The sequence below is a fragment of the Corvus cornix genome, chromosome 8, assembly GCF_000738735.6.
Source record: "Corvus cornix cornix isolate S_Up_H32 chromosome 8, ASM73873v5, whole genome shotgun sequence".
In the NCBI taxonomy this organism is placed as follows: Eukaryota; Metazoa; Chordata; class Aves; order Passeriformes; family Corvidae; genus Corvus; species Corvus cornix.
This window is the reverse complement of record NC_046338.1, coordinates 21,865,292-22,009,470: the sequence shown is the minus strand read 5'-3', so window position 1 is coordinate 22,009,470 and position 144,179 is coordinate 21,865,292. Positions and strand designations below refer to the sequence as shown.

Genomic DNA, 144,179 nt, shown 5'->3' with positions numbered 1-144,179 from the left:
TGGCTGTATTTATGACTGCTTTCTTAGGTGTTTAGAAAAGTAGTTGTTGGACAGCAGGGAACTATTTCACTTGCAGCTGTTTATTTAGTATTTATCATTTTAACAGTTCAGGAAAAAGAACATTTTCCAACTTCATTTTTTACAAGAATTTCCACTCACTACAACCTATCAACACCTTCACCAGGTCAGAAATATAAAGCTGGCCTCACTCTCCTTACCTTATAATTTATAATGATGTTTTGGTAGCTGGTAATCTCAGCATGTGCAGTGGAGTCAGTCAAAAGACTCATGCACACAATTAGTAATGTACACAGTGGCTCTGAAAATGATTATAACATCAGGATCCTCAACTGTATTTTGAAAACATAATTTCTGTGTAAAGAACCTCAAACTTTCAAAGAAAGAAAGCAAGTCAGCTGCATGGCAGGCAGTGATAAGCAAAACTGAAAATCAGCCTGTGCTAATATAGAATTTTAAGCCTTTTATCTGCATTTTAAACCTTAGGAAATTTCCTCCAAAAGAAGAAGGCACAAATATCTTCCTCATTTAAATGGCTGCTACTTGATATCCTGATGAAGAAGAAATTAAAAGGTTTTGGTTTGGACTTCTTCTTAGCTTGGATTTTGATTTCTTTTATTTCTTCCAGTTCTTGACTGCTGCGCTCACTCTGGCTCAGATGTTGTGCTTTTCCTGTGAGAAACCTGCACAGGTTTCCTGAATGTAGGAGATTACTACTGCTTAGGGAACAACGTCACAGATGCAGTGAAGATAAGTGGATTTGTGACTTAATGATCTCCTTTCTTCTCTATTCTCCTTTCAGCAAATGAAAGAGAAGATGTCTGGATAAAATTAAAGTGGAAGGAGGAAGAGCTGAAATAGTTTTCAAAAAACTGATCCAAGCTAGGTCAAAGCGTCCCATCGATGTCACAAAATAATATGTCAATTCCCAAATTATTGCGCCCTTGACAAAATAATGCAATTTGTTCACCTTCTTCAGTTGTTTTACTTAGATTTACAGTGAATATTTGTATAATTCATGCCCTGCTGATGAGGGAAATGGTTGCCATTGATTGCAGTCATAGGAGATTAGAACTTTTCATCCCTTTCAAAGAAAAACTAATTACTGCTGCGCCACAATGCAGTATCTGAACAGATCAGATGCGTAAAAAAGGTACGTGTCATGATAGGCAGGACTCAGTCAGAGGTGACTATCAGGGTGGCTGAATCTGGTCAGCAGAGTAGCCGCCAAAGCTTTGGTATCTTGGCATTAGTTCATACTTGGGAGACTTCTACATTTATTCCTGCACTTCACTTGTTAGAGCCACAGGGGTCCTTTCAGGGGTCTGTGGCTCCAGCATATCAAAAGACATGGGATTGTTCACAGACTTAACATTAGGCATGGACTTAACTTGCTGATTCAAGCTTATGATCAAAGTTTTCTTCCTGAGAAAAAAATATTGCTTTCTTCTGTACCATGTAGTCAGAGATGCATTTAATCTCACCTTGACTGATGTGTGCCATCCCTAGCACGTAAAGGAAATGCTTACATACTCATAGCTACCTTTATTTTAGAGACATGACTGTGGCATTCTCTGCACTAATTCCCCAGGATATTTATTTATAAAAAAATTACTTCCAGAGCCTTTTAGTGCATTGACCTTGTTTCAGGGTTTAGCTGGGAGGAGGGAGAGCTGGGGTTTTTTCTTAAGCACTGCAGGGGATTTCTGCCAGGTTGCTTTAACAGTTCCCTTCAGATTCTTGCCAGGCTTTCAGGCTAAAGAATTTTCAGATGTAGCTAGCCATCATCACATAGGTCTTTGCATAGTCTCTGTTTTTTTATGAATCTAAAATTCAATTGTTTTTCAAGAAAAGAGAAAACAACAGTATACAAACATAAAGCTATCAGATCAGAATCATAAATGCATGGAAAAAGATAACTTGTAACGTATCAGATCTGTATGATACAGTGACCACTGCACGGACTGGCTTCATGCATTATATCAATTGTATGTCCAAAAATTTGGAAAGGAGTATTACCTCTACAGAATAGGAGAAGGAACAAAGTGAGATGTTACACTGTTGAATTTTCTTTCAAAAACTAGAGTTTTCTTAAGTAGCAAGACACCAATTTTAGAAATCATGAAAATATATTTATGCTTTACAGCTGTGATATTCTTAGCCATCTTTACCCTACCCAACCATGACCCCAGTGGGTTAGCACTGCAACTGCTATTAGCCACACCTTTTGCTGTTTCTTCCTGAGTGTTTCCATGTACAAACTGATAGATGTGTGGGAAATACATACAGGTAATCCCTGAACCTCGTTCTCTGTCTGTAAAGAATGTATCTACCATATAGTAGCATAAGACGCACAGGGGGTTTTTTAGACTGGATTACCAAATTTGAGCCACTTTCATTCCCCCAAAATAACTGGTTACATCCAGGCCATGAGGAAGACCCTCACATATTCCCAGATAACCACACTAAAGCAGTGATTCTGGATTAATGTTGAAGAAAGCCTACTGATATTGCAGCATTCTCCCTCTTCTTATGGTCCTTATGGTATAACTGTGTAATTCTGTGATGTTACTGCCTGATCCTTGAACTCCATCTCTCACCTCTCTGTCATCGCTCCTCAGTTTCGCACAGGGCTGCCACACACGGAGAGTGGATATTCAGCCTTGGTCACAGATGCGGCTTAGGCAAAGTGTTCAGCTTCATGGCATTTCTGTGCTAATCCCTGAAGGCCTTTGGATATACCCTTGCAGCAATGCACTTACACAGACTAGTTCCACTGTTAACCCTGCTTGGCCAGACAGAAGCTTAGATGTCCAGGGTTAAACACCAAGAAGAATTCAGTGGTAGATAACTAGGTGTAGGCAGGTGAAAATGTACATTACTGCAAAATCTAATTCCACTGCCTCTTGCTTTTATTAGTGCCTTAAAGAAGGGCTGAGTTCTTCTAACTGCAGTGTAAGGTCTAACTAAAAAAAGAGACATTTGGAGAAATCCTCCATTATATTTTTCAGAAAAAAAAAAGCAATTACATCATTCTTAGCAGAGAATGGAAAGAAAGCAATAAATAACACAGCTGTTCAGTGGTAACTAGAAAAGTACAGTCAGACTCAAAGCTTGCTATGTCTATTCACAGTGAAGGACTTAGGACAGAAATTATCATGATCCTTCTATGTGCATGTTCTGAGGACAATATTGCTAGTAAAGTTCTAGGGTTGTCTCTTAAAATGGATGATTGCTAACCGTGTTAACTCGACTCAGTTTTATCACTGTATGTCTATATGCAATGTGGTGCTATATGCAATTTCAGTCACTCTTTCCATCTCAAAGAGGACTTTATCTGGATTGCCGTCGTACCCCAAACGGTCTGCCCTTTCGTTAAAAGAATTACTGTTCCTGTCATCAGCTTGGTAAGAACAGCACCAGGAAATAAGCTACCTCTAAAAGAAAAGATGAATTCTATTGCTCACAAAGCTGGTGAAATATTAGTCAAACATATAGCAGATAGGCTGTTTGGAAATGAGAGTTAGTGCCCTTGCTGGAGTTCCAAAATGCTGCCTGGCATTTCTTATGAGGCACTGGCATACTCTTTGCTGTAAGATCTTATGAAGGCCATGCCACGTCTCTGCATCTCAGTTTCTTCATCAGTAAAATTATGACAATTGTTTTCTACTGAAGTTTCCAAGTGATCGGCTTAATTGTCACATACTGCAAAAAACACTTAGAGATCTCGAAACATAGTTCAGAAGTGCAAAGTCTTATTGCTATTAGAAGTCCATTACAGCTCTCATTTTTTTCCAAACTAGTACTTTGGTACGTGCAGCTAGACAGCTTCTAATGTTATCTTGATGCACAAAGCACTTTTTGTGTGAGGTTTGACTCACAGTAAAATGCCAGTTAGAATTTTTTCCTCAGGAACTCACTGGAGCTTGGCTTACAAAATCTGAAAATTAAATCAACCAAAATAGGTCAAACACAAAACTATATGTCCTTATGTGTCCTCTTGTCCTCTTTTAGCAGTACAGAAGACAGTTGTTTTCTTTTCTGTAAAATTTGGGCTTGTTGTGTTTCTCAGTTGGTTATCGTAACTGTATCACAGTTACATTTTGAATACCTGCTCATGCAAGTTTTCATTCCCTATTAAATATAGTTTAAAGTGATATGCTCATCTGTTAGTCGTCCAGAAATAATATGCTGGGTATACAAGCAGCTGATGCTACTGAACATGACACAAGAGTGTTATCATTGTGTTGCAGTTTGTTGGTAGCCATCGCTACAGAGATATTTTCAAACCTTAAAAAAGTAACAAAGCATCTGAAATATAATCAAATGTTAATATAAGCTACAGTTTTGCATTTACCTTCCCCCTGTAGCTAATTCTTTAGGAATTTATTCCTACTCACATAATCCTTCAAGTTGATATGTTTATTCTGTACCTAGTTTACAATTTCTATTCATTCCTGTGTCAAGTACATGAAGGTGCTGCTTAAATTAGTACTTACTTCAGGATTATAGATTTCTGAATTGGTTGTTCAGTGCAGTTAAAATGCAGTGAATAAATTTGTTAATATTTGAGGTGAGAAAGGAGGTGAAAAGGGAAACCATCTATACCTGGCAGAGCCCAGCTTTCTCGTTATAACATATTATAATTTATTTAAACTCAATCAATACTTAATCTGGAGTTTAAATTCTGCTAAAGATCTGCGGCATGGCTAAAAGCAGCTGGTGCCAGGGAATAAAATTTTCTTCAGGCTGTGATTCTGATGAATTTATAATGCGCTCTAAGGGTGATGCATTGACCTAAATTCACAAAAGCACTGCTATTCCTATTTATTATTATGAAAGGTATCCTACCCACAGTTTCGTTCTTTCAGATGTTGTGTGGCTACATGGAAAAGATGACAGGCTGCAGTGAGGATGACTGGAGCGGAAGGAACTGCATGCACATCCCTGGCATGTACTGGCTGCCCTGGGGTTTGGAGGGCACTCCCAGGCAGAAGGGCAAATCTCTGGCAAGGGGTGGGGAGCACAGGACAGCTGGAGCCCCCTTCCACCCTTGCTTCACCAGAGGAAGCACCCAGCATTCTCTCCAAGGCTTTGTCTCTGCAGCCTGTAACCACAGACAGGGTGGTGCCTCGCTGTAATTCCAGGATTTGATGCAGGAATTTCAGCACTGTAAAAACCCAGCAAATGTTTGAAGCCAGCAGTGAGGGCAGACTTCCTGAGAGGTGTGTGTTTGTGGTGATCACTTGGATTTGTTTTGTTGGCAACATGAATGATGTTGTTAAGGCAGGAAGAGGACAGTTTTGTTGAAAATTGCTTCTCCTGTGTTATTTTGTTTTGTTTTTCTCCTGTAGCCTTACAGGGAATATAGAGTAAGATCTAGGGTTTGGTTCTCTGTTCACAGTTCTTTAGAATCCCTCAGGTCTAGCCATCACAGGACAGTACCTATGAGCAACTCACATTGAAGTGGCTGGGAACTGTACACACTGATCTCTTGTAATGATCAGGCCACTTAATTTTTTCCAGTGCATTTGGCAAGCTTTTCCTCTGCATCATCCAAGGGCTTTTCATAGTAAGTGGTGCCTTCCCAGTGACCTGAGTCCTTATCCAAGCATTCTTTGTTACCTTGAGAGTCTGCAGTCATATTTGTCTATTTTTGTGATATACCATGTGTTTTAGCAGATTCATAAACGCAGGAGACTTGTGGTTGTTTAAAAAGCAGAGTGAATAAGGGAAATATAAATAAGGCTGACAATCCTTCCCACTTCTTTCATGATGTGATATGGATGCTTCTCATGTAAAAACCATGAGAGCAAAATTATATTTCTTTATTGGTACCTGACCACTTCTCAGTTGTTGCTTTTCCAGGCAGAATGTCCAAGGAGGACTCTCAGCTCTGCGTCGTTTATCCCCTGTGCTCTCCTGCCTCCTTTTGGGGCATAATATCAGACACTGTCTTCAGCATGTCTGTTCTCATTGTATTTTGTGCTCACCTCTTCCCATATTGCTGCTGTAGTCAAATTCTTGTTGTGATTTATGTCAGAATAACTGTGACATAGAATAAATCCATGGACTTTAAAGGCATTAGCCTGCTTTTACTGCAGCACAATCGACAGCTGTACCTAGCACTGCGACCTTATCCCACCCCCCATGAGGCAGCATGCAAAACCATGCTGCTTGGGAAGAGCAGTGCTGTGTGCTCGCTGAGCTTTGCTCCTTGGGGCCAGCCCAGAGGATGGGAGCAGCATGCAAACACAGCCTCTCAGCTGGAGCAACTGTTTGTTTCAGCTCTAGCCTCTACTTAAAAATGTGAAGCTATTAAACAGAAATACAAAGACTTGGAGTTCAAACTCATACCTAAGTAGCTTGGAGAGCTGGGTTTGTAGATCCAAATGTGCATTGCAGTCTGGCAGCAAGAAAGTCTGGGTTTCCACTTCAGTTTGTTTTCTGCTAATGGCCAAAGATCCAGGTGCAAGGGTGCAGAAATACTTACCTGCTGTAAAGCCTATTTATTGAGGTCTCGGACCCTCCCCTCTCCCCAGCATAACAGTCTGATCCACATCACAGCTTTGAACTATATCAAGCACAACTCCAGACCGTGGGTGATCATTGGCGAAGTCATATCCAAAAACTGTGTTCTGCCTGGTAGAGTAATAGATTGGGCACATCTGCAATTAAATATCTGGAAGAAATAATTTAAATAGAAAAAGGTAACTGGAACTTCCAACAAAGGACTAAAGTTGTATCTTACTCCTTATCATGATGGCTTGACCAACTGAATCTTCCTAAATTGTTGGTAATTATTGTTTATGTATTTTTTTTCTATAATTTTATTAAAATTTATTATCTATCTTGCTTTCTTGGAGGATAAAAAACATAACCCTCAGGTTTATGCTTTGGTTAATGTCCTTGGCATTTCAATTGCAGCCAGGGGAAAAGTGGACTGAAGCTAGTTCATGTACATGCCTAGAGAAAAGCATATTCCTTGCCTCACAGAATGCCAGCTGATGAGTTGTAACAGATGAGTAAGATAAAAGTGGAGTATAGGTTGGGAGAGACAGACTGCCAAAAAACAATTGTGTTCATAGCTTTTAGCTAATCAAGAGGAGTAATAGTACTTTGCTTACTCGCCTAATCATGATTAGGTGCCAGTTTTCGGTTCTTGTAACAGAAGAGGAAAATTTTAAGCCTATGATTTTAAGTAGGCTGGGGGTAGTGACGCTGTTTTCATAATTCAGAAAGTTTTTACCAGGCAGGCCTACAGACCAATATCTGTCTTTAGTTCACCAAACTGTACAGTAATGTTTTTTTCTTCCCGCAGTGCCATGAAAAAACGTTTGGCTTCAGTTCATGTGTGAAACATTTTGCACGACAAAAGTGGTTTCTTGTGGCCAGTAAGACTAAATGTTCTAAGCATTCCAGGAAGCATATAAATGGGTTGGTACCCTTCCTAGGCTTATGGAGCCTTATTTCTCTCTTTTTTCTCTCAGTCTTTTTTCCCCATTTATGCTCTCTCCATCCATGCAAAGTCCAAGCAGAGTACAGTGTTTGAAAATTCTGACCATCATTTTCCATTTTCTTGGGTTTTCCTTAGTTATATTTTCTGAAAAGAAGTTGTTTCGGTAAATGCAGCCTAGTAAATTATCTTAAATTACTTCTTACAGTCCAAGCTAGTAACTAATTACTTCTTACAGTCCAAGCTAGTAATTTTATAACATGAAAATTGTTACTTGGAGTCTCCCACGCCCCCAGCTGCTGCAGACCTATGTCTCCAGGCTGGGGAGAAGCTGAGCACAGTTCTTCCCCAGCAGAGTCTGCAGGCCAATCCACAATGTGGAAAGCAGAGTTTACATAAAGAAGATTTCTTATCCTTGCTTCACAAACCTGCCAGATTCTGTAAAGTTGTAGTGATGGTCAAAACCAACTAAAATGATGATTTTATACCGATGGGTAGGCAAACGTCTATGCGGAAACCAGATGAGAAACTGTTCAAGCCAAAACCATTAAATTTCAGCTCATCTAAGGATACTAGAAAACAGCCATCCCATTTCTTTGATCTATGATATTTGACTCTCAATGTGTGTTAATAAGACATATATGTTGGGCATTGGCATTTTCTTCTGTTGAACAAGGGTAAACATTGTATTTGTTTCTGTAAAAATATACTTCAATAGCTGGGAAAAAAAGTTGAGATTCATTATTTTTGCAGTTGTAGAAGACATTTAGCAGCTGTGTTTATACTGGCAGACGATTTGGATATTAGGTGGCAGGACAGAGAACTGCAGATGCGCAATATTGTGCAGACATTGTGCACTTACAGTCCATTTCCAGGGAAACATGTTATTTTATATTTCCCTTGGTGTCATTAATCACATTTTGTGATGTATCTCACTATTTCAACCCATTCCCCTAGATTCACTCTTTTTTGGCCTGTTTAGTAGTTATTGATCTCCATTTCAAGAAATTCCATCTCAACTACAGATAATTACATTCTTTTTTCTTCAGGAAAGAAAATTAAGATGGCCCTATACTGATTACTGAGACTACCTGTAACAATTGGCATGTCTACCACATCAGAAAGATATTTAGCCTGCTTTTAGTCAGAAAAAGATTCATACTGTTCATTGGTATTTAGAAATTAAACTCATTTCCTGAAAGTAAAAATATGTTTCTCATCTTGACCTACAAAGGGAAACAGCTGCTCTTTTCTCTGTTCTTGAAGTTCTCTAATCCCTTAACAGGCTTTGTTTTGGTTTTACAGGTGAATCCCTTAGACTGTAGCAATGACAGCCCATCTGCTGGGAGAAATATGCTGATATAAACAGTGAGGAATCCCCGGTTAGACAGTTGAGAGCCTGAGGAACCTCAATGTATGGGATGTAACCCCAGGCCTTTTTTTGGCATTAGCTCTACATTTAAATAATGGCATTAAGGATTCCTGAATAAATTTGGCTTGTAAGTGCTGCTGTGGGTGCCCTTTGAGCCACCTCACCCTGGAAGGGTCACCTGGTGTTATTATGCTTCTCCTGCAGCTCCCTCACCCATGGGCAACAGTCCTGATGCACTGTCTGGGACAGACCATATTTCTGTTTTCTATATGGTTGTCTGGGTCTGCTGGAGAGAAGTTAAAAAGGGAACGAGCTTGTGCCAAACTTTTGATCTTCTTTGTCTGAAGAACTGGCTGTGCAGGAGCTCTGGCCTGAGAAGTGGGAACAAAAGCCCTGTCAGGCACACTTTGTCCTCATTGAGTCTGGGTGTCATGCTAGGTACATTTTTTTCTCTTGGGGAACAGAGAAAAGGAGTTCTACTGACCTCTAAAAGAGAAGGAAACCCAAAGAATTCACTACACAGAGAATTAATGAATTATCCAAGATGGTATAATCAGCAGATTGCTTGACAAAACCACAAGCCCTGCCCAGTGCCTTTTCTCGTGACTGGTTCAGAATGCTGAATAAAACCTGGCAGTATTTTTCTTAGGGATAAATAAAAAGCATACAAAAACGAGGGCTGTTTATGCTATATGGCTTAGCCACACCTAAGGAAATACAACTTGCTTTCAACCTTTTTGTTTTAGAGGATATCTGTGAGGAGGCTCTGTCACCACAGTGAAAGTAGCTACCCAGTGTGTATAAGCACTATCTTTGTGTTGCCATGAGTTGTGTGGAAAGACATGGCCCCAGGCACTAGAAGAGAAGATAGGGTGGATTTTAGGCTGTGCTCAGCAACACTTTCCTGGAAGGTCATGGAGTTTGGATTTGGGAGAAGAGGACTCTAGTGATCATATTTTTATTTCTAGAAACCAGTAACATATATTTTATATATTCTGAAAGAGTAAGTGGTTTGCAAAAGTACATTGGGAAGCTGGTGGCAGAACTGGAAAATTAATACAGCTCTGGGGAACTTGATACAAGTGCCTTAGTCTAAAACTCATTTATACAAAGAAAATAAAACGTCACTATTATTCATGCTCTTGTGGACCCCATGATTTTGCCTTCTCTAAAATGCTTGCTCTTTCCTGTGATCTTTTTCTCTGTGATCTTTTCCATGTCCCATTCTCTCTCTTTCTCCAACATTCAGGTGCAGTGTTTCTTATATGATGATGGTTACACAACTGATGCTTAACAGAACAAATTAGAAGCTGTCTCTGAGCAAACAACATGGGCAAAAGACTGGAACTATGACCATTTGCCAACCTACTCCCCCACATACACAGTATGAGGTTAGTTGTATATAGTATAATTTAGTGGTATTAAATAACCTCTAAATGTCTAGTCCAAGCATGCATAAAATAAATTAATGAAATATCCACTAAAAGATCTATCAATAGGTACTGCAATTCCCACTCCTTTCAAATACGTTGATCATATTTTTTTCCCTTAATTCCTATGTTTTCTTCCCATGTGTTCATCTGCAAAGCACCTGCCTTTCTACTGCAAATAACTCAAGAGCCCAGATCAAGACCAGGTCTCTACTGATTCCACTCCCCTAGTACGAACAGGCTCCTCTAGTTTCTTGCTACACTTTTACACCCCAGTTCTCTACCAAGTGGTCACTGTTGCTGAGCCAACATCCTGGCACAGCTGAGCACTACCAAGGAGGCTCAGGGAAAGGAAGGAGGTGTGTCTTGCCCTGATTTGCTTGATGTTCCTTACAGCTCTTCCCTAACATATCCTTTTTTGCTCTCTTCACGTGCATGCCTCTGTCCTCCAAGGTATTGCACTGCTCTCCCTCAGCAGGACCTAGGCCTGTCTCCCTTGCTGTTGTCTTTGTTGACTCCAGTCCCTGCTCCAGTCCCCTGGTTTGCCTTCCCTCACAGAGCCAGAGCTGCTCCTGATAACAGCATGTCAAAAGAGATGCAGCAGGCTGAACATGTGTTGTACCAGTACCATGTGAAGTCACTTTCCCAGCTGCCAGTTGTGTAGGTCTCATCCATTTCAGAGCTGCATTCCTCCTACAGATAGCTCAGGCACCAATGCCTCAAAGAAACAGTAAATTAAATCTCTTACAAAAGATTTAACAAGGGCCTAACTGACCGATCACTGAACACCACACCTGGAATCATTTAAATTCTAGCATTAGTAGGAGTGTGTTTAATTTTTCCTTTTAAAATAAACCTAGGAAGTGGCTAGGTTAATGCATACGACCTTAGCCTAAAGGATAAACAGCCAAGCCAATAAATATAATATGCAGGCTCCTGCCTATTCCTGTCTATACAGGCAATCGTCTATAGCACCTGTATGCTCTCTTGTAGAGGTTTTATGACCAACACACTAAAGTGCAGAGAAACAGAAATGCTGGTCATGTACAATGTATTCAAGTTAATTTTCCCCTAGGAACTGAAGTATTTAGTTGCTGATTGTCAGTTCATGGCAATCACGTTCTTCTTTTTAAATGTGGAATTGGAATATTGCACTTGTGTAGCTGTTTAAAATGTGTTTAACGTAAAGCTTAGTCTGAATACAAGGGACTTTCGGTGCTTCGAGTACTGAGGAGAAGGAGGGAAGGCTGCAAGGAAAGCTGTTTCAGCATCCCTGTCCGGATCAGCTACTCACATTCTCTGGTCGCCAAAAGTCTCCAAGAGGATGCTGTAGCACTGGTGCTAAGAGGAGTTAAGGCTCATGAAATAGGCTGGTACCTTTTATATTGCAGTGACTATGGACCTGGACAGCCTACAGGGATCTTCTGAACAGAGCAAATAATCAGAGCAAGTGTCTAGTCTGGCCCCACAGCTATTGATTTCCCTTTACTGTCATTTAGTCAGATAAAAACATCAAATTCCAGCTATTAGCCACTTCAAGGTCTATGTAAGCAGCAGAAAAATTAGAAACATTTGCATTTCCATCCCTGTTTCAAGCAAATACACCCTATCAAGAGAGGGCAAGGAAAAGACAAGGGTATAGCTCTGGTCTATTTCACTTGAAGTGATCAGACCTGGAATGATGAGAAGGAAATCCAAATCCCATTCCTACCCCCATACCCTCCAAGACACAAATATTTTCTTTTTGCATGATTCTCTTAGAGCAACATAGCTCCCAGTGGACTCTGTGCTTATGGCTTGGTATGCCTAAAAGGCATGAAAGGAAAAATGTGGATTTTGCACATAACAAAAATCAAAGTGCATCTTCTGACAGGCACTATTCTAGCTGTGAGATGTGAAACAAATTCTGTGTTCATTACTTCATAATAGAGTGCAAATATGCTCTTTGATATTTTTCATCCAGAGTTCAAAACCAGCAGTGCTATATTGTTGAACTGCAGTGCTTATCACTCAGGTCTGTTATTGTTACAGCCATGAGTATCTCCTGTATGTATACTGATGTATATTTAACCCCACTAAAGCAAGATGGCAGAACCAGTCCCTCTTTATATCCAAAAGAAATTACCAGGTGTGGTATTTGTTCTATTTGGCTTCTGGAGATGTTCCTCAATAATCTCCAATTGCAGGTTACGTACAATATCTATATTCAGTGAAACATAAAGAAACTGATAGGAAATGTCATTCTGTAGTTTAGAGGAATTCTGCTGAGTTTAATAGAGGATGATTGAGTCTGATAAAAACAGAATTTTGAACACTACAGTGATCCAAAAGTAAGGAAAACAGGGAGGTGCACAGCATGGTCCTTTAATAAAGTACATTTCCCCTTGCTCTTGCATGAATCACCTCTGACAGCACGGCCATGGAGGGAGAGAGGCAGCAGGAGGAGGCAGAGCTGGGCAATGGAAAGGGAGCTGTGGTTAAGGCAGTGGCTTTGCAGACCATCTGACTGGATTTCTTTTCTGTCCCTGCCTAAGGAAGTCATTTAGGAGATGTCTGTGGCACAGTGCCATTCTGCATTTAGTTTGGTTACTAAAAGCAGCTGCTTTTCTGCACTCACTAGGGGCAGAAGTGGACAGTTTCTCCCACTGGCTCTGCATTCTCTGTCTGTGAAATGGGAGGATTAAAGTTTCTTTCCCCTTACCCTGCTCTGTGCATGGCATCCCCTGTCTCAGTGTGTTGATACGAACAGGAGGCCAAGCTCACAGGTCTTGGTCTTCTTTGGCCCCTCTTAGCAGCAATTGCTTTTGCTCCAGAAACAACTGGTTTTGGAATTGCCAGGATTTAGTTCCCAGCGGCAGTGGATGTTTGTTTTGCCACTGGAAGTTGACTTCTGCTCTCCTATGGAGTCAGTGCGTAGCTGATCTACCAATTAATTTCATGCCTGATTGCAATGTTTCTTGTAACTTTTACAATCCCTTTAATCACCGTGACCAGATCCTTGTTTATGCTGTAACCCTGTAAGAGGAAACAGCATCCAGACACAGCTTTCTTGCTATCTAGTCATAAGGGATAGAGACAAAGACTTGTCTTGAATAATATATAAAATCCAATTTAATATTAACTCTGTTGTAATATTCAATTCCAGAAGCATATATGGAAGCAAATATTAATCCATTAGATTCTTTGTAATTATTTGAACTATTTTTATTAAACATATTAAAACTATAAAGTATTAAGCTTTAAATTTACAACAGCTATTCTTAAAAATTAATAATTTATTGCTAAATGTTACTGTATTATTAAAGTTACAGTCATGCATTCAAAACTGAATCATTTTCACCTACTGCCCCAATAAATTTCTTTAGCAGCATGTAGGAAACTAGGTGAAAGAGGTAAATACTTTTGTATCAATTAGATCAGCTACCCCAATTAGAAGTATTTAATCAAGTGAGGAAAAAGGTCTTTTCAGATTTAAGTTATCTTTTTCACCTAGTCTTGAACTGATGCAACATCTGAATGTGGTTGCTCTGAAAACTGGGGAAACTTTAAAAACAAGGACATGTCTAAACATGCCCAATGTAAATATTGTCAATGGAATGCAAATGCTAGTAAATGCTAGTCCCTTGTCTTTCTGGTTTTGAACATGTAGTGAGAGGGAAAAATGTCTTCAGATGTAGGAAAACCTGTGCAAGAAAAAAAAATCACCGCATTTTCCCTTTAACATTTTGGAAGATAAATTTACAATTATGGTTTCAGTTAAAGCTGTAAGAAAGGACTTTTCATCTTTTCAAGCTGTGAAGTCCTGTCCTCAGTGTTGGTGCTTCTGACTTTTTTATTTCTCTAAGTACTAAATGGGGTTTGCAGAAAGGAAACTAAAACAAATGGGAGCAAGCAAGAAGGGACATGACTAGGGTTTACTGTTCAGAGCACTCGCCTCCACAGAGGAAAGAAAGGAGGAGAAAAATTTTGTATACTGGTCTCTCTTTCAGAGAATATCTGTGCCTTCTACCACAAATACCACTAGATTAAAAGTAGGGGTTAACTACATATGATTATTTGGTTCTTATTTTGTTTTGATGCAGTCAGTTTATTTCATTGTTTGCTGCATCACGATGACATTCACGTGACAGTATTAAGACTCCAAATTATTTAGTTGGCTTACAGTGCCTTTACAAACTGCTTTGCACATGCTTCAGCCACGCTCCCTTCCTACTCTATATATACTTGGATGAGATGCTGCTTCTGTTCAATGTTAGTGTTCAGTCAGAGCCATTTGTCTTTGGGTTTTGGGGCTGGCCTTTTTTTTTTCACTTTCTTTCTTTCTTGTTTGTTCCAGAAACAAAACCATTAGCATTTCACACTAGCCCTTTGGTAGGCCATCTGCTTCTGTGAGAACTGTGCTGGAGTCCTGGATCTGCTTAGGATGAGGAATAGGTAGAGGAAACATTAGAGAGTGTTGCAGGGTCGAGAGCCTGAAATGCTGTGCTCCAAGGAGGAAGAAAGGGCAGGGCTGAGGGAAGACATGCATGGGGTACTGCCTCATTAAAACTAACAATATGAAAATGTCTTACAGAAAGCTTGAGCCACTCATCCATGTTTTCATCAGCTGGGCAGAATCTCGCCCTGGGGTGCCAGCATGCTCCTGCATCCTTGCAGATGCAGCTGCCTTTGCGTGGGGAGCCGCGTGGCCAAGCCACCACTGCCCGGCCCATCACGGTCTGACAGCAAGAGATCCAGGGTGACAGATCTCAACTTGCCTTTCCCTGCTATCCATTCTCAGCCATTAACTGTTCATGCAAGCTCCCAATTAGGCTATGGATGATAAGAGCATTAATTGGCAAAGTCACATTCCTTAGCATCTGACAATATTGATGTTTACCCTTTCTGTTTGCCCGTCTTCAGTCTTTTATGCCATTTATTATTTCTTTCATGTTGATCACACACAGGAATAAATAAGAATGACTGTACTTTCTAGTTTGAATTTTAGCCCATTCTTTTTGATTTAGAAGCTTTCTTTCAGTACATCAAAACCTTTAGTTCGGAAAACATTTAGTTTAGTTTTCCATTTTGTGGTATTTCCCCATTAAGATATTGTTCAGCTGAAGTAACATGGTTTAATAACTTCTCCAGCAGGATCAAACAGGCAAGCCCCAGCTTCACTGATGATGATTAAGGGTGGGAGTCATGCTATGAGAGAGTGACTAAGTGCTGTTATTGAGATCTGACAATTTTCCTGGAAGATGGATCTGATAACTCTATAACAAGCATATTTCAGTGAAATGACCCAATTTTAGAAGATTAGTATATTTTCCTAAATTCAGTATGCCTTTATAGAAATCTCATGTCTACAAATCTGTAGGAGTTCTCTGAAAGGAATTCTAAAAAGGGAAACTATAATACCTACCTGGTAGTCTCAGGGAATTGCAGTACAGAGGTGCATCCTATAGGAGCACTGTCATTTTATGTTCTGGATCTGTGAAGGCATGTAAGATTAGTTGAGGCTGAAGGCAGTAGGAAATCACAGTGAAAAACAAGGATCCTGGGAGTTCAGCATTTGACAACATTCTTCTTAGAAAAGTGAATGCCTAACAGAGCCTCAAGGTGGTCTTACTCTTGTAAGTAATTAATGTGGCCATTATAAGTAATGGTTTTTTACGAGCTGGGAGAACTATCTCACTTAAACAAATTAATTGCACAAAACTTTGCAATTCTTATGCTGGCAGAGATTAACAGTTAGGCATAACAAGGATACAGGTTATAACAGGAATATAAATGAGAGTCACAATACAACTGAATAGTGGATAGGCATAGGCCTTATGAATGTGGAAGAAAACAGAAATATTTCTGATAGCTGTGAGGTGTCTTACATAGATTTAAACGTTTGTATTTTCAGGTATAAAACTGCTTTGCTTGAAACAAGTAATTTAGAATTCTCTCTTTTGTAGCTAGATAAGTGGAAGCTCAGTTTCATTCTTGTGTAGGGAGAGGATTTGGTTCTTCCTTTATCGCTTCCCTCCCACTCTGGAATCCTTTTCACATTTGTAATGGGACTCTTATCAATAAATAAGGTTTCTATTCAATATGACAAACTTTGGCAGGGCTAGGTGGTGGCCCAGATCTTGTATCCAGTATGTAAGGTGCTTCCACTGACTCTGCATTTATTCTTGGAGGAAGCAAAGAACAGTGGTTCAGGGAAAAAAAGATCCCAGGCTAGGTTTTAGGAAGGAATGCTTCATGTCCATCCATGGCCCTGCAGAACCCTGAGCTGCTGCTGATGTTGTGTCTGCATCAGTAGGGAGGGGAAGACAAGAGCAGAGACACAATTACACCAGATCTGTGGCTGTCACTCTCAGAAGAGCAGTCAGAAAATTGCCCTCAGTCCCAACTGTCTCCTGAGTGGAGTTACCTCTTGTGGCTGCTGAGTGAAGACCACTCAAACTCACTTGTGCTAATGAGTGTCCCAATCAAATCCCTATTTTTTCATCTTTTAAATCAAATCAACAACAATAACAAACCAACAACAAACAAAAAAACCCCAAACAACCAGAAACCCCCAAACAAAAACTCCCACCCCTAAGTAAATAAAAGATGTATCCTGAGGTTGTTTCAACAGCATTTTCATCTTTTTTCTTCTGGCTAATTAAGTCATCACCTAATTGTTTATTTCAGAAGTGGGCCAAATTCTATGCTGATATAAATGGGCGCAGCCCTTTTAGCAGTAACTCCTACTTAACTCAGTTCTACTGACCTTTAAAAATTGATTCAGAAGTTAAAAGAAAAAAACTTGTTTATTGCCTTGGCCTCAGGTTAACAGAGCAACTGAAAATTCATAATGGAACCTAATAAATAAAGAACTTCATGTTTGTCGTCCAAGCTAACACAGGTGAATTGATGCTTTCCATCCTTTTCAATCCTCCCACTAATTTTTTCTGACCAATATCATTTTTATTATATTTTTCATAATATTTCATTTATCTAAGAATGTTCTTTCCAGTGGTAATTGTATTATTCTCACTCTAGACAGTCACGTATTTGAAGATATATTCTGTAGCAGGACAGTTTTTTTCAGTATGACATTTGAAAATGTAGTGCTAGAAACTTGTGAGTTCTGATCTTTTTTATTTTGCTGCTAAGAACTGCATACAATTCCAGAGATCTCTGTGGTTCTTAGGTGTTGGAATTTCATCATTCTAGGTTCTGCCCGCTGGTCCATATTTTCAAGTGGCAAAATAACTCCCTGTATGAAGCACAATATTGAGTGTAATGTGAGGTTCTCCTAACCAGGCTTTAAGGAAATTCTTGTACTGCCATTTCAGTTTTTCCTGTCATTTGCTTCATTATGTTGCTGCATATGTGGTTGACTCATCAGTCCTTCTGATCTGAATCATGCTCTTTAATATGTGCTTTTGTGTCGGTGTGCCAGGTTTGGCTGGGATAGAGTTAATTTTCCTCCTAGAGCTTGGATGAGTGGCTGTGTGGTGCTTAGCTGCCGTCTGGGGTTAAACCACCACACTCAGAAATATTTTTACAACTCTAAATATGTCTGGAAAATGCAGAAGACAGGAGCTCTGGAAAAATAATTTTAGGAGATCCAAGAAAATTTTCAAGAACCTAGACAGCTTCCTTTGCATTTTATTTTTCTGAAATTCTTAGTCTTTGGATTGGGAATTTTATGCTGTTTTCAGGATATCTTTTTGAGTAAAACAGTGTGTATAATGGTGACAGAATCATTGCCAGATTTAAAAATAACCCCAGCAGCAACAGCAAAATGCTGTCCCTTGCAGTTTGTCTCCCTGCACCAACATTCCTTCTATATTTTCAGTTATCATCATTCACAATTAAATAGCTATAAACTGAGTTTTATGACAATTTAAAGTGCTTCTGAATGCACCAAAACCCATGTGGTGTATATCACATACACAGCTTGCTGAACTAAGGAGAGAAATTATCTAAAAGTAAGTTAGGTGGAAGCTTTCCACAGTCTCCTTATGTGACCTTGTATGAGGCCACGAATGTTTGAGGTCAGAGAGAACATAAATACTCATTTCTAAATGACTCATTCTGAATACTCCGCTAGACAAATTTTAAAATAATTCTAGCTAACCAGCACTGAAAACATTTTGGACATTGATCATTAATGTTCTACATGTTGGTTTGGCAAAACAGTTTTTCCCAGATTTTTGTACTAGAAAACAAAATAAAAGCTTTGCTCAGACTGCCCCCTGCAGAACACACAGCACTGGGGTTTAATGCCTCGGTTATTGTCAGCGACAAGAGAATCCAAAGGTAACATCACAACAGCGAGCTCATCCATAGCTTACAGAAATAAAGCAAAGATAGACTAATAGTTATTTTTCAAGGTATTTCAAAACCCCCATGATGGAGGTGTTTAACTGTGTCTGGATGGACATTCATTTCAGGAAATGTCCCTAATATGTAGCTACTGTACTTCTTCTAGAGTAAGAACAGCGTGCAGAAGCACAGACCCCGCTAGTTACAGTCAGGGCCCCAGACAGGGATTTACCAGCCCACCCATGGCTTTGTTCTCAGCTGCTATCAAGAGAGTTCCACTGAAACTTCACCAGGACTCTGCTCCTGACTGGACCTAAATATATATTCATTAAATGACAAATACTTTGAAAAACTAAAATATAATATCCTGTGACTCATGTCTTAGGTTTTCCTCCTATTAAAAGGGTAAAAAAAAAAAAAAAAAGGTGCTGTCAACATCATGAGCATTTGCTGTTCTCACTGTCCCTAATAGGTCTGTGTATGGCAGTGGGAGAAAGTTTCTTATGAAACCTTCATGTAACTAAAAAGGAAGGGTTTAAATCACCCTTCAACAAATATAATTTCAGGAACAAGGCAGGAGAGCATTCAGACACTTCCAGAAACTGGAGAGATTTGGGGTAAAATGCAAATCTGGGTTTGGGATGGAAAGAAAAAGACATATGACAAGCATTACAAGTTCTGATTCCTGATAAAGGCTTCTTCCAAGTAGGGGCTTATGTTTTACATATTTATTCAAATAGAAAATCTGTTAGAGCCATTAAGACTTGGATGTTGGCTCCACGATCTTTCCCTATCAGATTCTCAGTCCTCAGACTACATCGGGGCAAAAGTTTTCCATTTGACAATGCCAATCAAGGAAAACACAGAGGTAGGACATTTTCCTGATGGATACACATCAGCTGTGAAACACTGTTGTCTAAAAATGAATTATTTCAAGTTTAATGGGCCCTAAAATTGTAACTTTTTTTTTTAAGACAATGTCAAAAACATAAGCCTGTTTTCTCCACCACACAGTGCTTTCCTCAGAGACTACCTGATCCTATGGGATTCTAAGTCCTACCATGTGAAAAGGAGTAGGAAGTTTCTCAGATATTGCTGCCTTTCCTATTTTCTTTGGCTCTTGAGCTGTACGGTTTTTAAGGCATGCCAGACACTGTCTTCACATGAGATACTCACCCAAAAAGCATCAGAGAAAACATTTAATATTTTCATTACAGATTTGACACCCTTGAATATTTCAAGGAACTGGATTGTTCAACTCAGTTCTTTCTGTATTGGGGAAGTGGAAGGCTGTTTCTTTCCCACCAAAAACTAAATACTCTGTGGTTAAATCTAAGATCCCACAGTAAGATGACTTTTTTCCAGAGAGACCATAAACCAAATACTGATTTACTCCCTTTCTGCTTTGTGAGATTACTGTCCTCTGTTTGGATCAAGAAGGAAACACCCTGGAAGCATAAATGCTTGTTCTTGCTTCAGAATCATACTTAGCACCACCTACAAAAGCAGCATCACACCTTTTCCAACCAAGTAAATGCAATTATCACATTGGGAAAAAAGAAAACATTGTACTGAATATCCACTGGCTTTAATCTTTCATTGGAAGATCCTGCAAGGTTTTTCATCCTGTAGAAACTTAAACCAAGTAAAATCTCAGTGTCTCATTTGTTGATGATCACAGTCATTTCCAGAGTTTTAGAATAAAGCTGACTGTCATTAGGAAATTGAGTTAAACTGCAGAAAAGCCTGTTTGGATGTTTGCAGCGCTGTTTCTTTAGTCCTGGTTAAGGGCTAATTTCTGTGCAGGGCTCAGTGCCCTTTCAAAGAAGATGTAGCTGAAGGTATTTTGCAACTGAAATGAAGATTCCATTGACTTACATGATTTCTTTCCTACTTGCAATATGTTTGTGAGAATGGGCCACCTTAATGTTTATGGTGACACTATTTTAAGTGAGGTTTTGAACTACATTTGTAGTCGCATATATTTTTTAACCTAAATATTAAAACTACAGCTTGCTCCAACATCTGGTTGGTCATGTGATTTTGTTGGGGTATAATCTAACAAACCCCCAAAATTTTAAAGACAAATCTGGCTGCTAAATTTTTATATTCTTTGAAATGTTACTTAATTTTCTGAGGTTCATTCTCTTTATTTTCACAGATTTTTCATATTATATTTCTAGGCATGGGCCCACTACTCCACCTGTATTCCTTAGTGGCAGAGAAAAGATCTGTTTTAGAATTAGTACCACAAGTATGTAGTAAAAAGAGGGAAGGTTGAATTTTTACATAATGCATAGAAGGTATTATTCTTCCAATAAATGAAAGACATTACATCAATGGAAATGGAGTCAAATAGAATCCTTACTGTTGATCTTCTACCTAAATTTGCTACAGATTTCTTAAGCTCTGTTCCTGCACTGTGTCCCTTTTGTAAAGGTTCTGTTTTAGCAGTTTTACTGCAGGAAGGACAGATTTTGCAGAAGTGGATTCTTTCCAAGTTTAAAAGTAATTCTTGGAAATCTCTTAGAAGCGTCCATTGCTTTAGAGACTGTTTATACAAAAGTCTGAATTCTTGACTTTCTTTGAGGTGAGAATTGTACCTATAATGTGAGAACATAAAAGTAATGCAATTTTTTTTAATGTTTGCAAACATTTTTTTCCCTTATTTCCTACGAGAAAGTTTGAAACAAGTTATAATTTGTTGGTTACATTTTGTAATGAGGTATCCCTATCTAATTTCTCTGTTATTAATTAAACAAGTAGGCATATCTTTCAGCTGGGCATTAGAAAGCTGGGCATTATTTTGATATATTCAAAATTTGCTCATAATTATTGGGATGTTAGGAGTTGCTGCAGAAAAGATCCAAACAACTTGGCTCATAACACCAATCCTTTTACTATCATGAAGAGTCTTAAGAGATGTTATATTAAATAATTGGGACAATTAACAAATTTCTACAGATAATACCTTTCTTTTGACATCTTGTGGTCAAAGTTATATCCAAAATAAATTATTGATGAAGGACTACTCCTTCACTTTTAATTTTCAAGGGTACATTTTTTGATATATTTAATTATTTAGAGATTGGAACACCTCAGTTGTAGACCTAAGTATTTTAGATCTCTGACTATATCTCTGTAATAAGAGATGACATTACAAGGAATGAAATATGTACTGAGTTAAAAATATATTAAATGTGAACGGAGACTTTTTTCTTTCTGACTGAGGCGATTTTCTGTTGACAGCAAAATGATCTTTGCTTCGTATGTTTATTTGCCTCATTTTCCCTTCTCTCAATACGCAAAGATTTCAACATGAAACCAATGTAATTTTCTGTAATTTAATTTTAAATAATATATAAATAGATTTATGTTTACGTTGTAAATTAGACTTATAATATTGGCAGCAAAAATTAAGGAGCTGACTGATGGAAAGAAAAAAACAACGTCTTCCTTTCCTTGTTTTGTCCTAGTTCCTTCCTTCCTCTGCCAACAATCACAACTCTTTCTTCAAAGGGAACACACAGCCAAAGCCTGACTTTTCAGTTTTTCTTTTGCACTGAGCAAGCTGAAGCATAAGTCCAGACCCTTGTTTGCTAGACTCCAATGACACGTGCCAATAGGGTTCCTTAAATTACATCTCCACTGGTCTAAGTAAAAGAGAAAACATTAAACAAAAAAGTCTCTTTCCTGACAGTTTAAAACACAAATACCAAAATATTTAGCTTCCCTTTTGCAAAACCCAAGGACAGTGTGGCCCAAATGAACAGGAATCACGGCCTGGGAAGTGTTGGACTTCTGGCCCTCAGGTCTGTTTTGGAATACGGAGTAGATCTACCTTTTGGTGGGCTGCCAAACACTGAAATGACCAGAAATTGACAGGTAATAGGGTGATGATTGCTGAAATATGGCAGGACTGAGATGTCTGTCTAATTTGCAATCGAAGGCAATGTTTCAAATTTTCTATTTGCAATCAAAGGCAATGTTTCAAATTTTCTTCTTCCCATTAGAGATGGGTTTGGTCCTCATGGACACCTCCCACAGGCATAAAGCACCAAAGGGTTTTTAGGATTGGGGCAATGGAATGTTTTCTCTAGGGCACTGTGCCACATCATAGCGCTTTGCTGTTGATTAAAATCAGTCTTATTCCCTATTCCCAGAGCTGTTGGGCTCTTAACTCCAGACATCACCTTTGACTCCGTGTTGCCAACTAAATTAAGAAGACAAGAAAGGTGAGAAGTGTCTGTAGTATTTGCAAATGTGAATAAGTGATTGTAACGATGTTTTTCTCCCTGTACGTGGCTTTTATTTGTTACGTTTTATTGATTTCTGCTTTTTGAGTATCTGAATGCAGGCAATATTCAGTACTACAGATTCATAAGGCAGCCAAATAATCACTGGTTAAAATATGCCCACAAAATTCCTCTTCAGTCCAAATAATTTTCTCTCCAAACATTTATCCCTTTCATTTGACAGAGCAAATCTTTTATTCTGCTGCATTTGGTCACGAGGAGTGTAAGAAGAAAACAATTAAATTGTGAGTTGCGTTAGCTAGCGAATGTCTTCCTTTTCTGTTTTTCATATAAACACAAACTTGTGACTGTCAATTTGGATCATAAGGGAAATGGAAATTGGAACTCTACTGGAAGTATGGAATGGCACATCCTAAAAATAGAAGTGCAACAGGTATTCCCATCAGCTGGTCATGGTCTTACCCATTCCCTTACCTGAGTGAAATGATCTGGCAATGTTACTTTGCAAGAGATATTTAGAGAAAAACAAAGCAGAGAAGGAAAAAACACAGTAGAAATGTATGGGATGAGCAGGAGGAAGTAAATGGAAATGCTGATTTTTAGATTTTCTAGTTCTCTGACTCTGTTTGCACCCAAAAGTGGACAACTTGCCAGGAAAATATGATTGCTAGCTCTAATTATTCAAATATTTGTGAGGAATGCTGATTATATAACCACCCTAAGAGTCTGAAAGAGCACATTTCTTTGAACTGTGCAGCTGACATGCACTGGTTAAACAATAATAGTAATTAATATAATTTGCTAATAAAAAAAGACATTCATCCACCAGTGTATTTTACATTAGCAAAGGAAAATTTGCAGTATCCTACAATCACAGGATACTAAATAAACAGTAAACAACTGTATTCCAGTTTTCACAAGCTGGAAAGTCAAAGCACAAAAATGTGAAGCTGGCCACACTTTGAAGGCAGTTCCAGGAAAAAAAAAATAAATCAGGATCACTTTGTTATTTTTGTCTTGTGGTAACACTCAGAAGTTCTTTTTCTGAGACAGCACCCCCATCAAGAATACATTAGAAATATGCATAACTTCACATGATGCACAGGATAAGTAAATAGTTCTCAGCACACCTAAATAAACATCTTTGAAAATTTCAGTCTGAGAGGTCAACTAATGGTAGGAAGCTATTTTTCTTCTCAATCTTTCTTTATTTTATTCCCACCTAACAGGATACTATAGCTTATGACATATGGTCCCTTAAATTAGGCACTCCAAACCTTGTTCGTTCATCTCTGTGTGTGGAGCCAAGTTGTCTATTAATAGGAAAATCCTTGCCCTGGAAAAATGTGTATGCACCAGTCTCTGCATGGGGGAAATGAAGGATATGCTACAATAGGGAATAAAATTAATTTATTATGTATTACGGAAAGAACCACTCTAATGTAACACTGCCAAACAAAGTGGAGAAGTGCTGTTAAACCTTTATGTTTCAGAGGTATGGTACATTTAGCAACTTGATGTCTGTGTTATCCCACATGCTGACTTTCCAGAGTCATCTCCAAGTTGTAACAGATAACCTCTCTTTGGCTACCAGAGCCCAGAGAGGCATAAACTGAGACCACCAGCTAAGACATTATGTAATTGCTGTGCATATGAGCACTGAATGACCTCAGGTGCTGTGTTTCAATGAAAAGATTTAGCCAAAACCAAGAAGAGTTACATGTAAAAAGGATTTGCTAGTATGTCATTTTTTCTTTTATAAAACTAGAAATTTTAAAGGAACACTACAATGAAAGTGCTGACACAAAACACTATTATTAGAAATATCCAATAAAATTCCCACCTTCCCATGCAACATGCTTAGTGTAAGTTTAAAAAAAAAATCATTAAAAATAATTGTCTTGTGGAAGTGAGTTATAGAACTTACTGTGGAAATGAGTTATAGAACTTAGCGATTATTACTGTGCAAGAATTAATAGATATGTACGTAATCACCAAGCTCTCTTGATTATTTCAATAGCCATTCCTCTGCTTTTGAGAAATGCAATTTTGCAGCATGATTCTATACATCATAGCACTGCAGAGATCATTTGCCTAGCCCATCACTTTGGCTGTCAAATGTAACACTCTTTTTCTATCAGATATAAGCAGCTTGTCTTCACCTTCAAAGCCTGCACCTCATCCTACCTATCATCTCTCATGCAGGATGAAGAAATCACTTCTTTCACTGATTAGCCCATGATGCCAGCCTCCTTCATTGACTTCTTAGATTTTCAGTCACTCAGTTTGAAGCTTTATCCCACACCATTCCTTACATTTGGAAAGTGCTTCTTCAGACATCTGTAAAGCGACCTCTTTATCTTCCTTCTAATCCTGTCTGTGAGGTTCCCCTGCCATTATGCCTTCAAAAGAAGTTTCAGAGTTTGGACTGAATTTTCCTAGTTATAATGAGCTGTTCCCAAAAAAAAGATTTCTGGATCAGCTTCAAATGGAGCACTCCCAAAGATCTGAAGGTTGGTATTTCCTACTCAGATGCTGCACTGTCAATTCTGTATAGTTACCAGTGCCACATTTTTCAGAGGATGTTGCTTTGCTGTTTTTGGGCACCAATACATTTCCATTTGAAAACACAGGATGAATATAAGGGTGATCTGTCTGGATTGTAGGAGTGACATGTCTGAAACAAGGGATAACCTAGAGGGCGTCTTGGTCTTTTCCTTCATATGGCAAGTATAAGATACTATTTATATTGATTAAATGAAATAGTCTTCCTGCTGCTGGACACAGGCATAGGAAATTGTGCTGTAGAATTATGTGGAAGGACTGATGGACATTTTTAGTTTTGGTGACCAGTTTGGGGGCAGTTGGGGGCAGGATATTGCCTATGGCTTGTTCAAATTTCTGTTGTGGGAAGAATGAGTAGTCATGGGAAGCAGTGTATTGCACTGGGTCACCATCTCAGAAGAGAACATTTTGCTTTGAAGCAGTAACATTTGCAGCCTGTGGACTTGAACATGTTTGCTGTTGTGTTGTGTTTGTATTCCCATCTCCAGTAGCAGTGACTCAGGACCAAGTCATCCCTTTATGGGAATTATCTACGAAGGAAACTGGAAACTCCATGGCATCTCTCTGTCATCTTTCCCTCCAGATGGTGCCTCCAAATCCCTTCTGAAGGCAATTGTGTAAACCAGCATGTAAGTAAGTTCTGTTGGTTTTGATCTAAGTATCTCTAGTTATGTTGAAGATTTTGTTTCAGGATGCTGGAAAGGTGCCTTCCTCCTCCTCTCCCTCACCTGTGGCTCCTAGCACTCAGCCCCAGCCACCAGAGCACTCCCATGTCTCCTGAAAAGGCAGGAGGTGACAGTCTACCCAAACTCCCCAATTCAGGTTTTCTTGAGCCTCCTTTCTACAAGGTTTTCATCCCCCAATCCATCAGCATTTCCCACTGCTGCAGGACCAGCAGGCTCCTCCATTACTCTGCATGCAGACACTCAGAGAAACCTTGAGAGCCCTCCATCACTGCAGAGCAGTTGGACTCACGTCTCAGGCTGGCTAAAATCTTCTGAAAAGTACTGTAGTGCTCAGGTGATTAAACTATCTTCCGAAGAAGCACGGACTAGATCCAATTTGAAAATCTTTAACATATGAGATAATCATTTTTAAAACACCCTTTTAGATTGTCTTTCTAAAATTTGTCAGGAGTGGATCTGCGCTTTTAGAAAGTCAGGCACCAATGGGATGTAGATAGCAAGGCATAGTCTTGGTCAGAATTTCAGACTGAAAACACCCACAGAGTTGTGCAGATTTTTCAGAAACTGAAATCGCTTCCAGACTGAGCTTTTTAAAATAAGTTTCAGCATAAAACTATTTTTGTAGCCAAACTATAAACCTCTGAAAATAAGAGTTTATGTGGAAAGGCTGAAGCTTTACTTACAGCACTGGTAATGTCTATAGCACTTGATGATTTGATGTTGAAGGCTATTAATTCCAAAAACAACTTTCATGGAAGAAGCTGAACTTTGGAGGTCAATGAGATCTCAGAGGAAGCTGGACTGAAAACTGAGAAAAGCTGATTTTGTCCATGTAAATCAATTGTTACTGTTTCCTGTCTGAGAAAAAATTTAATGCAAATACTAAGGATTTATGAACAGGAAAAGGGAGAACCTCTAAAGGTCTTGTAAGAAGTGATTAATAACAATGTTATTTTTTTAGATAATGCTATTTTAAAACTATGTTCAAAAGCCATGCTGATGGTTTAAGCAAAGAATAAACTATGTTCACTTATGTGCCCTGGTTTAAAGTTTGTGGTCAATGTTAAGTTGTGATACTGTAATTGCAAACACTGTTCTTCTTTCAGCAGAAATTAGGACAATTAACAGAGAATACACAAAAATTTTCAGTAAGACAGCCCAGAAGACTTGAAAAAAAATTTTTGAATTGTATTTTGAGGCAAAAATATGTCTGGCAGATCTATTTTGAGGGGAGCTGCAAGAGCATGAGGCTGCATTAGGCAGAAGTCTTCCAGTGTAGCGTGAGAAGCTCACTCCTTAGTTTCTACCAGGGATAACCAGAACCCCTAATGCTATTAAGCCCATGTGACTTAATTCCCTAGGAAGTCATCACATTATAGTTCCCCAAATGGTCAAGACTCTGACATAGGGCTTGAATGGCTTCCTGTCATTGGAACTGAAGAATGCTTGAAAACAAAGCAATAAATCCTCTCCCTTGCTACAGACAAGTAAATGAGAGCAACTCTTTTGGGAGGCTGAAAGCAAAATGTAGGCAAGGAAGGCTATTTTGTGCATTGACTAAAGGTTTTTGGTTAGGCTTCAGGTTCCTTACCAATCTAAGTAACAGGATCCTACTTTGTCTCTTACCAGTTTAAGAAATGTTAAGTTTTTTGGAGCAATTACAACAGACAAATTCATCTGTCAATTAAAATAATAGTGATTGAGGTATTTTGAAATTTGTCTGCTTCTACTGAATTCATGCAAGTAAATTACTAGCAATTGAAGCTATGTGTGTGGGTGATCCTACTAATTAATCACAGCCAGCAACTAGTGTGTCTCATTTAATGCATTTTCTTAATCTTGTATTGTTATTTTGATTATTCCAGAAAAATGGAGAATTAAAAAAAAATACAAAATGTTTCTATGCAGAAAAAACCAAATCCTATTTAAATGGCAGCATGAACAAACTAGTACTTATGCAAGGTTGTACAGGGGCACTATCCAGCCAGTCTCATGGGATGTTCTACACAGCATTCCCAATGTCATGTGTTCCAAAGCCCGTCCCATACAAAATGGTGCACATGGCAGAGGAAGCACAGTACATCTATTCTTTCCCTCCTTCATGAAATGTGGATGGGACAATAACTGAGTAAAATGAACCGTGAATATTGAGCACAAGGAGGAAGATATTAATCCAAGATATTAATCCTGAAAGTGATTGGTAAATATTTTGGAGATGTCTCAGTAACCTATGAAGAGAACACAGGTGATTCTGCTCCTGTAGACGTTCTCTCTGAGCTGCTAAAAGTGCCACTTGTACAATGTGGTCAGTGGTACCACTTGTCTTAGTGCCACTAGTACAAAGTCAAGCCTTACTTTCCCATGTTACTGCTTTTTAAAAAATAACAGCATTAAAGTAAAGAAATGTTTATGTGAATCCAAAAGGAAAGTTAATTTTGTGAGACTGTTACAGCTACAAATTATATCAGGGCACCACAAATTATGCACTTTCACAAAGCATAACACTGTTTGAACAATGGAATTAATCCTTTTGGTTACTTTAACTCAAATGTTTAGGATACACTTTTGTTATTTTAAATTTTGAAGTTTAAGACTTTTTCTTCAGTGAAAGAAAAGAGATTTCAGTGTGTCAGAAGAAATCCCCTCTGAATGAAAACATAGCTTCCAAACCAGTTCCCTTCTTGGACAATATTCCTGCTCTCCTAATCCTCTGAATGGCAGACTGAAAGTAGAGTAACATGAATCTTGGCAAACCAGTATTTCCCCAGATGGATTCTGAGCCATTATGGACAGATATATAATTTTTACATTCCACTAAAGCCAATAAACAAAACTGTCAGGATGGCTTATCTTCTAGCAGTCTTACAAGCAAAGAAAAATTTTCCATCATCAAAATCATTGTAGCAGTGCAAACTTTCCAGATTGTGCTACAGCAGCTGTGGCAGTGCAAAGATCTGCCTCGCACCTTGAACTTCTTCAGCCACCTGTGAGCAAAGCTTCCTTTCAATAAAATGGGGATAATCTGTCTGTCTCTTTCAAAAGGGCTATGGCATTGGGCCCTGGTGCTGCACAGAGTATTTTGAGAAGTACAGGTCTGTACTGATGATCCCTTTTTAGTTTCTGAAATCTGGAATCTCAGTCAACCAGGTTGCAGTGATGGAGAGAGCATAAGTACCATGCACATTGGTGACCACAAAATGGATGTATCTATTCTTGATGTATATTTGACACATAAGTTTGGAACTGTATTTTTTAGTAACTAGTAATAGGGAAAACAATAGAAGAGCGAATATCAGAATTCTTAATCATGTATAGTAAATTTAAATAACTGATTATACCCAAATTAGGACTAAAATGGTGTGCAAATAGCATCTATCTCAATGCTGATACTGGCACACATCTAAGTACACCATTTGGGATTCTGTCACCACTACTTTTCCTAACATACCTGATACCTAACAAGACAAAATAATTAAACATTTGGAATAAGAATGGAAGCACAATAGAGAAGAGTTATTTATAAGCAAGTGAGATTGGGGCAGTATTCTGTGGCATCTGTTGTACTTTTGATTAATGTGAAGGAAATGAGGGTATGTTCAAATTATATGCTCACTGCTATAGAACTTTTCAAAGACCTTTTCTGTTTTGTTAACTCTGTTGTACACCCAGGGTTAGTATGAATTTAGTGTTTGGATACCATAGTGTGCTCAGTGTCTCAGACTGGCTTCTGTACGAATTCCTGCCAAGCAACAATTTCATAGCTTTTTTTTTTTTTTCCTATGCCACAAAACTGTTCATTTTGTGCCATTCCTTTGTTTTTAGTACATAACATCACTCAGAGTACATATCTTTCAGCACTTTATGATGACAGTGCTCAGGCAACTCATGGAAAAACAGAAGAAAAATCAGAAAACATTTCAGGACTTGAAAACATAGCTGGAGATACCTAGAGATGGATGTATCTAAGAACCAGAAAATAAATGTGACATATGCAAATGAAAAAGTTTAAGCTGTTCCTCTGCAACTGTTTGACTTGCACTTTGTTACTTGTTATTATTTTCTACAAAACATTCACTTGAAAGAATTTTAGAAAAAGTATTGATGCTTAATAAGCTAGTTCACAATAATCACACGACTAAGGTTGCATATAGAAGGTGCAGGAAACACCCATCCTATAAAGACAGATGTAATTTACTCATCCAAATTAGTGCTTCACTAGTAATGTCATGAAGAGATGAAAATTTCTGAGACTACATTTAATCTTTTATTCATCAGGAATGTTTTGGGTCAGCTTAAACAGGAAAGACTTTCTGGAAAGATAATAAATGAATTTGAATTAAAATTTTATAAATAAAACCTTGTTTTACAGAACAAATACAAGAGATTCTGTCAGAAGCCTTCTCTACAGAAAGATGGACTTCTGTCTCATGGCTGTTAAATAAGAGAAAAATTATTGTTAATGCCATAGGTTCTCAGCGCTAAAATAATGCCTAATACTCTTTTCTAGTGATAATTTTTTTAAATCAAAAGAAGCACCTTTTTGGCATTTTCTGTTTGCAATCAAATTCTCTGTGGTAGTCTTTATGGTGACCTTTGCACTAGAGAAGAGATGCTAAAATCATTAAAACTGATATTGCCACATAAGAGAATACAACTGTTCAATAGGAACCCATTTGAATATGTTTCTTGTGATTTTTTTCTCCCCTCAGAGTAAAGCAATAGCATAATACCCAGCTGCATGATAATATTGGCAAGCAAGGCCATGAATTTCAACTGCAAACCCTAAACACTGAATGTGCTGTGCTTTTTAAAGAAATCCCCTTTTGTATGAGATATGTAATACCCTTTTGTCCTGGAGCAGTTGGCATAATAATAGTTTTCTTTACTTACTCATTGTCATGTGATGGAGCTGCAAAGTGAGCTACACAGTAACAGCATAAAAGACAATTTTCCATTTTTCTCTAATTTTTCAGAAATTTTCTTGTCTTTTAAATGTAAATACTTCTAACTATCTTCAGAAAAGATATCTAGTTATTAACATTTCAGACCTAATTGTTACTTTTCTTAAATCCTACCTAACTATTTGTGCTTTTCTTTTTCATAAGAAACAGGAACATTATTTCCTTTGCATTCACTCCTGAAGAGCCTCAAGCATGGGAAAATTGGGCATATGATCAACTGGTGTAAATCAGAATAACTCTATTCAAAATATCTCTCAAGAGTTTAACAGTAGAACTACTTGATCAGAGAAGCCAAGCAAAATTTATGTTATTAACTGTGTAATTTATATCAGAGTTGTGCATGTGTTATACTGTGCCACTGAGCTAAAAGGTAATCTCGGAGTGAAGAGCCACCTTAAAAACTAGATATCTAGGATACATCTGACACTAAATATAAAATGAAATTTTAGAAATTTTCTGATGAGATTGCCCATGTAAAATTTTTTTAAGATTCCTTTTGGGCTCTTTGATGTGTTCTAGTCTGGGTAGTAAGTAAGGAGTATTTCCCAAAGGAGATACAATTACATTGAAGTGGAGCTCAATTTTATCCACAATGAAATTTAAGAGGAAGACTAAAGCCAGAGGAAGTTCCTCAACTAATGTACAATAGACTAGCCATTATTCTAACTGCTGCTATCAAAGGATTTTTCCTTTGAAATCAGAAGAATTATGCCAAATTACTCTAGTTGTGACTTTGGCCATAAAATTACACATAGTTTTGAACCTCTGGCCTGTAACCACGGCAAAGGGACCATTTCCAGGCAACTCCTGACAAGTAACGAAGGAAAGCAATGCTATTACCCATTATCTCAAATTCAGAGTGCAGAGAGGGTTCACAATCTTACTCAAAAACATTTAGAGGCTCGTAAATTGAAAAAAGGTCAAAACCTACTGGGTTAGATTATTTTGGAGAAGTTCACAAGGTGGATAAACATATAACAATACATGATCAGATCTGAGCAATGCAAAGAATAGCCAGGTAGAAAATAAAGGCTCCAGAGCCCCAGTAAATCTTTTTATAGCTCCACATGTTAAAATAGAAACTATTAGACACAGACACCCTTCAAAAGTTAGATTAATAAATCAGCATATCACTTATGAAGCAACCATATATTACTGTTTTCTAAAATATCTAAGATCTGTCTTTGCTAAACAGTGCAACAAGAAATGTCCACAGCTCCAATCGGTAGAAATTAATACCATAGACAGAAATACTATCACTGAAGCCATGGAGGAAGATGCAGACTCCAGGTAAGACAGTACTATAATGGTTATGTGTACTGTAAAGCTTTTAATCTGGACTCTCACAATTGAGCCATGGGGTTCTATCCTCTGAGAAATAATAGTTGCTTTTTTATCAGTTGGATACCAGATACCCTTAATGCACTGCAGGCTGAGCAACATGTTACACTCTATCTCAGTGGTAGTGAAATATATTAGCTTAGACCATTCTCTTTGCCTAAGGAAACTGAAAAAAAAGTATTTCAGGAGCAAAAAGTTCAGTGGAGCTTTCTGAAATATTTTACTAGAAAGGTATAGCCTATCCTTATTATGTCATTCATTATAAGGCACTCTGAGTTTATTCGGGAGTAAGTTCTTGTGACTCATAGTCATCATACACCTGTCCTTGGGATACAGCCCTTTCATCCAATTTTCTTGTTCCACTCCCCACATTTCTGGGGTTCTGTGATTTTTTTTCTGCTTCCTAACAGATGTATCAAGAACCTTATGTGCTCACCACTTTCTTTTTTAATTTCTTAGAAGTGTTGAAGTTTTTGTTCACAGAATACTGCATGAGAATTACATTTTTCTGTTAAAAAAAACCCCACAACTTTGCAAAGATGTCATTTTTATGTGACTATTTTAAAGAGATGCAGATGGCAAAAAATTGGAGGAATCAGCTATGGGGTTTGTTTGATTTTCTGAAACAACTGTTGCTTAGTTTGTGAGGTAATGAAGTCTCTACTAAAAGCAATACATTCACTTTTTTTCTATTAATAATCCTCCTTCAGATGATTTGCTAAATCCATCCAGGTATTACACGGTACAAACTTTTTCTGATACTTTGATACAAGTAATTTTTATTACGTGGGAAGTGTAAGTCCATTCCTGATAAGCATCATTCGGTTAGATCCTAATACTGTGCACTTGGACTTGGAAAAACAAATCTTCCCTTGTGCTAGCTGCAGTGGATAGTGTTGCAAGGAAATGACAGATTAGGACAAATTTACTTCTATCCTCTTTTTGTGACAACTCAGTAAGAATAAGATGCACTTTCAAGTAAACTAGGCTTTTGCAATATTTTGTGGCATCTGTACATGAAAATGCAGAATTCACCCCAAATAGTCTTCTGGTGATTTAGTCACTGAGAAAGAGTCCCAAACAGTCAAGACCTGAGTCTTAATGAAATTAAAAGTTTGTAAAATGTTCTTTGATTAAATGTGCTTTAAAACAAAAGATTTATTCTCACGTGTTGGCATGTCTTTATTGGCACCATTTATTTACTTTTTATAGGAGTGAGAGCATGACTACTTTTATGCCAGCACATTTGATTGTGTACGACTTACTTACACTTACAGGGATCTATTGTTACTTTTAACGAAAAATAAAATTTCTGTAGAGTGTTTAGTTAACTCTCTGTTGAAGTTAAACAAGACATATCTTTGGAAGTCTCTTAAAGGATTATTTCTAATGGCACCATTGGGACCCTTGCTTTGCTTATAAAAATATATGTGAATTTATAAAGGATAATGATACAATTATCCCAGAATAGCTTCAGGAAAAGCCATCATACCTCTTTCAGAGGAGGTGCACAGCTATGGATAGCAGCAAATGTTACTGTTCCATGGGCAGACTGGCTTTTATTTTCAATGTGAGACATATTCTCCTACGACTTTCAAGGGTCAAAATTAATTCCCTTTAAATCAAGATTTTGTATTTCCTAAGTGGAATTAGTCCTTATTCATATGGGTACAAGACAAAGAATATTCTTAGCCAGGATTTTAATATTGCCAGTGATGAATATATGAATGCTTGAGGTCTCTCAGAATTCTTAGATCTTTGAGAGACAGACTCTCAAAGTCTGTCCCAGTTTAATCCAAGAAATTGCAAACTCGGTCTCATTGTAACAAAAGAAAATATATTCATGGGCCTTTTTTTCTTTTCTAGATCAGGAGTTCTGTCCTCTACATTCCCACTAAAGCTTTTCTGCAGAGTCCTTATAGAGATGAATAAACCTTGTTAAAACTTAATTACATGTTGTACTAAAAACACATCTGGAAATTACATTTCTCACAAGTTGGTGTTCAATTGTTAACAGTTATTTCTGTTGACTCCCCAATGAGCTGCTTATGAAGATGGAGGGACTCTCAGATGGGCAGAACTGAAGCTTGAGCTGAAGAGGGTCTTTAAAAGATCCTCAGTTCTCCCAGCATCTTTGTGTATATAAACCTGGAGTCTGGTTGTCCTTCTTTACACCTGGTCCCAAGCATGAATTACTGTAACAGCATCTCCCCTGACAGTGAAGTGCTCCCTCAATAGATGTGAGCTTATTGTCTGGGTACTGTTGCTAGGAAAAGCAGCTGATCAGGGGGCCAGCACAGCAGCCAGTTGATGTAATACATGCTTGATAAATCTCTTATCAGAGTCTTGCACGCTTCCAGGAACGCTCACAATTCAGCTGGATTTATCAATATGAAAAAAGCCTCATTCTTTCTTCATTGCACTCACCTGTTGGAAGCTGGCCCCACAGAGCTGGGTTTTAAAGCTTGAAATCATCACTGTCATCTCCTGCTATTCCTGCCCATCACACAGTGGCCGAGGATGCAGCAAAGGAAATGCCATGTCAGGGAGTGTTTTCCCTCTGAAGCTGTTCGTTGACGTGAGCAAGGCAGAGTGCTTTGAGCTGCTGTTCTCCAGCCCTGCACTCCTTTGAAGGCCTCTCAGGTGCTCCCTGCAGTGAACCATCTCATTCAGGGCAGAAACAGAGGAAAACAGGCCATCAGAATTGAAGTGGGGACAAGTCTTTGGCATAACGTTGAACTGCAATTTTCTCTTCCCAAGCTTTCAATAGGGGACAACATTCAAAGAAGAGGAGAAGGAGGAGTATTTTATTTAGCCACCACATAATTTTGATTAATGCTATTTAAGAATATGAAAACAAATTAAATTCCTTAATTTTTATAAAAAACTCCCATGTTAATTATTGTTAAGCAAATCATGTCATTTCCTTCAATTCCTTATGCAGTAAAGAGCTTACATCAGTCAAAAGGGAGTATTTCTTTAATAAAAGACATTCTTTAACAAAAATTACATTCTTTTCTCTATATTGCCAAGAAAGATGACCAAAGGAAAGCCTTTAATCTTGGAGAAAAATCTAAGAAAAGTGTTTGCTAGATATATTAGTGGCCTGCTGATCCATGATTAAGCATCGCTGCTCCTTTTTGCAGCTGTTGTGTAAACTGCAGATTAGCTCTCAGATACCTTTCAGGAAGGATTTGACGGATGGCACTGGGTTGCCCTATCAGCCCCTACACCCTTAAATTGAGTGATTACTGAAGCAAAGGGGTGGCACCCCCTCAGCTAACACCCTGGCACACTCTATACACCTTGGCACTTCTTGGCCTTTCAAATGTTTTTTCAAAGCCTTGGCCATCGGGGTGCAATTCAAAATACCCCGTTATGTGCACCCTTCTGAGATGGAGGGATCATCGAGGGGATACTGCTGTACTGAAGATCTGAGCAATTGCACACTTTTAAAATTTGACTGGAGTGATACTGGGATAAGTCATTTTGTAAGGATGTGAACGATGTGAAAAGGACGAGGTGATGTGCTGATTACCCTCAAATAAGTGAAGCTTTCCTGTGTGCAAGAAGTTCTACAAAGCCTTCCAAAATCTAGTTATATAGATTTTAACAACTGCCAGTGCAAACTTTATAAATTGAAAGACTCTGGGCATATTTGCCCATGCACATGTTTGTATCCTCATGTCTTTGATTTATTGAACCACCAGTCTGCTGCTAATAGAATAATTATTGGCCTGATTCTTTTTTTTGGGGGGTGGGGAGGGAGAGGAGGGTTGTTTGGTTTTTTGTTTTATCAAATACATCTATCTCAGTTGTGAAAAGTTGACTGGAACAAGCATGAACTGTGGAATATTTGGGTTTACAAATAGCTTCATCAAAAAGTATCACTATTGTATCGATTTTACCGGGACAATTTTGTAACTTGGAAGATCCTTTGTAACCTTAAGAAGGTTCACAGTACAGCAGGGGACAGGGCAGAGGAGATCAAGTAGAAAGTGAGATGCACACTACACTTGGGGAGGCTATAGCAGCTGGGCATTGCATTCTGCTGATTTGCAAAGAAACCAGTTTATACATCAGCTTAAAGATAACTTGGTCATCTGTCACAGGGCATCATCTTCCTGCAAATTTACTTTGTCCTTTCTTTTCACTTACAGTCCCTGACTATTGAACTGCTGTGGTTTAATTGTGCAAAACTGGGGTTCAAGATTCAAGGTATTGCTCAGATTGTTCTGCAGTAAACTCTTCTGATTCAGCAGTCTCAGCAGGAGGGAGCCCATGGATGCCAAACTAACCCCATCTCTGCAGCCAGTTGGGCCATCACATGAAAACAGGATTCTTGCTTCTGGATCACTCAGACAGCTCTGTTGTTCACATGATTTTTTGGATGTGTGACTGCTCTACTTGTCTTTGATTTCCCATTTATACTTCTTGCTAATTTTTTCATGGCTTGCAGAAGACATTAGTTTTATGTCTTCTCTGCCCTTGCTGTCCCCACTCACATAAAAGCTTCACCACAATATGCCCTTTTATACCTTAGTCATTCTTGCTTACTGCTCTACAAAGGGCATAGCTGATCCTGGGAAGTCTTTTTCTGTGGCATGCTGATGTATTGTGCTTAATGTATTATCAACAATGACAGAGCTGCCTCAGGCAACTCCAGCAACACAGAAAGCATAGGGGGTTTTATACAACAGTTCTTTTGAAAACAAGTGTATATATCCCACGCAGAAAACTTTCTCCCTTTGGTTTCCTGCAGGTCGAAGCAGCAGTTGATGCTACACGGAAAGACAAGCCAAGGAGACCTTGCTCAGGTAAATCAAACCTGAAAGCAGAGGTAACTATGCTGGAGTTTATTTGTGCTGTCCATTTGTGTAACACTGCAGGAGCTTCATGCAGCACATACAGAAAGCAAGTTCTAGAAAGTTCTACCCAAAAGGGCAACCCTGCTCTCATTTCCAGGGCTGTGCTGTAAGGTCCACTCCTGCTACTGCATTTGCATGAGAAAGCAAAAAAGCCTTGTTGTAAGGCTGCACGTGCTAATTAGTTCAGGGAAATAGGCATTTAGAAAAACTTCACATTCCTTGCACACAGTGCAGGTCATCTTGCATTTACATTTGTGCTCTTACAGTTGCAAGATGTCTCAAGTCTGAGACAGGGATGCTGTCCCAAACAGATTTTTAAATTTTTTTTATTTTTAAAAAGTCCAGAGTGAGTGTTTTTCTTGACAAAGTGTTGGTAGTTCTGTAATTCTGGACATTAGGAGTGCTAGCATAAATCCCATACATATGTTTCTAAATGAAGAGTCCAAAATAACCTTATACTCTGATCACAGTATAAAGAATTATTCACGATTCAGAAAGAAACCAATCTTTCAGTGAGTTTCACTTAATTTAGAAGCTTGTAATGAATAGGAATTTTTAATCTGTTTGAAATTGCCTTTCAAACTGAGCTCTAGCTATAACCAATCCTTCTGACTAGCTGGGTATAGTTGGAATGCCAACAGCTAGAAATACAAGTGCACAGTGCTCTTCTGTCCTCACAATATACTTGAAATCTCTGTATTTTGGAACTCAGCCAGAAATGTTCTTGCATGCCTTCTCCTCTCCTGACCTCAGCTGTCATAGTGAGCCCCAGCAGCACACAGGAAAGCATCTTGGTTTTCCATCAGACTCCATTTTGATATATCAGAGACGAAGAATAGGGTTTTTTGAAACATATGCAGTGCTGCATGTGTTTTTTGTCTGTATTTCTACTATGCCATGTGTACATATCACCATCTAGGAAACTGGTACAGACATTTTTGGAGCTAAGGGAAAGGGGGAGGTTTATGAATTACATCTTTTTCAGAAAAGAGACCATGCAGAATGCTGCTCAAATTGCTCACAGGGCTGAGAGAGGTATTTGGTAGGCCACTGCTGCATGGCAGAAGCATTCCTCCCAAATTGTGGACAAAGCTTATACTTAGAAAATTACACAGTAAGAATAAATCTGCAGCTGACCATTTAATCCATTTGAATATTTTTTACAATGCCTGTCCTACTACCATGGTGAAGAGAGGCAAACTCAGGCACTGCAGTGGGAGAGAGCAGTGTTTAACAGGACAGAAAAGAACTGCATGCCACCAGCCACGTATTTTCTCTCTACTTGTTTGGTGGGTGGGGAGTGTCCCTCTTGTTTCTGTTTCTTTTACCCCTGAGCTCGGAAGTCAGCATGAGCAGCAACAGGCCTTCACAAATGTGCTAAGGAGGAACCTCTTGGGTTGGCTTCTCAACATGCCTAATCTTTTGCTGACAAATTGGTGTCAGGGCCAGAACTTAATGAAGTCTTCAGAGAAAATTTTTCAGCAAATCAGGGGATCTCAAAGGTGTGGACTTGCAGTAAAACCAGTGCAATACAATTTATCTACTTTTACTTGTCTTTTGAAAGGCTGAAAGTTCAGCTTTGCAGCAAATTGTAAAATCAACTTTCAAGCTGCGTCCACTTTATTATTTTTCAGGTTTCCTTACATTCCAAAAAAAGAGGCCAGAACAGTAGCTTGGAGTAATTTGAAGTTTATCTCCCACTTATACCTTCAGTCTTGTAAACTTCTTGAGCATCTCTGTTACACCGCTCAAGAAAATTACCTGCACAAAGCTGTCCGAACACATGTATGGAATGTATGCAGACAAACAGTATGTCTGTGATTCCATTTCCCTCTGCACTGTGGAGCTGGATTCATGTCACCAGGTAGGTGCCACCCTTTTTCCAGAAGAGCAGTAACAAAATTTGCTTCCCTGTCTGTTGAAGAAACTCAGGAGACACCATGTCTTCCCAAAGCACTTAGTTTCCAGTGCTGGACTGATGTTTCTGTCACCACAGAGGGCTTCTGATGCTTGGGTAGGACCATTTATGGGATTGGCTTGTGTACTGCAGAACTGTTTTGCTTCCTTCAGTCAGATGTAGGCAGGACAAGAAAATGGGCAGCACCTTACTGTGCTGTTCAAGATCAGGACAATAGTTGTAGAAATAGGGCTGTCTAAGTAAGTTGTTTTCCTGAGCATTATCAATTTAGAGGGAAAATATAAACAGTGTCTTGATTCTGGAGAAATTAGCGTAAACTTGCCACCTTTGGTTTTTTCTACTGAAAAATATGTGGGCAGAAACGTTTTCCTTAATTCTAGGAGCCAAGGGGTTTTTCTCCATTTGAAAACAATAAGGTTTCAAATGAATTGGTAGCACTAATCTCCTGGTAGAAAAACACCTTTACTAAAAACCACAGGCCCATTGGCCATCTCAGTCTATAGACCAGGAACTGAATGCACAACTAAAATCAGTAACTTCTTGTCTGATAGAATAATATATATATAAGGAAACAGAAGTTCCATATGCTGCTGCTGAGCCAAGAGCTGGCGGGGAGCATTGCCCTCACAGCACCCCAGAAATCAGGCTGGTTGCTCTGGCTCTGAAAGACAGACCTCAGCTGGCCAGAATCAGTAGGAAGTGCAGATTCGCTTGTATAAATGCAGGCACTAATCTTTGAAAGTTGCTGCTCTGAACTGCCTCATTTGCACCAGCAGTAAAACAAGGCAATAGAGTTAGTCCTGGCTGGTGAGGAGACGTGAGTCCTACATGTAAGTCCAGCTCTGTTACTGAAAAAGTGTTACTTGCTCAGATGTGAAGGGAGAAGGGCTTAATTCCTGCTCATACCTCTTGTTTAACTTACATAAACGCACAGTGGGTGTTTGGAAATCACCTTTACTAGATGTATTTTCTGTCTTGCCAAATTTCACGTTGTAATGAACAGTCAAGAAATCCAGACGTGCTCTGTTACACTGAGACTATTTTAAAGTGGCAGATGTTCTGGTACACTCTCAGGACAGGACATTTCTGTATCTTTGGTATTGCTTCATTGTTTAATGTCAAGGAATTTGATTTTCTCAACATCATTGGGCAAATTTTATGAAACAGGTAGTTGGATACAAGTAAATATTAATGCACAGCACCAATTCCTTTCTTCTGATTCCTGTTCTGGTTTTATACATAGGACCTGTGCAAGTAGATTTTTACATTAAACAGATTCCTTCTTTGAAAGCTTACTTAGCTTTCAAATTTAGATTTGAAAAAACATAGAAGGAATGAAATTAAATGTTTCTTTTGGATAGCACACTGACAAAGGAAAGGAAATCCCTTGCTGCAGGATATTGCAGTCACAGGTCATGACTGTTTAAGCAGGAGTTACTGCCATCCAGAGGAGAAAAGCCATAAGCTGTCCTATTTCATTATTTTTTAAGCATAGATAGGTAAACCTAAATTGTTGATTCCGTTTATTTCACATTAAGGAATCAAAGAATAGAGAAATATTATAAATGTACCCAGAGGTATCTGTGGGGTTTTTTGATGTAGGTATTTATGAAACGAAGTTCAGAGCAACACTGGGAAAGCACTGTGAAAAACACATCCACGGATGAAAAAATACCAGGTCAAAGCCAAATTTATTTTCCTCTCTTCATTTAAGATATTTAAGGAATAGATTTCAGAAATACCTGTGCTAGGTTTCAAGCTTTGTACACAGTCCAAAAAGTGGAAAGGAGATGTCTATCCTGCGCCACTCACATCCCAGGCCTCTGGTGACACACAGGCAGAGGGTGTACCTTGTCACAGGGAGCTCGGTGAGACACGAGTGGGGATGCTGGCAGGGCTGGGCATCCTCCCTGCAGGGCACAGGGCAGTGCCGGCCTGGGAGGCGGCGAAGGCACCCAGGACCCCCAGGGTCTGCTAAATCAGGAGACTGGGAGATGTTGTGGGCTGAAGGGATTTTTCACAACTCTTAATAACCGAACTAGGAGAAAAAGTCTGTGTGTCCAGCTCCAAAGAAAAGGTCCCTCCCTCTTCAATCCCCCTTTCCCCCCAAACCAACAAAAACACTGTAGAAAACAAGGAATAAGGGATTTGGGCGGAAAGGGGGGAATGGGAAGTTCAGCATGTCCCTGAAGGCAAAAAAAATAAAAGTTCTGAGCTGAAGGAGAAAAGAAAATCTGAGGGGAAAAAAAATTTGAATTTAGTGCTTTTTTTGGACAGTCCATGTCCAATCACGAACTGTAAAAAATCCAAGAATGGCAGTTCATTTTGCGCAAAGACCAATAATGAAAATCCTCCCAGGACAGGTCTTTTTAAATATCTTATAGAAATTGTAGTTCAGGATCCTTCTAAACTTTATTGCTTCAATATCTTTTTTCTTCATCGGGAATTAACCTCCAGGTGCTCGTGTCTCTCCTTACGTCCATGCAGGATGCGAGAGGCGGATGCAGCCATTCCCCGTTCCCGGCTGTTCACGGGCGCGGGCAGCGACCGCTTCCTGAGGGGGCCGAGCCGGGCAGGCAGCGCCCCCTACCGGCCGCGCCGCTCCTGGCTCCGCTCTCGCGGCGGGACGGGACCCGCGCTGTGCCTCAGGTACCGGGCCAGTGCGGGCCGCAGGTGCCGGGCCAGTGCGGGCCGCAGGTGCCGGGCCAGTGCGGGCCGCAGGTACCGGGCCAGTGCGGGCCGCAGGTGCCGGGCCAGTGCGGGCCGCAGGTGCCGGGCCAGTGCGGGCCGCAGGTGCCGGGCCAGTGCGGGCCGCAGGTACCGGGCCAGTGCGGGCCGCAGGTGCCGGGCCAGTGCGGGCCGCAGGTGCCGGGCCAGTGCGGGCCGCAGGTTTGTGTCCGAAGTGAAGCAAAAGCTCGGCCAAGGCGTGTGGGCGTGTGCTCGCCCGTACCGGCGCAGAGCTGGGGAAGCGCGGCTTTGGCCGAAGCCGTGGCGTCACAGCGGAGGCGGGAGACGGCTGAATTCCCGGACTAAAGCTGCAGCGCATTTGCCATTGTGCTGCTGGGCAGCGGCGTCTCCTCCAAATGATCATCAGAAGGAAGGGGCACTCCAGGAGGGAAGATTTCCCCATCGGAGGTTAATTCTCTTGAGTTTTAGACCATCTCTTAAGACACCTACTTCTCTTTCCCGGTCAGATTTTACCCACAGGGGTAGCAAACATCTACCCCAGGGAGCAGAGCAGAGCCCAAATCCTCTGGGAATGCAACCATCTATTATCAGAGGTATCCTCATGCTTCATATGCGAACACGGTGCCCAACCTTGTTAAACAAATTAATTCTTTCCTCAAGGGGCTCTGCTTAATGGAGGGATTTCCAGAAGGCCCCAAGCCTAAGACCCGTGATATGCTTGCCCTAGCCCCAGATTTATTTGTTGAGGTAGGAGGGAGGTCAAAAGCACTGAGCCTTCCATTTCAATAAGTTATGTGCCTGATGGCCTGCTGTAGGAAGAACTATTGATCTCTTCTTATAACTCCTGTTAAGAGTCCTGTACATATCGACAATCCTGGAACACCCCACATTTAAACACTAGGAGTGCCAAAGACAACCAAGCAAGCAAACTTTCCTTCTGACAAGGTATTTTTGGTTCTATTCTTTCCAACAACATGTAAGAAAGCTGAAGTTTTACTAGTTTACACCCATTCAGAGTTATAAAATATTCCAAGATAATGGTTTAGGATTTTTAAACAAGTTATGTTTCCTTCTCCTTCTGTATAATGCTGAAACTTGAGGGGAAGGGGGAGCCTCTCCATTACTAAATAGTTTTTTGTCAATAACACTCATAGTCCATTAAAAAGTCCATCAGAATACCCTATTGATTTCACTCAACTACCCAGCCCACAGAAATTTAATGAAGTTGGTAGTGAGACAGGACAAGCCCCCGGGTTTTTGCTGCTTTACCAGTTACCTTCACTATAGCATCATGTCATCTCCAGCTTCATCACAAGATGATTTATTTCAATGGCATGTGAGGAGCAACTGCCCTTAGAGGCAACAGATAACCTTAGAACAGCATCATCCAAGAAAAGCAGAGCACAAATCACTAACTATTGTTTCCAATTAGAAAAAAAAAAAAAAAAAAAAAGCATCAGGAAGAGCCATGTTTTACAGAGCTAAAATTATGTATTATTTCATGTGGTCTATTTTTTAAACATTATAATCCAAATAAAACAAAACTGAATTTAGAAATCTGTTTTAAAACCTGAAAGAAGCACTGCTGAGATGTAAGGAGGTGTATGGGCCAGTACCCAAAATATTGGATATAAGTTTCCACCACATTCATCAAACCAAGTCCATGTAAACTTTGAATAAGTTTGGCAAGAGCCATAGTGGTTTTGTTTTTACTGCCATATAAAGGAAGAAGTCCCTTGTGAATTGGATATCCCTTTGTAATAGGCAATATCACTGTGGTAAAATGTGTTTATATGTCTTAAGACAATCAGGAATTGAGACAATTCTTTGAAGACAGTTTATGGTAATAATTTCGTGACTGTTTGTTAAGCTGCCTGGTCTGCATAGCTGCCTACATGGGTGGGTGCCAATGAAAGCAGCAGTATTAGGTGCTGCCAAATGAAATCATCACCTGTTTTCGTGCCCCTTCCCAAAGCCTGCTCCTCACAGGCAGCCTTCGGCACATAAACAAACGGATGAATCATCTTGCCAGCTCAGAGGGTGACAGTGAAATTAGAGTCCTTCTCTGCTCAATGCAGCAGTTCAGTCATTTGAGACAGGAAATCACTTTGTGTTGGGAAGCAGTACTGGGTCAATCTCAACCAGTTTCTAGAGCAGTGGAGGGCTCAGGTTGCAGCAGGAACAATGTGATTATGACGGGCAGGAGGCAGAATAGGAGAAGTTCCAGCAAAAACTCCATAGAATGTAATAGTAAATGTTGCTGTTGGTGTAGATCTTTAATGTGTAGGTAATTCAAAAAAATATACCAAGATTCATTCTACAAATCCAATAAGCTCCTAGAGCTGTTTCTATAGAATTCTATTCAATGTGGTAGGATTTTCCTATACAAATACTTATCTGTGCCCTGCATCAATCACCCTGAGCATAGTTCTACAGAAGTATCTGCACAAATAATGATGTAAAGGAGGAGATACAGAGAAGCAGAAGTTCTTTTTCTCTCCCACCTTCATCAGCTGCAATATCTCACTATCAGTGAAAGCTGGCAGAGGGACAAGTGACAAGTTGCCAAAAGATAAGGAAGGCACAGACTGCTGAGGAGCACTTTGGGAAGTATCTCCTGTGAAGGATCTGCACCAGAGCTGACTTTGATTCCTCTTTGTCAAGGCAGAGGCTAAACTTTGGAGTGGTGTCAAGTCTATTTTTATGATACTAAGATCTCCCTGGAAATTTATGAGACTCTCTCTTTGGATTTAAATTATCTCTTCAGGAAGTGTGGGTTATAGATCAGTCATTTTAAGCCAGCTGACCTCAGTCACCTTCAGTGACAGGTAACCTCAACTTAAAGTGAAAGGATCCCTAGGGTCAGTGGTTTCTGCTGAAGGACGTGTGTGTGTGTGTATGTGTGCACTATCAGAATACTCAAATAAGAGAAATATGATGCAAAGTGAGGGCATTTCCTTGCAGACACAAACCACTAAACTGATGTAAGAACCCTTGACATTTAATTCTGGACCATTAATGCTTCCCAAATGGTCCAGAATTAAGTGGAATTAAATTCAATAGTGAATCCCACTTTATATGATGATACAAGGCACAATAGAAGTTACCTGTTGAGTGATAAAGGAGCTAACCAGTATTTGAGACATTTGGGTTACTCATAGCAGACTTTAAAAATGGCCTGAAAAGGTGCTGCCTTTTGTACAGCTCATTATAATTCACCTGTAGAGCTTCATCATTTTCATATCCATTTCACATGCAAGAACTTCCATGTCAAGCTGTAAGCTTGCCTCAAATATTCAGGGTGGGTTCATTAAATTCCCAACAGCAGTCAAGGGTGAAAAAGCCACTTGTCAAGCTCAACCTGCTCATCGATCCACCTGCAGCTATCCTGTGTGTCTGACGGGCAAGGAAGTGTTCCAGTGTTTCCAGTGTCTTTGCAAGGCTATTGCCAAGCAGCAAAGTCCCAGGAATGTTAGAGAGATTGTGGAAGGCAGTAAACCACACAGTGCATTTCTGGAGTGAGTTTTCTAAGCAGTTCATGATTTTAAAAACTCAAATCTCCATCCACATTGCAATTTAAGCATTTGTAGCTGTTCTGAACAAGGGAGAAATTAGGCAATGCTGGATTCTATTACAGGAGAGTTCTTTGATGCCCTTTTCAAACACTATCCAGATACTCCATCTGAAGCTTTCATTTAGAGTAAATACTACAAAAATCAGCTATCTGAAAGAAATTAAAAGGATGGAACATATTCCTGGCTGTTAGACATCTGAGAAATCCAGAAGTGGATGATGCCAAACTATCTGTCATATGTGTCCTTTAGCCTTATTCTCCTGAATGAAATGTGGTTACCACAAAGGATATTTGCAATTGAGAAGGAGAGATCAACTAGATTTGGCTTTCCTGAATGTGGCCTGTCTCTTAGCAACTGTTTTGCAGTTTCTATTACAAATTTGAAGGAAAGGTTTTCTCATTAACAATTGTCAGGTTACATTTTCAGCACAGAAAAATTAAGGATATTGGGGTAAGTTTCAAGCCACCATTTTAGAGTTTTTAGGCAAGCACTCTTGTCAACTGATTGGAATTACACCACAGGCACCCAATATACTTACGAGACCATTTACGGATGTGCTTCTATTTAACCAATCCTTGAAGTAAAAATTAAATAATCAAAATACATTTACATACCAAATTAAAAGAATATATGTTTTAGAAGATATTATAAATACATAATTAATATAAATATATAGATATAATATTACTATATTTAAATATATAATCCCAATCTTGTAAAAAATAAGACAAAAAATTGCATTTCAGTAAAATTTAGTAACAGTAAGGGAAACTATTCTGATTTCTTTAGGTCCATTTTCAAATCATAGATAATTTAGGCTGAAAGAAACTTCTGTAGATCATCCAATCCCCTTCTCAATGCAGGTCTTATTACTTCAGGTTGCTTGTGCTGTGTCCAGTCCACTGGAACACTCCAAAGACAGAGATTCTGCAAGTTCTGCTGAATGCTGATTGCTGCAATGCATTGGTAAGAAAGCAATCCACATGCAAAAATATTCTCCACTTTTCTGAACACAATAGGAAATGTTCCACTTTCTATCAGAGGACATTCTCACTGCACTTTATGGGTTGCATATAGTACCTTACAAGAATCAGATGACAGAACTTTGTTTATCTGGGGGGATCTAACAGGTGCCAAGAGGTGCCTCCTCCATTTAGGTTTGCATGAGCCCACTGTGGAAGGGATTAAAGTACCTCAGGATTCAAAAGTTAGCACAGTAAGTAAAATCTTTCAGTTACTCTGAGATTTACAACTGGTTTGTTCCCTTGTTTACAAAATTACTTGGTTTTTTACCAGTTAAATCCCTCGTAGGCTTATTGGGGGGAGGATAAGAATCTGAGAATTGTCACTATGACCAGTATTTTAAAGGAGTCCCTTAAAAAGTGTGCAGTGATTTGAGTCATATCTTTTAACAAATTCTGGAAGCATCACTGCTAGAGCCACTGGCAGCCCTTCCCAGTGTGCAAATCCCCTGTGAGTTCACAACCCCTGTGCAGACCTCTGCAAAACTGGGGAGCAGAGGTTTTTCCTCATCTCTCCTGACCTGTTCTACCTCCTTCAACCTCCATCCCTCTTCTGTGCAGAGCTCAGGCCAGGAGAGCCAAGAAAGCACTTGTGAGTATTTTTGTGGTAAAGTTCTGCTTTCAGAAACATGCATCAAAGACACAGTTGATGCCTTCTGTTTTGGTCCAAGTTACTTGCAAAGGAGAGGTCTGGATCCAGACGAGTGCTGGGAGCCTCTTCTTCCATCTTCCTGGGAGACCTGGGCTGCACCAGATCAGATCCCCTGCCAGAAATGAACGTGGGGTGTTTTGTTTAAAGTGGGAAGCTGATAGTGTTGAACCCATCTATTTGAATAAACCAGCTGGCTGTCCTCTTGCCATCCCTGATGTAAATCTATACGGTATTGTGAAACTTTATTTATTTTAAGCTTGCAATATTTACTAAAGCAAACAAAAAGGGTTCTTTCTAACTTCCATAGCATTTTTTCTACTGAGCTATTCGTTGGAAAGACATGTTCATGTATAATTAAATGTGGCTTGCTTAAACCTTTGCAGTTGGTAGCTTAATATGTATTTTGTTGTGCTTTGAGTACAAAGGCTATATTATGCTTTTGTTGGCATCCTTGCTGGTTAGAATGCCAACTGCATAATTTTGTTCTCTGCTATATGTCAGAATTCAAGTGCCGAGGGCTCAACAGGTGGTGCTGGGATAAAGTTCTGGCAAATCAAATAGGTAACACGGTTATTTCTTTTGTCAAATTATAATTGAAAACAGAGACAAGTAAAATGAAACTCACATTTTCCTGGTGCAAAAGAGAGACTAGAATTAAACTCAAATCAGTTTCCATGACAAATACACATTACTACTAGAGCTTGATCTGTAAATAAACATGCAACACCTTAGTTTTGATGTAGAATGATTTGTTCCCTGTAAATTTAAACCTTAAGCATCAGTGCTTAAACAGTAACAGAAGGCCAGAGTCCTCCATGAATCTTCTGTCTTTCTTGTATGTATTTTGAAGAAAATGTGCCAAAAGCTTCAGAAAATCTTTGACAAGATTTAAATCTGGAAATTCACAGAATTTGAGACAATCTGTAATATATAACTCAAATGTTTAACATCAAGAGTTTCCTGTCATATTGTTTTCTAATCATTGCTATACCCATGCTCCCAGAAGAAAATGATAAATACAGTGGAAATTCCACTGAATGTGCTGAATGAGGTGCTGCTCATTTTATACTTGACTTGGATAATGTTTATTAATCCTAAAATAATAAAATTGGGATAAAACTGTCTAGAAAAAAAATGCAACAAATCATATATGCATAGCTTGGTTTTCCAAAATTGCACATAAAAAGGCCCGTGCACTTCCAGGACTATCCACTTTGCTATTGTAGCCAATCTTTTTTACACCAAAATGTTTTTATTTTCCTCTGAGGACCTATTCAAATCTAATCTAAATAATCTTATCTACAGTTCCAATGATCATTGTGGTTTTATTTAGTTTTCTGTTCCTCCTCATTTAAAGACCTTTCTCCTAAACTATACATTTCTCAACTCAGAGTTTTGTTTTATCAGATCTGAACCCATCGTCCACTGGGGCAGCTTCCTGCAGTGGCCTCCAGTTCCTTAGGCTGTCACAAACATCTTTCTATCCCTTTCGAGCTCTTAGTTTATTCAAGGCACTGCCTTTGTCTGGGACCAGATGGTGCATCCTCTTCTTTCAGTAACTCATTCCATAAGTGATGAGGAACTAAGCAGCATGGAAAAGGGGTAACACATCAATCCAGAAATGTTTTTATTTGCACCTTTTGCATACCATGGTTGCTCTATTTTAGACCTGGCAGAATGCATGTTTCTCTCCCAGGCTGTGGCTGTACTGCTGAGTGCCGGGGCTGCGGGCAGGGGATGGGACACACCTCACAGGACATGGCCTGAGAAGCTCCTGAATATGGCATCAGAAATTGCTGGACGTGACAGATCACAAGGTGACACAAATGTATATATGGTGCTGTGAGGAATTCCCAGGTGGTTAAGGAGTAGTTATGTGAGGAACAGTGGAATTTCAGAGAAAGATGGGGCTCTGTGCTGAGGTTGTTTTGGGGTTTGGGATAGTGCAAGGCCAACAGTACTCGGTAGCCATATCAGCTTACCCACACAAGGCTGAGGTCACCTTGAAATGGTATCAACAATACCAAAATTCAAATTCAACATCTACAGATGTTGAAAATGGAAAAGAGATTAACTGGATTTGTGGAGAGATAATAAGTCCATTAACCTTTTATCTGTTGCCTTTTGGCTAGTCATCAGTTTAATTTCTTCACACTTTTCAGTATGAAGATACCTGGGAACAAGAAGATATTGACTGAGAATAAAGTTCCCAGTTCAACATAACACTCTTCATAATACCACACTTAGACTGACCCTGTTACAGCTTGGTTAATGCAGGAAAGCTGCAGCCAGTTGTCTCAGGAGTTTCACTGCAAGGGACTGGCTCAGAAGGTACAAATTATATTACAGCCAAAGTGTTATTAAATTCTTTACCCCTTTAAAAATCCTTTCCCTGCACTACTGCATTTCTAGACTGACCTGACATAGGCTATGAGGACTGGTCCCCAGTCTCTATGATTTCTCATAAATGTTCAATACATAAGAAAACGTGTTCTGGCTTTACTTTTTCTTTCTTTTGAATAACCATATTGAATATTTATCTCATACATCAGGTAGCTGTTTAGGAAAGAAACAGCTGAGAAGCAGATAATGTGCCCCTTTCATTGACAAAAGATTTATGTCTTGCCTGGCAGGACTTGGTACTTGGAGTGCTCACAGCTGACATAGTCAAACACAAAGCACGTAGTCCAGTGTTTATCCAGGGGAACCAAGACTGCTGCTCCCACACTTTTTTGTGTGAAGTTAAATTAGCCACGTTGAAATTGGCAAAGATTTAAAAACATGATAAAAATTTTATTAAGAAGGGGAGAGAGAGGCTCAGCAGCAGTTTGAATCAATTAATACAGTGCAGAAATAAGTAGGGTATGCATGAACATTTCTGGTGACCTTCTGTAGGAGCCATCTGTGTGCTTGCAAGGCACCCTTTCCCCATGGGAACATGTGAGGAATTCAACCACAGCGCCGAGCACCCTTCCCCCACAGCTGTCACAACCACTGCAATTTGGCTCTAGCATTTGTATCATTGAATTCCATGCTGTGCCAGAATGAGAAGGGAAAGAGAATGAAACGTGTTCTTCGGTACCTCTTTGCCATGGACTGCGTGTAGCTCGGGGTCAACTGTCTGCTCAGAAAAAAGGCTTAGCTGCATTTCAGTACAACTCTTTTGTCAATGTATTAAAAAAAAAAACAACATTACTTTTTTCTTTTTAGGCAGGGGTTGAGAAAGGTAGACTAGAATAAGAAAATTCTGCATTTCCCAGGAGATCCTTAATTTTTCCCAAGGATAATATGACAGTTTCCTCCAGCTTTGCCACAGCTCAAATGAAGCAGAAGGAATAAATGTCTTTTAGTGTGGTGCTTATACTCAGATGAGCTTTCAAGGCTGGCCAGAAGAAGAGGCAAAGGATTGGGTGTACCTTCATTTCCTGAAGTGAGCAGGTAAACCTGTGGGTTTTCCCATTCCCTGGCCCTCATCACTCTGCCAGTCCAGACAGGTCTACCCATGGAAGTGCTACTGATGGCAGCATAAACTGAGTATTGGAAAACAGGCAGAATTTGCCCCAGAGGAAATTAACCATGAATTGGCTTAAAATACCACCTCCCATCTAATATAAATAATGCTAATATCTTCAGAAGTATTACTGTTATCCTGGGACTGAATAACGAAAAGAATTGAATAGTCAGGAAATTAATTTTTGTATGTGCTGGAAAGCCTAGAGGTTAATGTATGCAACTAGATGGCCACAGACCTGAGGGCCATTTCTTCCTTAGACAATATTCTGCATTGCACAAGGCAAGTCACCATGTTTCTTCTTCAATAATGTCATCCATAAAATGAGAATGAACCTATACGGCTCCCATTCCAGTGAGGATGGTAGAGCTCATCTGCCTTGGTTGTGAAACGAGACTGCTCAGATAGAAACAAGCTCCTGAAATTCAAATTATTCATATTACTCCATGCTGTTCCATTACAGAAAAATGGCAGATTCTTCTGTGATACTTAGGAATAGAAAAACAGCAAAATTTTCAGGGTTTTCTTTTACATTGCTACAAATCTGAATAGAATCTACCACATACAGCATTTGATTATTCAAGAGTTATGCAATATCTGTTTTATATTGATCTCTTAGAAAGAGACTATATTTAATTTCTTTTGAAAATAACAAGGTTTTTTTCTCTGTAGCTGTTTGCTGTTGTTTTCTGTGAGGTGTAGTGGTTTGGTCCAAAATACTCATTACTGTTTATCTGCTGTGAGATAAGAATTAGGAGAAATGCAAAACAGGCACCAAACTTGAAAGAATATAAAGAAGTTTATTAACAGACCTAAAAGAAGAAAAAAAAATTATACCACCTTCAGAACTCTCCTCCTCCCCCCACCTTCCTCCCTTCTCCCACTGACAATGTGAAAAGACAACCCTTAAGATGTTCAGTCTGTTTACCACTTCCATAATAACCTTGTTCAGTCCATTTAGAAAGAGAAGTCTCTTCTTGCTCATGCTATGAAAACATTATCACAACGAGACAGCCGCCCACTTCCAAATATTGTTCAGTCCATTTAGGAAGAGGAGTCTCTCCGCCTGCGTGTGAGCCCCTTCCCCCGACTTGCAGCTTTTCCCGCAACTGCTTTCGAGGGTCCACTCTTGAAGTTTTTTGGGGTACAATTTTAAGGTTGAGCCGTTCAGAAACAAAAACAGAGGCCCTTCTCCTTCCCTGGGAGCAAAGGGTCTTCATCATCTTCATCTTTAGGACTATCTCTGGGAGCATCTCTACGGACTGAGGTTTTCTCCTTTCCCATTTGGAGCAAAAGTCCTCATCTGGTTCATCTCTAGGGACTGAGGTTTTCTCCTCTCCCGTTTGGAGCAAAAGTCCTCATCTGGTTCATCTCTCCCTGTCCAAACTTCTCATGAAATTACAGCTGCGTCAGCATCTGCCTATCTCAGCGCAGGTGCTTTTGCTCATGAGTTGAACACTCCACCCCCCATATCTTCATGAAATTACAACAGGATACTCTGATATATCATAGCTTCACAACAGAATTTCAGCTTTAAGCATCTCCTCTCTCTCTTCCCTCATGTTTTCAGCTCTTCACAGCAATAAAAGGGTTAATCTCACCTCGGCCTTGCAGCTTTGCAGCTGGAATGTTGAATTTTCTTATCGCAGTGGAGAGGGGGGAGAGCCAAGCTGCTCTGGCTGCCCACGGCAAGGCAGTGGGGGTGGTTCCACGGCTGGAACAGGTCCATGGCTTCAGGATGGCCGTGGCCCGGCCCGGCCTGGCCCAAGCAGGGCCTGGCCGGGCCCGCTGGCCCCCACACGGGGCCCGCAGCCACCTGTCCCAGCGCCGGAAACGAGAGAGAGCTTGGAGGGGGAGTTTGCCTATTCTTAAATGTGGATAACAGAGGTGATCACAACTTTAAGTGGCTTAGAGAATTGTCCATATCCAAACTGGCCAGCTGATAGGTTCTATCAGTTCCCAGAGGAAACTGTAAGCACCCCTTAGCAAGGACGTCCCTTCCAGGACTATGCTTGCTTACCTATGACAGAGGGCACACAATGAAACAGATATCTGGAGATATATGGGAGCAAGGGCTTAGTATGTGTATGTATGTGTGAAAAGTGTTTGAACCTGCCACCAGATTTCAAATTTTTCTTGAGTTTACATACAAAAAAATGTAAATATTTAGACTTAAAACAATATCTCTTCTGTGTTATTAAAAAATAGAAGGGTAAAAAACAAATCCTCCAGAACAGGAGTATGGTAGGTATTATTTCTCCTCTCTCCCAGCACTCTTACAGCCCAGAAATACATACTTAGAGTTATATTTTCATCTTAGTTCGATGTAGCAGATTTTAGTGACTCAAATCCGTTTTTCCATTAGTGTGAGTTAAGCTGCTCAGGCTTTGCCCATGGATGCTGCCCTACTTTTGTCACTGTCTCTATGAGCCTTCAGTTCAGTTTCCCTGCTCTGGCTGGCTGGAGCATCACTCCCAGGCTAAAGCAACACCTGCTGTGCCTCTCCAACCTGTGGCACTTTTAACACTTCCTTTTCCCCTTCGGTTGAGGACAGCACCCAGGATCACAGCCCTGGCAAGGACTGCTGAGTGCAGCCAGCCCAGGCAAGCAGCGCCCCACTGCCAGCGCTGCGAGGCCTCCCAGCACATCTGTCCCTGTTACTTAGGTCCAGAGATTAGCTGGGGAAGAGGCTGGGAACCAGTCTGGGCTTAGACCTGTCTGTGTGCATTCTGCCAGTCCTGCCCTGCATACAGCTTCCCATTTCCTTCTTGTTGTTCTTGGATACGTGCACATGGCACTTTGAATTTTCACTCGTCCCTCTGAACCATCCTCTCTATTATACTTTCAATTATTTCATCTTTGTTTATTTTTACTACAAGTAGTCGAAGGACAGAGAACTTGATCCTTGTCTTATCATTGTGCAACCTAAAATGGTAATATCTACCCTGAAGCGTCTGGTTTCCAGCCACACAGTGACAGGCATTGCCTTGTAGTACATGCCTAAATTTCAAAACATTGCAAGAGAAGAGCTTGATACCTTACTGAAATCTATTTCAGCCTTTTTTATGTTTTTATTATGATTAATGGATGAAACAAAACCATTTGTAGTGCCTTTATTATCACAAACAATATTGAAAGTAATTTGACCCCTACAGTACTTTCTTTTTTTAATAATACTATACAATGGCAAAAAGGCTATGAAATCCTGTGCAGAGATCTTTATCTTAGTTGAACTGGTTGAAATATAGACAATGGAAATTCTCTGGGTTGACACTGGTATAATAGGAAGCAGCATATGACCTGCTCTTCTGAACAATGTGCTGTCACCACAAACTACATTCCCATACCTACCCAACATTAAAAGTTTATTTGTCAGCCTGCTCCTGTGAGCTCTTTATTTATGGCTACTTTATCATCTGAAATAAGCCATGTTTTTCATTATTAGAAATATAACAGTCTAGCAAAATATGAAGTTGTATAGGAGAATGTGAATGCTTTTATTATGATGTCATTTTGCTGTAAGCACTGGAGAAATCAGATAATGTCATACTGTGTTACTCAACTAACAGGTCAAGTGTGATATAAAAGCATTAAGTTCAGAAAACCTCTCCTGGCACAGTGTGTTTTACTAAAGGACTAAATTACTCTGTTTCTCCCAGGACTTGAAAAGTTGGGAACTCAAGGTAATTTTTTTGTCTGCATCTTCTTCAGCCAGAGACTGTTCATATGTGCACAGCACCTGCCTGACCATGGGCTGTCCCTCAGAGGGTTCTGTCACAGCTGCCAGAGGATAGGATAGCATTGTGTGCCATTTACTGCCTTGTGTACCAACCATTTAGCTTTGCAGAGATGCTCCAAGAGCTCACCTGAGGAGTGAGAGCTGAGGTAAGACACTGACTGACATACCTGAATGCCAGTACCAGTACTGGTCACATACATTCAGCAGAACTAAGCTGCCAACTTTCTAAGTGTAAGGAAAAAAACTATGTCCTGACGTTGTTCTCAAATTCAACTCCTCACAGAAGGATAAATCAGGCTTTGCAGCAATTTACCTTAAAATGGGAAAGTGTAGTGGTTTGGTCCAAAATACTCATTACTATTTACCTTCTGTGAGATAAGAATTAGGAGAAATGCAAAACAGGCACCAAACTTGAAAGAATATAAAGAAGTTTATTAACAGAACTAAAAGAAGGAAAAAAAAATCATACCACACCTTCAGAACTCTTCTCCTCCCCCCACCTTTCTCCCTTCTCCCACTGACAATGTAAAAAGACAACCCTTGAGATGTTCAGTCTGTTTACCACGTCCATAATAACCTTGTTCAGTCCATTTAGGAAGAGGAGTCTCTCTTGCCCATGCTATGAAAACATTATCACAACGAGACAGCCGCCCAGGTTGGTTCTCTGCTCGCATGTGAGTCCCTTCCCATGACTTGCAGCTTTTCCCACAACTGCTTTCGAGGGTCCACTCTTGAAATTACCGGGGTACAATTTTAAGGTTGAGCCGTTCAGAAACAAAAGTTCTCTTCACCCATCTCTGGGAGCATTTCATCTCTAAGAACAGAGGCCCTCCTCTTTCCCTGGGAGCAAAGGGTCCTCCTCATCTTCATCTCTAGGAACTGAGGTCTTCTCCTTTTCCATTTGGAGCAAAAGTCCTCATCGCTTCCATCTCTCCCTGTTCAAACTTCTCATTAAATTACAGCTGCTTCAGCATCTGCCTATCTCAGTGCAGGTGCTTTTGCTCTCAAGTACAAGTTAAACGCTCCACCCCCCACGCCTTCATGAAATTACAATGGGTACTCTGATATATCATAGCTTCACAACTGAATTTCAGCTTTAAGCATCTCCTCTTTCTTCTCCCTCAGGTTTTCAGTTCTTCACAGCACTAAAAGGGTTAATCTCACCTGGGATTAAGATTATTGCTGTCGGTCACATGACCTCTGCCGGACAGCGGTGCAGCTTCAGCTGAATCTTGGCCGCACTGGAGAGGGGGAGCCGGGCTGCTCCGGCTGCCCACAGCAGGGCTGTGGGGGGGTTCCGCAGGTGGAACAGGGCCCATTGGCTCCAGGATGGCCTGGCCTGGCCTGGCCCAAGCAGGGCCTGGGCCGGGCCCACTGGCCCCTGCACAGGGCCCGCAGCCACCTGTCCCAGCACTGGAAACGAGATAGAGCTCTGCCTGGGGTGTGTCTATTCTTAAGTGTGGATCACAGAGACAGTCACAATTTTAAGTGGCTCAAAGAATTGTCCAAACTGGCCAGCTGATAGGTTCTGCTATGTCACAGAGAAAGCTGTAAGCACCCCTTTGCAAGAACATCACTTCCAGGACTATGCTTGCTAACCCATGACATAAATAAAAAAAAAAGTGCAGCTAGCACAATCCATGTGGAGTCTGCTTAAAGGTCGAGTGTAAATGTATACCATTAAGTAGTCTCTTCAAATATCAAAAGTAGTTACCATGTTTAAAGGGCAGAGGATACAGTTATCAGGAGAAAAAAGCCGTCCTTCAAAAGGTAGGTCCTGTTCTATGGAGAAAAGTAGACTTGACTGAAACCACTGTAAATAGGCCCACAACATTTCTGAAGAGTGACTTGCTAAACACACAAACCTAATAACTGCATTCACTTAGCCTAGAGGGTAATTGGTGAACTGATGGTGCCAACACATGACAGAGGTGTAAAAGGAGCACTTCTGGACGAGAAAGCCATTGCAGGAAACCTGAATATGTTATTTGCCTCAATAATCAGTAAGGGAGAACAGCGAGGTTCCTATATGAGACCAAAAGTGTCTCCAGGACGGCATCAGGTCACAGTGTCAAAAAAATATTACACTTGGAACAGAGGGGATTCCCTCAAATATGAAATTCCCAGTAATGGCTCAGTGGAATCAATTATTTGCACTGACCTCAGTACCACAGGCAAGGAAAAACAAGATGAAAATATGTGAGAAAGGCTCAGACCTTTACCTACGGACCAGTAAACCAGAAGTGCTGCAGAAAACATACTGGTAGAAGCTATGAAAAGAACCAAATTACTTAATGCGGGGAAAAATATGTCCCTCAGAGAGGGGTTGACCTGATTGTTGTAGAAGACACTCATGCCCCCAAACCTGCTAGAGCCCCATGGAGGGATCGGCATGTTCATTTTTATGAGGAAACCCCAACAGCCCAGTTCAGTGTGCACCCTCCAAGGCACGACTGTGTCCTGCCTACCTTATTGAGAGACCCAGCTGTGTTAGAGTCACCAAGATCTACTGCACCTATAACTAATATTACAGAGCTTTGCTTTTCTTGTTGGATGGAACAGAATTCTCTGTACTTCTGACTTATTTTGAAAGCTGCAAGCCAAACCTCATATGTATCAATTAGACTGTGAAAATGTACTGCTGGAGTTGCCTATGGATTATAACTTAATGATAGATTGCTTGCATGCTGTAGAGAGACATAACAGAATGTTATTGCCATTGTTCATCCTTTGGAATTCAGTCTGAGAGTCTGAGCTTGTTAATCAGCAGTTCGTCCTGCTTGTACTCGCGAGTGCTCAGCGCCAAGAGTGAATTTCCTCTCTATGCTTTTGCACTGGAAGCTTTGCCAAAGGTCTTTTGTTCACTATGTCAGTCAGCTGTGCTCTTGCCTTAATTGTGCCAGTAACTCATGTCTGGAGATTATTCATTCTGCTCTGGTGCAATGAGCAGCATGTCAGCCTGAAGCCGGTGGAGACACTGGATCTTGTGTACACCCAGGTCAGGTCTGGGGACACCAAATGTGATTCTGGACCTTTTTTCAAGTGCAGCCCTGAGCAAGGGGATTTTGAAGGTGTGCTAAGTTTGTAAAAATGCTTATTTCTGGATACAAAGTACAAGGTATACAATAACTCATGTTGTCTGAGTGCTCCTGCTGTGCAAGATTTGATCTCATGATGAGATTTTTTCCAAGAGGTTTGTTTAAGATCATTACCAAGAAACCATAAAATTACTGTCAAGGAAATTATTTTTAATAATATCTACTACGAAACAGTAGCTACACCAAAACTAATGCAACTTTTAACACAAGTATATTTTTGTGTGTCTAGGGGTGTTAGATTATGGCTGTACATAACTTTGCAAAACCAATTGCATATCATGGGCTAATTCTTTTAAAGAAAAGATCAGATGATCAGCTACTCTTGGCCAGATTGTCTATCTTGCTTTACTTCGTTCTCAGAAAAATAGTAGAAAGAGCATGAAAGAAAACTCAGTTAAGGCAAAATTCCCAGAATTTAAAAGAAAAAAAAAAAAATTAAATCATAAAATGACAGAATGGTTGTGTTGGAAGGTACCCTAAAGGGACATTTTCAATTATGTCAGGCTGCTCAGAGCCCTGTCCAGCCTGGCCTTGAATGGATCCAGATCTCCCACTATGTTACTGTTTGAAACACCTCTCACCCTTCCCATGTCTGCCCAGCTCAGTACAAAGTCCTGCAAATGAAAAAAAAACTCAAAAGAGATCCCCCAAAAAATAGACACTGGCTGATGCCTTTCTCTCCTAAAGGAATTGATGTCCTGTCCCAATAAAGGTTTAAAGCAAGATAATGTTTTCATTAGCTATTAAAAGTTTGCATGAAAACAATATGGTACTTCTTTTTTCTTGGTTTTTTTTCCCCTTTCCTTTTTTTTTCTGGGTTTGTTTCTTGGTTTGCTTTTTTTTTTCCACAAAACTACTTTTGAAATAGTCTTTTGTTGGCATACATGCTGTTCAAACTTATATACTTGATAAAACCTGCAATAACTAAGGGGCAAACCTTACAAAGTAGCTCATGAGTAAATGGAATTTAATGGGGTCAATTATCCCCACATGCTTGTGTGCAGGTTTCATTAATATTAATAAGTGGTAGACATGCTGTTGAGCTGAAGAATAGGTTGTCACCGGCCTCTACACGCTGTTTTGTGTGTGCTGATTTAGGATTATTCAAGAGAACACATTCATTTCCAAATGTCTAACATGTCAGTGGCAGAAAAACCCACATTTGCCCATTATACCTGCAAGATACAGAAAGATTGAAAAAAATAGGTTAAACAACTGAAACAGCACAGATTCAGTTTGTGTGTTCTCCATAATGTAGACTCACATTACATGCATGTCTCTCTATAAATATTTAATGACATGGAAATGAGTATGTAGCAGGCTGGGTTCTTCCCTCTAAGGGTTAAGTTCCATTTCTGCAAATTGGTTTGTGCCCTATTTCTGTTCCTGTGTCTCTGTGCATCTAGACATTTTCTTGGCATCTCTAACTCTTCTGAGGTTTCAGGAGATCTTTGGAGATTTGCTAGTAATTGACCTGTTTGGATTGCCCATGACTGGCATTTGCTAAAAGATAATAATACAGTCCTGCATTTTGTTGTTAAGTGCTGGTCATGTTATTAACTTGTGGCCAAACCAGAAGAAAGGCTCAGGAGACATCATTTTCCCTCAGACAACTTCATTTGGTTCTTACTGTAATCTCCATTATAAATGAAGCACTTTGGTCTCAGCTGAAGGGAGTCACATATTCCTTAACTTGTCAGCCGTGTTTGGCCAGTAATGAATACAGCCACTTTGCTTCATTTTTTTAAGCTATTACTGTACACGAAGGGTAAACAATCAACATCACATCAAAGTCAGATGATTTAACCTTCTGCCACTTCTCTAACCACTAAAGAGTTCCTGCCAGGGCTAGCTGAGTATTGGAACATGTGTAAATGTTTTCTGAGAAAACAGAATTATCAAATGAAGGAAACCTGATGTTTTCTCCTCAGAAAACAGGAATAATTAATAAGATTAGATCTACCAGATCCCAAAGGAGTCTGAATGAACCCCATTTGGTTTAGTTTTATCATGTAGCAGGAACAAATCTTGCCCCCAGTTAAATAGCATAGTTCTGGAGGAACCTTCAAGTTTAGTTCTGCTATAATTTAAACTGCTACCATCTCAGTGTAACAACACATCTGATTTCAGCATAGTTCCTCATCTTTAGCACCATCTTTAATAGCCAAGAAAATTAAAAATGAAAATAGAGTCTGGAAACAATGAATTAACACTAGCCAGATAAGCATAGGGAATCTACTTTGTGTAATACAAGAATTAAATACTGCTGATCTTTGCAAGTAGCAATGACAACTCAAATACAATGCCTTGGGGCCTGCAATAACCTGGAGGCTAATTAACTGCAGAGAGGGCTTTTTATATTACACTTTGTATTAAATAAATTCAGCACAAATCCATGGAGACCAATAAGCATTTTTTAGGCAGTCTAGCTAAATTTTACCCTAAAAGTGATCAAGCTACATAGAATTCTGGCTTGTGAGATGTGTGATTAATATATCGTCCTCCAATAATTTGGGTGCTTAGGATGAAAATAAGAGCAAATAAGAGATGGAGATAGAGGAACTCTTCTGTTCATGACTTTGTATCTCTTTAAACATAGTACTAGTAGAACTATATAGGAATAGTTCAGGGGTTTTAAATACTGCCCTAAAATGTGTCATCATTTTAAAACCAGAAGCTGATATCATCAAGTGAGGAAAAAAGGAAAAGAGAGGAGGCATAGCTTAATTTTAAGGCTCATCCTAGTCCCCCACTCTCTCACCATCTCCCAGTGACCCCCAGAGAAACATTCCAGCAGGATACAACCAGAGTGCTGGAAGGCAAAGTGCTGGGCACAGTAGGGGTATCAGCAGAGAACCTCTGGGGGGAAAATAAAGTCCTGCTTTTTTCATAAAACATCTGATCACAGTCAGCCACTGGGGTGCATCCAGATTTGTGTGCAGTAAATATGGCATCAACTAAGCCACTGAAAAATGCATACTAGAAATGAATGATTTCTATTTTGGTCTCAAGGAAATGTTCAATTTCTCTTTGTAGATGTCTTTGTCTTCTTGTCATCCTCTCCCACACGTACTCAAGAAGTCTAGAAGCAGAGACAAGGCACCTTATCTAATTTGCATACTTGGCTTAAAAATAAGATACTGTTCATTTTTTTATTTCCAAACCAGCAGGTCTGTGAATCAGAACTGGTGAGCTAAGTTTTATGTTATTATGGTGAACTAGGCACTCTTTTTGAACACTTCTCATGCAGTTATAATACATTCAACACAGCAAGCTGGGGAAGCAAATAGAATCTGGCTTGAATCTCTTTAGAGCCTTCAGGTTAAAAAAGTTTCCCAGTAATTCTCTCCATTAAAATAGTAAACCTCCTTAAAAGAAAATCTGTCTCCTTCCAGAGGAGGTGTCAGGTATGTTCACCACCACTATGTGGTGCAGTCAGTGATGTATTGAGAGATCTGAAATATCAACAGGAGCACCTCAAGCACATCAGCATAATCTTTGCAAGACAAAGCAGGATAAGGCAAAAAGGACTACCAGATTATCTGATATCCTTATCCCAAATTTGAAAGAAAAGGAGTAGACACTGGTGGGGTTCACAAAATTATAAAAAATAAGCCTGTCCCTCATATAGAATCTTTCACACAGACACTGGCACTCTCTTTTGGAAAAATGAAAATTAGCCACCAATACAAGTTTGTGTTTAGGACCTTCACAGAATAACTGCAGAAATTTATGCAGGGAGTAGATCAGAGAAACCTTATCTCTTCTCAAGTTACAACCCCACTAATAACTTGTCAACCTGCATCAGGAGGGCTTTATTCACGAATTAACACACAAGCTGTTTGCCATCAGCCAGCCTCAGCTGTTCACAAATGGAGGCAGGCTGGTTTCACCCCTCATTCTCCTAGGTTTTCTTACATATTATGGCTGAGGCAAAGTTGTCACGTTTTAATTTCCGTACAGTCAGAATGGAAAAACAAAGTACCAGAAAAGTAACAAGGATTTATATGCAGCTTCCATTTTTAACCATTGGTGCTTGGGGTGTTTTTTAAGATTTCTAGAAGTTTCTCAGAGTCAGGGTTAAGATAAATGCACTGATCCCTGGAATTCCTGTGTTATGCATTGTTTGCACTGTTGCTCTGTCTTGACAGAGAGGTCATCATGGCATCTCCCTGCTGACAGCATCCTGCATGTCACCACTGGCAAGGTTTTGGCTGAGGCCACTGGACAAAAACCAACAGATAAAACCATGATTCCAAAGTTTGGTTGTATTTCGGGGTTTTTTTAAATGAAGAGCTGAATCTCATTAATAAATGTATGGCTTTCAAAAAAAAAAAAAAAAAAAAAGAAAAAAGACGAGAGTTTCTCCTGTAGTCAAGAAGCTTCCTTAATGAGATCCAGACAGATTTACATTTTTTAAAAGCACAAGACTTTGGGGTTTTTCCATTTAAATCATCAACTCCTGCATAAATTACATTTGTAAGCCCCACTGGCTCCAATCAAAGGGTATTTAAGAGCCTGTCTGACTGAGTTATGAAAGGACCAGGTAAGAGGAAGTGGAAAAAAAGGATAAGCTATAGAATATCCATTAATAAGATGACTAATATTACTACAAACCTGATTTCCTACTTCTTTGGCTTCTTTCATGGAGATTTAAAGATAATTGTAGCAAAGGCTCAGGAAGAAAAACTAAAAGAGACAAATCCTGCAAAGAGAAGTCTTATTTACAAATGTTTAATATTTCTTCTGGCTTATTGTAAATAATTTATGAGGTGCTTTTCAATATTAAAGTTCTTTGTTAGTTCATTGGAGACATGGTCAAGATTAGTAATGAACTAATTGTCATAGAAAAGAATTTATTGCTAACAGTCTCCAAAAAATCAGCAGTTTGGCTTCTGTGGCTTAAAATGAGGTAATGTAGCAAAGTCCTGACTTATGAGGAAATAGTATTTTAGATCACAGACAAATAAGATTAATGCTATATCCCATGCTGTGCTGAAAGGGATATCTTGCATGGTTAAAAAATATATTTAAAAACCATCTAATTTCCTTGGGTTTTCCTATGTTTTACCTTTTTCTTTTTTTTTACATAAATGTTTCCTGTTCCAATAATGTAACTTTTCCTTGTCACATAGCTTGCATTTTCCTCAGCTTCAGTAATGAAAATTAATTACCTAAATTTGCTTTTCTAAAAGCCAACTTCTCATGCAGATTTTCACTCAGCTAGCAGGTTATAGTAACACTAAACTCAGGACTGGAAATTAGGACTTTGAGGACAATATCATGTAGGGTTTTGCTTCTAATAGATGGAAATATTTCTACCACTTTTTTGTTTTCCAAAATCTTGGTAAATATTGTCCTTGAATTGATCTGGCAAATTGGTTCAAACTGAACTTGTAGAAAAACAGGAGCTCTTTCAGGGTAATGTTTCATTTCAATACATTTTCACATAGTTTTTTTGGTTTGGACAAATAATCATCACTTAAGGCAGTTAATAACAGATCTGTAGGCAAGGCAGATGGATCTGAGTAAAGCAAGAACTTCCCTCACTGGCTGCTGTACCTTTCCCTCAGTCTTTGAAAAACTTTTACAACAAATTTCAGCCCAAAATCAATTCCAAAACAAATACCAAAAGGCTTAATTAATCACTTTGGTTTGATTTGCATGTGTGTTCTGTTTTAAGCTGGTTGTTTTCCATCTGGTCACAAACACCGTGGCCTTTTTCAAGTTGTGAACATCAAGAAATCTGCAGAAATTAAAACTATGTATCCAATTTGAATTTTTCATATTTTTCATCTGTTATTTCAGGCTCAGAAGTATTAAATAGCCTCATGAAAGCATGAGGGCCCCAACTTTCTTCTGTGATTCGCCCAGCTTGGACATAAGAGAGCACCTAAGTCAAGAGATTCAAATAGAAAATACTGCTGGATAAACTGTGATAAATGAGACTTCACAGTGATGTATTGGAGAATAATATATTGTAAACTGGAAAAAGTAGGAGGAGATTCAGCACATGGCAAAAATCAATCACTAAAAATGCACATTTATGTGAAGAGAAACCCCAAAGCTTTTCAAGTTAGTTTTGCTTTATCTGTGGATGCCAAGAAACACCAGGCAATCTACAGTTACTGATCTTCACTCTATTAAAAAGAAGGGGCCATACAGTCTTCTCTGGTGGCCTTATAGCACCGTAGGAAACATTTTTATACAGATGTAAGATGCTACTCATGAATAAATATTTCAATTTTAACAGAAGGGGTTACTTCCCAAAAGAAAATATTGTATTACTAACCTTCTACTAGAGTTTTTGTGTTTCATCTTGGCTACAAAGCAGTCATGCTGTGCCACAGCCAGGCTCCACCCTGGTGACACTGGCTCACAAATACACTCCTGTTTTGCTTGCTTCCTGCTGCTCCCAGAGCAGTTCTGCCTAATGTCACCTTTTTTTTTTTTTTTTTTATTCAGAACCACCTTTTTTGGTTACTTAAAGGAGAATTCCATCCCCAAAGCCCCACACTGATGTTCTCTGTACCTCCACAGCTGTCATGCCACTAGCTCCACTTCCAGGGCACTGACTACTGATGCAACAAGCAGACAATTCCTCCACTCCCGCAGAGTGACCAGGAGAACCAGAAAGGTCTCTTGACTATATTACCTTATGGCAAATTCAGAGACTTGGACCCTCTCTCATGTTCACAAGACCTAACCACTTCCCCATAACTGTCACAATCTCTTTAGCATTTGGAGAAAATTAAACTACATGCAACATGGCAAGATCAAATACTAAAAGGGCAATTTTTAATTTAATTACTGTATACATAGAAAAAGGAGTTCTTTAAGGAAGTCTGTCAACTAAGAGCTATATATAACTCTTGAGGGATTCCTTAGTGATTTTCCTAGTAAAACAGATTTCCTTTATAATACACTTGTTTGCTACACGGGGTGAAATTATTGTAAAATCAAACAGTTACTTTTCAAAAGTCTGATCTGACGTGTGATGATAACAGAGTGGATAGTAAATACACAGCCCTTAGTTTGTCGTATTGATCTGAGAAACATGACTGGGCATTGCAGAGCCAGTGTTTGTATCTACTGTGAAAAGGGCCAGGATGAAGTGTTAACTGCTAGAGTTAAAGCTCTTTCTTTCATTGATTTGAGTAAGCATTTTTCCAGATCCAAAGCCTTTCTATTAAGTTCAGTGCTCTTTCAGTCAGGGCTGTGTTATCCATTGAAGCCAAAGAACAGCAAAGCCTGTCTGATCTTTTTGAGATCTGGCTTCAGTTAAATAATCCAGTGGACCCTTCTCTGAATTAGCATTGCAGAATATGTGCCAGCAGAGAGGGGACTACTCAGCTGAGAGTTACCTGGGAGTGCTCCAGAACAAGGAAGCCAACAGATCATGCAAGCGGCATGCAGCCCTAATTTTGAGCTATTACAAAGTAAAGCAAATTTCCTATCTTTCATTTCTTTCCAGACTTAGATCAATTTATTTCTTCTTAGATTTACATTTCCATTATTTATTTCTGAATTTCTATATTAAAAGGAAAAAACGTTACCTGATTTAGTGCTTAATTTTTTTAAGAGCGGCATTACTTCTATTGAGCGACAACTCCAATCTGCACTGTTGTGAGCATTAGCAGAGGATCTGGGAAGAGACATTCAGAGGGATGAATTCAGAGGTGATAGTGTAACATAAACTCAGGAATAAGACCCACACACACTTTGTGTTAAGGTAAACCATAAAAGAAAGGAGCAGAAGAGGAAAAGCAGTTAAGTGAATGGTATGTAACACCTAATCTAAAGCACATTTATCTTTCCTTCAGCACACACAAAACTTTTGCTTAGTTTCTTTTTATAGTTACTGAATACTGTTACCCACATTATTTGAAGTTGGAATTTACTGTGTGGGGACTTAAAACCTTACTAAAATCTTAAAAATAGGCTTTGTAATAAAAATATTTAATAATTTGCAACATACACCAACTCTTACTCTCCTACTATGTTCATCACATTTTCTCCCGTGAAGAATATCATGAATGTATGCCAGCCACAGAAATACATTTAATGTACTTATACCAGAATAACAGTGCTTAAGCACCTTCTTACTACTTCAGCTCTATTTCATATACATGGGTATGTTTGCTCAGCAACTCAGCTTCTGAAAGACAAAAATAAATTTACTCATTTCTACAGCTGTGAAAAGATTTCTGAAATATGAAAAATTTTAAGAGCTCCTTCACTGAAAAAAAAAAAAAATCGCAGGATTAAAGAAATCCAGGGAAAGAGAAAAGATTAACCTAGAAAAGGCAAACAGGCAAGAGAATAAATCTGAGCTTCATTGTGGCTTTCCACTTCAACAGAGGATTCTTATAAGGCCCTGGCCACGGTACTCAAGCTCTCACAGGTAGGAGGACAGGGGTGGGCATATGTCTCCAATGTGCACAGCAGCCTCTGTGACATTAGTCAGGGCCACGGTGCAATTGTTCCAAGGAGGAGGAACACGTGGTCTGGCACAGAACCGCATTTTTCTCTCCGCTTTCCTGCAGTTACCGCACGGAGCACAGGAGTCAGAGATGCCATGGCACCGTAATGGAAATAAATGACTCCGCAGAGCCAGCAGCGGGAGGTGGGAGCAGGAAGCATCCTCATCCCAGCCTCAGCGGCCACGTAAATCTGTCCCCGTCAGGAGGGCTCCGGGAGGCGCTGGCACCCGCCGCTCCCCGGGAGTCAGTGAGAGTTCAGGTGCTTACTGTGTCATCAAGCCTGACCTTCAGATGCGACACGGCCAGCACGTTTGTTTTCCCACAGCAGTGATTGCTTCAGTCAATTATTATTGCCCATCCTGGAGTGCAAACACATAAGGATTTGATTTACAGTGCAAAATATACATCCTGAATTTACTTCCTCTTTTGTTTTTGGTCTGCCGTACCGTCTCCAGCTTAAAGGGGTGACAGCAAATTATTTCATAGGTAAATATATCTACATATGAGGAAGGCTAAATATCAGTCATTCAGGGCATCCTGAGATGAACACTCCATATACCGTTGGATGTGTTGTGTCAGATGTGACAATATATTTAAAGGGTTTTGCATTTTGTTTTAAAGTGCTCTTTTGTCTGCTCCTACCTAAAAAAAATCATTAACAAATTTGTTGATTTGGCAATCTAACCATTAAATCCAGTTTAGCACAGATTTAAGATTGTACATTCAGTTCTTTAAGCAATGTTTAGGTATTACCAATATACTGAAAGATAGATGAGACAGCCTCATGGTAATACAGCTTTTAACCTTTCCTCTCCTCTACCATGACGGGGGAGAATTACAGTAAATGATGGTTACCTTGTCTGCAGTATGGACAATTGATTTGACCTCACTGCATCTGATGCTCTAATGGACTTCGTGGCTGAATCCCTGGAGATATAAAATATGTCCAAGTGAATTGGGGCAGGTTAAAGAACGGACCTGCTTTTCATGGCTGGCTCAAGCTGTAATAGATCTCCTGGTTGTTCTGAGAAGAAGATTAAAAATGATCAATATCCAAATCATTAAAAGGAAAGTGGTGGCTTCTGTAAATCTACCTTAGCTATATTTTTCTCCCTGATGAATGCTGGGGGGGAGCCTAGGTTGGTGACATGAGTTTCTATAACAAATGTTTGCTTCTGTTCACTTTCTTGTGGCATGGTCCCTGTTATAGTAAGAATCAGACACTCGGGTGGCCTGAATCAGCATTGCTTTCCTGAAGTCATGCTTGTTTGCACCACGAGGAATCTAGTCTTATGTTTAGTTAATATGGATAAAATGCCAATACTATTATATTTCTTGGACCAGCAAATAAAGGCAAGGACAGATTTCAGAGAATGATGGCAGCTATGATAACTGAATGTCCTTACAACTCTGCTAGCCCCAAATAAAAGGCCAAAACCAAAGGTCTAGTTTAGGGAGGGGAAAACAAAAAGATTTCCCTTGGCTCCTCTGAGCCCTTCATTTGGCAAAGTGTAATTCAACATCTTTTTTATCCCTGCCTACCCTCTCATAGGGGTATGTTTGTGCTCTTTTCCCAGTAGCCTCTCTTACATGAGCTTGTAACATCGCACAGGTCAGAGACCTTCCTCTCTGCACACAATGTGCCAGGCAACTTCAGTGGGATTACATACACCTACATTTCCTCCACTTCCTGGAAAGCCCAAGCCTTAAGAAGACAGCTGTACCACTGTTCCATGGCTGGCACACATACATTAAATAATTATTTAGTACACTTGAAATCCAAGAGAGCCCCAATCTTTAACCAGCCAAGTCTGACACTGTTGGGATCGGATATTTCCGTTTATTTTATGACAGAAATAAGAGGTAATCCCAAAGTCTGTATTTGAAGATGCAGTCTATTTTCCTACTTTTGAGAAATTTAAGGACACTGGAATTGGACTGACCTAGCTCCATTCCATTAAATTGAGTGAATGTGAAAAATATTCTATTATGAAGGAATAGGTTTTCAACAAATTGAAAAAATTTCCCTTTTTTTTTTCCCACTTGTTTGTTGAACAATATTTTCCTTTTGTTTTTCACATGTTGCTTGTTTAAAAATATGGATGTGTAACAGTAGCCTCTGTAAGGAATGTCTATTTACCTACATGTATTATCTATCTTATATGAAGAAAAGTAAAGGCACTTTACAAGCTCTTTGCTTTTCTCTGGGGTTGCCTATGCCCTGTGGCTTGGGCTGAGCTGAATGCCTCACATCCATGAGGAGAAGAGAGAACAACTGCTGACCCTCAGATCCAGCTATTCTTGTAGCTGGAAACATTGTCAGGGGCTGCAAGCATCAAGCTGTCTGAAAGGCCAAAGTTGAGCACTACATTATTGGAGTAGATGACACTTTATTCTTATTCTTCAACAATTCTAACAACTTCGAGTCCCTCGCTGTCCCTTTATGAACACAGATGTCATTTTGATGGGGGGACAGGCAAAATGACAAGAAGGTGACCTGTCAGTGAACTCAGGAGCAGGTGAGGCCTGTCAGCTTCTAATTTCAAACTGGTGTCAGTCCTGAGGAATGGCTGGTATAATCACATTTGTAACTGATCCCCTATAAACTCTGCAAACATTCCCAGTGTGCCTGTTATGAGTAATATGAAATTAACAATTCGTGTTTATGACACCAGACACCAAGAGAATCAAGGAAATTTCAGTAACAGGATCAGCTCCGTCTGTCTTCCAGAGCAGAACACCAAAGTCCCCCAGTCGTAGCCAAATTACTTTGTGCTTATGTTACAATAGGCATTGTTATTTATTTTGAAGACAAACTTTTGTAACTGGGTGTAAAGTGAGGACCTAAGAACTAACCCTTAGTTGAAATTACTCTTTTTAAATTTCTCTCATTCAACCTCTGCCTTTACGATGTTTATGATTTTTAAGTTGAAATTTGGAACCTGACAAACCACACACATACTTCTATCTCGAATTTTTTTAATAACTGAAGGGAAGGCTCTGTGTAAATCTCTCTCAGACACATAAATTACCAGCTGCATGAATACTGCCATTAAGACATGGAGACAAGTGTAAGGGGTGGGGACAGGGCAGGATGCCCGAAAGAGATGGAGTCACAGAGAAAACAAGACATTTGTTCACTGAGTAACTTATCCTTTAATTAATATTAATTAATTAATATTAACCTATCTTCACTGTAGCTGAGCAAGAATGAACACCACAAGTTAGCTTGTCAGACTCCCTTGCTTCTCCGGCATCAGGGAATTTTGTTTCTACAAACTAGACCTTTTCTTCCTGGTTCTGTGTTACATTATCTGTAATTTTTTTATTAGAAAAAGTCAAAATTGCAGTATGTGAGGCTAGATTTGAATTAAAATCAAATACAATCTTGAACCCAACCTAATTAACAAAAGACAGGTACAACTGCAAATGGTCCTTTTGGGGACAATGACAGCCCCAAACCCAAGAGGAAGACTAGGGTGCAAAACTCACATTCATTTTGAGCATATGAGAAAACATAGGAGCATTTTGTATTGCTGCTACCTGAATCTCAAGAGCTTATCCTGTGCAGCTTTAAAATGCACCAGAAATAGCCCATCACACTTCTGAATCTTGAAACCTTCCAACTGTTCTCCACCACTCAAAACCTCATGTCAGCATCAGCCTTGAATCCTGAGGCAGGGGCTACAAGCTGTGCACACTACCATTGATGAGGTCACCTCTGGACCCGTAATACAATGGCTCACTTTAAATCTGATGCACCGAACAATTTTTTGGTGTTTGGACAGGGCATATAGAACCTTGATAAAAATGCCATCCATTCAGAGCTTTCCTAGAACCCAGTGAAATATGTTTTTGTTTTCCTCCTATTTACATGGTTATAGTTCAACATATGGTTTAAATAGAGAAAATTAGGACAGTTTGGGCTTTTTGGTGTTTGGGGTTTTTTTAAACAAGTCAGAATTTCTGTAGACTAACTTCAGAGGGTTTTCTACCAGGAAACCAAGTGGGGAGAGGAACAAAAACAACCCCAACTAGGTTCCCTTCTGAAAGGAAAGGTAGGAAGTGGAAGAACAGGACAAAAACCTTTGTTGAGCTGTTCAGAGTAGACCCTGATCTTGAGGCTGTTCCCCACACACAGAAAGGAGCTGCAGAGCACATCTCTTTTCATGACGTAGCTGATGGTATTTTGAGCACTCAGGTCCTGCACTTTCCCCCACAGCACCACTTTCTGTGAATACAATTACTTTCAGGGCACCTTCGGTTCTCACCAGCTTCAGTTTTGAAATTAAACAAAATTAGTCCTTTCAAGGCAACTGTGGCACGCACAAGAGCATTTAAAAGCAAGAAAGATGGAGGTGGGGAAAATGAGACTCTAAAGAGGTATCCCCATTTTTAAGACTATTAATCTGTGTTACATTGGGGGGGACCGGAACAAGGAAGGCTGCATCACAACGAAGAGTTGAGGCATTTGAGTTTGCCTCCATGTCATGCTGAACAGAGAGTAGCATCATTGCATTGGCTCATTGCATGGGAGATACCTGTGCATAGGTCATTCCACTGGCTGGCTTGGATGTGTGACTGGTCCTATCTCACCCAGCTGCTCTAAATGTTGGCTTAGAATGTTTTCTTCCTGACCCATTGAACTTATAATTAGCTCTACAAAATGGATTAGCAGAGCATACTGAGACCACAACCGAAAGACTTAGAAACTAGTCTGCAAAGTAGGTTCAAATCCTTGCCCTGCTTGATTCCCTCTCAGGCTCAGTCACTGCTATTTCACAACTCATTGCACTTTGCTGGCTACAGGGCACCCATACGCAAATGCCCCTATCATGGAATAATTCCTTTTTTTGCTATATACAGAAAGATCACCACATCTGGGAAACTTTCCCCTCAAAAACAATCCATTTAAAAAGTAAGTTTAAGTTCTCGTGACTCAGTGTTTTCTTTAAAAATAAGAAAAAGGATGTTTCAGTCAAAAACCTGTAATCAACTCAAACTGAAATGGCAAGGTTTCCCCTGCCCTTGGCTGCATGGCAACGTGTGTGCAGCCCCAGGGAATGCATCAGCACCAGTGCAGTGACCCAGTGAAAATCCTGGAAGCAGGCAGACAGCATTAAAGTCATGCATTAAGGAATGTTTGTGTATACTTCTGAGGCAAATTACAGAACTCCCCAGAAATATCTGCAATGTGATGGCTTAGGAAAACCATGTGGGAATTGTACCTCGGACAAGAAATATGCCAGTAACAGAACTAGTGGCTGTATCTTCCCCCTGGAGCTCACCTTCTCTTCTTAAATCCCCAGGAGCCAGAGCTGCAGAGGCAGAGGGGGATACCCGTGGCACACAGCCTTTCCCATTTCCTCTCATAGGCACAAGTCTGCAGAATAACGATACAGATTTATTCGAAGGAGGCACTGTGGAAGCAGATCTGGATGCATGTGGCAGAGCTGGAGGCATCTCACTGTGATTAGTCAGTAGTGAAACAAGTAGTTATTTATGTTGCACACATCTAATGAACGAGAATTAGTCATGGCTCTGATTCTTGCGCAGCTTATCTAATATTGGAAAGGAAACTGCACTGTTTTTTCTAATTCAAAGAGGCTGGGTGAAATAAGAACTGCCTTCTGCCTTTGACTAAATATTAGAAAACTGGTTTCCACGTTCAGAAGCATCTGGGTGTATTTTTTCATATTCTTTCCTTCTCTGAGTTTTCCTGACTTCAGTCAGGAGGTGAAATGCCAGAAATATCCAGAGATACCCTACCAAAACAGACGGCTCCCCTGCGGGCATTGCAGCCCCGGCGGGTGTTTTTCCAAACCACCCCTGAACTCTGAACCTCCAAATCATTTACAGATCCCTTCCATGCAGAGATGAAACCACATCACTGCCTGCCTTTTGCAAGCAGAAGTGTGATGGAGAGCCTGGATCAGCAGAGCTCCTCTGCACAGTCCAGCTGCTTTGCAAATGCAGCTCAAGTGACTCAAGGCTTCTGTGGTTGCAGTTGCAGTCACTGGAGCTGGGAACGGAGGAGTTGTCAGACTCTGTTTGTGCTGGATGCTGTTAAGGTCTGTGGAGCTAGGCACAAGCTGGGCACCCATTAGCTCTGTAATTACCCAAAGAAAACCTTCTCCTTTTTTTCTCAGGGTACAGCCTGAACAAAGCTTAACTAGCCAAAAAACTAGGAGACACTAAATTTCCAACTACAAGCACTGTCTGGTCCAACGGTATTTTGTAAGAAACTAAAGCCTCCTGTCCCTGGTGATAAGCTGGTTTTTATTATGAAATATAACAGTTGTATTGTACATGACTGTTCTGTACAATGCAATTTACAGAGCTGCTCTGGTGACTGCTGTCCCTGACAGGGTGCCCTTTATAACAGGACTTGTATCGCATCAACATTTTCATGATTCTAGGAGAGTAGAGAAAGAAATGTTTCCATAATAGAAAATTCGTGTTAGGTAACTATCATTGAAGTGTGTATGAGATCGGATGTCAAAACATTTTTATTGTTAGCTGGTGGGAATTATACTGACTGACAGCAGCAGTTTAATAACTGAGAAGCAGCATAGTTCGTTATTTGAATTGTTTTTCCATTCGCATTTTGAAGTGATAAAGCCTTAGAAATGCACACAGGGTCCCTGCTCTCACTTTCTCAGGTTGGTACAAGAGGAATGACTGATAAAAGAGATTAATAAATAATGCTTTAACTTTGTCTTGCTACACGGTGCCAAAGTATCCTGGCCTATTAACAGCATAAGCAATGATCCTACATTGTTAAAATGAAGTTAAAATGAGATTGAGCTCACTGTTAAAATGAAGATGAGCCGCAGTACGGGGTGTTTTCCGGACCCTCGTGCCCAGCTGTGGTTCTGTTGCCACGGGCCGTCATTGCCGCTGCCGGCCGCAGTTCCGGCGCTGGCCGCGAGGTGGCGGCCGAGGCGGTGCCATGGCCCGCAGGCCCCGCGGTTCGCTGGGCCGGGAGCGCTTCGGGAAAAACAATCAACCCTCTGCTTCCCGCTTCGCGATGTCCTCCTGCTGCGCGGCTTCCAGAGGCTGCGAACAGTCGTACTGCTCCTTGTACCCTCTGCTCTACAGGCAGGGGAGAACCATTCCCTCAGAATTTACTGTGCTGTCGTTATCTTCACTTGAAAACATTACCTGCTATCACACAACCACCCTGAAACATCCCCAAGCCTTTTGACTTGAACCTTTGCCACCCACGTGTATGGCCACTTACCAAAGTCTCTCATATGCCCTACTCAGAAGAGGGAGGCTGTGACACCCTCTGCCTCGGGCTGTGATGACACCCCCATCCACGTTTAGGTTTTCCACATTTATTTTACTTCTGTTCTTTATTTTAACCCCGCTAAACTATTTCTTCAATGTTTTTGCACCTTGCTTCAGCTTAGAGACTGCAACTGTACACCAGCATATCTGAAAGCTACAGAAGCATTTAGGACAGGAGCCTTCCCCTGAGCTGGATGTGTTTGTCAGATTGTCAGCGTGCACAGGACTTTGCCAAGGAAGTGATGGGAACTACACTGTTGACACAGCATTAATGTTTCTTGCTTCCTGTCTGTTCACATCATTAACCCACGTAGCTGTATAATACCCTTGTGCCAAAGTCACAAAAAACTGGCTTAAATACCTCTCAGAGGTGCTGAGGTGGTTGAGCCCATCCGAATTTGTGTTTCCACAGCAGCCTGCTCTGGTGGGATCCCCACTTTTCAGAACAAAAGCATGCTTTTTACTCCATCTCCAATATCCAGTATGTTCTTAATGGTCTTTTAGATTAGGTCTCAGTTGCCAATAGGCTTCAATAGCAGCCTAAACTTGGAGCTATTTGGGTCAGAATGGTTTAAGGGTAACATCATGGAGGTCACAGGCTTCTGCCTGTGGCTCCGGCACCATAAAAAGCAGTGACAGTGCTCAGTGTCAAGATGCCCTGGCAATGAGAGCAGCTGAGGACTGCAGCTAACCCTGGATTCAGAATATCAAGGCATTGAACAGCATTATAAAATACTAGACGAGAAGGTGGGCAGATAAAAAGGAAGGGAAATAGAAAAGATAAGACATGGAGAAAGAAAAATAGTTGAGAATATATAGGAGAGTTAAAAGGTCCTGATCTGTATTTTTTGAGCCTATTCATGTGTGCGCACAAGAGCATGCATGTGCATGTTACCCCAGCACATGACCATAGGAACTGCTGCTGGACAACAAATAAGAAAAGAAAATGTGGGAGGAGATGATGAATAGAAGAGGAAAGTGGTCTAGAATAAGGAAGCTTGGTATTTTTTGTCTTTAAAGACTGGACTTGCATGAAGTCTTACACATGGAAGAATTGATTGTTTTGAAAATAAATACAAAGATTCACTCCTGGGTAGAGCTATTTCAAAGTAGTAAACCAGCTGGCTCTAAAAATGTTTTTGAACAGTAGCAGTGAAAAACTCTTAATGGTAGCACAAATAGGCAGCCTTAATGAATTCAGTCCTTGCTGGTAAAATACTGCCGTGCTTTTCAAGTCAAAATTTCAAACTGTTTTTGTTTGTTTGCTAGGAGTTCATCTCCCTTTTTTACTTGCATTTAATCGAATGGGATTTTGGTTCTCCCTGTCATTTTGAAGTAGACTGGAAAAGAGGGATAGGCCCCTGTGAGAAATGAATTTAACAACCAAATGCTGTCCCTGAGAAACCAGAGCAGTGCCTCTGTGCCAGGGGGGGACCAGAACAGAAAGAGAGGAGTGAGAAGGGAGGGTCTGTATGCTGCTCACAGGCTCAGCTCTTGCCCAGCTCCCTTTTGGTCTTTATAGGCCACTGGCAAATTTTTTTAAAATGTTCTGAAATCTTAGAGCTTTGAAAGACGCTTGTCCACAAGTGTCATGTGGAGCTCTGGGTGGTAGATGCTAGCTGTCCCTTATTTCATTTACGTGCCTAAGGAAAAGCTATCACCTTGTAAATATGGCATCAGTGCCAAGTGGTCAAGTTCTGGTTTACCTCCTCAGTTCTGTCCAGGTTTCCCCTTAGAAAAACTAAACAAAATCCTGTACTTTGAGTGCTGTTCACACACATGAAGTTTCAGTTTGAAGTGAATTAAAATCACCAGTGGATCTGTTCAACACGTGTTAGGCTCTGCCTCAGTTGCCAGGAAGCCTTATTTTATGTCAAGGGGAAATTTGGGGCATCTTTTACTGGTTTCTCTAGTAAGAAAGTTGTGTCCTAGTCCCACTGTCCAGGAGTACAAAAGCCACCCTGCTTGCTCCCAAGGACAAACCCTAGAGAAACAGGCCACTCATTCAGATATCAGTTACATCCACATCCAGCAGATTGTTTCCTTACCAGGAGATACCAGTTTTAGAAGAATTTGATTTCAGAGTTTGAAGCAGTTCCACAGACCACTTGGGCTTAACCTTCAAATGCCTTAGATAGATATGAGCCTTGAAAATGACCCTCTGCACCCTGGGAACTTTTGTGGGGAAAAAAAAACCACCCAGGGGGTATAGCCTTGACTATGTTGCTGAGTCAGTGAATTGCAGTGCTCCAAATTGCCTGAAGATTTAGTTAACCATGAGTAAGTTTCCTTCAGGTAGGAAAATATAACAGTAATAAGGATTATAGTTTGTGAAAGTTTATGTGAAATACATACATGTGCATATATTTTTAATAGGAAAGGAAAAGGAGTCTAGAGATGGAAGAGATTTGTAATCCAGTGTCTGCTGTCTGGGAAGAGCAAGGAGCTGAGGAGACATATCCAGGAGCAGAGCCATGCTTCTGCAGTGTTGCTCAGAGTCCCAGCACTACCATGCACTCTGTGCCACAGGAACATCCCAGTGCACCCCATGAGGCTGCCGGGAACCTGACAGGGAAAACAGCTGGAGCAGCTAGAAAGCCCATCCAGTTCTCATTGGCAGCATTTTCAGCACTGCAAACAATTGTTACCTGAAATTGCACCATTGATGCTTCAATGTAAAATGCCCAGAAACAAGGAGAGACTTTGTCAGACCTTCCCAGCAGCACTAGGGTAGAATATGGATCTGGGATAAGTGTGATTTTTGTCTTAGCTACGGCTGATCCCAATATTATGCAGGCAACCACCCTTAATGAGAGATAGGGACAATAAATTTTGTGACTTTGTTTAGGCAGTGACATTTCGGTATTGGGGGCAAAATGCTTCACAAAAGCCAAGGGACTCATTTATCTTTTCATACATCTTCACATGTTCATTTCAAAATACAGCTTTTTTGTGAGCTGTGATACCCATTCCAAACCTGAACAGTTCCTGTGGCTCATCTATCACGTATATGTTTGCAGATCACACTGTGTTCTGAGATCTGCTTTCACAGCATTCAGAATGTGCAGCTGCAAATGGAAATGTAGGAGGGATCAGCACTGAGGGGTTTGCATTTAGCATCGACTACTAGAATCCCAAAACTAGAAATGAGCCAGAGGAAACCAGCAGTGCTCTGCTTTGCATATGCTTATGGCCCAGGAGCAAATCCAAGGACCCAGGTCTGATTTCCCAATTCTGCACATGCAGTCCTGCAATTTTTTCAGTATCTGCACCAAGAAATATGTAGGCATCTGAGGGTTGGATTCAGATCTGAAATGAATATTTACTTCTATCAATTAGGAAAAGGTTTAGACAAGTGCTCTGTGATCATTACCTTAACAAAACCAGAGCTTTATCTCTAGAGTTGAAAAACTGTGTTTGAACAGAACAATCTGCAAGTCTATACAAGTTCCTCCAACTCCTGCTGTTTTTAGTACAGGTACCTAAATTGAAGTTAAATATGTGAATTGCATTGCTGTTGTTTTATGTCAGTGACAGAATTTTGTTCCTGTTAAGATTATTTCTACTGTGACATGAAACTGTGTGACAAAGTAAATTAATACAGCAAGAAAGTCAAACTGTCCATACAAAATATGTTGACATAGCTGCTCTATCTTCCTAGCCTTTTCTTTCTATATTTACTTATTTGTTGTGTTCCTTCCTGTAACATGTTTTGGTCACTCTCAACAAAAAACCTCATTACAATAGGGTTTTTTTCAAATTTATGCCAGCTAATTTAATTTCAGGCAGAAATCGAGCCTTGTCATCACTGGCTAATTCTTGCAGCTTGTCTTATTTGAGACACTAATACAAGGAAAATATTTAACAGTACTTAGAAAATTGTTTTAGTAGTAGATGCATAAATTTGAGACCAACACAGTGAAGTTCTGTAAAGCCTACAGCAACTTCATGATCACGAGTATTTACACAAGCTGACTAATCCAAGAGCTTTCACCAGCCAGCCAGTCAGACACAGAACACCCAGCTGCTGTGGCTGGTTTTTGTGGGGTTTGTCTTGTGAACTTGGAATCCTTGCCACAACACTCTTGTAATCACTCTAGCAGTAATTTCAGACAAACTGGTCATGAGATGATAGCCTCAAAGCACAAAAGAAGCTTCAATCTTTTAGTCAAAAAGCATTTTCTCTTTTCTCTGAGGGCTAATTGCTCTGTGCAAGTTCTTGACTATGAATAGCTCACCCTGCCTTCTAACCCAGACTCCACGGTGCTATGAGCTGGCCCCATAAAGCCATTCCCACACAGCTCTGCACTCACCCACTGACCCAGACACTCATTGCTACTCTCAGTGGGGTACTGTTGGCCCAGCCCTACCAGCGTATTGGACAAATCTCTTTTTTTGTGTGTGTGTAAACATATTCACAGATATATTCTCTGTTATTTCGTCAGAGAACAGCAGACACATGTTTATGTAACTGTCTGTGTGATATCTGAATACCTCAGTGTTCTTTGGGATCATACTTAGGCCAGTTTGTCAAAATCTGGGGGAAATACCTCCCTTTGCATCATTTCACCAATTAAATGCCTCACCCTTGCATTTGTTTTCTTTTGGGAGTGCAACATAAACTTGGGGTGCAATTGAGCCTCTGTAAGGTCCTGCTTTACTCACGGAAACCAAATTAAATGCATATATTAGCCAGCATCGATCCACTTAGGACAGGTTAGACTGAAGGGTAGATGTGGTGCCAGTTTCTGTATAGTCCATATAATGTGTCCATCTGCACAGAAGTCACCCAAATTGTTTAGAGCTGCTGCACAATCCATATTTTGAGATCCAGCTGAGAAGCCTCGATTTAGTACCTATCAGGAACTGAATCCAAACGTGCATTTCATATCAAAGCATGTCACCCTGTAACACTGCTGTAATTCATGCAAGTCTTGTAAATTTATATTTCCCCAGATAAAAATAAATATAATATTCTTGTTATTTGTAAAACTACACCAATACAAAAAACCCACAAAAGTCCCCTAAACTCCTACTATACCTTCATTGGAAAAACTGATCTTATGACTGGGCTTGTAAATGTTCTTGATCTTTTTGCAAGGTTGCATGGCAGCATATGGGGCTTAGAATTCCAGCCTCAGGGTCCATCAGGGCTTTAACATTTAACAAGAAACTGACATTTGTCAGTCACATCTATTGTAAGTTTATGCAGCGTATTTCCCCCAGCTATCAAAGTGGACAGACACTGTATTAACAGCTCTACATGTCTCCAGGTACTTTTAATCCCTTTCCTCCCACTCCATTCTTCATTCAGGCAATGAGCTTCAGTCAGACTCACCTCAGTGGCCCAGCACAGCAGTCTGCATTTAGAGGCAGAAAACCTGAATCTTCGCACTGCTGACCTTATTGTTTCACAGACAATCACTTGATTGCAAGTCATCAGGTTTCAGCAGTTCAAAGAGATCAACCTCTGGAAAAGAAAAGCAGAAAGAAGGAATGAACCCATGCACAGGACCAGGGCTCAATTACAACTGAACAGACAAACATGAGACTGATGTAATATAATGTGGATAAATAGTAGTGAAAAGAGCTTCTCTAATCTCTCGTGTGCAGTGTCAGAACACAGCCAGCCAGAAGTTTGCGGCACACCAGTGTGCCTACATGGCCTGCAGGGAAGGCAGTGCTGGCAAGGGCCACAGCAAAGGCTGGGCAGGACAGCTGTCCATCTCCAAGGTCTCCAAATGGAGCAGTTCTGTGTTTCACCCTGTGAGCCCATGTCTACCTTATGCTTTGGTGTAGAGAGAACAAGAGGCTCTCCCTGAAGAAGAGCCAGGGTGGAAAACCATTTGAGAGTGTGTGAACACATCCTCCGCATCCTCATCCAGAGCCATCGCTTTTCTTGTCCCACAATCAGGTGAGTCCAATTAGAAGACATCCAGCAAAGAACTTGCTCCACCCCACCAGCATCCTGCAGCTCTCCCTAGAAAATTTGTCATTTCCACAACAGAGTCAATGAAGATAAATATCTAAAGTTACATAGAATTTACAAAGGTTTAGACTAACAGGGGCAGTTTGGAGAAGGATACCTTTGTGGGTTTATAAACAACTGCTTTTCTTCTACTATTCTTTATAGTTTGTGGTATTGCATGCAGTAAGAACAACTTGGAGACATCAGTGTTATATGGCACTTGGACTCAAATCTAATATAATTTGATATTAGACTCACCAGGGCTTTAGAACTCAAGTGAGGCTGTGAATTTCAAGTGTATTTTTTGATAAACTATTTGCAAAAAAGATGTATTCCAAATGTTTGCTCATTTAATTAGAACATAAAAGATTTTTCTCTTTGACTGGAGCTTGCTTCTGACCCTTCTTGCCTGTGTGTGGTTTGTATTGTTCTGGGCTAATGAGATATAGGATATGTACTAAACATTTACACATTAAAGGCATCCTTCATTCAGCATGAAGGTGTTGATACATCAAGGATACCTCAAACATGCTGAGATTCCAACAACTTGTCAGACAAATTAGCACCTTACCAATCGGGGGTAAAATTGAGTTTCACATTTCTCCCTGGTGGGAAGAAAAAAAATCAAAAATCACTGTAGCTTAATGGTTTCTTTGCAAATAGGAACACAAAAGGCTTTATCACCTCTGTAGTGTAAATTATAGCCCTCACCGACCATCTGATTTTTAATTCATTGGTTTTAAATGATCCCAGGCAGTTCAGAGCAAATCCATTGTGTCTTTCCTCTCTTAGAGGAGACATCTTCCCTCTTTAAGTTCATATCTTTCACAATTATTCAAAATTTACACTTCTGTATTAAAATGGAAGCAAATGAATCTCAAATCTGTGTGCTTCACTAGCATATAACTGCCAGAGGGGTTTAACCCAAACTCTAAGGAATGTGTGGAATTATGGGACTGAATTATGGCAATTAAACTAAAAATATTACATTTTTTTAATGTTTGTTTTTCAGCTGACTAGCCCTTAAAAGAAGCGCTCAGTGCTTCAGATTGCTGACACTCTGCCTGAGACAGTCAGGACACCAGAAAAACCCACAGTCGGATAATCCAGCCTAACCAGGTATCCCAAAGCAATAACTGGGCTGGGAGCAAGGCTCAACCTCAGGTGCTGTAGACACTACAGCAGGAACCAATGACCATTCTTTACCCATAAGATGCAAACCATTTATATCCTGCGGCGATCGTGACAAATTCCTGCCTGCATAAGATTTGGGAGAGGGGGTTACTATCATAAACCTCTAAAGTAAGAATTATTTATGCATCAAAAGGGCTTGCTTTAACTTACATACCTGACCTAATCACAAACATGTATTTTCTAAGATCACGAGATCAGCCAAAGAATATCTAATCAAAGCAAGACGGAGCTTAAGGTTTCATAGAGATCAGTTATAAAACAAAGTTTCCCTTCAGCAACTTCTTCGTTCTCAATAATCTCAAATTTAGCAGGTTTTTTATATGTATACAGGATATATATTTGAGGAGGATTTGCCTGGTTAAAGTTGCTTTTAACTCCTTTCATAAGGCAGTTTCAACATAAGAATTTCATTATCAGCCCTTCTAATTTGTCATTAAACCCTAAAACCTAAACGGCACATACATACATCTTTGTTCCACACCTGGGTATCTGCTCAACGGGACTCTTATCCTATGGCCACAGCTTCTCCTTTACTGAGACAGAACACATAAGACTCAAAATCATACTAAACTCATTATGGAATAGCTGCCTGGGAGAAGAATGTTACCAGAAGCACGTATTTAATTCTGAGTGCCACCTCCTCCTCTGCAGGTGTGTTTTTCAGAGTTCTCAGCACAAAAAATGAGTAGAGCTGTTAGTGCTCACCATCCATAACCAGGCAGACGAGGGCTGCTGAAGCACAGAGATGGGATCGAATGATGACATTTTGGGCATCGCACAGCTATGTCAGATTTGTAAACCAGATTCTTATACAAAGAACTTCATATAAATATCTGGAGAAAATTAAAGAGTTCTATTTTTCATAGTACACGTTTATGGAGCACTTAGAGCAGTGCCCCTGCTCAATAACACATATTAGATACATTAAATAACTTGCACAGGTTTTTGCTTTGAGGGAAAAAAAAAATCCCAAAGAAAAAGATGCAGAATGTTCAAATCCTTAAAAGAGACATTTTTATTCCCCATACATATAGTGACATGATTTATAAATATGTAATTAAAAGGAGCATAAATCTGTAGATAAGTGTTGGTATTTGACTAATGGCAAGCACTAACTGCATGTGGTCTGTTGTGTGGCTACTGGAATCAAGTAGTGAAGAGGATCACAGTTCCTTATTAGTTAGGACCACCTAGAGTGATGGAAAGCTTGAATGATCAAAGAGAAGACGGTTTTATGCTGTAAATGTTGATATACTCCTGAGCTTTCTAACTCATTTTAAGGTCCAGTGTGAACACTTGACATGCTAACTACTAAGCAGGGAAACGAGTGTAGTATTACACTACAAAAGTTCTGTTTGCTTCAAAGATAAGTGAATGGTATTCAGTGTTCTAGTCCAGTCCCTTATTGGATCACCAAATAGTTTTTTATTAGTACCAGAACTCAACAACTTGGTTTTGCCTACCTTAAGCAAGAATAATTAGCCTTTCTTGCTAATAACAGCATATGAAAGAACCTATCCTGCTTCGTCTGAATAGTCACAGTGATCACTGGTGAATTAGGGTGAAAAAAATTCATTACTTAATTTCTTTCTAGAAGCCAGAGTAATCCAGAGTGAGTGTTTGCTTTTCATAACTTAGTCTTGCAGTCCCATGGAATTGTTTCTGCCTTGTCCAAACAGCTGAAATGTTTCAGAGAGGATGAATGTGTCTCTGCAGTATTGTTGGTCATGAGAAGCTGCACCTCATGAAAGGTACAGTTCTTCCTTCGTGAAAGAAGCCTGTTCCCATGAGTGTAAATGCTAACAAAAACATGACTGAAACAAGCTCTGCTTTGGAATGGATGTAAAACTGAAGAGTGAGAATTGTCTTGCAGAATTCAAGTGGTTCTAAATTCTCTAAGCAAGGCTTCAATTTATTCTCATATATCTGAAATTATTTTGTTTGTTGCTGTTCAGACTCCAGCCCTCAGGCTGTTCAGTAGGTTATGGCTTTTGATTCTGGGATTCATCAAATAAAATCTACTCTGGATATAGAAAAGCCTTCTCATTCAAGTGACAGGTGCTGGAAAGTAGTCTGTATTAAGAAACCTGAACACTGATTTTAAATTCTGTCTCTGTCTCAGGAAAAAACCTTAACTTCTAATTGAATAAGATTAGTGATCTCCTCTGAGAGAGCTTTCATTTAACATAACTGAGGGACATAAGCAGGAAACACATGCAGTAAAATAACAACCTGATGCTCCCAGTGAGGGTGAGTTTTAATAAGAAGTTTTACCCTCCTCACATATCAGTTTAGAACTTCTCTTTAAAAGCTCTTCACAACTCTTAACCTGATAACCTTTAAATTCTCTAAAATCACCAGAGTTTTAAGGTGTTAAGCACCTTGGTATAGCCATTACAATTTTTTTATATTTAATATATTTATATTTGTTTTGATACTACATAGAAATGCATATTATTAATTAACCATGAAATATATTTAATGCTTAATCTCACTAAATAAAAAACATACACCAGCTGGAAATATATTCCCAGATATTATATATGGGTTCTTTAAAGCCTGCAATCAAGTAGATAGTTCTCAATATAAAATGGACCACTGCCTAATCAGAAAAGTGGCCCCTCCCTCCTTGCCAGTATCTAAAATCTATTTTCTCCCTCCTAAAATGTCAGGACATCTTTGTTGCAACATCTTGACAGAGGCTGAAGAGAAAAGAGCTGTATGTATGGTCATATGCTCCACTACAAAGTCAGCATCACTTCACAGAGTCCTTGAGCTTGGTGTAAAGATGCCCCAATCTCATTGGAGTTTGCTTTTTCAGACCACTTAATCCTGTACAACACTAGTACAGAATCAGGAATGAGCTCAACATCCAAATTCTGCATTTTTGAAGTCACAATGATAATCCTGGTTTGGGGTTCAACTAGAAAAAAAATATCCATGTTCAGATTTGAGGAATTAATTTAACCTTTTTGAAGAAATTAGAGGCTGGGGCTGTCAACTTTGAACCATCCCCATGTTTAAGGTTCAGACCTCATTAGTTTTGGCTAGGAATACTCTCTAATTACTAAGAGAGTTTCCTCAAGTTGCACTTTAGAAATTCATCTTTTTTGTAAGCTGTAAAGTATTCATAAAAAGCTAAAAACTGTGGGAAAATTAGCATTGATGGATGTTTTCTTACCCTCCATCAGGAAATGATGTACTTGAAACTCATTACAGATCTTCACAGCAACTCTGCTGAATGTGCCTTGGGCTTTGTGCTGATCAGCACACACAGAATTTACTGCATAATTCATCTCTCTTGTGTCACATTTAATGTATAACATGTATTTCCTGTTAATTATGAAAATAAGAAGGCGTCCTTTCTTTTGGAAACATAATCATGAAATTACTACAGAAATTAAGAAACATGGAGTCCTATATTACCTCTTGCACAGAAATAAGAAGAAAGCACTGCAGTAAGTACTCACCAAACAGGATTTTGTTCTTGATGCACCAAGCACAGCCTCTCCCTGTGACCACACCAGGAGAGGTGCATGGATGGGATCCTTGTTGTCCTGCCAGGGTCACCGTTCTCACTGGAGCTGTGGTACGGCATGTGGTCCCCTTAACTTTCCTCTGCTGAGAGAGCCTTGGATGTTTTCATGTCTCTTTTCGTGGATGTCAATGAAACATTAGGCATACTGTATCTCATTTTCCTTATTCAAGGTTGAAGATTATTCAGTAATATTCTACTTCACTTCACCCATCCATCTATATGTGTCTGTTCAGCTTCCCTTACTAAAAGAATGAAGAAACAAAAATCCCATCTCAGCATCATACCCACACCAATACATCTTATGGGTTATATATTATCTGCCATCAGGGGAGGAGAGGGGAAGAGTAAAGTGATGGAGCAGAAGAAGAAAAGGAGCAACACCATAAATCTGAAAACATACCATTATTATTTGGGATAAGAAGGAGGCTCATCTGTACTCAATGGTACATTTGGCCGGCACATTTTCATTGTCACACCGATTATTTCCCTTTGGAGAAACAATCCGGTGCTGGGATTATTTAGTCTGTGGCTGTTCCTCAGGAAAGTTTGATGGGGCCCTTGGAGACCACATATTACCTCTCACTTGTGGGGTAGTCCCATAATTCTTCCTTTTCAGAAACTTTCAGGTGATATTCCCTTTTGTCTCCTGCCCACATAAAAACCTTCATTCATAATTGTTAAGATCAAAAAGCTGACAAGCTGCCTAAAGCAATATAAAGTTGTGTTATCAGTAATAGTGCTGGTGATCTCTAGAGAGACAAATGAGTGTGGATAAAAAGACATATTATCAGTAGTGGCTTTCAGGACACAGGATAAATTTCCATTTCCCCACCTGAAGAAACACCTGTGGCAGAACCCCACTGAAACAATCCCGAAGGACAAGAGCATGACTTTGGCAGCTTCTTCTCCAGGAGGCTTTAACTTCATTGTTTCTTATGCAGATATGAAAAATTTTACTGCCAGAAGTAGCAGTTAAAGTGATCTGGCTGTTAAAAAAAAAATGGCCTGAGGGAAGATTTTATTCTGACACAGCTGATCTCTCTAAGAAACAAAAGCAGCCTTGGCAAGAAGAATTTAGGTGTTTTTAACCTTCTTCTTCTTCAGGGTGGCATTTAAAATCATGTGAGCAAACAGTATACTTAGAACTAGTTACCATAGTATCTGAATTTCTTGTGGCATACTTAAGCATCAGTTCCTAGAGTCACATGGCTGTAAAATCATCCACTTTTTAAAAAATACTCTATTCATGATTGTGAGAAAAATCTAGGAAGTCACTTCTAAACTGACAAAGCCAGGAAGGCCAGGCATACCAAATGTGCTCACTGAGCTGCAAACTCATAGCTTTGAAGTCATTCTCATGATTTCTAGATACTTTCAATATATTTTATTGAAGTGTGGGATGGCAATGCTGCAATTTTTGGGACAAAACTTTTACCGTTCCAAAACCAAACATACCTCTTACAAATCAGTGGTATAAGCAGTCAGTCCTGCCTTTACAGATGGCTGGACAATGCGTCTTTAGCCAATTTAGGAAGTGAAGATGCAAAATGTTTCTGAATAATGCAAGCAAACATGAAACAACCTGTAAAGAGAAAATATCGTGGAATATTCTTTTATGAAATGCCGGGGAATAATATAGTCATCTTACAATGGAAGCTTTTCCCATCACCTTCGTATTTCACCTCAGGGCAAATTCATAGATTTTTTTTTTTTTTCCCAAGATATTGATTCTTTTGTATATCCTAAATGAGATTTAAGTAATAATTCTTTTATTTCTTTTTCCACTTTTAGCTCTCAGGTTAGGAGCCTTACTTTAGAACAGCCCATTTCATCGTTATATGCCGCACTTATTTTACGTTTCTTGCATTCTTGAGGATATTTTTCCATGAAAGTTTATTTTGTCACTTTTTATCTGTTGGAAGTTGGTTTAAAACATTAGCAAAAAAGAAAGCAATAGAATTATTAAGACACATTCCATGCTATAGGTCCAGCTGCTCCAAATGTTCATAATTTTTCCTTCCAAGTCCACATATTTCACTAAACCTCGTCTTGTTCTATTTCTCACCCTCAGGTTTCTTTCACTCTTCATTGGCATAAACAGAGAGACTGATAATCTTTGAAAATATATCCACAAAATCATTTGCTCTTGACATTCAATATCTTATTTGGAAGAATATTTTATGTAAGAGCTGAATTATTGATAGACAGCCTTAACATAACGTTTAGGGCAAAATATTGTTGCTGTATTAAACTTTATTGTATTACTTTCAGTTCAAGTGATGGAATAGCTTAATCTTTGTAGCTTTGATCACAAAGATTCAGAAAATTTGACAAATCAAATTGAATCTGCCAGACCAAAATGTGCACCTTCTTAGTTTTGCTGAAGAAAGACTCCACCCAAGTTCTAAACTTAAGAGGGGAAAAAAAGAGCCTGTTCTCTCTGTAGAAATAAGGCAGCTCTTCATGGCCCAGTCTTTTAAAGCTGGGAATTCCTGGCCAATAGAATTATATTGCTCTAGAAGAAAGCATATAACAAAGTTCCTACATAATGAATACACAAGGGAATTTTAAATACAATTTGTATGAAGGCTTCTCAAAAATAAAATTTTTCAGCATTCTCTGAAATTTCTGTCAATACACTTAACAGTCTTATTGTAGACAGACAGGCTCAGAAGATACTCAATTGACCTCAAAGAATACCAAACAGCATTTCCCAGATGTGTTATCTCAGGTCTCCTGAGCCCCACGCTCTCTCCTGGCTCTAATTTAAATTTTCCATTGACAACCATTATTGAGAAGAAAAAAAACATGTGGCCTGATTCTGATGCCATGCAAGGTTTAACTCCAGCCTTTTATCTGGAAGAAATGTCCATAGGTGTAATGGCACTGGGTCAGACCTCAGATCCGTGTCCTGGATCCAACAGTGATCAACAGCTGATCACCATGGAAATACCTATGGAAGGGCCCTTTTTTAGGTCAGTTGAGAATAAGAGTCAAAACTATACCTAGCACCAAGTGTTACAATTTGTCTTAGCCCCCCATAAAGCATTGCTATGATTATTCACACAGCTTTGTTCTCCTCAAATTATCTGACAGACTATTAAAAAATAATAAACCACTATAATGAATAGAATTTTGCCAGATTTTCTCAACTCAAAGGGAACTTCTCCTGAACATGCAACTAGGCTTTTATATGATGGAGTTTTGGCACAACTGCTTTATAGAACTTAGAGTAAAGCAAATCTTCTCCCAGATCCTCAACAACTCACCTTAAATCTAGAGACTCCTCAAACCAAAGCCCCTCCTAAGTCAATTTAGTTGTTTTCACTCCATATCACACTTTATTGCCTCTATGCTTCTCTCTCAAGAACGACAAAATGATGTGGAGGAAGCCAATTGCTGATACCTGAAAGGGCTACCTCGCTAGGGGTGGGATTTATTTCACAGCAAACAGTCACAGGACCATTAAGAAACTATTTCAGCATCCTTTACTCAAAGGAGGAGTATTACCAGAGAATTAGATAAGAGGGAATCCCAATTTCAGTATCAAAATATTTAACCATAAACTAATGTCTCCTCTTCCAGACTTGTTCCTCCTCTCAGAGCTGCACATCATTGTGCATCATGGAAATGAAACAGCAGATGTTTCCAAATATAGAGCCAGAGTCATTGTGCTTTCAGCTGTCTTCCTGGACTGCAGACATACATTATAATTGTAGCGAGAAAGCCGCCTAAAACACCTGACAAAATTAGGGAGGAGGTCTAAAATTTTAAATAATGAGCATATTAAAAATATTTATAGCTGATATTTGAAAGATGCAGAGTGGGGAAGGTGGAACTGCTTAGTAACATCATTCCTGCAGCAAGCCCTTTCAGCTAAATCCCTGTGCAACATCCAGCTGGACGTCTGCAGAGGAATTTGACACTGACATCCCTGGTAGTCATTCAGTGGGTGCTGGCTGATGAAAGATACTGAGTGCTTAGAGTAAGAATCCTGTTGAAAACCTGTGGCAGCTTCAAAAACAAAACCAGGTAGCGGTTTCCAAAAAGGAACAAAGTATATTGCGAACTTGATACTCATCTCAATTTATAGTTGATCTTTAATCTGCAAACCCACCCACAAAACAATTGCTAGCTGATTTTCATTGTATGTCTTGCTGAAAGAGAAAAGGCAATTGGTGGTATGATGCACTTTCCTGTTAGAAATAGCTGTGCCATTTGGAAGTAGTGAAGGAAAGGTATGAGCTTGTTGTTTAGGACCATCTGTCTTCAACATACACTACATAAGATTAACTTTTAGTTAGAAGAATTTGTTTCAAAAGATAGATATAAAAGTCATGTTTATCCATTTTTTTGGAATGGACAAAGGATAAGCTCTCTAAGATCCATGATGACAGTAACTAAAAAGAAAAATATTAGAATTAAAAATGGACCCAACCTCAGAATTTGCACGGATACAAAACTCAATATCCCTGGGATTTCCAAAATATATGTCTCTGTGTCTCCCTGAGCTACTATTTTCACCAGGTTTTGAAGTCAGGTGAAAATGTCATTATTCCAATCCAACGAGTGTAATCTCCTCACTTTCCAGTAGGACACGAGCCACAAGGGGATACCGTTTACTGTATCCCCGAGCATATTGAGAAATAGTCAATGCTCGGAATAAACTCCAAGGTGGTCTTGTATAGGGACTGGAAAGAGAAGTTCAGAGTAATTGTAACTGCAAAATATGAATATCATATTGATGTTAGGTAATTTTGCATAGTATACTGACAAAAAAAATCTGTGGAATGCTCAGGATGAGAAGACAACACCACTGCGGTGTGAAGGACCATAATCTCTAGCCATTTATGCATACATCTGCTTATTTATCAAAAATAGACCTATTTCCTCTCCTTTGTAACTGTATTTGTTGATTTTATTTGAAATTTCAGAAACAGGAAAGCCTTTTGCACTTCTTGGATTTGTTGTGTTCATTTCACAATGAAGATTTAGTTTTTATTTAAACTGGATGGCCCAATATATTCAGTTCAGCTACTAGATTGACTGACACTGAGTTGTCAAATACCTGTTACGAATAGTATACAGAAGGAGAACAAGTTGACCTTGAACTTGTTAAATGTTTTATGAATACTACCCATTTCCAGAAAAATATGAATCTGTTTTCCAGATTTGCTCTTTTTTCTTTCCCTAAGGCCGTTCTCAGTAACAATTGCCTTTCATCTTACTGATCTTCTTGTTAAATGAAAGGTTTGGGAAGGAGAAAACAACATTCTAACTATGAATTTAATACTTGTGGATTGTAGAGGATTGATTATATTGAAGACTAAATTCCTGGACTTAGCCAAAGGCTATCAAGAATATTGGGGCTATAATGCTAGCCTTCCTTCCTAAAACCTGTCAAATTCTGTTTTATAAGTTTGCTGTTGCTGGGCTGATTTGGTCTTGGTGACTTTTCTCTTAATAGCCATTTTCACAGCTAAGCAAAGTCAGAGCCAATGATGCTATTCAAACAGAATAAATAAAAACAATCATGGTTTTGATCTGTCCAGCTCCCACAAACCCATGCTTTGTTTCCAAAGATAAGAACGTGACCTTAGCACCTCCAGCTGGCATTGGAAACACGGAATCCTCGTGCATACACCAAAGAACACAACAAGAGAGGGAGGAAGTTAGTGCTATAGGATCCAGGTTGTAACCAGCAGAGAAGCACTCTAAACAGAATTAATTTAAGACACTATATTCAGTACTGGATTTTGATCAAATACTTCAAAAGTAAAAAATAGCATTTAATTTCTTCTGCCATGAAATACATTGGCTCCTTTTCAAAAGCTACTTTCAGCTCTTTCAGAATTTGTGGGCAAAGTGGTTTCTAGCTAATACATAGTTTTAAAATGCTGTTTTGAAAGCCTCTTGTATGATAGAGTTCATAGCAACAGCTTCTGCTACTGCTTTAAGAGCACAATAAGGTTTAATAAGAGGAGGATGCACTTCAGTTCATAGATTGCTTGTTTTCTGCTTTACTTTATTCATCATAATCTTTACCTATGCTCAGTTTAAAAAAAAAAAATCAGAAATAAAAATGCCAGTGACCAGTATTGACCTTCTCTACTCCACAGCAGGTTCCCTTGATCTGGATCGAACCTGTCTCTGTCAGTAACTGCTTTTTCAGGAGACAGTTCTATTTAAAATGTTTCACAGGGCATCTAGTTATTTGTTCATTTGTCAGGAATGGTGGAAGAGACTATAATAGACAAGCAGCCTCAGCTGGCTGCTGGATGTAAGACTAGATCCAGTCATTTCACAAAGACAGGATGAGTATATATTTTCTGTGCTCTGTGGAAAATAGATTTATGATGCATCTTGACCCAAGACTTATTAAAAAACCCATTCTCAATATTAATTGAAATTTAAAATGTCCTTAGGAATTTCATTGCAAACATTTTTACTCTACTATTGGTTTTGATGTTAAGAATGAGAGGTGCGTGGCATGGGCTGCAGTACGGTGCACATGGCAGCTATCAATTCCACACTACAAGATCTGTTTGTCAGTTGAATGTAAACGGAAATGTTTTCATGCAGATCATGTCCCCCCTCATCTGTACGACACACTCATGCAAAGCTGGGAAAAGAACAGTCTCTTATGACAATCTTGTTCGTATAGTGAAAGGTACCTTGGTCTTTGTGGTTTTCAAAGAGCAGCTGAAGAAGAGCTTCAATGAACACTGATATATGTAATATGTATTCAATGTCATTGAATGTGAGGTACAAGTGTAGTCCAGACCATCCAGTGTCATTTGCAACATCAAAGACCACTGATGTCAGTTAGAGAGGCAGTTGGAGTGCCCATCCTACGTTAGACATGGTGAGAAGAAACCCGAGACCTGTTCCTTTTCTTCTGACACACTTACAAGACAAACACATGCTCCATTAAAAATAACACAGCTCTGCTCTGATATGTTTCTCTCCCATGTGTCTGACTTAAAAATATGCCTCAGTTCACAGCGTTATGCTTATTAAGATATAACATTACTGCTCTGCAACGAGCCACTTCAGAGAACACATCAGGAAGCTGGGTCCCATTGTGTTAAGAGGGCAACCCCTTCAAACTCAGCACTGGAGCTAAACATTCTCTGCTTGCAACACTCTCTCATCTTGCATCCAGAGTTTATTTTTGCCTTTTTTTTTTTTTCCCCCTCTTTTTCTTGTTTTGTTATTTTCTTGAGTCATATTGGTTCCACCTCTGAAAAGCTATAGTGACATAATTGACACTACAGTGGCTGAGGCTGAGAGCACTAGAAAGCAGCATATTACATTTTCTTTGCACAGGTCACTGAGCATCCAGTATGATTTTAGCACATCTTGTTGTGGAGAGCTTTTAATGCTAATTTGTTACTATTATTTAAGAATAGTCTGCTGACAGGGAGACTACCAGCATGCTGTCTAAACATTAGGTATTATTTCGACCTTGCTTTATTCCTGCAGTAAAACCTGATCGCAGGTGGGAAATGCAGGTTGTTATTCACACGTTAACCAACAACAAGGGCAACCCAGATCATAACTGCACATGGAGGGTGAGTGTATGGAAATGATGGAGGGCTTTCTTCTTCTTTTGGCCCAAAAAAAGGGTTTTACTTGCATGGCACTGATTTTTTGCCTTAAAAATAAGACATCAAACATTAGGCATAAATAATGCAGAATGCCACTGCACCTGTGGAGCACATACAATGCTTCCAGTTGAAACAATGAAAATGTTGAAGCAATTAGAAATATGAAAAGAAGCAGATTATAAAATTATTCTGCTCTGTATCTTATGAGTAAAGACAGTTTAGGTGGATTTGTTGCACAGATTTTTGAATGAACATGTATAGGAGGACAGTATATCCTGGCTTAGGAGTGGCAGGTCACCAGTTTTCCCCCAGCAGGTTCACTGTCCCAGAGATTCCTCACTGAAATTACCAGTGAAAAGCCTGACCCCAGGGACAGGATTGTTGTCATGTGGCAGTAGCTGGGAATGTTTCACATACTTAGCACTTATGCATACAACAGCTCTTCTTAATTGTGTTTGCTTCAAAATTTCTGCAGAAAAGCAATTCAATGAGGCTGGTTAAAGTGTTACAGGTTTTAGTGATTTTTTGGGTTTTTTAAAGACTTTATGCTTCTGCAAATTTAAGTATCAGTATAAACTTTTTTTTCAGAGCTGAAAGTTCATCATAAATTGATAATCTTTATAAACATCCTCCTTTAGTATAGTTTGATCAACATAATTATTCTTGCTCCCAGCCTAAATTACTATTGCCACTGAGAGCCTGTTTGGGGTAATGATCATTTATGAACGATCTTCCATTATGGGAATGAACTTCCATTATGAACTAGAGCAGCTGAAGATTTGTCATGGGTATTTATTCACTTCTTCCTAAATACAATTTCCCATCTCATCTGATGAGGGGCTTCAGTTTAAACCTCTGCTTGAGCCACATTCTTGAGCTGAAGGTTTTTCAAAAGTGCTGTCCATGTTACCACTGGTAACATGATGCACATCTCACACATCTGTTTCTCTCAAAAAAGCCTGCAGCCCTCTAGCCTAACACCAACATATTGATGCTTCGTATCAGATATTGCAAAACTTACTGCAAATTTGCATTTGTCCATCTAGCCCTTTAGTCTTGGTCATACAAATAAGGGGTTCTTTGGGCTGCTGCTGTAAGAATTCACACAAGGAACCTTCACATGAACTCATGTGCTGGGGCAAAGCACTTCATACCTGGCCTGGGTCACCTCATGTATATCAAACTACTTCATTCTCAGAAAAAAATTAACAATTAGATGAAGAGATGTTGAGAATAGTTCAACTCTGCTAAGGCAACATTCATTCTGGAGACTAGACCAAGATAAACAAGAAAAAAGGGAAGTCTTTCCCCAAGATCAGAAGAGAGTCCGAAACAAGAGACATCCTTCATCTGCACACAGCTGGGACCTACAGAACTACCTCTTCGTACTGTGCTCTGGGCCCTGTCAGCATGTCACTGTACCTACAAAACAAAGTGGTAGTGTCTGGTAGTCCATCTGATAGAATATCCCAAAATAGTGCCTGGTAAGCCAAGAGGGAAAGGAAAGTTTCCAGGCAAGTTTTGACACAAATTACAAGGACAAAGTGTCTACTTGGAATACCAAGAAAAGAGAAGAGGCTGTGACTTGGACATCACAGACTGTGCAAGCAGATGGGAGATCTGGAAAACTGTGATGAATGTGAAAAGGTGTTTCAGTGCACTTAAAAAAAAAATGTTGAAATTTTTAATAAAAAAATACAGCAAAAGAGAGAGGATGCATAATAATGTCAGACTGAGAAAATAGCGAAACCTCTGCAGGTTGACATGTAGAAGACACACATTTCGGAAGTCCAAAGAGGTGTAATTTTGTCTGCCATGAAAGGAAGAAGTAAGAACATGACTGAAAATTTGAAGAAAGGCAATGGTTAAGTGTAAGCACAAGGCTCAGTAATACCTGGGAGATACTTGTCTGCAGGTGTCTGACAAGCCCATTTTAGATCATCTTTATGAAGTTCCCAATGGCTAAAGGAGACTCGAAAGATAAGGAGTACCTAAGTATTGCCTCTTTTATCACAAGGACCACAATGCTTTATAACCACTTTAAAATTCAGTATTTCAAATTAATTTACTAAGGGAAAGGTTAAATCTTTTCTACTAAATCTTTGTACAATTAGGCAACCTTTTTCCCCAGAAAGGCTGAAAGTGCCACACAAGGCCTTAAACATTTTTGGCTGTAAATCATCTCAGATATTCACTCAGTAGGCTTGATCAGTAAGTAACTTTTCCAAAGCCCTCAAAATCCTGGCAGTCTTTGCTCTGAGCTCTAATTCCTTTTGCCTGGAAAAATATGTAGAAGACTGGTCCAGAATAAATCTGATTATTTATATCATAAATAGATATCTGATTTTTGTTTTGAAATATAAATAATCAGTTTTTAAGTCTTTTTTTATAAAGAATAAAAACATCCCCAAGATGTATGCAGATACATTAGCATGTGCACATTATTTTATTTCAGAGTGAAAAAGCAGCTACATACCAGATACCCATTACATGAGCATGTACAGACCTGAGAGTGTCGAACCACTCTTCCTGATTAAAAGAATCATTCCAAGAATTTTTAATTGTACTTCATTTGCCTGTGCCAAGAGAAGATGAAAATTAGAAACCACAAAAAGATTGAGCTAAGTCTGGTGAACTGGAGGGATAATGGAGGCCAGAGGGTAGGAAAAAAATGTTATTTTCTATTTCTCAGTGGTAAAAGTCCTGATAAGGTGGATGTTTGTTTACATTCCTCAGACATGCCCTCTAACATTGTGAGTCTTCAGCAAACACAAGCACTGATACAACAGGCATCTATTCAGCTTTCTAATTATGCAAGTACAAATATCTGCCATTTGGATTTTAGCAATTTCAAACAGGAGAAATGAATCTGATAAAGGGAAAAGGTGAATTTTTATGCTGCAATTGTCTCAGTAGGCAGGGAAGGAGGATTAAGCAAAAGTGTTTGTGATCTTAAAGGCAAATTGGATGACATTTTGAAAGATATCTATAAAACCAAGTTAGTGATTGATAGAGATGGCAGTGAATTTTTCCTCAGAGCAATTAAAACTTCAGGGATTTTGCTTTTCTTTATCATTTGCTTACCTATCATTCAAATCTTTAACAGACAGTAAGAAAAACTTCATATGAAAGATTCTTCTTTCATATCACTGAAAGGAGTGCCCTGAGACAGCTTCTAGATTCAGTGGCACATAAAGAGAATTTTCCAGTCAAAATTAAGTCAAAAGGAAATCAGGATCATAGTGTGTCCTCTTCCCTGTCATGCTGATGCTTACTTGGCACACTGATATACGTTTACCCATTGCTGCCTACCCCAGTTTGCCCAACAATGGCTGCCTTGACACAAAGATTCACTTGGCAGATGTTTACTTGCATCACCTTCAGGACCCCAGTGAGTTACCTTGACTGAAAGTCAAGCCAAAAAGATTCAGTGTTTGCCCCTTTCAGGTCCCATTCTGTCTCCTCAGCAGCAAACTACTCCACTCAGTTCAAAAATCAATTTAGTTGCAAGGTCATATGGAAATACCTCACAGTGTGAAAAGCTTGCCTCTGTCTTAGCAGAGGCCTTTGGATTAAGCAGGAAATTGACCACCTAAAAGCTTTGGCCATACTTCACATGCAAAGAACTTTGTGTCCATCTCCTGCACAGCCAGAGCATAAAACTTCGAAAACTCCATGTCATAATCAATCAAGCTCAGAGGACATGGCCACTCTTGGCACTCCAGCTGGTTTTGCTCCCACTGCGTTTGCTGCAGTTCACTAGCAAAGTATGACAACTCACATGGGAAAAGTGCTGAGTAAAAAATTGTCTTTGCATAGGCACAGAACAGAACAGTTCAGATGAGGCTATGAATAAGGGAAAGAGAGTTTAGGTTTTTGGAGGTTTTTATCATTTCCATTTCTTAAATTGGTTGGAAGCTTGGTTTGGAGGTCAGGTGTCCTCCCCTAAATTGGCCAGTTGTTTTACTTCTTGTTTATTCCTTGTATTTTCCAAATAACTTATGAATAATTGTGAAGCTGATCTATTGTGATGATTTGTCAAAACATAATCACATAACACAACACAGGCCAGGTTTTAATTATGCTTTAACTGAAGCCCTTGCAGCCTTAAAAAAATAAAGCAGAGACTTTTTCACTTGCAACCATGAGCTACGGACATATGTGGCCCTATGATGAGCTATTGGTGGGGAGGGCCCACCAGATGGGAGGAATGAAGCAGAAATTTTGTTTATTTCTGCAATCAAGCCAAAGTGAGCTGAAAATCCTGAATGAAAAACTTTCCACAGAACTTTTACACAAAGATCAGAGACTTTTTCTTGGGATGTACCACTTGGGAATTTGTGTTCCTTGTTCCTACCACAGTTGTATAATTTTAACATCCCACAGAGCTGACAGACTTTGACACTAACAACTGTGCAGGGAGTAAAACAGATTTACAAGTGGCAGTGACCTTTTCATCAAGGGAAGTAAAGTAGACCACCGTACCCCCGACTCAGTCCTGACAACATCATTCAACATACAGTAGGAAAAGCACTTCAGCAAAAGTTTATGAAAGTGACATTGACACAGCACAGGACATTAAATTGATCCCACCAACATGCCGGGAGTTTTAAGTAGCATCTCTTTCCTTTTTTTCATTGAGATTTGAAGTATTTTCTGCTTTAATAGTTTAGTGTCATCTGTTACTCAGACAATTAAAACACACCAGCGCCATTTTAATTACAAATGCATACAGATTTTGACCATCCTTGTAGTAAAAAGACAGATAAATAAAAATTAAACTAACCCATAATTGAATGTTCCTACCAGCATTTCTTTGCATTCATCTGAGACACCCATAACACTGTGCTGCCTGGACAGGGCTTATTCACTATCTTGGATCTTGTTACCCTAGCAACTAATAGCCAAGCAGGCTTCGAAAAAAGAAATAGAGTGGCCTCTCTGATTTTTAAAGGAAATTGGCTACTTTAAACCCAGTGAATGCATGTTTTAATTGCACTCTTCATGGTTGAGAATCTCTCCCTCAGCATTTCTTCACAGTTAGTAACAATTTTATTCATCTATGTGGTTTGATGTGTAGATACAGTAAAGCAAAACTCTTCCTAACAGACACTTGAAGCATACTTGATTAATTTTAGGACCTACAAGCCAAAAATTACATCTGCATTTGTTTATGCAGAATCTCCACAACTTCATTTAAATTTGATTTAAAATATGGCTATTATTTTAAACTTCTGTAAGAGTAAGAATAGTTTACTAAGAAGCATTATGCAAGTACAGTTAAGAAAGATATTCCATCTTCAGAAGAAAGAAAATTGTTGGACAAATTTATGGTAAAGCAAATTTTTCCTATCGATCAAGCCCTCAAGGGGCATTAACAACACTTAAGGGACCAAAGCGCAGAAGATGGCATAGCTGACACAGAGAGGAGTCGACAAGAGAACTGAGCAGGGCTGGAAGGAAATGGAACACTTTAACATTACATCCCAGTCATACCAAGGTCCATTGACCCTCTACGCATTCCAGATAATTAATTTACAACACATTAAACCTCTGTGTGAAGAAGGATGTTATGCATCAATTGCATAAGAATAAGAAGCGTTATTGATTTAAGTTTTCTATTGTATCATGCACTGACAGAAAGAAACAATCTAGTGGGTTTTTCAAGACAAAAAAACTCTTTTCTGAAGGACAAGTTTGCTAAATAAGTGCACTTTACACTACATTTAACTGAAGTATTGTTGACACCCGAAAATAAATGCTGTTAGGAAAGAAACCCTCAGCATAATTAGGAGAATATGGTGTGACTGGATAGTATTGGCATTCACTCTAGGAAACAAATACTTTGAGGTGATAATGCTCTCTTTTACAGTAAGAGCTTAAAATAGAAAAAAATATTGACAAATATAATTTAATGAATAAAATATGAGTGAACCTGTTCCATTAATACAGGACGATGTCTAATGAGATTCAAGCCCATTTTCCTCATGGAATCACTGTGCACTTAAACAAGTAAAAGAAGGAGACTCTCACAGGCTGGCAAACTTAGATTCATGAACATCAGAATGAGTTTCATTTACAGGGGTTTGTTTTCTTCAAATTACAATTTTCAGACAACAGTTAAGAAAATTCAGAAGTTCTGGTGAAAGTTCTGTACTGTTTAGCATTTCTTACTGTAGTTTAGCTTCCCAGGAACACAGGATGCTTAGAAAAGCTGGCCTGTATCACTCACAACTTTCAACAACTATTTGAAGTTCATTTAAGACTAGGAGTTTAGGAGGTTTGAATCAGCTTACATGTAAAATACTTCCATGTAAAAGGATCCAATAAATTCAATTTCAAGCAAGCAGTAAAAAAAGAGAGAGAAAACACAGAGAAGCCTTTAACTGATCTGAACTACAATGAACCTCACAATCTGAAGGGAAGGGTTAGTTTCCTGATAGAAAGCTGGATGGTGTTCTGGATTTTGTATAAAACACTGGGAAAGAGTGTATCAAAGATCTAAAATAAAGCCTGGGATTTTGCAAGCCAGCGAAGCTACTGCAGCCAAATTGAAAACAATATGGGAGCATCCCAAACATAGCAGAGAAGTCAAAGCATTACAAGACTCAAATAGAAAAGTGTGAAGAATCTGAGCTATAAAAGCAGGAGAGCGCCCAAATAACTCAGAACTCAGGCACAGTGGCCAATAGTATGAACTATGAAAATCTGTGTGTTTAGGTTTAAGAACAGCAATTTACATTTTTCTGCAAGAGTTTCTGGACACCTGCAAGTATACACATATACTGGCAAAGTGGATGGCAGTGGCAATATTAGATCCAGGATCCCTTTGTGAAACCAAACCACACAGAGACACAAAGAAATGATAGCTTGAAAGCCAGCCATGAACACACAAACAACATGAGGGCAGCAACACAGAGACCACTGATGCAAGAAAGGCTGCAGCCATCAGGAGGTAACTTAAACTGATCAAAGAATTCATTTAAAACAAAGATAAACTTTTCTTCAGCATTAAAGTTGGCTATTTAGGTACTTCTGAAAGAAATGTGTCATAGTTTCTCACAATAGTACTGTCAAAACTGAAGTCAAGTGCATTATTTATCATGGGTACTAATAAAAAATTTAGTATCAGTGCTTTCAAAGAGTGAAGAGAACCTTCGGCCTTAGTCTACATGTGTAAAAAGTTATGCATCTGATTCAGAGAAAGTTTATGTTAACTGAAACTAGCTATAAAATACTTACTGCCATTCCCAGAAGGAATCTGATAAGCACCATTATCTCACCCTCTCTTGAAACTGCATAGATTATTTCTCAATTGCAAATAGTTAATTAAAAAAACAAAGCTAAGTAAAATTTGTTACCAAAAGATACATATACTGGACCCTTTGATACAAGCCCAGTGGCGCAATGTACTATCCCTTAAATGACACTTGTATCATCCATCTGATATTTATTCCCTCTTCAACCATTTCTAGTCCAAAACAAGGGTCTCAAATGTCAGAGAAAAATCAGGGTATGACCTTAGTTTGCTGTGCTCCTCACTTTCTCAAGGTGCCTGATATGAACACCCTTCAGCTGGGCTGCAGGCACCTGTCAGTCCCTTTTCATTAGTGCCAGTGAGCAGTTCTGCAATACCTCCCATGTGAGTGTTTGCCAGAGACTTTCCGCAACAAACTGTGCTCTTGCCCAGGCTTACCATCAGCTAAAACAACAGCAACCAAAACCCAGCCCTGGCAGTGCCCTGATGAAAAGAATTATTTCCTAATACCCATGCCAAGATCAGATGTGCACATACTAATAAAATGCAAACTGCCAGTCACAGGAATGCAGGGGATATTATAGGCGTGGCTCCTCTATAATCTACCTGAATTTTCTAAAAACGTGTGTGTTTCTAGGAGTAGTACAGGATAAAGGGGAGAAAGCTCCAGTAGGTCCAGTCTTGACTCTAACTCAGCAACCTCCTCTCCCAAAAGACTTCTTGACCCATCATAGAAATTTCTCAAGTAGGTGTATCACATTTTCCTTTCTGCACACATTGAGACATCCCCAGGATTTATATGATATAAAAACCAAACTATTATTCATCCAGAGCAACTAAACATTCACAGTGCAGAAGATAAAAACTGATTTTAAAAATTAATTATTTTGGCTAGATATTTTAGATATTCTTTGACATTAGAATTTGAAACACAACATTCAGTGATAATTATTATCTAGAAAAGTAATTCAAACAAAATTTAAAATATCTCAAACCTATCCTTAAAACTGTAATGAAATGAAGAAATGAAGGGCAGGTCTATTGCTATTATAGAATCAGAAGGAAAACAAAAGTCTCTTATCATTTGAGATTCCACCAGGTCATATAAATATGCTACAATATTACAAATTTCAGTATCTAAAATAATAATTCAGTATTTCCCCAGAGCAAATTATAGCCTAAATTTTTTTTCAGGGGGGAACAGGGAGGAACAAAAACAAAATAAAGCACAAAACAAACCAAAAAAAACCCCAGCATTTTTCCTTTAAGTTTTACAGTGAAAAATACAAAAAAAAAAAAAAGCATTCAGCTTGAATGTGCCAGCCTTAACTGTCTGCAGCTCAAATGGACAAAATGATGAAGGATTGTAAGGAAAACCAAAATAAATTGATTTCTTGGTGGTGGTGCACTCTCTGATGAGTAACAGCAAGAGAAGAGTACAGATTCCCTTACAGTTGATGACATTGTTTCCCCAGTCTGTATCAGAGCAATTATGTTACTTAATAGCCTTTTCAATGATGAGATGATGTTAATAAACAACCTGGGTGTGTTCGCCCCTCACTAAATTACAATCAACATTGATTCCAATTTTTCATTTGTTTTTCCCTCCCTCTATGGCAAAGATGAAGCCCTCACATTTCATACACTTGCACGAGTAATCACGCTACTGTTAACTTCTACTGCCCCAGTCAGGGAAATGTTCTTTTTCTCCTTGACCTACAAGGCATGACCCAGTCTCGTGAAACATTATTTCACTATTCTAAAAAACTTTTTTTTCAAATAAGCTGATTCTGCCAGTCTGATGAGAATTTTGAGATTTCCCCTGGTAATCATGATGGTGTATTGAAGAGGGCTGCTACACCAAGGCACAGACTGCCTGCCCACTGCTACCTCCTGCTCGTGCTCCTTTGCCCACCATGTGCCGTGGTAACCATGGCATTCCCACAATATACACTTCCACCACATCCAGCTGCCACACACTTACATGGCTGCACATGCCTTGTAGGAAAAGGAGGTCAGCCAAGGAAACTGGTCCAGAGGAGCAAACAGAAAGAGAGGCCCAAGCTCTTAATCAGGTGAGACAAGGCAACCATGGGAGAATGTGCATATGACATTTAATGATGGCCAAATATACTCTGAAAAAAAGTTGTAAGTTCAGTTGAATATAAATGTATGTTTGCTTATTTCCCAAGTTATTCTTTTGTCACTCAGAAGAAAAAAAATTCTATATTACAATATTAACATTTTAATGGGATTAATTTTCTGCTTTACTATCCTTTATTGAGTGTTTCACACCATGCACATTGCCATGGATCCTGAGCACCTGACTGATCAGACTTGCACCCTGCATGTCAGTGGTGTACAGCTGATGCACAGATGGCCACATTCGTTATAATGGACTCAAATGAACACCCACTTGTGAATCCATCATACACTACTCACTGACTCCTTGAGATCTAGCTGGTGGCAAAATTCCATTTAAAGTGTAGCAGCACAGTGTTTATCCTGGAATTGCTGAGATAGCTCAGAGGTTTGGGCTGGTTTTTGGTTCCAGTGATTATTATGAGCAAATGATTTACTGCACAGAGGGTTTCTCTACTCAGATTTTATTAAATAATTGCAAAGTGATTATTTGCAATTGCAAAGAGATGAGCCAGATTCCCATTAGGGGTATATTGCTAGAGTTTTATGATGTTTATTTATCCTGTGGATATTTATTTTATATGTGAACTGTGTATATTTGAAAGACTAGATGCTACATGAATCAGGGTATCACGCACACACATCTAAGGGTGGGGTTATTTTTAAATACTGTTAATTTCATGGAAATCCATATCTTGCAGTCCCTTCTGAAAATGCTTTCCTAATGGAGTATTATGTATGTAATAACTGCAGCATCAGGCTCAAATAGTAACTCAGACTTTCAAACCAGTTGAAAGAATGCAAAATGCAGGTAGATAATAGGGGTTTTTTAAACTATTCACCCATACTTACTGTGTTCCTCTCCAGAAGTCATGGGTCATTATTCTTTGTAGCTCTTTTTTCTTCAGAGTAAGACTATGGAATGAAGTCCACATTCTGAAATTACATACGAATATGTTAGAAAAATGGAGTGTTTGAAATCAACTCTAATGTTAAATGCAAAGGACATTCTGGGCTCATTAAGTAAAAATATCTCATTTAATGAGCAGGAAAGCACTGGAGCACACTGAACCCTGACACAAAGCAAATTATTTAAGTGATAAATTATATTTTATGGGGAATGTAAAAGTTAATAATACTCAGGGGTAGGGTAATAAATGCAGAGGTGTAACTAACTTCATTGACTGCTTTACTTACAAACATGCCATATGTACCTGGTTACTTGAAATAGTAATAAAAGGAATTGGCAGAAACTCCAGGAACCAAAGATTCACACAGAGACCTTTGTAGCATTCTTTTCCACTAACAAATCTGTGTTTTATTCTTCTCAAACTCATTATTCTCCTCCCTCTTTCACTCTAGAATATATACCTCCGGTCTTTGCTTTTCACTTTTTGTCAAATATTTGATCTTGCAATCATTAAAACTGAAACCTTCTTATCTACCAGAGACTAATAAACACAGTGCACATTTACCTGCAATGATGCCCCAGAAGTGACCTGAAACTTTACTTGAAGACAACCAACCTATGCTGAAGGAAAACTTTAAATCTACTGCCCTTCTAGTGCATACAAGTTCAGTGGCACTGAATCAATCTCCTGATATTTTTGTCCTCAGAGATCAATGCAACAGACCAGCCCACAAGGATACAGATCCCAAGTACACCACAAGGGTTGTCACCATGAATTTAACTGTCTGCATTAAAACCCTTTCTCTATATTTCAACAGTGTAAAGGAAACGATTCATACACTTCTAATAGAAAACAGAGGAGTCTGCTCAACAGCAACTATTTCCAGTGACTATTTCCTTAATCCTAAAATGTAATTTGCATCACCAACATGGTCCTTTTTTCTTTCCATTTTCTTTTCTGTTTACATTTACAGGTCAGCAGGTAGTGCTTTATTCCCACTGGTTGTTACCTTGAATTGGTACAGTTTGTACATATATGAGACATTCACACAGCATGAGTATCACATTTGTCAGAGTCCACCAGCAAAGCTGTTGTACAGAAACAATCAAATGAATTATGAAAGGAATCAAATGAATTATGAAAGTTTATCCACTGCATTGAAAATTACCCACATACGTGCAATTGGTTTTTTAGGAACAAGAGTTTACATTCAATTCTGAGTTAAATCAACTTAATTTTACCCTGCTTTTTAGTTTGCAAACTTGTGATGGTGATCAGTGATCTTATGGCACCAATAAGTGAGCTCGAGCTATCATTTTGAATCTGGAAAATAAAAAAATATTAATAAATAAAACCAGAAAAGCAAAGTTTTCCTTCAAAAAAACCCACCACACTCATCCAAATTCTTCATTTATGGTTGAACCCAATGATCTAAAAGGTCTTTTCTAATCTAAATGATTCTATGATTCTAGTAAATAACAATAAAGATGACATACAATATATCATTTTCCAGCAGAAGAAACATGTCTTTCACAGATAGCATGACTAGAAACAGAGGCTTTGGGGACCCACAATGATTACATTGCATGATTTGTAAAATGGCAAGTGTGTAAGCCTGCAAAAGAAACAGCAGCAGAAGATTTGTTTGGATGGATTATAAACTTTAAAATAAGTGTTTATCAAAATTATTCTCTCCTTCCAAATAGACGGATAGCTTACTACTGTTATGTTTTAGCTTTTTAAGTCAGTCCTGAAAGGTCCAGATTTACTAGGTGGTTTGAGGTTCCAGAAAGCCTGCATTTTGAACAGAAGCTGAAATTTTGAACTAATCCAGTGACATTAGGAACAGGTATTTTCAGGAAAAGCTTTGATTATTGTACTCATTGAGTTGAAAGTACCAAGAATTTCAGCAAACTTTTGTAGATCGGCATTGGGGGCATATATGTATGTGTCTGTATATTCTGGATATATCAGAGACAAAAAATTACAGATTCGTGGCATGAGAACAGTAATAAAAGCAATGTGTTTTTAGGAGAGAGGAGAGAGTCAAAGTTTTAGGTAGCTAAAGCATGAAAAATCCTCACAACAATTTGTATATCTATCTTCTGATTTGTGTCTATCCAAAAGACAGAATCAGAATTCTGATTCAGAACTGAGTCCTTAATAACTTGCATGAGCAGCAAGTACTTTTATAAAGAGATAAAGAGTGATTTCCCTTTTCAAAGCATGACTGTGCTGCCTACAGAAGTATTTTTGTGGGGTTTCTAGACTAGATTCTGTTAGGAGACAGATGAACGTTTAGTCTCCCTTACAAAGTTAATAATACAATTTTCTCTGAAACTTCTTTTTATAAAAGAAAGAAGCATTGCACTTCTTTTTGGAGAACTTCAAAATGGTGCAGGGAGTAAGAGGCTACATAAAGTTGGGAAGCTGAGGGACAGAAGGGCTCAGCGTGTTCTCCATGGAACTTCCCCGTGAACTTGCAGCACACTTGATAACCAAAAACATGTCATCTGAGTCTTCTAAACCAGTAGATGCTGCTATCTCTACTTCTCCAAATATTGAATTTATGTTTTCAGCTACATGTAGAATAGCTAATGCACTGGTGCCAGTCAGATGCTTTATATCACCAAACCCCCACAAGCAAATTTGTTTTACACAGCAGTTGAATGAAAAACATCCTGTAGAGAGTGCGAACGCAAGGGAATGAAAACAGAAAACAGTGCTAGCAACATGATTTAAATTAAGTGAACATTTATACCTCCAAGACATTGCATTATTGCTTCTTACACTTAGTGGGAAAAGCTGTAATTTACATGTACAATATTTTTAACATCACCTATTAATAAGATGTGTATAGTTTAAATTGATACTGGAAAGAAAAGACTTATTTGAGAACATATGCTGCAATAATTAAAATGCTATTATGCTGACAGTGCCGTTCTTTGAGGAACTTGTAACGTCTGTATTGGCTGTGATAAGCATTGATTATCTAGAGTGATATAAATATTTGGGGAGCTAATAACAATCAGGTAGAATTTCAGTGCATGCTATAGGCAGCCGAGATAAATCACAGGAAGCCTAGATCAAAGCTGGTTTGTGAATAAGCTTGTTTTTACTTAATGTACTTAATGACTCAATATAAAGCACACACACAGAAAACTCTTCAGAGATTTAAAGCACACGGAAATGCCATAAAAAAAATATCCCATCCTGTGCAGCATTTCTCTACATCTGTAGAATCTCCCTATGCAGCGAGAAGGATGTCAGCACACAAAGAAGGGAATTAATTCAATCCATCAAGTACTTACCATGTAAATTTACCAACATTAGGCATTTCTTTGAATTATTAAAACTTTTTTTAAAGCAGGAAAAAAAAAAACACAAAACCCATGGAACTTTTATCCCTTCCCCTTGAGGAGGGTAATTTAGTGATGCAATAGGTCAACTGACTGGGTCAGCTGCCTCTTGGTTCTACCTCAAGTATTTATTTATTCTGACTTACTTTCATTAAATTGCTATAGACTGTAATAAGGGTTTATATGAACCATTGTGGTCCTTTCTAGGTGCATTTTCTCTTCCCCACTCTGATGTCCCACTATATAAACCTCTGGTTTCTTGGTCCTGGTCCTTAACATCCCAAAAGCTCTCTGGATTTCTGGAGGTGATGCAGGCTTGAAAGAGTCCTGATGAGTCAAGATGGCCTCGACTTCAGTGAGGTTGAAAGGGCATGACTGAAAGCAGGATCTGCTCTCTATATTCATTAAGGAGGACTTTTATTGCTCACATTTCCTCCTTTGCACATAAGACAAAAGCTCATTCCTGTCAGTGAGTGAAAGAGAGCCTCAGAAGCAGCTTGGGAAGCCCCACAGCAACATGTGCTGCCATACGGGAGCAGGGCTAGGATCCAGCCATGGATCCTGGCTGCCAGCACTCCACTGCTCCTTTAGAAACCAGTGCTGGCAACACAGCTGGAGCCTGCTGCATTAGTGAGATTTTGGCCCCAGTGATAAAATAGGAGCTTTTTGCTGACAATTATGCAACCAAGTTTTTACCCTGAGTGACTGAATCCAAACATTTGTCTGATTTCAAGTGAGTGAGAAGCCCTCTATTGACTAGCCATCCCCGTAGGACTTCCCACATACTTATGATCAGGAGAGAAGCCCAGTTTATGTAAACCTTTGCCCATGAGTCAGGGTTGAGTAAACAAAGACTTTTCCATATTTTCTGCAAGCATTCCACTGTTAATACACAGCATGCAACATTTGTTTCTTATTAAGCAGTATTTTCATTTCTTTGCTCTTGTAATTTAGGTCTTTCTAACACTCTTTGTTCCCTTTTTTTAAGCATTGCATTAACTTGCCTCCCTGTAACCTCTGTACAGCTTTCTCTGTGATTGTTGTAACAATTTGTCCTATTCCAAAGCACAGGGATTAATTGCATCTCTAGTTATTATCTTGTCCTTGTTTCTTTCAGACTAGTGGCCTCTGAATTTTATTTTTTTTTCAAAACAGATAGAAGACTAAAAAGACATCATCTTCACAGTAGCATAAAGTAATGTTCTGTAGACACAACAATGGCCGTTTATTGCACCTTGCATAAACTGCTTTCATTACCTTCAGATTACTGGTGTTATTCAAAAACATTCATTTACAGCAAAGACAGTCCATGGACAGTTATTGAAACTCTTATACACGGCATTTTGTCCTAGACTACAGCAAAATGTATTATACTCTTTGTCTATTCAAAAATAGATTTATTTATTCAAAAGAAGCTTCTGTTATTTACACAGTTTTGATTATCTTAATACTATGATGGGTTTTGTTAATCTAAATTAAATAAACTTATAGCAATGTAACTGAAGTGAATCTTGTAACTTAGTGCAATAGCAGTGTCACCATAAACATATTGCATTTTTGCTCAAAATATAGGAAAATTCACACTCTGTTGGCCACACAGTGTAGTTTGCATGAAAGCCAAAAGGATTCACGTTATTTTCCACAGGGAAAATAACTGCAGTCGGGCCATGGCAGCATGGTAGTAACCATACATGGGAAGATAGGTAGCCTCGGAGACTATTTTAAATGGCTGGTTTCTGTTGTTTTGGGGGTTTTTTTATCCTCCCTATGTATTTTTCAAGTGCCTCTGCAACAATAATGTTACTAGTCTTGCAAAGGACCCAAGACAAATTAAAGAGCTGATTACTGACTATTTATTGCAGAGTATCACACAGAGGTACAGCCAAGCTGGGGCCTTACTGAGGTGATGCTGGGAGGGGGAAAGGGTCCCAGTAACTACTGTCTCTCTGTCACTTAAAAGACACCAGCTGAGAAGGTAGAAAACAGCAGTAAAATGTAGAAACCCCACATGTCCTGATTTTTTGTACACTTCACAACAGAACTATAAAATATATTTCTAGAATGATACTAGTGCCACTTCTGTCTGTTAGTTTCTAAATTAGTTTCTTTGCACATTGTATTTTTCAGGAAGTTTACATTTATTGTTCCATTATCATAAATGATATAAGATTGGTTAATTCTATGTTTCAATTCTGATAATCATATTTTAAACACGTAAGTGTTGCTACATTTCATACAGCTTCCCACTACAAGACAAGATTCTTCAGATTCTACATATGCTTAATGAATTTTCTCAACAATGCGGAAAGTAATTCTGTTTGCATGTTATAGGGGCATGGAAATTCACAATTGGGTAGCTATCTCTAATTTCCCTCTCATACAGTTACAGAGTGCATTGAAGGCTTCATAGGTTTTTTTCCACATGCTGGATAACTCCTATGTATTCCTGTTATGCTAATGATTGCTATAATTTGAGACGGCTTTTCTAAGTACCAAAGATGTCTGAATGCATTTGTTTCTAAACAAGAGAGAGTCTGTGACAAACACATACTGAATAGCAAAAGGAGGCAGAGAGACCAGGGGATTGGAAACTAAAAAAGAAAAAAAAGAAAAAGAAACAATACATAGCACAGCAGCCTATCTGAATGACCTTGATACACAATCTGCTATTTAGCTATATACAGGGCTTCAGCTATTCATTTTCTCTTACTTCTTTCGGATGATGCCACCTCTGTTAAAGAAAGAAATTCGGGGAGAAATAATTAGATTTTGTCTGAAAGAGTGACTTAACAGTGGCAGTACAAAATCTCATGTGTTTCCTCTGCTAAAGAAAGAACTTGTATACAACTATAAATTTTTTATGTTTCTATCAAACATTGATAATAAAAGTTTTAATATTTATAGTTACCCTTGGCCAAACTCAGAGTTCCCTCTCCAATAGGGTACATGCACAGAGGTACACATTGCCTTTGGGTACCACTGATTGGGACAGTAAGTACATGGTGGATTTCCCTTTGGAATATAGCACTGATATCCAGCTCTCCTTAATCTTCTTAATATTCAGTTTTACGCATTCCTCTGTAATCAGCTCTATCCTGAATTCTAATGAGTTCTGGTTTTACACTGGGAGCTGTGTCTTTTAACAATCAATGTTATTAAAATGACCCTTGATAGAGCATGATTCCACAGTAGGGATTTTCAAAGCTATGTACAAAAATACATTTCATTACCACTTTAATATAGAAGTTTAAAATCAGAACTTCTCTCTGCCTTGTTCAAAGCAATTTCTCTAGCTTTGAACAGCTGCTTGGCACACCACAGTGACTACAGCAAGATTTCAGATTTCTCCTTCCATGGTGGCCCAGGATCTCAGAGCAAAAGAGGAAACGCAGCGCTGGAGATTGGATAGCTGGTAGATTTATGGTCACTGGTCTGAACCCAGCCCAGGAAAAAAACTGATTAAAGGGCTCCATGATGCAAGGTGCTCTGTGTTGGTTAGATTTTTTATTGCATTGTTATAACTTCATGGGAGTTATTTAATGATCTTTTAACTAGTTTTATTGCTTACTGTATATAAGAACTACCAAACTGCTGGCATAGATAAAATATGTTAGGAAATGAGTTTCATCTCACTTTCCTTTTTACTGAGCAAGTGAATCTCCCTCAAGTTTCCATCACGCAGCAAATAAACCCAATACAGAAGCAAGGAGATTACACATCCCCTTGTCACAAGCATCTGAACCAAGTACTGGTTTCTAGATGGAGCCTTGCTAGGACTCTGGGAAGGCACCAATTTGCAGTGCCAGCACTGTATGAGCCCCACTGAACAAAACTGCAACATGCAGGTCTCTAATTCAACGGCTTCTTACTAAGGAAAGGAAAACACACTGCTTTAAGGTTTTGCTTTTCTTAAAGCTGAAAGCAAGCTACAAAAAATTGTGCTTTGAGATAGGCAGAGAGAATAAACAAAAATGAAACAGCGCGTATGGGAAATTTTCATCTGTCTGTCAAAGCACATAACAGAAGAAATCTGCTATTTTTATTAGGGTTTTGTTGTTTGGTTGGATTTCTTATGACATAGCAGTAGAGAAGGTTGGCAGCTGCTGTGCAGGTAACTGAGTTTAGAAGCCTGCTACAAATAAAAAGACTGTTTAGTAGGAGCAGAAAGGGTACTTCACAGGATAAAATGGAGTAGGGTAAATATAGACCCCTGAAAATCAAATAAGGAAACCTTGAAACTCCTTACCCACCCTGCAGCTTCAGCTCTAATTTGTTCCGTCACAAAGCAGAGTTCAAATATTTAAAAAAGTCTAATGTAAAACAGAAATCCCAGGCATCCCGTATTCAACAGCAGTTTCCTTTTCCCCTAAACATCATGAAAGGAAAACCAAAGAAATCAAAAGATTGTTTCAAAAACAAAGGAAAAGAATGCTCATTCCAGGAGAACATGGTGCCTGCTCAGTGTGAAAAGCATTTCCCCTTTGACTTATTTCCATTATTAAGAGTAAATAACCAAACTAATCCCAACGGTGGATTTAAAGTAAACAAGGCAAAAACAGCAACACTTCTCTTGAAAAGAGAAAAGAGTTACTAAACAGAACTAAACAAATCCTAAGTGGAAATCGTGAGCTTGCAGTAGCATTTAGGTAGGAACACATTTATCTGGATGACAGTAGAATATCCTTAACATGGAGTTGTATCACAAGGGCACGCTTTGGAAAAAGAATGAGCACTACTAATAAAACTTGCGGCACAAAGTAGTAGGAGAACTTTGCCCATGTGATTTTATTATAGTTCTACTTCTGGGCTTATGTCATTTTATTCTACCCCACCTCTTAAGCAGGTTGCCACTCTGGAAGGAGGCAGCTCCTTTACCCAAACGCACAGGTTTGATTGGCATGTGCTCCCACCTTTGCCCGTGCCTGTGTTTCTGAATGCTCCAGGGTCTGGATTGAAAAGTGCCACAATGTGCACTCCCACGTGTGAGCTAAAAGCCCTCTGGACATGAACTGAAAGCTGGGGGCCTAGAGCCAGCCTAGAACAGCTACAGCCCCAAGCTTCTCGGCTTCTCCCAGCCCCTGTATTGAGGACTCAAAAGTTGGAGGAATTTTTAGGACATTCTCTTTCATCAGATGTTCAGCACACCACGGAACAGAACCTCTTGGCCTTGTCCCTTAATAGCCTACATCCTAAAAGATAGATTTGACTTCAGGTCCTGTATAAGGAGGAAGGTCTGTAAGCCATTTGAAACTTAAATTCACCAGGTGGGCTTAGCCACCTGTAAAACAAGCCCTGAGGACACTAATGCATTCCCCCTAACACTCAAATCAGCGTAACCTTGTGGACTTAGACCTCCTTTACACCAATGTTAGAGACATGAACTGAACTCTGTGTCCTTGCCTGAACCAAACTGGCATTTCTCAATCACTCAGCCCTTCAGCCAAGAATATTAGTATTTTAAGTATTCCCTAGCAATTTTCTCTCTCATAAATACATCTAAACATGTATGATGAGTCTTCCTTCAGATATGTGTTCTACAAAAAAATACGACAAGCTAAAATGCCATTGTTGAAGAAAACCCTGTATTACCGATTTTTTGGAACTCTCTGTAGACAAAGAAAATTACACATTCTAGAAGACAGTATTCTGTAGGCTTATCTATAACAATCCCTCTTTTTTCCCTTTGCAATTCCTCTCTGAAAAGGAAAAAATGACTGGCAAGTACCTTAAATACTGTGATGCTCACCAGTCCAGCACTTTATTTCTGAAATTCAAGCTTTAATATATCCTCTTGACATTAACTTCCTAATTGAAGAAATAGATATAATTTTTATGTTCAGGAAATTATAAAGAGGTGGTATTTACTACTACTTCAGATGACTGCAGAATGGTTGATTTACAGCCAATATAAAAATTGAAAAATATCTGTAACTGCTTCATTGATAAGTATTGAAATCCATGGAAACAAGAGTGTAGACATCAGCATTTATTATCTTATAAAATACCAGGTTACTTCATCTTTCTAAATGTCTGTAAAATAATAATGGTTAGTTCTTTTGTTTATTCTTAGGGAACAAATCAGGCCACAGGAGATTTTGCTTTAGTAGTGGCTACTCCAGAAATATCTTCAATAATCTGTAATGACTTGTGAAGCAAAAACCCCTGAGTGAACTTCACATCTGTAAAGCTGTAAAAAAGGAAATGGTCATATACATTGATTGACCTTTTAAAATCCTAACCTGTTTTATTCAGTTTAATGTAGGAGATATATGGAAAATACATCTAAAAATGAAAAAACTATGGTCTTGGAAGTCTAGATGCAAACCCACTGGATTAAGCAGTTAATAGCATTGGTGAAATTACTTATTTTGTATAAAGACTGCTATAAAGATCACGATAAAAACCCTAAATTTAATCTATGATTCCTTAAAGGTTTACTTGAGGCCATATTGTATTTCTTGTTTTCCTGATTAACAAATCATCACTGCACAAAGCAACACAGGTGGTCAGTCCCCTTGGGTTCACATCAAAGGGGCCACCACGAAGCTTTAGATGTTATTCAACAGCAATCTGAAAAGTGTCTCTCACTGTTTGTCCCATCTATTGTACTCCACAGGGTCATCTTTAAAGGACTGTCAAGTTTGGGAAAAAAAAAAAAACAAAAACAACAAAACCAAAAAAAAAACCAAACAAAAAACCCCACCTTGTAAATGATGTTTCTAAAAACTGTTTCATAACACTTGACTGGTTCACAAATGCTCTATTTTCAGAATACTTGCATCATAAATTATGTCATTTTAAAACTGTTTTTACATGAAGCACTGTTTGCCATCCTTAGACCCAAGAAGAAATGGGACTTTGCTAAAGGATAATTATATTACCATGTATATAACCATTTCTATCACTGATGTTAGGCAGTGTGTATTTAGGATATTTTTTAAAATAGCAGAAGAAAACAAAGAAAAATAATTAAAAAGTCAGGATTACAGAATAGCCCACCCTTCTCACAGCTCTTGAAACAAATTCCTGAATATATTCTTATAAAACAGCAGAAAGAAATCAAATCAGTTGTTGTATTCCTTGGATCAAAATATGTTAGGGAGTTTAAGATATATTCTTAGAAACACTACCCGTTTCAGTGTACATCCTACACTCATGGAAGGGTTTTTTTCCTGTATGAGGAATTTTTGGGTTTTTTTTTTTTCATGTTAACACTTTGAAGAGTACCGACATTGTGCCTTATATGTGAGTTACTTGAAAAGATCAAAGTCTCATTAAGTCCCCAGTTATTCGACCAATACCAACAGGATGTTTATAAACCATGATTCATGTTGGGTATACCAAGAAGAAAACACAGACCACAGTTCTCTGTAATAAACAAAGCCAGCAACACTTTTCAGCTATGGAAAACTGATTAAAGAGTTATGGGCAAGCTGTCATAGGAAGGAAAACCCAACAGGGCTTCCCACTTTTAACATACGTACAGGAAGCTGACTGCAGAACATTTTCTGGGTTTCTAACTTTATGCACTCTAAAATGATCTGATACACTCTCTAGAGAGAATTTACTTAAATCCATAATTATTCACACAGAGTTGATGGATTTTTCAGCAAATAAAACATTCATCAAATGTGGTTTTCAGCAAAAACCTATTCAGTTATTTCCAAAGTTACAGTTTCACCTCAAAATTACTGAGGACTACAACAAAAAGTGAAAAGAAAGCAGTCCCTCTCTGAGAGCACCTCCCCACAGAAAATGGTGTGTTTGAATTCCTCTTCTGCTCAAGGGGCCCTTGATCCATGTCTCCTATCTGCTCACTATGTGCCCAAAACAGTAAGCTAAAGGACAATCTCACTGGCTCCTGAGACACACAAAATATTGAAATATTTGCTGAAACAAAGAGTTCAGTGGTCCTACAGTTCACATTATCTCTTAGGAAGTAAACTTTAACTGAGCTAGGATGTTTTAGATAAGGGGAGAATTTAACTACTGGTTTAATTTCCTGATGACATGCTAACATTATAAACTGGAGACCTTAAGACCAATGGTTAAAAGCCAGTGCAAGGCAGCCCAAAAAAACATCCTTTCATTTTCAGGCCGCTTAAGCTTGCTGGGATTTTTGTTTGTGGGGTTTCCTAGGTATTTCTTAGGAAAATGTTCAGTGATAGAAAATGGAAAACAAAATAAATAAAATAAAACCATTTCATTAGGAAATACCAAAATGAAATTTTCCAGTTTCCAAAATTTTTACTTGAGAACAAGGGGTGGGAGGTCTGAAGCTCTGGGAGCACTGCAACACTTATCCAAAGTCTACAATGAAGTCATCAATTTCTCATAAAAATCTGCACCATGTAAGCATAAACAGCTCAAATATACTTTTCATGTAGTTTTAAAAATGGATATCTCTAAGTTACATGGGGAAGGCAGCACATTCCTGCAGAAATACCTTATGTAAAAATGTGAAGGGCAGCTCTGATTCCATGACAAATATTGCATCACTCCTACACTGGAAGATACTATAAACATATAAGTACTGTTGTGGAAATATATGCAAATTATATTAATGAGCTTGTGTTTTGGAAAAATTATTTTCTAATGCACTTTGTAGGATTTCATAATTTCAGTATTTACATGTCTTATTTAATTCTACAGCTTCCTTTTGATAAGGTCTGTCTGCTTCCCTTGAAATAAATAAAGATTTATATATATATATACTGCTGTTAGGGAAGCGACCATCCCTAAACAGAAAATTACTAATTTAAGAATCATATTGGAATCAAGGATAGGTATTCATAAAAATGGGTAGTGAAACAATAGCCTGAAACAATTTTACTCAACCAAGAGTCTGTGTGTGGTCAATGCCTCCAAACCAAACAGCAGAAAAGTGTGTTCTTACATTTACTGTATTGCCTGGAGCAGTTAAATTGACCTCTTAGGAGGGTAAACATTGTGTCTATCCAGTTGACTGTGTAGTCAATACCAACAGGAGCGAAGGGGGCTTTTTCCAAACTAGGAAAGTAACTCCTCAGTGAGACTAATTAATTTCTCTGGAAACATCCAGGATATTGATTTGAGATTTGAAAACACTGCTGATGTACAGTAGTCAGCTACACATGAATGAGAGCAATCTTTGATGGAACTTTAAAGAAATGGAGCAAACAGTATTTTACAGTCTGACTTCCACTGTTACACAGCAGGCAGCGCAGCTAAGCAGTAGAGAATCTGAAAATTTTTACAAACTTCATTACTGCTCAGAAAGCCCCATGATTTTCTGCAACCTTAATCAAACAGATTTTTGAGCCATTCAATGAAGATTTTGATATAGTTAGAAAACAAAAGCATCTAAACTATCTTGTTTCCCACCCTGACAAGCCCAGCTCACCAGTGATCAGTGCAGAACTTGGGTTTGTCTGACATCCTAGAGGTGTGATGCCCCTACACTGTGCTTAAAGCATGAAGGTGTGGTAGTTTCAACAGTCAAAGTTTACTTTGCTAACAAACTCTGTCTGAACACTCCTGAGTTATATTCTTTCTTAGGCACATGTACAACAAACATCTGTTTAAGTCATTGGCAGTAACACGTATCTTGCCATATCAAGATGCACTGATCTTAAGACACAAATTTCAGCTTTTTGCAGAGGATGTGGTTATTCACATTCAAACTGCTTGAGGAAGGGACTGGGAAGATACCCCTCCGCACCAGTGCAGTTGCTGAGTTTAGTGTAGGGTTTAAGATGGGTTCAGCCCCAGGACCCCTGAAATGGGGACATCAGGCTGGGCCAGCCCAGCACCACTTTGGGCTTTAAGCTCAGCAATCTGTGCATCACTCTCAGCTCCCTGACCTGGGGCAGAACTGGGTCCTCATCCACAGACAGTGCAGCTGCCCTAGAAGCCTTCATCAGAATCTCAGTCCAGACAACACAGGATCTTTGCATGTAGAATGTGTCCCATGCCCTGGACAGTGTCAAAACTCCATGGAAGAATTTTCAAGACAAAAATCACACAGCCCAACAAATGTAAATAATGCAGAGAAGTCAAACCTGGCACAGTAACTGGAAGCAAGACAGAAGGTATGGGCTTCCTTGTGCAACAGCAGATGGACAGTGGGGGTCAGCCAGGGAAGAGGGAGATAAAGAGCACTGGTTCAGCAGCTGCTGACATTGGTGGTACTTTGCAGAAGGTATGAGACTATGTACCTCTAAGAACATGACTCACTTCTTTTCAAGCCATCATCTAAATAGAACTAATTTTGAGAATCTGGTTAGAGTACCCCTTTTGTCAAATGCATCCTGAACGTATTTTTATGTGAGTTGAAGTTTCCTGTTAAATTATAGGGGTTTTTAATGGAAATGCTGACAGGACCTTAACCATTGCAGTGTGAACAAATGAATAACAATATACATATTCTTCTTGCTAATAAAGTTTTATAGCCTTGAAATTCAGTGTAGAATTAGTCAATCGATTCTAGAGAGAATTTTTGAAAGAAGGGCTTCATGGTGCTTTCCTCCTTCCATGATGCGAAAAACAAATCATTCCAGTGCTTTAATTTATTATCAGGCTTTTACAGAAACCTTTAGATTTTTTTCCCTAATGTTTTTTGCGGTCTGTTTATAACAGTATTAAAGACATAAGCACCATTTCAAAAGGATGTAATGTCTTTCTCTGACTTGAGGAACAAAATATCCAATTTTTTATTCATTTAACTAGAATCATTTCTTACATCTCAAGTTCATCTTTTCCTTTGATTTTACACTACATTTCCCTAAAGGTTTCCCCATTAATATTAACATATTTATGAATCTCATTATTCTGATTTATGTATTTTCAATATATTTAAGGCTATGTCAATATTAAGCTATTTGTCCCTTGTGAGCACCTTCTACAGAGTTAGGACTGGAAATATTTTTAAACTTAACATACTGAGGATGACCACTTTGGGCTCAGAGGTAATATACTTATATAACCAAACTGTTTCTCCGTTTGTTCAGTTTAGTTACTGAGTCTGCTTTAAAAAAGGAATGACTCCAGCAATGGGACTAACCACTTTTAATCAAAGATAGACTATCAAAACAATTATATTTAATTAAAACAATTATATTCAAGGACATAAATGATGCTATAAAGGTATCATACTACAGGATATACTGTGTACATTACCCCTACCTAGAGTTTGAAGCTCCTTTACAGCTTTCAGAGGCCACAATGGCCTTGCCTGGACCCTGACACTGGGCTGATTAGCTTGATTCCACCTGCCAACACAGCTACAGCCAGCTTAATTTTCAGTCTTGAAGTGACAGTAACCTGAATGGGATGAAGGATGCAGCTCCACTACTGCCAGGAGCAGATCAGCCTATAAGGGCACTTGCCATAACACATTACTTACATATGAAATCCAAACCTGCAGCACAATGCTCCCCTCTCTCTGGGTAGGCATGAGAGCGCAATTTCTTAATTATTTTTTAAATGAGGCTCACTGTCATCATGAATTTCAGATACAGATTCCAGTAGAGAAAGCTAGAACTTGGTCTATCCCTATCAATATGGTCATAGCTTGCTTACATATAACAAATGTTGTTTATTGACATATTATTGATTTCAGACAGTCATATTGTAAATTCAGTATGAATTCCCAGACTTCCTTACATGGGTCATAATGACTAGACTACATGAAGAAAAAAGGAAGCAAAAATCTTATTTTTCAAGCAAAGAATCAGTCCATGGTGTGTGAACAGAACTGTCTCTTTTTCTTTGCAGAAAATCTGCATAACACTGGAATTGATTGATCGGTTAATTACTGTGCTTGCCTCTCTTCTATTACTGTGTCAATAATAAAGATAGCGCTGGTATTGAAACATTTTGCTATAATTGTAATTTTTATTAAAATCTCATTTGCAATATTCCTCTTGCAACCCTTTCTGTGTGCATATTGAATATGATCAGAAAATACGTTGAAAGTAACTCACATGCACAATGGCAATCAATGCTTGGGAAAGAACATCCCTCCATGGACACACACTAGCGAGGCTACCAGAAAGCGATTAATGCAAATTGCTTATTAGAGAAACACATGGACATAATTTCATCTCTTGTTAGAGGAGTTGCAGCTTTGTGCCTCTGCTTTCCACTCTGACCTCCCACTGACTGGCCTCTAATTCCTAGGGAGTAGCCCTGTTGAGTTTTTAAAACAAACAAAAATCATCACGAAGACAATTTCTTCCAGGAGTACCTGTTTGTTATGGATGATGAAACAAAGACAGTACAAAGATTTGGCCCAGTGGTGATTTTTCCTAACAGTTTTCTTTAGCTTTTTATCATACAAAATACAAACTTCATCTGTTCCTCTGACTCCATCATTATATTACTATGAGGCAGAGCTAAAAAAGACCTTCCCCATCCCATGAGTGACAGAATTTCTTTTAAAAGGTACTAAACGCATCTCATACAACTAAAAAAACCCATGCCAACACTCAGGAAAAGTACCTACTAAATCTAAAGTTCAAATAGGAATGAATTGCATCATGTTCCTAGGGAAGATTGCAAGCAAACTTTTTAACTCCATGAAACCCGGACTTCTATTGCTTTAAAAGAACTGAAGATGTGTTAGCCTGTGCTGGTTTTTCTGTGTCTTTCTTGCATATTTCTAAGAGACATCAACAGGGAACAGAGCTCCTTTTTAAAGATAAATTTACCAAGTCATAATCCAATGCATGTATTCTCCATATCTCCTAATTAGCAATAACGTCTTGAGAATCTATTTTACTCTAAATTATATACTGGGAAGCAATAAGCATTGAGTTCATTTAAGAGGAAATACCATTTTCATAATAAAAACCTTCTTGTGAAATAACTTGGCCACAGCTAGCATTTCCTATCATTCTGTGGTTATGGTGACATTTGCTTTATTATAAGGAAATCCACCAGCACCACAGCAAGATCTACAAAAAGAATAAGTTGTGCTGTGATTTATACATACCCCATGCCAGCAAAAGTAAGCCCTTAGTCCAGAAATCTTAATATGGACTTTAAGCAACACTGCACATTATAATGCACGGGGATAAAATAAGCAACACCAGTTATAGCACATCTGCCGCTGCCTGTGTTTGCCATATATTGAATGTGGGGCATAAGCTTTCAAATGACCCCACGTGCACACATCCTGGGACATGAGAGATGTTTGGCTGTGGGGGTACTAATAAGAATGAAGGAACAAAGTATAGGTTAGCATTGCCTTTTTTTCTTCCTAAATTTTGTGGGCTATGATCCAAATTCCAGTTCACAACCTGTCTCATTAAGAGACACCATGTGTCCAGAGGGATCCTTCCATCAGCTCTCAGAGAAAAACCCATCTTACCCTTTGCTGTGAAAGCTCCTACTAGGTAGAATTCCCTCACCCCTCCTGAATTTAACTCCTCTCCTTTCTCATGATATTAGAAAATGCTCATATTACTTAAAAGGATGATCCCTGCCAGCCTCTCTATAACCACCCTCCTTCATCGCTTATACTTTGAATGCACAGCTTCCAAGACATTAAAGCTAGAGCAAAGCATGAACACCCAAGGCTGCCTTTCCACACACAGAGCCCTTCAGATAACATCCAACAGCTCCCATACCTTGCTGAACTACAGCACCCATTTTCTTTCTGCATGAATGTAAAAGTTTTCTGAAGATCCAATGCGGAAAAAATTCCTCTGTGTATTAATTTCATTGTATTAATAATGTCATTTTGAAACTGGTACTGTAAAAATAAATATATTATTTATTACCTGCTGTTATTTCAGTAGCAAGTGGAAATCCATCTATTTTCTCTCAGAATGAGCAGAACTAAAACATGGTGGCCAGAATCAGTTGTGTTGTTCCTGAGCAGAGTGGGAGCCTCTAAACCAAGATGCTGGTGCAGGGTAGAGGGCGAGCAGCAAAAGTGGGAATCCTCAACTTCACAGCATATTGGGGAGGTGGAGGAAAAGGAGAAGCCCTGAGACCGGGCTCTGACAGGGATAAACCCATGCACAGGCTGCCACCACACAGAATAAGGAAGTGGCATGGGGGTTTGAGCTTCCTGAAGGAAAAGCTGCTCCCAAGACATCCTCTGCCAGTGCTCAGGTTTTATTGGGCTCTACAGAGCAAGAAAGAGAGTGAGCAGAGGATGCCCAGTCCCAAGAAATGCTGTACTGCAAATGCTGTATCTCCACCTGAAATGCTTTGGGTCTCTGCTTCATGCTCCTGGTGCCAGCCAAGAAGGCGCCAAGGAGAGAGGCAGCGCAGAGTCAGCCCTCACAGGCTGAGTAAATCTGCCTTTCTGCACTGGCCTGACCCTGCCAAAGCCTTTTCTGGGCTGTGGGAGAGAAGATGAAAGCCAAGAACCATTGCCAGAGGGCTGGGAGAGGCACTGGCAGTGAGGACAGCAGAAGCCCAGCAGGCCCAGAAGGACAAGCCTTGTCCTGCACCTCCAGCTCCTGGAGGAGGGTCATGCCAGTGAGTCAAAACCAGAATGACTGATGGATGGCTCTAGGAAAAATAAATAAAATAAAAAGTCAGTAACCATGCAGGAAGCATAGACTTCCAAAGTCCACCTGATCTGTAGAAAAGTAATGGTATCTAATAAAAGAACTTGTCAGATTCCTTCAGAAAGGTAATGGTGGTTGAAAGTCTGCTTTCCAGCAATGTAGAAAATTGTCCTGCATAATTTAAAACAGCGGTCTGGATCAGCATCATCTAACTCTGCCTTGAATAATGTCTCATCAAAAGCTTTATTTCAACTGCAAGCTGGAAAGAGCCAGGCGCTGAAACTTAACCTAGTCCTTATCTGAGCATGGGCACTGCTATTGGCAACAAGAAGTTTTCAGGCTTCAGAAATGTTAAGACTGGATTTTGTGTTACATAGGCTGAGCTCAGGCTACAAAAAAGCCCAGATACTTAATTACATACATTACCTCTGAAGAACAATTATAAAAAACCAAACTAGCTGAGTGGTCACTCATATTTGTAGTTTTATTACTCATTTTTCCTCTTCTCTCCAAAACATGGATCAAATTATTTATACCAGGAAATGATGGCATTGGATACCAACAAATGGAAATTATTTTTGAGAAACAGAAAAATACTTTGTAATTATGCAAAAACAGACTGCTAACATCCAGATTCACTTAAGCAATCTGAGAATCAGGCATTTTACCCAAGCTATCAGCCAAATTCTTTTGGCAGTTGCTAAAGAGACAAAAATCCTGTGTCTCAATGATTCATCCCACCTATCTTAGTGAATGACTGAATTACTGTAATTCATTTACTGAAGGTGCCTCTTTCTCCATTGACTAGGGAGGGAGTGTAGCTGTTGAGGACAGACCACATGCCCAACTTTAGACTGCTCAAGTTACGCAAAAGAAGCCTCTGTGTCCTTTAACCTACTGTATTATCTACAGAGCAAGCAACAAAAAGCTTACATTCCCTGCTATGGAGAAAGCCAAGGTATGATCAAAATGGGAATTAATTTCATCTATAAAGAATTAGGAACGCAAAGTAATTGTTCTTGCCTAATGAGCATTAAAAAGTAGTGTAGAAGGTTTAGAACTTAGCATTAGCAGCAGTGAAAACTAAACAAGTACCTCATAACACTTGCAATTGCACCCATAGTGGTCAATATCCAGTAACACAAAATGAACCACATCAAAAAGTTTGCCTCGTTATCAGCCAGGGAAAACCATGCTACTGTTTCTGTCACATCTTCTCCCTTGCTGTGCTGGAGATTAATATTTTCCTTTTCACCAGTCCAGCAGAAAAAAAAAAAAAAAGTAAGAAAAAGTTTGTTTTCAACTTTCTGGTATCAGTAGGGAAACAAAGCCACGATAAAAAGGACAAACAGGAACCCCACACCTGACAACAATGAAGAATCTTGCTTTCAAACACCACACAATTGGCTGACACTATTTTTTTTATGGGCTAGCAGCTGCATGACTCATTTATGTATGTTTTGCCTGCCTTAGCACTAAGTGGACTGATGTAAATAGGAAGTGATGAGGAAAATCAATTCAGGGCAAACACATTTTTTTCAAGGCTGTAACAGGAAGAGATAGGAAGCCCAGGAAGATACTTGATAGATATTCAACTCCGCAGAAAAGAGGAAGCAGCATGTTGAAGCACTAAGCTGGTTATTTTGAGTTGTTGAACGGAAACGGGATACAGTGCAGAAAGGATGCAGATAGGATGCATTTTGTTGCATAGCAACCCAGGGAATAGAAGCTCCTGCATATAACTGGAGACCATCTGCTAGTATGAGAGGGAGAGAAAAACACGTGTTTAAAAGGGAAAAGGAAAAAAAAAAAGTGCAATACCAAAGAAGGAAGTTTAACTACACTACATGAAACCTGGCCAAATCACCCCTGGTAAAAGTTTAAGGGATAAAAGAACTTAAGGAGAAGTCATTGTTTGCAGTTTCCTACTACAGTATCTTTGTGTCAAGATTGTTCTTATAGAACCAGATTAGACTTTAGTGTAAAATTGACAAACTGACAGTGAAGATGCTGCCAGTTAATTCACTTCCACTAAAGCCAGATTGCAGCTTCTTTTATTTTCTCAACAATATTTACAGTAAAACTGCACCAACTTTTAACATCAGTATTTTCCACAGTGTTGTAGTATACTGTCTATCGCCAGAGCACTACTCAGTCATCAGGTTGCATGGGAATATTATTCAGTATAACAACTCCAGCTCTTGGCACACCACAAATATAGTTTCGTTGATGTTAGTAAATGTGATCTATAAATAAAATGCTTATATATTCAAATTAAAAACATTCTTAACTGATTCCACTAGATTCCCAAGTCAAAATTGATTCAGGATTTTTTCTGATGCATTGAATTGATGAAAAATACAGATTAAACAATTTACTAAGAATAGGAAAGAAAAAGGAAAAATGCATTCTGAAGAAGAGGTTCCCATTAATAAGTGACGTCAGGAGAGAACAAGGGAAAGAACAGAAACCTGAATCCTGACAGATGCTGCTAAAGCTACTGGCTTTACCTAGGAGACTCTTCTGATCCTGGAGCAGCTGGTACCCAGAACCTTGGAATGCAGAAGGAGACCCTGAAGGGGAGACCCTGAAGGGTAGGGGACAGGAAGCAGAACAGAAAAGTGACAGTCCACATCAGAAACACGCCAGCTATTGAAATGCCCCTGCACAGACTGTGCAGGAAGAATGGCATTCCAGAATACCCAGGTAAGGGAGAGTCTTAGTCTCCAGATTTTGGTGCTGTATTCTGCTTCTCTTGGCACAGAGCTTAGACAGAAGTGCCAGTCTCTGCCTTTGTGCGTGTGGCCATGAGAAATACAATTCTCACTTCTCCCCCTCATTGTCCCCCATATGACTTTATAGAGCATCCTTGCATATAGCTCTCTGACACTCCAGGAGAAGGCAAAAATACAAATATTGTCCTTATTTTTCTCATTCCAATTTTCTCCTTTTTTAAAATATTTTATTATGAAGACATGTCAGATGGGCCCACTGTCATTTTCAGAGTCATTCAGTGTGTAATTGTTGAGGATAAAACTGTTATAACCTTCATATGAAATTTATGGCCATGTACTGTGCTGCACTGCATAGCTTCTAGCAACATTATGGTGTTCCCTGGACTGTGTTTTTCCTTATCTAGCAATCATTCACACAGGACCCGCAGTGGTCTTTCATTAAACATAGGTTCTCTTCTGCTTCTCATACACACCACCCTGAAGCCTTAATATGTTACCTGACCTGCTGGAAGCTGCTTATTCTGCAGCTGAGGCAGAATTCTCTGTCCTGAAGGAAAACATTCCCTTTTTGCTGCCAGGTGACTGTAAAGTGCAAGGGATCTAGGCCAGCACCCAGCCCAGCTCGAGGAGGCAGCAGAAGACCTAAGTGGCACTACACTGGTGTCAGGCAGCCTGTGTTGCTCTTCTGCTGCATCAGAAATTCAAAGCATTTGACTCTATTTCCCACCTCACTCTTGGCCTAACTTTCTAATTCATGAGTTCTCCCAAGCAGGGGTGATTTCCAATCAAATTTTGGCCCATGCTTTATGTGTCTCTCAGTGCCTATGATGCCTTAGATATACTTATATCAAGGCATAGGAGATTATGTGTCAGCACATGTCCTGGTTGAAGTACTGCTGCTTATGCCACAAGCAGAGCTCATCCCTGAGGTTGCACAAGCTGATTATTGTATGCAGGTGGCAGCATAAGCATCTACTTTTGAACACATCAGCAAGTATAAATATAAAACAAAATTATCAGGTAATAGCAATTACAAGAGGTTGGAATGAAAGCAAGTATTCATTAAATTTAGAGCCAAAGCTCACGTTGATTTTCCTTTTAAAATTCTCTCTCCAATACAAACGCCTCAGAAAACAAAGTGATGTAAAATGGGTTCAGTGGTTTATTTCAGGAAAAAAAAATAGCTGCTTAAGAGGAAGTACTTACAAGATTTCATTAGTTGATTGAATTCCCCTCAGGTCTGTAACTTGAGTTGTTTTACCTTACAAAGGGTTTCACCAGTACAGATAAAACAGCAGAAGTTATATGCTGCTTACAGAGGCAGGACAACTTTTCATCTCCTACCATGCTCTGAAATGCCCTGTGCCTCCCAAGTAAATTCAACCAAGGCTGCATAAGGCTCCCCACAGCTGTACAGCCTGCATGTGTGCAAGCTGATCCCCAAACATGTAGCTTCCAGCAGAGAAAAGTACAAAAGTACATGTTTCTGTACTAATCTCACATTTGAGCTCGTGTTTCCAGGAAAAAAGCTCTCCCATTCTCATTCTTTCAATCATTTTTATTATTGCTTCTGCCTTATTGGTCAATTTATAAAATGCCTCCAACACTGCAGAGCTTGGCTGCCAAGTTCAGGCACACAGGCATGAAGCTGAGCTAGCGAAGAACAAAATTAGAGCAAAACTCTTGAACTGAATAAACCAGAGTAATAGATACATTTATTAACTTATCCAAAGACATGCGGAAAAGAGCTGGCAATACTTTGAGGTTTAAAATAACTGGGACTTGTCCATGTAAAAGTGGTTTTGTCCAGCAGTGTTACATGAGAGCACTTGCAGAAACCAGCTGGCAGGCCTGCAAGAAACACCTACACCCAGCAAGCCTGAGTTCTGTTTCACCATGTGCTTTTCCCCTCTCCTCTCCCCCAAAAAAAGTATTGTATAACTTTAGAAAATCATTATAATCCTGATGATGCTCCCAGGGTTCTTATTCAGTTGAGAAAATATTGGTATGGCTCAGTAATGACCCTTTGCAATGCTCAGCTGCCCTTGGGCAGTAAAATAATTCCTAGCTTCTCCTGCTGCACACTAGTGCTGTAATGTCAGTATATATTTTTCATCTCTAGCACACCAGAGTACAGATATTCTTATGTGATTGATGGTAGGAGTCACCTTCTTGGCCAGCAGCATATGCAAATCTCCTGTGGCCCTCAGGAAAAATCTTTACCTTAAGGGGAAGAAACCAGTACCTAGCCAAGGTAGAGTTTCCTGCACTCCTTTGGGGAGCAGCAGGTGTTGACTGCAGCCTGTGAGAGAGGACTGGTCCAGACTGAATACTGATCCAATAGCCAACAACTCCTGTATCAGCTGCTCATTCTCATGAAGAGGGGGAGGTCACAACCCCCCAGCAATAGTGAAGGAAAGCATGCTGTTGTGCTTGGCATCTGAAATCTGCAGAGGTAGAACAGAGACCTGACCAAGCAATGACACACATCAGTCTGTGATGTGCAGTCTCCCCTGACACTGGCCTGATGAGAGGTAAAAAGGAAGCTGATCTGAAACAGAAGTAAAGAAAGCCATCAGTCCTGTGGCGATTTACTGGCCCTACAGGAAAAATAACCAGTCTGTCTTGTAAAGAAAATGGCTTTTTCTCCTTCAGAGCTCACATGGGATAGACAGAATATGCAGACAAGGTTTTTCAGCATGTACCACTGTCAGGTAGTTCCATGCTACCAACACCTTTGCATTTTTACTCATCAGTGGAGGCATTCAGCTCTTTCATGGAGGACTGGAAAACCCTGCCCCTATGAGCTGTCAGACAAAATTAGTCTTTCATCCAAATAAAGACCACAGGGCAAGAAAACATGCTGAAGCTGGAGTTGTGCCAAAACAATAGTGCCAAGGCATTACACTGGCACAGTGTTTGATTGATTTTAATTGTTTTGAATTTAAAACATGGGCTCCCTGTACTTAGGACTTCTTGTGACTTTTAATGTTCAGCACAAACTTAGGTATTTTGCATTATCAGTCACTACAAAGACATTGATACAGGTAACATTTCCTATTAGAAACCATATCACATGACTAAAGTAGCCACAGGAAAAAGTATAAAAAAGCTAAAGCTAGACTTCTTTGTTAAGTAAGTATTACCCCCAAACTGATGCCAGGACAACCCAATTAGGACACATTTCTGAATAAAGAGATGGTATTTAAGGGATGAAAAGCCATGGGTTTTAGTGAAGTTGAACTGCGAAAACGTTCTCCAAGAATCATACTAAAATGAGATATAGCATGCTCATGTAGACAGTATGTAAGCACATTTTGAAGAGCCATCAGAGTTTAAGGCTGAATTCTCATCTTCAGTAACCTCAAGGCAAATCAGGGAAACCATGTGTAACTGCTTTTTGTAGTATAAACACATTAAATACATATGTTTCCAAAATGGGAATGACTTGAAAATTTTGTGATCATTAACAAACTCTTTTACAGTACCAACAAAACAGAGCCTTAGCAGAATCCACGTTATGCCATCAAATCTTGTCTCTCTTGTGTCAGGTCTAGTTAAACCCTAATAATTTCTGACACAGACAGTTCAATTTTGTAAGAGCACCCATAGTTCATTTTGCCCCTAATGGGCAATGATTTGACATTTAACCTCATTAGGGCAAGCGTCCTAATCCTCCAAAACATTTATCTACTTCAAGAATATGCCTTTGTATGCCACAGATGTGCATTACACTTTTCAAAACATGGTAGAATATTCCATAGGTTGAGGGACTACAGCTGCAAAATTATTGCTACTTTTGGCTTAATGAGCAAATGCATTAAACACTATTATCTGCCTTAAGTGCAGTTGCATGGAAAAATCTAAGAGAAGTAGCATTCTCTGAAGAAGCAGGGTCTATTGAATGATTGATGTTCCACAGATTATATTACTTTTCAGTGCGTATAGAATACATAGGAAAAAATGTAACCAGCAATAGGATAGTTTGAAATATTTTCTTGCAAGTAGAAATCAATCTTAACTGCACTCAAAGTATTTGAATTTCCAGTCAGTTTTTGCTAAGAGTTCTCTTGCAAGGAATTGCTGTGAAGAGTTGTATCAGTTGCTCCATGAAGGAGCACCAAATCACATCGTAGAGAATAAAGTACATAGTGCAAGTTTAGGTTGTTTTTAACTGAAAACTGAAGCTCTGCTAATAAAAAAGAATTTATTGCATCACAGGATAGGAACTTTGGCATCCTGTTCTGTGCTTGTCTAGGGCAAAGCCTGAGCTAATTGTCATGTGCATCCATTTGATATTTGAGAACCACATTGGTGGATGCCAGTGGGAACGTTCCAGGATTATTTTTTTTCTTTAGTTTAATATATTTCCATAATATTGCACTTCATCTGAGAAGGAAAAATCGACATTGCACGTTTCTCCAACATAATTAAAAATGTAACAGGGGAGAACACTTAAAGTGTATGAATATTAATCAAAATGAAAAAAAACCCTAAAAAATATTCTCTCACATTTTTGTATGTATCTTAATGAATGAGAACAAATTGGTTCTGTGTTCCACATCAAACTGTAGTTTTCTGATACTGTTTTCTGTTGTCAGGTGTGTGTTCTTTCCTATTTCTTGCAAAAATCTCTACCCAACTAAATGAAGTCATTCAATTTTATTGGATGGATCCTTTAATCAATTCCAAACCTCTTTTCTCTGAAAAAATAACTACCAAGAGCAAGAAGCTGCAGGATTTTTACACGTATTTCATACATATATTTTCATATACATACGTGTATGTTTACACATATCAGTACTGAACTTTATACATATTAAATGCCTTTCCATTCCTATACAAACATGTACAGAGCAATTACTGTTAGGCATTTGGATTTAGTGTCTGTATTTAGCACAAAATTTTGTTAATAAAATTCTTTTTGCAAAGTTCCACGGCTATAAGACAATTAGGAAAAGTGAAACAAGTAAACAACTTAATAATAAGTAAAAAAAAAATCCTGAATGCTAAGACTTTACCTAAAGCAAAAACTTTCAAAAACTTACTGAATGGGTTAAAGAGGAATTAGGAACAGATCCTAAGCTTCTTTATATAGACTGTTTTTTGTATAGCTAAAGTTATTGCATATTTACCAACTATAGTAAGCCTTATTAAAATGTATGGGAAGAGATCTACTGTTTTTCTATCAGTTTGGGGAGCTAAATCACATACCTTCATTTTATTGTAACTTATCGAACATCTAAGAACAAGTTCAGCTCCTTCCTTAAAACTGCCAACACTGGCCACATCCCTTTAAGACAACAGGTGACAGAGTTTGTTTGCTGCAATCATTTCTCTTATATAAGTTTACTTGCATGGCTGGGTTTTGGATTTGGTCTTGAAAATAAGTTTGCATGAATGGTTCTCTTTGGGATTGTCCAGCTTCCTTCCACTCCTTCTCAATGCCCCTCCTGCAGCAGGACATCCTGCATTTTAGGAATTTCAGTTTCTTATCTCAGCAGCTTTAAAAGCATTGTCTGAGTCAGGAGTTTTCTTTTATGTCTTAAGTGTCTGGTATGCAGCTGGCATCTAACCTCACACATATGTGTACTCTCAGATCTGTCTTTTTCAAGTTGGTGTTCAACAAGGAAGGAGTATGCATGGAAAAGCCAAGCAGGACAATGCTCCATGACAAGCAGACTGCCTAGGATACTCTGACTTCTTTTTCCTAGCAGTTCCTCTAGAGTGTCTTTTCTCTCCCTTGCCAAATTCTCTAATCCTCATATTGCCAAAAAATCCCACAAACAAAAACAACCACCACCAACCCCCAACAAGCTGTTTCAAATATTCTGTGCATTAATACACACAAATACATATGAATAAATATATTTACACAGATTAATTTAATTTCACACTCTTCTTATGTGGCAGTTTGTTACAGTTATCTCTGTAAGCCAACACTAAAGACTTCATTACCTCGATATGGTCTGTTATCTTAAGTGCTAGAGATCTATCTTAAATGTTATCTTAAAGGCTGGCTCCAGATCTGTGACAGAGCTCAGACACCACACCAGGGTTAGTCAATCCCATATTATTATGTTCAGTTTGGTCCAGAAGTTTGCACCACAGATTGTGTGCTGGGGGATCACATCACTTTTGTGTCAGTCACCATTCCCTCTCCATAAATTGCTCTGGATTGTCCAGTCTGGATAGAAGGCTGTCCCTGTCTAAAAACTTTTCCACAAATATCCAAAGTGAGCTAACTGCTATCAGCATCAGCTAACAGACTTGTGCCAAAATGAACTTGGAACTGAGGCTAAAAATGGATATAGGAGAGACACTGCCTGGCAATGACAGTTTTTTTGTCTTTACATATGTTGTCAAAAGACTGTACATCTTCCATGTTTCATAAAGGCATTTTATTTCCTTATTGAGACTACAGCAGAAATGTTTCTGGGAATAGGTCACAGGATCAGGGACCAGTACTTGAGGGGTTTTTTGCCTGTGCCATAGGGTCACTTTACCATCCTAGACAAATCATTGGAGCACTTCACACCCTAGTACACCAGAGAATGTGACATGACAGTAACGTGGGGACTCAGTATGATAACTGCTCCTGTTATACTCAGCTTAGCATAAACAACAATGAAGCAAAGTTATTTTTCTTACTTAGTTCAGCCATAACTGATATTTCCTCCACATTTTGAATAAATGGTAATTCCCAACAGTGTAGTTTACAAATTAAAATCTTCATCTATTCATTAATGAGTCTTAAGCCTACCTTAAAGCTTACCCGATATATTTATATTATTTGATATGAAAATTTTTTAATTTCCTAAGGCTGAAAGTTGCAGGGCAACAGGTTTTTATTGATAAAGTTTCTCTTTTAGTCGCACCCAGAGTAGCAAGCAAGCATTCAAGTGTAATGTGGTCTTTACAGATGCTAGAAGAGTTGAAAGTATTTCCTTAAAAAAAAAATCATTATAGCAAATGCCTTAAATTAACACCGCTTTCATATTACATTTATTACTGTCTGTATCACTGCTTTCCTCTACAACAGTCAGAGAGTTCTCACAGACAGAAGCAATGCCTAGTTCATTTTTACATGCCTGTTTAGAGCTCATTCTTAACTTTTTATTGGTACAAATCCAGGCTTCTGCTTTGTGCATTTACATAGGTTGTAACTCTACAGTGCATAAAAACCCAGTCAACAGTTCTATGAATCAAAAGTTTTGTGCAACAGACTATGGCTCCTAAAGATGCTCAACATCATGTCACTCCAATAATGAGATATTTAGCATGTAAGTGCCACAAAAAAAAAAAAAAAAAAAAAAAAAAAAAAACCAACAACCAGAACATTCAGCAGCATTTGTACCCCACTGCAATGCTTTTTCGAGATAAACTCAATGCCATCACATTTATACCAGTGTCATGGCACCAGCAACAATGACATTGGAAGTTTTGTAGTAAGGTTTAATATCCTTTCCCCTGAGGAATACTTGCTCCTTAGTATAGGGAATGGTGTTAAGCTGTAAATTATTTTATGTAGGTAATTTAGTTAATAGTTCTTTAAGATGAGTTAGCATGAAAAAGCTGGTTCTGATCTACTGAAAAGTGTTTTCTGCAAAGTAGAATAGCAGTACAGCAAACTATCTGTGATGGAAACCTGTCTTCTTTTTGTTTATAAAGCTCTAGGATGGCTTAAGAACAATTACAGCTTCAATTGCAAACATACGCTATATTGCACACCTGTCACAACTTCTGAAGAGCTACTTCTGTCTAAGTTGAGACCTGACTGCTCATAAACCTCTGTTAAAACAAAACCCTTAAAAATGTTATAGGGATGCTATTTGCACACACACCTCTATAAAGAGGGAGATTATTTAAACACAAAAATCACACACTTGATAGTGGACCATATAAAGTGTATTTCACTAATAATTTGCCAGGTCATTGACATTATATGGCTCACTATAGTACTAACCAAGCCATAAAGGCAGGGTGACAAAAATACCTGACTCAGAGTTCACGGTAACAACTACATAAAAAGTGTATTTTCAAAAGTGTATTGTCACAAGAAATTCCTGTTAATACTGTTTTTGAAATAGTGAGCCCTGCTTGGGCTCAGTGGGTGCTCATGTGTTGAGATACATTTTCTGTTCATTTGCTTTGCCCCAGCCCACCACAGTCACCTGTATACGCTCCGCAACATGGTCCAAAATCAATGTGCAGCTGAAAAACACTAGATTATCACCAAGCCACTTCTGCTTGTGTCCTCTCAAACCAGAGATGCTACAAGGTGTGACAGCAAAAGTAATCCATAAACTACAGACTTCCATTGAAGGAAAATAAACCGCATTAATTAGCAGCAGTCACAGCTAAAGAGATGCAAGAAGGAACAAGTGATCTGAATGGTGAAATCCAAGCCTTCAGCAAGAATAACATGTGCTAGGAAGCAAGGTTGGAAACACATCTGTTCTTGAAAGACTTATCCCTTTAGCTAGATACCTGAGGTTTGCCATACTATTGTGGTTAAAATTTTGCTGCCATTCTGAATAGGCACATCCCCATCATACCAATGACCCACACAGCAAATCTCTCCACATCCTTTTGGTGATCGTTGTATTTGTGTCACATCCAAGTGCAGAGCTATTGAAATTCAAATAATAGAGGTAGTACTGCCAGCATTGTTCCTTGCTGTCCTTTATTTTGGAATAATTATTACATTTATTTACATAGCCCAAAAATAAGACACCTCTAGTTACTTTCTGCCTAACCTTCCAACCATGTAGCATAACAAAAAAATGAGGGGAAGATGGAAAATTAGAACAAGAATTTTCACAACATAGGACTACCTTATTTAGAAAGCCCTATCCCAATATAGCTCTTGTACTTTGGAGTCCTAAGCCCAGGGATACACAGGCTGAGACAGCAGGAGGAAATGCTAGTTCATGTGTTAGAAGGCAAATGTTTTGAAGAGGAAGCATGTGGCATTTCTGATAGACTCATCTTTGGGGAATGAGGATGCTCTTCCTCTCTTCTACCCTGGTTAGCCATACTCTGCTGCAAATGTGTTTGACCAGAGCCAGGCATTGTAAAACTGCAACCTATTTTGCTGAATATTATCAGTCTTTCTTAACAAGATATCAGAAATATGTTGGCTTCTAATAAGAATGTCTCGGTTAAGAAGGATGCTTTGGAGCTGTATCAAGCTGAGTACATGAGGGTCAGAGCAACCATAGGGAACAAGAGGAGGGCATCAGAATAGTTTGTCTGCTGGTAGATTAAAGACAAAACACTAGTTTACAAACAGGGAGATAAGATTGGTTCATTGTGATGCCTCCTCTGCATAGCATTGAGGAACATGCAGTTCTCATTCTTTTACATTGTAATTTCCCTCAAGGATACAGTTAAAACAGTATTTAATTTTGACTGTAAGATTCAGCCTAAGTCTCCACTGCTTCACTTGTAATGTCTTAGTTTTATCTTATCAGTGTAGCCAGTCTGAGTGTATTTAGAGAACTTGACCACATCTCCCTAGTTCCCAAATACATTTTTCCCTAATCACCTAACCAGCAGATTTTGATAGCTTTCACTGCAATTGCCTCACTGCTGACTTAATGTTCTACACTGCCATCACATGGCGGAGTACTTGCTCTGTGTATATTTCAATAAATTCAGAAAAATTCACTAAAACCTTTCAGATAAAGGAAGATAGAGATAAGAACAGATTCCCAAGGGCACATACCCATTCACCTCTGGAAAGACAGCCCAGTTAGGCTTCAAACCCTTTTACATACATCTGAAAAGTCCTCTGGAGGATCCAGATCCCCTGGACCACTCCAAAAGTCTCAACACTTAATCCTGTGAGGAAAAAATAAAAACACTAAATCATTCCAACTAGAAGGAATCTCAGAGCATCTCTGTCCAGCCTCCCACTCAAAGCAGCTTCAGCACTGAATCCAGAGCAGGTTTCTCAGGGCTTTTCCAGTTCCAGAAAACCTCCATGACTGATTGCACTTGTTCCACTGCTTCATTATGCTCATAGTGACTTCTTTTTCCCCATACCAAACCTTCAGATTCAGTTTATGACCAGTCTTTTGTTTTCCTGCCATGTACTTCAGTGAAAACCTGGGTCCACCTTCTGCTGTTGGGTTTCTCCCTGCTCCCATCCTCCCTTCTCTCCAGGCTGAGCAAGTCCTGGATGTTAAGCCTTTCTTCACAGGGCCACTGCTTCTGCCCATGGGGAGCTTGGTGGCCTCCACTGAACTCACCCCAGTTCAATCCATTCTTTCCTGTACTGGGCAGGACCCAAAACAAGATGAAATAAAAGGTGCTCATAAACATAGTAATAGCTGCTATTTCTTTGTATTGAGTTACAGTAAAGATTTTAAACCCTTCAGAATCAATGAAACAGGTCAGAGTTTTAGCTGAATATTTCTTGACGCATAATGGACAATGGCTCAGGACTCCATTGTGCTTGTTACTGCAGAGCTTTAGAGCAACAAAAGGGGAGCACAGGCTGCCTGTTAAGTGCTGTCATTTTGACTTAGTTGTATTTTCACATCCTGATGTTGTAAATGACTCTACAAGGTGATGGTCAATAGCAATTCGGGCCAAGCACCACTATTGCTTTAGAAGCATCTTCTGTTCATCGCACTTGATGGCATTCAGTCTGAATGCTCTCAAAATATGAACAAATTTAATCAAACTCGTGATCGACAGCTTTAAAAGAAATATTGGCTTTGTGTTTGTGGCTTGGTTGTGAAAACATTATTCAGTGACAAATATTCTAAAAGTCCCATAAAAAACAATCTCCCAGTATAAATCAAAGAAGGTAAACCTTGCAAAGCAATATCACTGATGTCTACTATCCAGATATGATTGATTAGCTGCTTGCCCCAGCCTCATCTAAGTGCCAATATATTGTACCCAGTACAAGCACATTTGTTCCTAAAAATAGCAAGAAAATTTGGCCAGACAAAACCTGCCACCTTTGTCCTAATAACACTTCACATTTGAACCAGGAAGTTCTTCAAAAGTAATAGGATAAAAAGGAACTCACTAGCAACAGCTATGACTCCTATCAGGGACAAAAAAAAAGATGCAAGGAAAATGCATCACAATTTAGACTTTGATTAATAAAGAGGAGCAAAATAACAGGGGTGTTACAGACATCATTAGATGGTTTCTGTACTAACAGGACATTAGGAAATCAGAATGTTTGATGCATCCTCATTTTATCTGCTTAAGTAAAAGTCTCTGACTGGAAGTTTCACAGATAGCTAATAGTGTCAACCTCTATATAATGGAAAGAAAGGATTATCCACACACTTCATAATAATTTAAGGTCCAAATAGTTCTGAACCTGCATTGTACATCAAAGTTGTGCATGCTCTCATTCACCCTTGTCCTATCACTACATGACCTTGTAAATATAGGCTTAATGGAAGCAAAAAACACCAAACCAGAATATATAATACAGTAAACAAAAATAATAGGCAAAGGCTTTTCTGGATATTTTACCTCAGTCAATAACATATATACATGTGTGTATATATATAAATAACAATAAAAAGCATGTCTGAGCACACATGCACAAAATATTGTACTAAATTTTCAAGCCAAATTTGAATAAAATATATTTGAAATACGCTGGCAACAGAGATTTTTCAGTTTCTTTTAAAATTATAAGTAGGGTGGGGAAAAAAATCATATCATCAGCATAAAAATCACTTCCAACGTTCTTGGTAAAAACTGAGATGAAAATGTTGCTACCTCACTACAAGTTTAGGAAACCTTTCTTCCAGGGCAGTTTTGTTCACTTCGTGAAGTGGAAGTTGAAAAAAAGAGCCTAATCTTTGTAGAGCATGATAACTTCAGTTAAGTGCTTCTAGTCCAGACTGGTCCTCCACAGTGGTAAGACCTGACAAGGCACTTTGGTGCAGAATTACACCAGAGTTTGGCACTGCCATGTAGTCAACTCTGAATCAATCAGTGGAATTTGTATTTAAAAAATAATTATGCTAAAGTAATTTCCTTAGCAAAGTCACAGTAAAAGCAGTATTACCAATGTGCATTTAAAAAAAGTTCATATTTTAAATTCCTATTTTACCTTCTACGTGATTTTTATCTTAATGCCTTCATAATGCGTGTAAAGTGTACTTCACCAGCCTTGATACACTAAAATGTCCTCATAAATTGTATTAAAATAGGTTTGTTAAGCATTCCTAATACAGTATAGTGCTGGTAATGCCAAACGATAGGTGATAGCCTGAATCATGAATGCTTTTCTAAACATGTTAGAATTGGTTTTTAGCATTGGATGTTCTGGTCTGATAAGACACTCCTGCACTAAGGCAATCAGTGGAAATTAGCAATTGGCAGGAAAATTACTGTACAAGAAATTGCATTGGGTTTTTCTCCCTGCACTCTCATTATGCCTTTGTGAACTCTATAAAAACAGATTAAAGTGAAAATTCACAACTAGGAAAGATGGAACAGTAGGAAAATATTTTCCAAAGTTAACCAGAAGTATTTTAAATTTTGAGATAGGTTTGATACCGAAGAAAAATCACAAAAAGAATTCTTCTGGTCAATCTTGTATTTCAAAACATGTTCAGCTGTTATTCCATGCAATTTCACTTGAACTCATTGAACATATCCTTTGCAATGGATCCAGTCTCTACCAACCTCAGTTGTGGCACTAAGCTTGCCTTTTTTTTTTTTTAATAATAATGATACATGCAAATCTATTTACATATAGGATAATGCAGAATAAATGAGGGTGAGCCAAGAATGAAAGACTGGGGATTGTTTCTTTCTTTAACCAAAACCACTTTGGTCCTGTTAACATTCAAACAACGAAACCACATATCCCAAGTGAGTTCTGAGACACTTATTGCTGCTAACCCCACCCTAAATTTACATTTTTTATTGCTTTCAACCTTCTTGGGAGTAAAGTTTCATACATATTTTCTGTATCACTGTACAAGACGTACAAGCTGCTAAGGGCTTCTCTGCTAAGATACAGTTGTGAATTGAACTATTGGTGCCAAATCTAAAATGTATTTAATTTTTAATGGCCAAAAAAATTCTTTCTCCCTTGTTTTCTTTCTTAGAACAGACACACAGTGAACTTACTCTGCATGCTGACAGGTTTTTGGCTGCTTGTAAATCCTGAAAATATTGATCAGTTAAAAATATTCGGATGCTTGCATCCCTCAATTCTGCTTACCACAGCCTTTCTTCCTGGTCAGCTAAGAGAGCACCAGCAATTTTGTTATAATGATAAATGACCCTCATAGACAGGTCACTCTTTTTTACCTAAAGCCACAATTTTCTCCTTCCTTTAGGTCACAGCCTGATTTTTCAGGGTGACAGATTTATTACTTTCTTTGTGTGCTAAAAAACAAATCACCAACAATTGCTCAAAATACAGTCCTGTCACAATAACTTTGAGCACTTCCCAGCCAGAATGATGCAACACAAGGTTTTTTCCTGTTTTCAAAGCAGCAAAATCACTGCTACATTTACCACAGCTGTTGTGAAGAGCCATTTGGCTCATTTCATTATACACCACATATCCAGGCTACTCCCCAAAGAATAAAATATTTAAAACATTATTAAAAGTAAGTCTTCCATAATAAGAGATACCACCTTTTTTTTTTTTTGAAGTAAGGGTCATGAAAAAGTAGCTAGCCTGACTGAATGAGAGACTTTTGGGTGGATGTAGTGAAACAATATTTGCCAAAAAACAAGTGAGCTTAAAAGGCATTTCTATCACATCCCAAATATCTGGACCACTGTGGAAACTCTGGATTATTATCAGTAAAATTTGTCTTTCTAGTTCTCCTGTGTCACCAGGAAGACTTCTTTCCAATGGGTTTGGATAACACAAGGGTCTCAGAATGCTAGTTCCATGCAATGTCAAAGAAACTAAGACCTCTTTTGAATATGAGAAAATCCCAAATCCTCAGTCCCCAAAACCTTGGCCCAGCTGCAGTTACCTGAATGAAAAACTCAATTTTACTAGAATAAGGAAAGAAAAGAGTACTAAAGCAGAACTGCACGAAGTTTGATGCCTGCTTCCCACACTACATGCTAAGGAACACTGCACTGGAAGACAGTTACCATAGCTGGCAACTCAAGGACAGAGCCACGGGCAGCCCTGGACCAGAGACACCTGACCAGAGCCTACCAACAAATTTATATTTGCCAATATATAAGAGACATTGAGGATCCACACTACTCTAATGCAAAACCCACCAAAGTCCTCCGTGTAGAGTGTATCCAACACACTTTTATATAAATAAGCATTTAATTCCTTACCTTTACTCTCAAAGTCTTTCAATGTGAATATTATGGGGGCATATATTTTACAGGGATACAGGAACAGCCAGGAAGCAAGCCAGTGTACGGCCAAAACTAGGAGGTTTGAATCATGTGTTCCTGGTACCAGGTAGACAAGCTGTGACAAAAACCAATGCTTGTGACAAAAATTATGCTGTCTTGCAAGAATCTTATTTAAAAGGCAAAGAAAGAGCTCAGCTACGAAGCAGTGTGTCCTTTGTTATGAAGATGAAAACATAGGACTATAATCAAAAGAACTGACAGCTTCCCATCTCACATGGTCTTGGTAAATTACTTAATCACTTTGTACCTAGACTATCCAAAATCTACAGCAATATAGCCCTTGCTTTTACCTGTGTGTCCTAGGATAACAAAAACCTCAGAGAAAATACTAATATCCACCTTAAATACTAACAGCTACCAGAACTGGGAGGGATTGGTTTGGATGCCAGTTCTGTGCAACCGAAACCAACAAGCAGGACACCAAAGGCAGACATACATTTCTATTTCCTGATGCAGCTTTCAAATAAATGCATCATTCTTGTATGAACCTCCTCATGAATCTGCTATCAAGAACAGTTTAATAATATTTCTCAGAGGTTTGTAATATTCAATCATGTAAGAGTCATCATCTGCTTTCAGCACCCCTTTATTTTGATGTTGGTAGAGGTGCTTGCTCCAACACCAAAACATTCTTCAAATATCAACAGTTATAAAGAGGTTCAAATCATTCCAAAATACATCATTTGGCACAGGTAAAATTCTATAGGGCTGCAACTGAGCTTCAGCCCTACAGTTCTCACGCTGGTAAAGCTCCCACTGAGCTCAAGGTGTTTTCCCACATAGAGACAGGGGGAAACACTCCGCACAGGGTACATTTCATAGTCTGTAAACTCCCAAAGCTGGTCTATCTAAATGTCTCATTTTGCACAGTTTCAAACCCTGATTAGTTCTGGTTTTCACCTCATAACAATATACTCTACTAAGCTGCTGTCCTTATACTGTGTAAAGTTTGTAATAATGTGCCATTAAACATGCACAGTGTAAACATATCGTGCTGGTTAATGCATAAATTAATAGAACAGCTTTTGATAACCTGTGTGTAGTACTGCCGAGTTCATAAGGTAACAGATACGAGCACAAGGAAAGAAATGAAGCAGAACTATTTCATTTAGAAACAAGTGCATCCTTTGGAATAACTCCAAATAAGGTCACTGGAATGAATGGCATAGCTGAAACTTATATAAAAAGATACTCTGACAGAGCAAGTGATAAAAGGAGGAAAGCAAGCACGGAGAAGTCCAGAGCTAAAGCAATTTGGTGAGACTGAGAAATAAAAGCTTTTTGGGCTAAAAGACCTCTCCTCCTTCTGTGTGTCAATCCAAATGTCATTAGAAGTCCAAATACACAGAGCTAGAGAAAGCCCCAACTTTCACTGGATAACTAACATTATACCTCAGTCTTTTGGGTACAAATTGAGACACTGTGGTCCTGTATGGCTTTTTCTATCTAACTGTGCTTAACATGCACATGGGGATCCCAAGCTGTCCCATGAGATTCCAATATAATTCTCACTTTGTACTACTACTTACTTTAAACGAAGATGTTTGCAAACAGGATCCTTTTTTGCCATTCCACAGCATATTTTCCTGCTCCTGAGCTCTACCTTACACAATTTGCAATAAATGCAAGCACCATCTAGTTGCTTTTAAGGAATTTTGATTGCCCTCCCAGCTGCAGTCTTGTACATACATATGGCTGCCTCCAGCTGGCAACCCTCCATTTCAGAAGAGCCACATAATCAAACAAGTTATTTCCATTTCCCTCTGATGGTTCTAATGAGTTAATCTCTGAGATGTCTTCAATTAAAAAACAAATATATATATATACATATATAAAATATAAAATCACACAGTCCTAAGACATGCAAACCTTCCACTGACTTCCAGCCTAAGTTCTGTGTGAGAGTATGGCTGGAGATACAAATTCTCAAAACCAGATGTAGCCATCAAGCGAGCTACATAAACCATACCTGTACTCTTTACAGGAAAACATAGCCTGAAAAAGGCTGCTTATCTTTACTGATATTTTCTCTACGGAGCTTTTTGCGTTGTCAAAAGAAATTACTACCTTTTCAAGCCTATCCCCTGAAAGAGTTGGTGATCATTAGCCAGCTTTATTCTATTTACTGAGATAAGGTTTATAGCTCCAAGACAAAATTCTCTCAAGCATCTCACACTAAACTTTTAGCACAGAAATATCATGATATTAAAAGATGCACTCTTACCATGACAGCTGCTGAAGGACAGAGGGACTGACTTACTACAAGGTAGAGAGACTGACTAAATGAGCAAAAAGTAACTGAACTATGTGACACTGTTGTGTCAGTTTATTGTCACTAGGTCACAGAATACTCTTCTTGGCAGACAATTGTTTTGCAAGCTATAACAAGACAAGGTTAAAACTGCTGCTTTAATTTAAGATGTCTTGCCTGTATTTGTACGGGTCACATTCTGTGACTAAATTGCTCTTTTTTCCACTCATACCTGAGAGCTGGCAAAAAACAACCAGTTTATTAAACTTTAGGTTTTTCCCCTTCCTTCCCATCAAGGTAACATGTGAATCTATACAAGGTGCTTTAAACTGGTAAGTAAACAAACCTTCCCACCTGGAGTCATCAGGAGAAAAAGCTCAAGACTTGCAAGCTAGTTTAAACACACAAAACTGGAGGGAGCTTCTCACCAGAGTTGTTCACAAGCATCTCAAAAGCTCATCTGCCAGGTCCTCTCATGATTACAAGCCGGAACATGCCCATTAGACTCAGAGCAAAATAAAAATCATACTGTTGTACCAATACAGTGGGAAATGCTAAATTTCCTTGCATGGGTGCCAGCCAGCACAGCTGCTAGAACAAAAGTTAATGTTCAGAACAAAATCACCGTGCTGTGACCTCATTCTGAATATGGCCCTTTCTGTGCTGAAGGGATAGATAGACCAAAAAAAAAAAGTCAAGAGTAGCCATAGGGGCCTGCCCTGCTCCTACCTTTGCTCTGGGTGAAGCAAAACTGTGTCTGCTAATCCAGATTAAAGAAATTAATGCCACTAAACATATGGAAAAACTTGAAAACAGGTTTTCCCTCAGATAAATTTATTCCTGCAGGAATTTTAGGAATAATTATTGCAAGCAGAAATAACCCTCAGAAACCACATATATACATGCTTTTACCAGTTTATACAGAAACCTTGGGAAATACTGGCTTCAGAGAAAAGTGCAACTGCAGAAACCTAGAGGCAAGAAAAATTCTCTCAGCACAGTTGCATTTTTGTTTGCTCATAGTAAATTTTCCCCAATATTTCTGGTATTTTTCCCTTTGACTTTGAGATCACTTCCTTGTAAGGGTGACTTTGTGCCTCTTTGTCTTCAGGAATCCAAAAAAGACAAGGAAGTCCCTGGTTAGAGAAGTCTGGCAGTTAAAATCATGGGCTTCCTTCCCTAACTTGTCTTACACATCACAAAATGTTTGACAGTCTTGTTCACTCCTTCCCTTCCTATTATGAAGTTATTAGTGATTCAATTACACATTTACCAAGCTGTTTGCAATCTTCAAATCAAGGCCAAACAATGTCAGTTAACAACTCTTAGTGGTCAGGGTTGACAAGGATTTGTCTCAGCCTACCTGTTTCAATCAAAAAACTACATCAGTGGCAAGGCAGGTACATTTCCACTCACCTTGCTTGGACTAAATTGAAGTAAGGACCATATACACAAATACCATGCATTTCCAGAGCATGTTTCTAACTACCTGTTTTGGTGCACCTTAAGTAAAACAAGCAATTCTGCATTTCTACAACAGCCTCAAATCAATGTGAGGGATTTTTCACTCAGATTCTGTTTTGCCTGTTAGCACAGGGTTACCTAATGCTTGTTCCACAGCTGTAACAATGCCTAACAGCAGCTCAGGTGCAGACAACGAGCCACAGACATTTGCACCTATGAATATCAGCTGCTACTTTTAGCTAAAGCACATATTTCTGCCACTGTCAATCACCAGGATTGCACAAGACACCTGCGCATGCCCTGTGGAGCAGGATGGTGAAATCCCAGCAGAGAGAGACATAACCACCCAATGGAAACAGTAGCACATTTAAATGCCTGCCTGCATATGATGAGGCATCTTTATCAGGGAAAACTGAGCTTTTGGCAGGACATCCCAGAGCACAGTGCTTCCCACCCCCTCATTCCCCCAATTTAACTTCTGCATGCCTACCCTTTAAAGACTTCGGTCAAAGATCACTGATGTCAGTAAACTTAGAAACACAATCACTTTTGCATGAAGGATCAAATCACACCAGATATTGAACCACCACAGGTCTGCTGTTGGCTTTGTGCACACACAAGGCACTTACATAGATCAGCTGTTACAGTTGCTTATTCCTGAGTTGATGCAGTCATACATATCTGAAATCAAAGTTTTGGCTTTCATTTAATGGTCTAAAATTCAAGTTCTGCACAGAGAACTTAAGCTCCTGAGATGCAGTCCACATATATCAAGCAAAATTGCTCAGTTCTTTCTATACCTAAAGCATTATTCTGACACTGGCTCCTTTCACTTGGACTCTTTCTAGCTTTCACTGTCTCCTCACACATTACACAAGAGCCAGTTCTCCTTTTCCCAGGCAGCACAAGCAGGCAATACTTACCCCTCTTCAGTGTAACCGTCTCAGCCTCTTCTTGCTCCAGTGCATATAGACAGAAAATACAGCAAGCAAACCTCATTGGAATAACCACACAGATATATTCACAAATTATTTAATAAATAAAACATCTAAGAAAGGCTTTTCCATACCTTGAATGGCACTAGTCATTCAGACCATAATAATATTTTAGCCTTTATTCCTTTGATCTCCTTCCCATCCTGAATATCAGATCAGTAAGCACTAAAAAAACACCACATTGCATAGCCCTTTTTTTGATTTTTACCTCCTTAAATCTTCAGTTCTCATCTCTTGGCAAAATCCATTTAAACAGGGCCCACAAGTTAATGGTTAAACTTGTTGTTTGTAGTACCATTAATATAGGTCAAGCAGCACAATAGTTACAACTGCTGAGGGGGAAGGTACATAAAGACACAGTAAGCAGTTCAGGACCTTATTACAACATGTCTATCAAATGCAGGGTTACAAACAATGTGCCTGATTCATCAAAAAGATAACTTCTGCTGACAGTACACACTGTTCCCTGGAGTCTCTCACACATGGCTCAAAAATTAAAATTGGAAATGTAAAATACACAGACACATTCTTGCAAATGTGAGTATGTTTCAACACTTCTATGCAAAATAACAGATATAGGCAGTGGAATGAATTCAGCCCCCATTTGCATCACCGAGTACTGGAGCAAGCAGCAATAGCTATGACTTTACTCTGCTTTTTCTCTCAGGTAACCAAGGGAAGAATTTGTCCCACCAGACCCAAGGACACACATTTTTCACCATGGGATGCACATGCATAATGCCTGCAAGAGGGATTACCTTATGCTTTATTCAAGAATATTCAAAAGGACAGAACTCTATGCCTCAAAAAGTCAGCATTTCAGCAATACTGACACTAAGTACTTTTTCAAAACTAGTGGCACCTTAAAGTTTCACAACATGGAGTACTTATGCTCAGCATCAGTCATTCACTCTCTGCCAGTTTAAATAGACACCATTCCTGATTTGGGTCCCAAGACCCCTAGCCAAGGTTCCCAAATTAAATACCCAGGTACTTTCCTGGAACAAAAGCAAAGAGAATAGCCAAGTTTCAAGACAGACAGAACTCCCCACATCTGTCACTGAGATGCCTCCCTCTTGTCAATGATTAGAGCATGTAGAGGGATCAATCCAATCTACAGAATGAGGTTTATTACACCCAGAAAAACCAAGCATGAAAAAGCCAGCTTTTTCAACCAAGTATTTGGAAAGCACAAATAGCATTTCAAACATTTTCTCACTTTTCAACTGAAATACTTCTAATGATTATACTGAGGCAAAAGGATTTTTAAAACCTCTGTTCATGTCCAAAATCTAGCAACTGTAACTCCAAGAGGACCAGTTTGTCCATTGTTAATCTGGGGTGGAAGAATCAGATTAAATTTAGGCAGGATAATTTACTGCATATAACAAATTATAGAACTGATACCAGACAAACAGAAGCCATTGCATATTGAAGTGATAGTGTACACAGTATTTTCTTTCAGACTTCTGTGTTTTCCATTGTTAAAAATTGAAGACAATTTTCTTCCATTTATCTCACTGATAGAATACCTTGCATTCTCGTGATACCTGCTATCCCTTATTTCAATGTACTTTATGAACCTTGGACTAGATCTTCAGCAAGTGTGACTCACCATAGCTCAATACTGCCTTTAATAAAACTGTTTTGAATCATGCTACCTGTGGAGTGATTAACTGATGTTGCACTGTCCTGTAGACAGAGAAGGGACATGTCACAATAGTATGACATTAAAGTGGCACGTCTCAGGCATAATGTTACAAATATTTTATGAGATAAAAGCATCCTGTTGAATTTGAATTTTAAAACACTGCTTAAAGTTCACCAGAAGTATTTAACAACCTTGTGGCTTTTATAGACTATTATGTATGTCTCATCTGGGGTGTTTTCCATTAAATCAAATCATGTCACACAATTAAAAACGCCCTTTTGGCACTTTTTAAATTAACGCTACAGCATTTTATATATACACTACATAATAAAGACAGATCAACAAACTACTGTCTTCTCATTGTGTTAATGCTGGTAGGGCAGCCCAGGTTATAAAATAGTTTGCTTCAACACAAATTCCAGCATGATAAAGGGATTTTTATGCATTCATCCAGACGCCTTTTCTATTCCATATTATAGGTTCTCTCTAATAGCTTCGTATGTTGCACTTCCCTCAGTGGGATGAGATGTGCTCCACTTTAGCACAGATGCACAGGAAACCCTGCTACAGAATAGTTCCTCCCTATTAACAGGGCTGAATCCTTTTTGTATAGAAATTGTTTATATTAATGAAAACACCATTGCCTCACACTATTGTCTTTCCTGAACATCAATAAAGACTTGATTGAATTCATTTGGTAATTATAATAAAGGAGAAATAAAGTAATGCAAGGTGAAAAAAAGTCCACAGAAAGCTGAGACTAAGAAATGTAAGAGTCCAGAGAATGTGATGCAATTGCCTGTAAAAACACATGTGACATGGTAGGACTACAACTGCTTCCTTAGGTACTCAAGGGATCTCTGCCCAGTCATCCAGGAAGCACGAGGCACTTGTGCCTTGCTGATGTTCAGATTTCTAAGGGAAGAAGGAAAGGGCTTTGTCTTCTCCCACCCACCACCACTTCACCCTAAGTAGATA

General features: G+C 39.1%; 2 long non-coding RNA genes across 8 annotated transcripts; one reads left to right on the top strand and one right to left on the bottom strand.

Moving 5' to 3' along the window:
* The first annotated feature begins 22,729 nt into the window (after positions 1–22,729).
* Positions 22,730–79,530, top strand: LOC104695410. Of its 2 annotated transcripts, XR_005602524.1 has the most exons (9): positions 22,730–22,803; positions 25,030–25,337; positions 25,878–26,018; positions 32,232–32,326; positions 36,538–36,595; positions 37,140–37,194; positions 38,880–39,109; positions 46,305–46,392; positions 78,539–79,530. It is a non-coding gene; the product is annotated as an uncharacterized LOC104695410 (long non-coding RNA). The 2 variants fall into 2 exon arrangements; XR_752864.4 differs by lacking the exon at positions 78,539–79,530 and having other exon boundaries at positions 46,305–47,478.
* LOC120410399 lies at positions 55,909–141,750 on the bottom strand. 6 transcript variants are annotated; one of them, XR_005602518.1, is made up of 11 exons: positions 141,625–141,750; positions 103,087–103,168; positions 101,787–101,870; positions 85,380–85,506; positions 83,857–84,166; positions 78,563–78,694; positions 71,220–71,314; positions 66,787–66,858; positions 66,217–66,290; positions 65,005–65,093; positions 55,909–58,623 (listed from the first exon to the last, which is right to left on the bottom strand). It is a non-coding gene; the product is annotated as an uncharacterized LOC120410399 (long non-coding RNA). The 6 variants fall into 6 exon arrangements; XR_005602520.1 differs by lacking the exon at positions 66,217–66,290; XR_005602519.1 differs by lacking the exon at positions 103,087–103,168.
* Positions 141,751–144,179: the final 2,429 nt, after the last annotated feature.